Source organism: Aplidium turbinatum, chromosome 12 (assembly GCF_918807975.1).
Source record: "Aplidium turbinatum chromosome 12, kaAplTurb1.1, whole genome shotgun sequence".
In the NCBI taxonomy this organism is placed as follows: domain Eukaryota; kingdom Metazoa; phylum Chordata; class Ascidiacea; order Aplousobranchia; family Polyclinidae; genus Aplidium; species Aplidium turbinatum.
In genome coordinates, this window is record NC_137483.1 from 5,079,150 (window position 1) to 5,223,328 (window position 144,179).

The following is a 144,179-nucleotide window of genomic DNA, read 5'->3' on the forward strand; positions in this document are numbered from 1 at the left end:
CTACATCACAGTAGGCCTAGTAGGATATTGTGGAAAAAAACAAAAAAAACCTCATAAAGTTACCAGTACCCAGCAAGCTTTTAAACCAATCTTATATATCTAACTAATGCAGCCTATGTTTTAGTGAAAATCAGTGCTAAGCGTACAGTGCTAACTGTGCTCTTTTACAGTTACTTTTTGCAGTTTTGGAATCGAAACTTATCATTTAAATGCCCAGATTGCAATACTACATGCAATTGTTTCCAAAATCGATGATAATGCATTTTACATTCATTGAAAAATGTCAATGCATCTCATAAATTATAATCATTGAAAAAAGTCTATAAACTGGTGAGACTTCGAAACATAATGGTAAGATTGATTTGCCCAAATAACTTGACATTTTTGCCCAAATTCGCGACGTTTTTTTTTCAGCGGGGGAGCGATTGCCCCCCCTGCCCCCCCATCTCCTACGGCTATGGCACCATAAGTGACATGAGGTAGCAAGCTGTAGCCTATTAGGCCTACTCCAAACCACAGGCAAAGGTTGTAAACTAGAACAAAAAAAGTATCAGTCGTTTTTTTGGTAATAAATTGAATATGGTGAGTTATGGCAACCCCAGTAAAAGTTAAGGCGACCCCACTTGGGGTCGCGACCCACAGGCTGGAGACCACTGCGTAGGCCATAGGCCTACTCGACACATTAATGTTAATTCCATCCGACAAACCTTTTTCCAAACGAATACATAGACCTATAGGCAGTGGCGTATTCAGAAAGTTTGTTAGGGGGGGCAAGACATTGTGTCAGTCAGCCACGCAGCGGCTGATTCGGCGGCTGGAGGCCAATTGGGGTAGTGCACAGAAAGCTCAATTTTGGTGAAAATGGCTGTTAATTGGTTTAAACTTTTCTACTTGGGTTAAAATTAGACTTGTTTGACCCTTTAAATAGGGGGCTGGTATACCAAAAATGTCATATGATGCGTCAGAACAGGGGGTTAGCTGATACCGTCAGATAGGGGGAAGGGGTCCAAAATCAAGAGCAAATCCGCAGAAGTAAGTTACTGTTCCAATCAATGAACCAACAAAAGATATCAAACACTTCAGAACATAAACAATAAGTTAGTCCTTCCAACCTCGAATACCTTTTGAACATTCTCCGCGATTCGCAATGACAATTTACAGTTTAATGCGATGGCTGCGCTTGGCAAATAGGCTATAGCAATGACTGCATCATACTCGAGTACAAAATCCTTGTTTAAATACATCTGAGCTATAGACCATCCAAACGTGGCTCGGTCATGGTCGTGCCTCGTGCGGTAATAATTTTTCAGGTAGCCTACTTTAGTGAACTGAAACATTGCTCATAGTTATTGGAGGCAGTTGTAACTGGAAGGGTAGCAAAGATTCGAAGTAATTTATGGATATCGGATAAGTGCCAAGTTGTTCAGCAGCTTGACACGCATCTACAAGAGTCGCAGGTCGTTTATCCACAGAAACTGCAAGCCAATTCGCTCTCCATCTTCACAATTCAATAGCAATTGCTCCACTACAAGTGTTACAAAACAAGTTTATTCGATCCTGCTTATTTTTGCCGAGGTCAACAAATACAACTGTTCTTTATAACCAATTTAATGTGCTCAGAATTGACGATATTATTAAATTAGAGACTGCAAAATTTTTGTACAAATATGTGCACAAAATGCTGCCCCGGGCCTTTGCTGGCTGCTTTATTTTTGTAAATGAAATTCATCATCATAAAACCCGTCAGAACCAAAAAAATGATTTATATTTGCCTTCTACAACGTCAAACTCTGGTAAGAAGATGCTATGTTTTAATGGAGTGAAGCTATGGAATCAAGTACCAAAAGAAATAAAAGAAAAGTCTTACAATGTTTTTAAATTTAATTATAGATGTTTATTTACCCTTTGACCGCCAGCACTCATATTTGAGTGCAAGTCTAAAAACCACAACATCTTGCAAACGGTGGCATCGTTGATGCTCGTTGACCTTTTAAATCAAAGATAAAGCAATGGAGAAGTAAAATATATATTAAAAAAATATGGTTTGTATTTAGACTTTTTGAGATTTTTACTGCCAAACTTGGACAAAAATTTTTGCTTGGATTTTCCGCGCCCGCTTCAAACGAGAGAGCGTTACCGTCGCGCTAGAAACTGTTTTTTCAGTGTTGCCGATAATATTTCAAACATTTTATTAAATTTCAACACCAAAAGAGCTGAAAATTTAGCTTTTATTTGGGGCTGAAGTGAGAAAAGTATGAAAAAAAATGCAGATAACTTTGCGAGGTCAAAAATTAATTAATATAACTGTATAAAAGAATCTTTTTACATTTTTAAAAAGAAAAAGAATTGCTCTTCGACATTCATGTGAAGGTTATTGAGGGGGATTCATACATGAGGTATTTAAGGCCAACAAACTCGTGATCACTCATGCGTGACGGTAGGGTAAATTTTTGGTGGCGGTCAAAGGTTTAAAGAATTTGTACAATGATCACTCCTGAAACGTATCATCCGCTTATTTCTCTACACCAGTGGTTCCCAACCTTTTTGTTGTCACGGAGCCCTTTAGACAAATTATTAATTCTGCGGACTCCTACCTAAATTTTGCCTGAAACTCAATTAACATACTATTGACTATTGTAATGATTATGCTACTCACCTACTGTACTGTGTCATGTTGCATTGCCGCTATGACTCCTGCGGCAAATATCAGGTTAAACAGTTGCTCAAATAAGAAAATGAATGAATTGTTCAAGCAATGTCAGCAGTAGGCCTATTTGAATATTAAGGTGACCCAAAGTGCCATGCCGAAACTTTTTTCAACGTAAGCAAATTTAATGAAAGGGCTGTTGTTGCCTTTCCTGAACTAAACGACTAAACTGTGCTTGAGTTTTTGACAATGCAACACGCATGTCATCTTCAACGTCCAGGCAATTTTGATGTTTAGTTTTTATTGTAACAAGAGCTGAGAATCTTGCCTCGCAAAGGTAAGTGGTTATGTATGGTAACAAAACAATAATTGCTTGCTTTGCCAAGAATGGGTAGGTTTGCAGTTGTGAGCACCAAAATTCTTCCACAGTTTTTGAATGAAATTCAATGCGTAATAACTCTATTGATCTTAAATCAATTAGGTCATCTTTATTGAGATCGTCATCGCTAATGTTGCTCAAGTCAAAAAGAAAAGGATTTCGAATCCATGTTTCAACTTCGTGCGGCAGGTGTTCTAAATTAAAATAACGTTGAAATGAGATTTGCAAGGTTTCAAGTGTGCGCAAAATTTTTCTCTCATAGAAATCAAAATACTACATTCTCTTTGAGTTTCATCCATCAAGATAAGATCTTCTAACATTGGAAAGTTAGCGTAATTACCTGCTTCCAATCTGCGTTTCAAAACCGGCAACTTGGCTAAAAACGTTATCAGTTTTTCAGCTGCATCAATTATTGTCACACCTGGTTCTTGAATGCCACAATTAACATTGTTAATATGACCGAAAGCTGTATTCTCAAACAATTTTGAGAGGGGACTTCCTTTTAATTAATTAAACTACCATTCAACGTTTCATGGGCAGAGAAAACTTTTTCTCGAACCGTAGAAAATTTCATTATCAGATCACCGCTTAAATGCGTGATGGAAATCTACAGACTTCCTTTTGCTTTCAAAAGAGCTGATACCTCATTTTTTAGCTGCTGCAGTCGTTTTAAAACTTCTCCTCTAGATCAGGGGTCCGCAAATACTTTTTGGTGCGACCCAAAAAGCAATCGTTCGAAGTCTTCGCGACCCAAACGTTTCGGAAGCATATAATTTTGCGCAAAACACTTTGCAAATTAATATTAATTCCAATACGGTCGTCCCCACTTATTAAGGCCACATCGGGACCGGACGATTTTGGCTGCGGGAGACAATTTTCTACCACTCCTATACCTTCAGTAATTCCGGAATGGACCAAATTGGGCTTAATAAGCGGGTAGACCTATTAACCGTGCGCTTCGTCGTCGTGCAAGCCTCTGGGGCCGAAGGTCTACTCTATCCTTTTACCAGCCCAGACTCAAGATGTTCTCAGACTACACTGGAAGGCTATTAGAGAGCAGCCAGTATTTAGTTTCATCACCCATGACACGCAGACCTTCCACTCCGTTAGGTGGCTTGAAGATGGTACAGTTATTGATGATGTGGTCTGCAGTCTGTTCCTCGGCACCACATTCACAGGAGGAGGAAGAGGCTAATTCCCCAATGGCGCATGGTTGACCGGAAAAGCCCGACGCACGTACGAAGACGGTTAAGGCGCACCCATGCTTGTCTTTGTAGTGTCAGGCGGATGGGGCATGTGTCGGCGTTGGGGATGAACGAATGAAGTCCGGTGGTACTTGACTTCCTTTCAGAATTCCATTTATAGTCCTCCCAAGTAGCCGCAGAGATGAAGTTCATCTGCTGCGTTGATCAGAAGTTGAGCGGCTGGCACGAATGGTTGTCTTGACTTTAGTCGACTGGGGTGCTGGTTTGGGGAAGCAGAGATCTTGTGGTGGAGTAGATGGTTAGGCTTTAGTGCCCGTCGGCTAAGAAACAGAGTGCTGGCTTCTTCGTGACGAAGCTCAGAAAGTTGGATGCCAGCGAGAATGGCAAAATTATCCAATGATGTGGGGCGCATGCATCCGGTAACTGTGCGCAGGGTGCTGTTTATGGCAGTGCCGATGTTATGGCAGTGTGCACTGCAGCACCAAACAAGTGCACAGTACTCTGCTGAAGAGTAGACAAGGGCTAAGGCTGCTATACGCAAAGTGTCAGCCCTCGCCCCCCAGCTGTGGCCTGCCAGGCGCTTGAGTAGTGCAGCGTGGGATGTCATTTTCTTTCGCAGTGACACCAAATGGTGGCGGTATGTGTACGATCTGTCTAGTGTCACCCCAAGATATTCTGGTTCGGGGCAGAAGGCAGGGATCTCTGAAGTACGGGATGGCTCACTTGTTTTTGCCCCGGACACTAGTAGGGTAGATTTTCGAAACCCAGCAAACTTGTTAATGTTCTCTTAAATTGATGTTCTAAGAGGTCAATACATAACGCTGATCCACCGCATTTATTTTTTGATGTTTTGAGGGCAACTTAACTCACTTCGTCAGACCACATTTTAGAGATTATCACAAGTAGCCTATATTACCAATAAGCGGTAGCAAAGCAGACAAATATCACAAGCATCCAAAGCATCAAATATCACAAGCATACAAAGTACAAACAACAGAATTCAACGGAGCACGTAGGTCAAGCAATCTACCCACTATTGTGGCTCTGCTTAAACTGATGATTGCAAAGGATCCGATATTAGTTTGCCAGACAGAACATACTGGAAACTGTGTATATCTTGCAAATGCCGAGTTAATTCAGGGAGTGCCCCCATAGTTTGTATGCACGCTGTGAAGGTTTCGGTTGTAAGTCATGCTTGCCATTCTTTTAAGAGTTGTGTTGCTTCTTGCAAGTATGTCATTGCTGCATCATTTTCACCATCTACTACCTTCATCTCCATATGCATTTGGTCTCTTTTTCTTAAATCTACCAAAACATAGCCAGAATTATTTTGTGTATAATATACTTTAGTAGACACTATTAGGGATATACCAGACCTGGATTTTGAGTTCTGGCCAGATTAAAAAAATGCTTAAAAACCATAACTATTGTGTGACTGTTCTTAGCGACAGTACCTATTTAATTCAGAAACAAGACTTACCTTTATATGGTGCTTTTACTGACATGATTTTCCATAATTATGTTGTGCACAAATTTCACGTACCGAGCAGTCTGCATGAATGGAGGGTAGGTGCTGGGATAGTATTCCAAACCTCTGGCAGTGGATTCACTGAATACATCTGGAAAGTACATTGTGGTATAATATACTTTCATTCATGAAGCTCTTTTGAATTGTTCACAACAAACTTAATGGATAAGGAATTTAATGATAAACTAATTAATAATTATATAGTCATTCAATAATTAATCATGCAGTAAAAAGAGCACAAACCTGTTCATATAACCAGAGGTTGTCATTTACCAAGAAGGCTTGACATCAAGCTGCTATCTTACAAAAATTTGCTGTTTTTATGGAAATACAGCACTGGTACTGTATAACACAGTAACCGCTATTTTAACTAACAATACATTAAATTATGTCTATGTACAATATAAAGTTTGTTATATCCATAATTATTAGTGAAATAAACAGGTAACCAAGGTATAACAAACATATCTACTTACCCAGAGCATGTTGAGAAGTTCGTGCTATACTGCTTGGATTTAATGATACTTTCTTCAAGCTGTGGGCTATTTTCTGAGTATTATTTTCTTCCAGAGCATAGGCCTACAGCTTCTTGGTGTTTGAGAATTCAGCACAACAGGCTTCACCCAATATTTGTTCATGGCCAACAGTGGGAAGATACATTATTTTCCTGTTAAGAAAGTTGTTGTACATGTTTTTGAAGTTGTGTGTAAAGTCGAATAAAATAAACAAACGTTCTCCATTTCGTGTTGGGTGATCAATGTTGTGTGACAACTTCCCATCACAAAGGTCCACAAAAAGCTTCCTAAAAATATATATATAATATACATACACCAGTACCAGTAGTTAGTACAGTTTATAAATTACCATAACACAACAAACTAACCCACACAGCGAAAAAGAGCATTAAAATTATGCTTATAACTGTTATCATCGGATGATGCTATGTATGCACCAAATATTAAAAGCAGTGCAACACACTGCTTTGACAAAACCAAAATGCCAAACCACACTGAAATCATACCACATGAACACCATACTCTAGAGGATAGAAATTCTAGATGCAATTAAACTTTTTAACTCCACATTTGCTATTTAAAACTCCAAATCTTTTCACATACTGTATATACATTATGTATATATATAATATACAAATGCAGTGTCACTAACAAGCTCAAAACAGCAATAACAAGCAAAAAATTTCAAACTCTACATTGAGATTAAAGACAAAGAGTGTGGTGAGATTAGCGACAACTAACTGTCATTAGCTGCCAAAGCAAGCTAATTTCTTGCACACGAAAAATGTCAATTGCCTAAACAACAATTTCCTATGCTGCACATGTATCAATATAAGAACATATTTTAGCTTACCTGTTGCAAACATGATTATCTGCACATACAGCTACATGCTTTAATTTCCATACTATCAGTAATAATTACTGATGCCAGCAACTGTGGAGCATCAACGAAGTTCCCTGAGCATTTCATGTAATGAAATTGCATACAATTGTCTTTCTTTATTGTAATGTACCCACTTATCAATGGTTCATCTTTTACTTTCTGCTGGAATTATGCAAAATCATTAAATGTTTCCTGTTGTATATAACTGATCTTCACTCATTTTTGTTATTGCTGCATTTCCTAAGTTAAGTCTTGCAGATGCAGGTTGAGATGGGATCCCAGGCGTAGATAAATACTTAGGAAGACACAGAAAAACATGTGGAACAACCGTAGGTTAAAAACGTATCCGTTGCAGTTTATCAGATTTGCGAGTAATCTTTCGACTCTTTTTTGTATCATGAGAAGTGGTAATGAAATCATCATTATTGAAATGTTTTGCACACACTCTATGTTTTTCTGTTGGATTCCAATCTTGACGAGGAATTGCTCTAATCCACTTTCATTGTAGAATTTTACCAGCTGGAAATTTGAACAATGTGATTTTTTCAGTGGTGGTTGGTTTAGTTGTTTTACATCCAGTTTTACATTTTGGAATACAGCAAGTAAACACCAATACATCATGGTATCTAAACACTGGCATAACAGCACTATCCTTAGTTGTATACATTTATTTAGACATTAAGCAAAAATTATTAGGCTGTGGCTATATTTACACTATATAGTGTAATAATAGCCTCAATAGTGTTGCCAGATAAGTAATTCTGCCCTAATTTGAAAAAAGTTTAAAGCTGTTGAAAACAAATAGGCTACTTGTATTTTGGAAATTTTTTTAGTCCTGGGAAGATCAAAACCCTAATCTTATTCCTAACTCTAACCCTTACCTTAACTCTTCCTAACTTTAATCCTAACTCTGGCAACACCTGATTGTGGAAAAATAGCCACTTCCAAATTATTAACCTAATAAAATCATGTAAAGTAACTGATAGGCTAGTGATATAACGCATATTGAAGGCAGTGGCTATTTGACCGGCTCCGGTCTTTTAATCTGAAACACTATTTGACTGGTTATGACGTATTCTTTTTCTCTTTTAAAGCAAAGGACGGGAGGAGAAAAAAAAAGTGCACTGTTTTTATCTTGTAGTGTGTAGCCTAACTGTAATGCTTAAATTCACTTGATATTGCTATTGTTACACAGCGACATTGATAGTTCAACCAAAAAAACAGCTAAAACCTTGCAATTAAATATAAGTTGACTACAGTACAAAAAAAAATCACTTTACCATTATGAGAACCTGCAAAAAAAGTATAGTCTACTGGAGTAAAACTTCTAAGGTATGTAGCCTGATAGGTGAAAGGCAACATTGCTGATCAAAAGTTTACAAAATTATTAGGAAGTTTACCAGAACTGGAGAAACAGTACGGTACCGGTACCCACCCCAACACATGTTTATTGCTGATGTAAAAGGGATGACCATGACTACAATCTATGCTTAAAATAACCTGTTTGTACCAGTTAGTGAAGTAATAATAGTACTTGCCACTGAAACAGCTAGAAACAGATTTAAGTTAGCTTGAAAATCATAAGCTTAAAAGTCATCTCTCAGTCAGTAGGGTAGCAATTAGTCTTCAGCTAAGTCTCTTAAACCAAGAACCACCACGTTATTGCTTGTACTCATATGTCAGGAATACCATCTGTTATAATAAAATTACACATCATGAGGATTCATCACTTGCTTGCAAAAAACAGACCACTATCGACCTCAAAGAATCACATTCATAATTCTCAAAAACGTGTGTGTTTTTTTTACCCTACTAGTGGCCACTAAAGCACCGAAATTCTCCAGTGAGCGGTCCCGGTATTCTGAGGTCCCTGGCAGAAGGTCAGAGGTTTTCCATTGTTCTGAACATGTAGCTCACGATCAACTTCCCGACTGGAGGCTATAGGTGGAGGGCTGCCGCCAAAGTTTTGTTTTCGCTAAGTTTCAGTCGCCAGTTCTGGAGATAGCCTAAGCTGAGAGAGTTTTCATGCCCTGGCTCAAGCTGCCTTCCAGGCTATATATATAACCGTGGGCTTAACTACTGTACTACAATCGAAAGTATAAATTTTCTTGTAGCCTACCAAATTGTACGAAACTCAGCACATCAAAGACTATATGATTGTATTTATTTTTGCCATACAAGTTATATTTATGGTAATTTTAAACCGTTTTGCGACCCACTGTGAATGGTCTCGCGACCCAAATTTGGGTCGCGACCCAGTATTTGCGGACCCCTGCTCTAGATAACCAACGTACCTCAGAATGATACAAAAGTACTTCGTAATCTGACCCTACTACTTGACAGAACGCTTTAAAAGTACGGTGGTTTAGGGAAGGTGGGGCAGGACGGGACACTTAACTTTAATCGGTGTTTTGCAGAATTCCTTTTTATCAATATCGGTAACTTTGGTATCGTGTTATTTCTATTGCACACCACTACCAACCAGCAAGATTCAAAGACTCAGTTAGTATCGCATGACCTTATAATTAACAAAAACAAAAAAAAATAATTTGTCCCATCTTGCCCCACACCTGGGGCAGGACGGGACGCGTATTGTTCATATGAGGAATCACCTGTAAAACCACAAATCTACTGATAATATCTTGTAATTTCCAAAATGACTTGCATTTACAGCACACGTAATTACATCATGGCAAAATGACAGACTACTTTTTTCCATAAAAATCACATACAAAATTGCCACGCCCATTATAAGCAGAACAGATGTCCCATCCTGCCCCAAGCAGCTCTGTCCCGTTTTGCCCCAATGATTGACATTTTGAAATTTTCTGTTTGTTTATTATATATGCAACTCACATCTAAAACGTCAGATGCCCCAAAAAGCACTTTTATTACTGTATCTCCAGACCACGTATCATCTTCCAAATTTTTCTGAAATCATGCTAAAATGTGAAAAGTTTGATAAGATTTCTTATAGCAACTAGCCTCTAATCAGTTATCTTGTTGCCACGACCACGTTTTTTCTCTGAACATCTCTTGTTTTTGCAAGTCATCGAGAATCATGGTGTCCTTTAACATCTAAATGGGTAGAGGACGCTAAAGCTAATACTTTTAAAAATATCCCCGGTGTCCCGTCCTACCCCACGTCCCATCTTGCCCCACCTTCCCCTACAGCTCTGCTTTTGATGAAATTAACAACTTTCACACAATTCGTCAGAATTTCTTAGAGACTTGCTGGGAAAGTTTTTGCTGCTAAGGCGTACCTGTGCAAGAAGCAATGGGTAACAACCACGCGAGGAGCTTCGTTTTTTACTAAAGCAGCAAATCCGGATTTGTTCCCGAGCATAGCTGGTGTTCTATCCGTGCATATAGAACAAAGTTTTTTTTCCAAAATTCATCAAGGTAATCACGGACCCCCAAATGCTTTCCCACGGACCCCCAAGGGGTCCGCGAACCCCAGGTTGGGAACCACTGCTCTACACAATGTTTTTTTTTTATGTTGCCCTGTGTTATTCCATTGTTAATGTAGCCTATTGTTAATTCCATTGTTAATTTTTACAAATTAAAGTGCTGGTATTGTGCTATATATTATATACCGTATGTGTTAATGTTCTTAATTTTGGGTCTTTTTTTTAAATGTTTGGGTGGCAGCTGACTTTGGTGGCCTTTTGGTCTTTCGCTGCCATCCTTGTTGTGCGAATTATTTGTGTTTATTGTGTTTTTGCTTTTTGTGTCTTTCTTTTTCGCCAACGAAACAAAAAATAAACTGAACTGAAACTGACTAGCAGCTGCAAAGCAATTGCTTGGTTCAACATCCAGCATTTCATGGTAGAAGTCAAAAATCTCGTCGATCGGGCAGTCCTCATCTTCATGAATCAATGAAGGCAGAAGTGTGCTGACTTTAAAAGCTAGCGAGCAGTGCTCATTCAATCTCTCGTGAATTTGTGCGATGCAATTGTCAAGAAATAGAAGAAAAACTGTTCGTTTAATATAGATCTCCACAGTTTCAGCCGGAATGTCAGTTCGTTGTTGTTGTGTAAGTGAAAACTCAGAATATTATTGATAAATTGCATCGCAAAAAGTATACCCTCCCCCTCCCGCGCGCTAAGATGAATCATCCAAGCAATTATGTCTTGCGCTACATTTTTTTTTTGCAAAATTAGTATTTTTTACCTGATCATTAGGGGGGGCCATCGCCTTTTATCCTCCCCTAAATACGCTACTGAGTGTAGGCCTAGTTTTTGATTTCAGTACAATTGTTATGTTTTTACTAGACTTGTAGGCTATGTACCAAAAGACAAGATAAGTCAAAAACAGTGTCGCTCTACAACAGCAGATGTTTTTTAACGGGCCCATTTTTAATTTCATGCCAGATTTCCGATTTTTCTTTGTCGTGTGAGCCTCTGGTGCCGAGAATCTGTCTTTTTACCACCCCAGATTCACACAGTTCCGGACTACACTGAAATGTTATTAAAGAGCAGCCAGTCTTTGGTTTCATCATCCAAGACGCGCAAATCTTCCACTCTGTTTGGTAGCTTGAAGATGGTAGCTACAGTCGTTGATGATGTGGTTCCTCGGCACCACATTCACAGGAGAAGGAAGAGGCTATTCCCGATTAGTGAATCGTTGAACAAAAAATTCCGATGCTCGTGTGAAAACGGTTAAGGAGCACACACGTTTGTCTTTGTAGCTGTATCGGCAGTAGTTGCCTAATCCATCCATATAGATTTGGTTTTTGGTTTGGTTTGGTTTTGAATCTTTATCCTCGGACTGACAAAGCCTTGATAGGTTATTCCTGGTACTTGTTCGCATACTTGTAGAGGCACTTGACGCAGGGCCGGTTACCGAGATTGGCAGAGTGAAGTTTTCCGATTGTTGAAGTCTTGTTGCCGAGAAATTATTCCATTCACTAGGTGCCGCTGAATGGAAAGCAGTCCTGAAATGCGTTGCTCAAGCGCACACCCCGAGAGTCGAACCAGCGCCGTGTGATCTTGAGCCCGGCGCGTAACCACTGAGCTATCGGGGCGGACTGCAGTTAGTAGCCTACAGCGGCACAGTGGCGTAGCCAAAAAAAAAATTGGGGGGGGGCAAATATTTGATAAATTGAAGAGAACAACAAAGTGTTTGATTTAACGCCAGGGGTCACCAAACTTTTTTCTCAGAGGGCCGGATTGCTGCGAGATTAACAGCTGCGGGCCGAGTGCAAATTGCGAAAAGACATACAACTATTAGCTCCATTGACTTGAATTGAGCACAATAAATAACAAAGTCAGCGGTGGAATAGCAAAGTTGTGATGAAAATCGAAAGGTTGCTGGAAAAGTTATCCCCTGCTGTGATACACTACAGGGCATCGTGCTCTTGAAAAAGCATTATATCTTTCCAAATTTGGCCTAGGCTGTCCCCATTTGTGGTGGCCTAATCATAAACAGCAACGTCAGTCATTTACAAAAAATTTGGTAACTTTTTTCCTTAACAGTTGTAGTGCAGATGTTATTTCGGCAGCACGTAGCGGGCCGGTTCCGGCCCGCGGGCCGTAGTTTGGTGACCCCTGATTTTAGCCATCGCCACTTGATGTGCAGTGGCGTATCCTGGTGGGTTGAGCAAGGGTAGCAATAAAACTGGTGGGGGGTTAAAGCGTGCCAAAGGCACGCGTATTTTAGGGGGTCCGGGGCATGGTCCCTCGGAAAATTTTTGAAAAATCGCACTCAAATAATGGATTATAGCGCTTTCTGGAAACACTTTTAGGGTAATATTTGTATGAAATTTATTAGCAGATAAACAGCTATTAAATTATTAAAGGTAGCTCTTACACACGAACGGGTAAAAACTGCGGCTAAAATTAGAGAACACCAAAAACTCAGCTAAACAAAAACTCAATAACTACACAAAAACCCACCAGAGTAAGCCATTCTGAAATTGCTTCCACAAATTAGTTCAAAGAATTAAAGAAACATAAATCGCGTAAATTTTGCGCGATTTACGATTTGCAAAAATTTATTGGTGTCTTTCTGTTTGTCTAAAACAAGTCCTTGGAGATGTTAATAGCCAGATGTCTTGGAAAACGTTATAAATTTCTACAAATTTTATTACACTTTCAACAAAGGGCTCAACTTTGGAATTCAAACTTTGAAAATTTGGGGGGCCATGGCCCATTTCGCCCCCCCCCCCCTGGCTACGCCTATGCAGCGGCATTCCGAGCACGGTAGTTGTAGAACTGACCAGTCTGACGTCCAAAATCAAACTACAAGTAGAATGTAGCACAGAAAGGCAGAACGCTGATAGAAATCAAACTTAAAAAGTGATATCCATGCCAAAGGATGCTGGTATGCTCATATTTGTACGGTCATATAGGCCTACTGCCATTCAGATAGGCTTAAAGTATAGGTTACTCTCTGGTATAAGTTTTATCGATGCATATTGCTGCATAGTGAATTGAATTATTGTGAAACTAAACGCTGGGTTCCTCCAGCTTAAGAAACTCGTCTTGATTAAAGACGCGTGGCCACGATGCATTGATTGTTATAAGAGGCACGTAACAAACTAACAACTTGGAGGACGCAAAACTATGCAGCGTATAGTATGGCACCACATGTAACGCACTTGAATAAGTGAATACCAGAAGGGCCCAATTCACACAAAGGTGTTTTTGAGATAAATGGGAATTATTTATTTTGGTCATTTACTTTTATTGTGGAACTTCGATAATGAGGATATGCTTATTATACCGGTAAGAAGTAGGCTAGTATAGGCAATGCCTGAAACGGTCATTCGGTGAAAATTCTGTTGAGAAACTATGGGAAAGTTGTGGCTGAATTGCTGGAGTTGGGCCTGTTTAAAAACCAATGGAAATATTGAGGTAGTTATATTTATGTTTAGGCTTGAAGAAGTTGCCCTTTTTTAGCTATCATTTACATTTTACAGGACAATGACAAGAATCGGAAAAACATCAAAAGTGAAATTAAAAAAAAAAGAAATTGGGCCCTTTTTGAATTCAGGTATGCAATTGCAAGAATGCTGCCAACACTTTGTGGAATTCCAATCTTAAGGGTTGTAAAAAAAAGTGCCGTGAGAAAAACTCAGGAATGAATTATGAAGAGCCTGCATGATTACACAGATTCTAGGAGGAATAATAGGTGACGTCAGAGAACGTGGAAACGATGTACGTAAAGCTCGCAGGAGCCAGGAGCTATATGGTGTCAGGCCGATTAGGAGTGTGTCAGCGTCAGGGATAAACGAATGGTGTCTGATTTACGATGTCATCACATTATTCTCCAACTTCCCTTACTGCGTTATGCAAGCAAGAACACAATCGATCCGTTTTTTTCCAAGTCTTCTGCTTGACCCGACCTGGAATCGAAGTCAGATCTAGCAGCACGAGAGCCAAATGCGAAACCACTCGGTAGCTCTATAATTGCTAGGGCTTTTAGCGACAGGGCTCATTTTTGAACTTATGGGCCTATCCGGTTTACGATATTATCACATTATTAGCCGATGCAGCTCAGTCTCACTGACGCTATTTGCACCCAACTCGGTGAGAAACAAATTATTATTAGCCTACGGTGTTTTCACTGAGTTTTGCAAGAAAGAACACAATCGGTAGTTTCGCATACTTGTAGAGGCTCTTGACACAGGGCCGGTTACCAAGATTGGCAGAGTGAAGTTTTCCGATTGTTGAAGTGGAATTATTCCATTCACTAGGTGTCGCTGAATGGACAGCAGTCCTGAAATGCGTTGCTCAAGCGCACACCCCGTGAACCGAACCAGCGCCGCGTGATCTTGACCGGGCGCGTGACTACTGAGCTAACGTGGCGGACGTGTAGGCTTTGTTTTCGTTGTGATGGTCAGAAATAAAAACAACTGAACTGAACAAGTGCTTTTTCATAATTTATTTAAATAAAACATGAAAAATTGCATAGCCTGCACGAGGTCTGTTGAGAAAATATCCGACTTTTTGGAATAAAACTCAATTGATTTCACAAATTTTATTTAACCTTTCTCAAAATAGTCCTATTGGAGGTCTTCACACTTTTCCCAGAACTTCTTTCATTTCTGAAAACATCACTTGAATTCCGTCAATGTTTTCTTGTAACTGAAATCGTGTCCCTTTTAGAATAGTTTTTAACTTGGGGAAAAGCAAGAAATAACATGGTACCAACACCAAGTCTGGAAACTTAACCGTTTTTTTTAGGCCATGTAGATTCCACATAGGCTACTTCTAACCTCCAGTGATTATAGTTTTCACAAATTTTTGGTCATGATTTGCAACATTCTGGTACTTCGTCAACCAATTTCGCCGACACTCTCCGCAGGTGCAAATTCAGAGGCGCCGGAACAATTTTTGACCGGGGGGAAGGATTATGAAAAAAGGGCACTTTTATTGCGGAAAGGCCATTTTTAAAGTCTTAAAATAAGATATAGCGATATCTATCACCTCATTATCGAGTAATGGTACAGTTGTTCAATACACAAAAACAATGGCACGAAAGGGCATCGTAGGCTACTATGTTATAATGATGTAACCTACTGTGATACAGAATCTTGTGTCGTGAATATTAGGTATTTTGAAGCAAAAATAGGCTAAAAGCGATTAGCAGGAACTGTTAGGCTATATTGCAAAATGTGCAGTAGCTTACATGACCTCAAAAGGACACCATTGCCCCCGCCCTCTCCACTGATATTCGAACATGTTTAAACCGATGAAACCATTTCATTATTTGAGCTTAATCTCCGAAAGAATGGCGAAACGAAAGATCAATTTGACGATCAGAAAGCTTTTGGAAAAACTTGATGCAACGCCTTTGTTAAAAATGCTTACTAAAACTGTTATCGTAATTTGACTCTATAACATTCGCGTTTTATCACTTTTACCTTAAAGGTAAAAGTTTGTCCGGACGTTTTCCCATTTTGGAAAGTGTTGTTTTTCGCTGCGATATTAAAAAATAAAAACAATCAAATGGATGGAGAATTCCCCGACAAAATTTCTTTCCAGTTCCAAAAATGACGTTTAGGCTTATCTCTCAGCTAACTGCTCAACAACTAACCTGTCTAAATCTTACTCGGAAAATGCGGGGCTTGCGAACGAATAAACGACGAGATCGGGAAACCACGGTTCAACTATATTCACACTCCTTTTTACTTACGTAGCTTCGAATTGCACAGTCCAGTTTAAAGGGTTGTTTCATAATTATAATGTTTTTGAATAGGCATCTTTTTATGTGAAATAATGTCAGATCTAGCCGAACTATTCGCACACATGTTTTTTAACAAATCGCTCCACAAGTGAACTAAAAAAAATCAGGTTTTACTGGTATGACATTCCACCTGGCCTAAACCGGTAGTACGTATTGAAATTTGTGAAGTTGTTTGATCTGTACATAATTTTCAACTGTATTTGCTGCTAAAAATGAAGTGATTCAGTAGAAATTTACGCAATGTTGCCAGTAGTTTTGTTGTAAATTTAAACCTCAAATCCAACAAAAGCATGAGAATGTTTATAAATTTATTTATTGCCAAAAAGCTTATTTACGAGCTTGTGCTTTGAGGACTTTGACCACGATCTTCTGCTCTTCAACAAGGAAAGCTCTGACGATTCGCTTCCGCAATGCACCGGCACTCAGGCAACCTCCATAGGCTCTGGTGACATGTTTCTGACGCTTCGACCTTGACATCAGCTCCTTGGGTCGGGCGGACTTGATACCCTGCAACTTCTTCTTGGTGTCAGCGCATTTTGGGATTGATCCACGTTTCTTCAAGTGCAAATACACGAGCCGTCCACCTAACAATATTAAATAGTATGAGAAATAAATTGCAACAATTCTGTGAGCTATTTTTGGAATAGAAGACAATTAAAACTTAGAATAGTTGAACCAAATCTAGAATATTAAAGCTTGCTTGGATTAATTTAGTCAAAAACCAAAATGAAGGAGTCAGCAGGTACAATAAATTAAACCACAAATGGAAGCTCTACCTGTTTAGCACCATTACTTCCTAGACCAATACTGCACAAAAACCTGTGACTACTATGATGCTGATTAGCGCATGTATGTGCACTAGAATTTACCTAATTCGTCACTTCAAGGGGATTAGAAAAAAGTGACAAATTATGGTCAACCTTATGAATTATGCCACCGTGAAACAAACATGTGACAAATTGTACAGTATAACACTTTGTAAAACGTTACAGGTTTCTTGGCATCGCTGAACCATTCTAGTTGTGATTTGACAATATCTTTTGGCAGCATTCACATCTCAACTGCAATCACACCCATTGGTACAATGCTTATTGTAGCAAACAAGTTGAATACCGGTATATCAAACAGTCACACACAGTTGTCGATTAGAATTACCGTATTTCATAATTCAGCAGGCTACATTAGCTCGCCTAATTTAACCATACAGTAGAACTCGGTTAATCCAGATTCGATTTGACCGGCGATTCCATCCGGATTAACCGATGACAACTCTATCAAGCCTGACGTTGCCTAGATAGAAGGGTATCGGTAAACATCACCGAAATTGAACACAATAGTGTGGTCATCTGCCAATTCCGAGACGCGCGATCACCACATTAGCGATAGAATTCTTTTGAAATGCAGTATGCATGTAAAATGAATGTATTTGTAGACTCTGCGTCTAACGCAAGAACACACTAGCAAAAGTTATATCTTCAGACATGCGTGTCGGAATAATCTGTAGTGGTAGTCACGCAAATCTTTTGATAACAGTTACGGAAGACGACTTTCTATGGAAACCTTACAAAAAATCACGGTCAAACGAAGTCTTCTATTAGAAAAATGTCACCGACATTACGACCGAAAATTCCTCCGACACCTTTTCAAGTTACAGTAGGCCTACGAGTTTGGGCATTTGTGTACAAATTTTGCGTTAGTAGGGAATACTGTTCATGAACGGAAGAAATCCAGGCCTTAAAACTCGTGTTTTTGTCCGGCAGCCATCGTGGCCTACCGAGAGCTCCTTCTCGGCGGCCAAATCTGCGTGCTTGGAGGCCAAAATAACGATAGCACAAGTAAATAGAATTAAACTTGCAACAATGCCAAAATGATCACTTAGTGACTAGTGTTATTGAAGTCTGGGCGTCCTGCTATAGAATCGTTGTAACACGCAATAACTGCTTTATCGGGGTTGTAATCCGGTAGCCTATTGCGGGACCATCTAACGACACTAAATTGTTTCAACTGCATACCGCCTTTCATAAAACCTGACCATTTATACCGTTATGATGTCACCATTTAGGGTGTGAACTGTGAAGTCACTAACCCACAGCCGAAACATTTCTCAACTCTGAAGACACGTGTGTTTTCCCCTCGGATGTCAACTAACCTTCCCAGACAACAAAATCCGTCATTTTTACATTGATTCTACGTTTGCAGTGGTTAAATCAGGGTAAAAATGACGAATTTTGTTGTCTGGGTAATTCTTCTTTTTAACAACGATTTCCGACAACATTGAATCAACATAAAAACGACAATATTGCCAGCGAATGTAAATTAGCACTTCGGATTAACACTTTGTTAAAATAAAAGCAGGGAATTACAAACAAGACTTATAGCGGGTGATCGCAGCTGGATATTTTCGATACAATACCAAATGTTTCCGCACAATCCACAATCATTCTATTGCAAAATTAAATAATTAGCTGAAGAAATCAGCGGCCAAATTGGCCGACTGAGGAGGTAGCACCGGCGGTCATTCAAGCACTACTTAGCGGCCATGTCCGCCAGTTGCTTTAAGGCTTGAAATCCGTAATAATTTATTGCGTCACATTAACGGAACAATAGATAAGCAATTTCTCGCAATAAGCCAAGTTGCATTTTAGCATAAAATGGCAAAACTGTGGGGCAAATCCGGATAAAGTGATAGAGAAAGCGCAACTTTTGTCCGGAATAGGCGAAGATCCGGATTAAATAATCCGGATAATCCGAAGCTGTTTCTCAAGAAAAGGATTACAAATCATTTGTACTTCCAGTTTTATCCGGATTAGTCGAAGATCCGGATTAACCGAGTTCTACTGTATTTGGTTAAACACATCTGCTTTCTTTGATCCAGCTGAAAACAGTAACCTATGTCACGATTGATGGGTTATCGTAAGGGGACACTCCTGATGGAACATCAACTTCAGCACTGCCCTTGATAAATTGGTAAAAAAACGTGCTTAATTTGTAGAAAACCCTACATATTACATAACTTCGGAAAGAGCATGAAAATTGCAATCAAAATATGGCACTTAAACAAATGAAATAAAAAATGTAAAAAAGAACAAGTTTTTTCATTTTTCAAATGTTTGCGCAGCGAATTCGGCTCTGTTGCATTTTTCTCTCGATCTTTTTAGGGGACAAAATAGGTTGCCGGCAAGATCAAGGCACAAATCCTTCTAGTATTGCAAGAAACATCAAGCGATGGTGATATCGACAAGAGCGACAAGCACACCAAGCATAATTCCAAGGATAAATTTTTTGGTGTGTTGGTGGCATCACATAAACAGTATCATACAGTAAGAAAAGTCAAATGTGGACACCTTTTTTCAGACAGAACTTTTTTCCAAAAGTTTATAATGATTGAGTTTCGGCAGAGAGTTTGTCTTGTTGAACCATAGGCATACGAAGCCTAGCAAGTAGCAACGATATCCAAGTTCCGTTTAACAAATGTTTAAGTTTATTACATTTAACAGAAACACAAAAATCTACACAAAAAATGAAATATTGAGCGTTCTTGTGATGTCGAGAATGTTCGATATTTAATTTGTTGCGTAGTTTTTTTGTGTTTCTGTAAATGTAATAAACTTGAAAAACTTGATAACGCTGCTTGGCTTCGTATGCCTATGGTTATAATAATTATTGACTGGTTAAAAACAGGCCACTAAAAACAAGGCTGTGGCTATTTTTCCACACTTAATGCCATGGTTACAATCAGGTGTTGCCAGAGTTAGGATTAAAGTTAGAAAGGGTTGAGGTAAGGGTTAGAGTTAGGAATAAAATTAGGGTTTTGATATTTGCCCAGGACTAAACAAATTTCCTAAATACAAGTTTTTATTTTCAACAGCTTTAAACCTTTTTTCAATTTAGGGCAGAATTCCTTATCTGGCAACACTATTGAGGCTATTATTACACTATATGGTGTTAATATAGTCTAAAAACAAATTACTGTAATTGGTCAAATAAAAATTGTAAGATATGAACTGCTTACACTCACTCAGTTATAAAAACAAGCTGGTGTCAATGTTAAAGAAAATACAATTACAGCATTAAGGACAAAGTTATTATCACCTTCAATTTAACTTGGTTCTATCACAAACAATAGGCCAACCACAAAATGCTAAACTTGTATTGAACCAAGGCATGTAGTTGTGCAACTGTATGACCAGTAGAAACTCAAATTTAATCACAAAACGACAAGCTCGAACAAAGCATAATTACAACATTGCACAAAACAATATCCTCTGCCCACATAATATCGCTTAGCTGCTAAGCTTACTCTAAAGAGTGACATTAAAAATCTAAACAAAGTTAAAGCTAGGCCACTTCATCAAACTTTAGTTGCAACAACAAGACAAGCAATTCTTGTATTTGAGCAAGTGCAAAAAAACAGAAAATTGGTGTACTTTCCCTGCTCAATTCTAGTTACCACTTATTCGGAATAAGAAAACACATGTTTACCCGGTGTTTTGGAAATACGCCGTCGGTTGGACTGGGTATTGTATGGCAATCTTCGCCTAAGGGTCAAACGTTGAACCATTTTCAAACCTCTGCCTTGCCACAGAAAATGAAAAGAAGATTTGATGCAAATCTCGTGTCCATGCAAAATGATTATTCTAGGTGGCGCTACGTACAATGATTGAAAGATTATTTTCATTGGTCAGGGTAAAAAATAAAAAGTATTCATAAAAGTTGGAACTTTAGAAGAAATACTATTTTAAATTTTAATGGAACACACTATATTCAGTGATTTATTAAATATTCTCGGAGCTTTTTGAACAGGTAACCACAATATTGCGAAGCTTCTTGAAGATAATAGTGAAGATAATACTTGTTGAAGATAATGTTGAAGATAATACTTCTTGAAGATAATACTTGAAGGGTAATGGTCTGCTTTTTGCAAGCAAGTGATGAATCTTTTTTATTTTTTCCCGCACTTTTCAACGTGGGCAGCTGAATTTATGCTCTCCAGGTGCAAGTTTAAAAAATAGACTAATAAATAATCAAGGCCTGGAGACACATTAAGTTGGAAAATTTTGATAAAAGGATTTGTTTGTGGTTACAGCGAAGAAAAAATTTTCAAAATTGATCAAGAATTGTTGAAGAAAAAGCGATTTAAAGGCTTACAGATGGAAATTTGACTCTTGTAAAAAGTAAACTGTTCAAGACAAATTTGCAATTCATTATGATTAAAATAGAACTTTAAATTATACTAAATTTTTATTATTAAACTGTCACTAAACAAAGGTTCATTACTAGCCTCCTGTGTTTTGAAAGTAGTGTTGCCAGACGTGATTAGATCAATTATCATCATCATCATCATCATTTTCAGCCTGTGAGAGCCCACTGCAGAGCGTAAGCCTTCCCCTTTTCATGCCAATTTACATGATTATGTGCTAGTTGGTACCAATTGGTTGTATTGCATTGTTTGTCAATGTCGTCCCTCCATCTCACTTTTGGTTTTCCTTTTTTTCTTTTGGTTTCTCGTGGTGTCCATGTTGTTAATTTTTTAGTCCATCTATTGTCCTGATATCTTGCTATATGACCTGCCCAGGACCATTTTAGTTTCTTGATTGTGCTTAATATATCTCGTAATTTCGTTTGATTTCTGATCCATTCGGCAGTCTTTTTATCTCTCCATGTTAAATCAATTATAGTTAGATCAATTATAATGTACTGAAATTCGTATCATCGTAACTGTTTTTTGTAGCCTTAAATTTTTGTGCAAGCTGTTAGAACAATAATCTTTCTTCTTAATTTGCTTTTAAATACTTGTTTTTAACTTTTCATCGCTTAAGGCTACCTTTTGGTGACATAGTAAATCGATTTAAATTGCAAAAAACTTGTTTTATTTGTGATTTTCATAAAGCTTTGGAAATTTTGAATTGAATTTGATTAATCCAACTTTATCCAAAAAAAAGTAAATAGCACCTATGTTTTTTTTTATTACGCTTAATTATATCTCACTTTTTATTATTTTGTTTTTCTGAATTCATATGGTCACACTGAGCCGGTTTTATGTAACTTTTTGTCACTCTCACTCATTCCTTTATGACATCACAGATCACACTTTCATTTTGTTAATTGTCTTGAGACTTCATAATTTAAACGCTTGGGGAACTTTTCACGTCTTGAATTTGGTAAAGTTTAAATCGCCCTTGTTGCAAGTGTTAATAACTTAATAAAATTGTACAGTATGCACGTTTTTGTTTTCTTGTAAAACTAAGAAAAAAATGTAGCCTAATAGGGCTATGTAGCCTATGTTGTTTTTAAACATTTAATCGTATTTTTTTTTTTTTTACTTTTTTTTCTAAATTTGTGTGGTCACTCTGAGCCGGTTTCCTGTAATTTTGCCTTAGTCTGAAGTCTCTTATAGCATCACTTTTTTTTAAATGCTTTTGATGACTCACAAAGCGAAAGTTCAGGAAACTTGTCACCTTTTGGATTTTTTTCTTTGTGTTAAAAAGTTTAATCGCCCTTGCACTTGTAAGTGTTAATTGTAGGACTATTTTCCCAAAAAATAAAGTTTTTTTTTCTATTTCGCTTCTAGGTTTGGTGGCTGTGCAATTTTAAGATAGTGGTAACACTGTTTTATCGATGTATATTTTAAACTTTTGGGTTTTGCCATCTTTCCCTTTTGTTGGTGTCAAATTCGTATGTTTACTTTGCCGTTTTGTACATGTTTGCGCCAGCAGCAAAAAATAAATTGAATTGAATAATTGCGAAGCTTGTTGGAGAGAATGTTTTCACATACAACTTTGTAGACCTATACGGTTTCTCTGCAGTCGAGTGTAGCAAGAATTGACAGCGATAGATATGTGTTTCGCACATAAAGCTAGGATCATCAGTATCGTACCACTAATTCATGCCACATAGTTATTAACCGCTGCTTTTGTCAGTCAATTGAATCCTTACTTTTGCAAAAAAAAACAACTTGTACACTGAAGGCTACCAGACTTGCTTTAGAAGCTGTGCTTTTGTATAATTGCTGAATACACGGAGCCCACATGAAAATACGCAATATTAGACATAGCCTACATATCCACACATTTTTCTACAATGATAATTAACTTATAATAGATTAGTAGGCATAGTGCACGTGACTTGACGTGGGCCAGATGTAACTTATCTATCCACCTCTTAAACTGAAAACTACAATGTTGGTTTTGGTTCTGTCATGCAACATTTTAGTAACGTAGATTACGGTTTCTTCATAATATTTTTATTTGAAGCAGAATGAAAACAATGCAGAAGAATGACTAAGGTGCAGGCCTACAAACGATCATCACATTCTGCGGCTTCATTAATCACCACAGTAGCTTGACCTCCAAGACTGGACATGCCTTCACCAAGTTGGGTGAATGGACGGAAAACAAAAGCTAAAAAGTTCAACTCCAATCCAAGGACTGTGAAATCTTCTTTGTCAATTCAAGGGCGTCAAATCAAGTATTTAGCCACCGAAGAAACCAAGACGGCTGTTCAAGTAAGTTGAGACAAGGTGTCAAAATTCAGTTCAGTTTATTTCTGGCCATCACAACTAAAAAACATTTTATGCCAAACATAGCAAGAGGTCTAGAAAAGGTAGAATTACAAATTGAAGGAAACTTCCAATAGCCTTCCGGTGATGCAATTATTGCAACACGACTATTTTATCTTTGACACAACTCTTACCGTACTCTTTTTGGGAATATAGTTTCCTCATTAATAGACCTATTTAAAAAAATGCTTTTGAAGACTCTGAAAGTAACAACTGAGAAAACTTTTATTTCGTCTGTTGCGAGAATAGCAAGGTACAATTATACACAATATGAATAGAATCATACGGTAGCAATCTAGACACCACAACAGACATGAAGCAGCGAAAGACTATATCAGTCATCGAGTCAGCTGCTCTTAATGTTAAGCTCAGGAAACTTGTAAGTAACCCATTGAACTTTTTTGTGTCTAATAAAGTTTAAATCGCCCTTGCAAGCGTTAATTGTAAAAAGTTTTCTTTTTCCCTTCAAGATTTGGTGGCTGTGCAATTTTAAGATAGTGTTTTATCGGCTCGGGTTCCAAATAGCGACTGTCAGAACAGCGACTGTCAATAGAGCGACCACACGACAGCGATTCATTTAAAACAGCGACTGTCAATAGAGCGACTACACGACAGCGATTCATCAAAAACAGCGACTGCCACAACAGCGACCTCACTTCTTTTATTAAATCCAAGGCTTACGCGCACTCTTTCACCCCCTCCACACATACCTTCCATCCCCCACACCTCTCTACACACGTATGCACGCACAAATAGGCAAACACTGCGTAGTGAAAGATTGAAACCAAAAGGGACTTTAAAACAACATTTTATTTGGACTATCCATAGAAGTCACATGATTTAAAAAGAAATAGGCTAGTCAAGCCAAACAACAGAAAGTCGTCAAGCCTTGCAATAAAATTCAGGGTCTAGAAAAAGATTGAAACCAAAAGGGACTTTAAAACAACCAAAAGTCTTGCAATAAAAATCAAGCCACGTTTATTTCTAAATTGTGAGCAAGGGCTCGAAGGAACTGCCGCAGATCATACTGGCCACGTATCTTTTCATTCGCTGAGTCAGGTCTCTGCCTTGTAGTAGCTGGGTTCGGTTTAAAGTGTTAAGTCGCTATCATAACAGTCGCTGTTTTAATGCAGTCGGCATTTATACAATCGCTGTTTGGAATGTCGCTCACTTCATTACGTCGCTATTATGAAGTCGCCATTATGACAGTCGCTATCCGGCCTGGATGCCTGTTTTATCGATGTATATTAACCTTTGGGTTTTGTCGTCTTTCGCTTTTGTTGGGGTCAAATTCGTTGTTTACTTTTCCGTTCTCTATACATGTTTGCGCTAGCAACAAAAAATAAATAGAAATTTTAGATCAGTGATGTCCAAGAACTAAGTTAGCCTCTGCCTTGTAGGCCCTACTGAAATCTAATTCGTCTAGGGAACGTTCAAATATTACGTAACGCCTTTTTTCCGAATTTTGACCCCCCTCTCCCATGTAACGCTTTTTCACTACGAATTCAGCACAAAAAACTACCATTCCGTAGGCTACTCGAAAGCGTTACATAACGTTTTGCTTGAAACCCCTCCCCCCCGATGTGACGCTAACGTAACGCTTTGCATAAACCCCCCCTCCCCCTCGAAGGCGTTACGTAATATTTGAACGTTCCCTTAGCCAAAGATCAATGGAATGTAAGAAGACAAAATGCGTGTTGTTCGAATATTATCCATGGACTGCTCTATGCTGTCCTAACCACACACAGTCCTAATCGCAACGGTCCTAATTGCCCCGAAAATGGACAAAATCTATTAATCTTAATTTACTATTATTTTTTGGTGATGTCGCCTTGCATTTTTTAGTTTCATTTTGATTCAAAGACCGGTCTTAATGTCGAAGATCTGTTTGAGCGGCTGCCTGCATCAACTTTGCCATTTGTCACCGGTGATGACGCCTCAAACACATGCTAAACATTGATCTAGCTCTTGGTACAATGTAAGGGTTGACAAGAAAGCTCACTAACTACCGAGGCAAATGTTGAGAGCCCTGATTCGACGTGCGAAAGGGCCCGATTCGACACCGCCCAAAGACCATGGGTTATGGGTATGTGTCTTAGGCAGGACACTTAAGTATGCTTGAAGGTAGACACCAAAATTGCCTTCTTATTTCATTCATTTAAATATTCAACTACCAGCGTATCCTTAGACACAACAAACGCATTCTTCCTGTTATTCTCGACGTGAGTAAACACTAAGCAATGTGCAGAAGACAGTTCAGATCCTTTAAAACGCACTGTAAAGAGGCCACCACGTACATTTCATGGCAGTGAAATCTATCAACACTCACAAATGCCGAGAAAAATGATTAACGTTTAAAGTCTGGGCCATAAGGAATTGCTCATGATGTGGTCAAAGTAATGACACTGCGAAAAGCAGTTTATTTTTTACTCATTCCTGTTCTATCAAGGCGAATTAACGTTGTAAACCAGCTATAAATTTTCCATCCATACTGTGACAAATTGTAACAAACAAGTGACGCTGTGTTAGAATCTTATCCAAAGCAGATATGCGTCGCTCTTAGTGCAGCCGCATCAAGATGTAGCCGAGTAGAGCACAGTGAAAAAAACTCAATTATTTAACAGTTGGTTGAAAGTTCAGAACATTGAAATTCACAGAAAGAATATTGTAGGCTAAACAATTTGCAAGCATAATTGTTCTTGAAATACAACTAATTAAAAAACGTTGGTTTGGAAAAATCCCACACCCAACCACGGTCAATCGTTTTGCTGAACAAACACAAGAACAGCTGTAGGTATATCAAGGATAAGCACCAAACTATAAAGCTGTACGGCAATGAAAAGGGTTGCTGCCAATAAAATTGTTTACCAAATGAAAAACCGCTCAGGAGCAGAAAATACGTTTCGTTAAATGTGTTGGTAAGCTGCCCAACTTCACAAACATGTGAGCAGCTTTCACATAAAAACAAGAGTTATGTACTAGAAGAGAAACTGTATGTTGTCAAGTTTCGCCAATAATCCACACATGACAATGCAAAGTTAGATACTCAATTGGTATTTGAAACAGTAATGGTAAAAAAAGAATTTGAGCAACCCAAACTTCTTGGCGGTTTGAAAGTTAAGGTCAGCAGCAGGCGGTCAACTTTCTTTTCGACCACATTCTCGCTCAAACAATGAATTTAAATAAGAAACTAGGTAGCAAATGAGATTATGTCTCGTCAATTTCATCACCACTCAATGAATGATCGGAGTCTGGCATATGCTTGTCGGCAGAGTCGCTGAGCTCGTCCCAGTCCTACAAAGGGAAAAAATGTTAACAAATAAGCATTCCAAGGAGAGAATTTGAAATCTCACACATTTTTTTCATCAATCCCAGTTCCCACAAGTGCTGACTTCTAATATTAGCTTATAATCCATTCCAGCATTGAAATAAAAAATCCTAGATAACTCTGCATCGACTTCTTCATTCGTATTATTCTGAATGCATTTGTTTAGCTTCTTAGCAAGTGCATGTGGGGACATTCATCCTAGAATTGATTGCTCAGTGAGATTTGATTTAGAAAGACCTGCAAGCTTCTCCATATCAACGTTCGTGATGTTATTTATTTGTGATAGCGAAGGCGGGAAGTGAAAAGAAACACAGCTGTTTAACATACTCCAGTTGTTTGCGCAAGAGCCCACATTAGTGAAACGGTGTCGAAGTATAGAAAATAATCTGACCAGTGACGCCTCTTTGGAGAAACCCGAAATCACAGATAGACATTATGCTTGATTGTTTCTCAAAAAAAAATCTAAAGCTAAGAAGCACAACAATGTAATCATATGTGTTGATGGCAGCACTAAAATTAACGTGACGTGAAACACTTTGAAGAAAAGTAACTTTGAGCCTTTCCTGCCCAGAAACAATGCGTTTGAAAATGATCTCACGTTTAATAGATCAGCGTTATCAATGGTGATGCCTTCCATTTCTTCCTGATCATCGGATGAATCTAGAAAACACAATAATCAAATAAAATGATTGTTGGGTGTACCGCCAAAATTGGAAAACATTCACTGTAACTCCAATGGTCATTTTCCAGCACACATGCAACAGCGTCGATATCCAAACAGGCATGGATGAATTCTACATGAGATACAAAGTCATAAAAATCCATTAACATCGCACTGTCAATGCGCTAATATCCTTCTCATTACACAAGCACCAATACCAGCTGCGGCTCAAACACAAGTCAGTAGTTCACGTTTGCTACGAGTTATGAAACACTCACCTTCTTCAAAGACAAACAAGGCCTCTGCTTGCCCTGTGCTTGTGGTGGTGGTTTGGTCCTGCCTGGACGAGGTTTGGCTGGTGACAAGTTCTAGCTTCCCTTCCAGATTGCAGACGCGACTGTGCGTCAGTGTTCGCACATTCATCAGCTGGTAAAGTTGACTAAGCAGGGGGATGACATCCGGAAACTAGAAAAGCAAACAGAAGTTAACGACGAATCAAAGGAATAAACTTGGCCACCTTTCGGACAAGACTAAACAGTGGATTCCAGGTTGGTAGCATCATGTCCACGCAAAGCTGTGCACTGTGCAGTCAAAAGACTCGGCTAGTTACAAACCGAAAATTCGGAGTCGTATACACTGCAGCCCTGCTGTCAAGTGAATTGAATTATTTGTATCGAAGATGATGAGTGCTTGGCTGTTAGAAAAGCAATGAACTGAAGTTTACTCAAACTTGGTAAACGTTTTCTTTTCCGACCACAGCAATTAATATTTGCAAGTAAAACCGATCTTGTTTCGCTATTTTGACCGTCCAGCTTACCGTCATTAAATAGGAGGAATGGCAGTGGATAGTGGCTTTCATCCATTTGATGAATATCAAGCACCTGGAAAATGAAGAAATGTTTGCATAGGCTGGAATGATGGAACAACAGCATGGTAACACTACTATGCAAGTATGCATTCAAGTTGCGGTGAGTTTCAAATAATAGATTTCATGCTTGGATCATGACAATCATCTAGGTTTACCCTTGCAATTCTTTCAGAGTCATACATGCAATCATGCATCCTGAGCCCAAAATAGAATTCAATAACATGCAGCAGCACATCACGCAATCTTCCCGCAAAACTCAAAAAAGACAATAGAACCAAGTAGACTGCTTCTCAGCAACCGAAGCTATGAATGTTCCTTACCACCCGGCAGTGTGGTTGGTAGGTTACCTACAAGCCTGTGCTATGTCAAGACACCAAATGACATGCGTGAATAGGAACGAAGATCGGATTTGTACTCCTCTGATCATTTTGATGGATTTCTGAAGCCGCCTGGCATAATTCCGGGTAAATGCGTAAAATGAAGAACCAATGGAGCAGGGCAAAACAAGCAAACTTCATGAGCAACGCAGCAACTTACTTTTCTGGACCGCCTTGCAGTCTTGTAGTTAATTCTTTAATAAGAGGGATGACGTAGGTGATTGAAAGCTGACGTACTGTGTTACGTATCAGGGTTTCATTGCCGTGTTGAAGAACTTGCTGAAAAAAAAACGTAATTTAAACGTTACTTTGTTTTGTAAAAAAAGAAAGTAAAGCTTACTAATCCTACTGTTCATGTTACATCTCTTCATCATCTCAAACCGAAGAAAACTGCGAAGACAATTCGTTTTAAATACATTTTGTGCAACAAAAACATTCCACGCATAACGACACATTTGTTTAATCTCAGACAGATTCTAATACAGTGGAATAAGCCACGTCATCTTCGAAAGTCCAGCAGATTTGTCACATTGCAGCACTGGGTTTCAACCACATGTCCTGAACTTAATTTCGCACACTAAGTGGTTTGCGCAATATTAAAAATGATGGTAACACATTCAAGCCAACTTGAATTTGGCTTTTGTAGTGTTCAGGAAAATGTGACGGAGCACGGGATTCAGTGGTCCTTACAATGCGCACGGATCAATCATTTTTTTCCAATCAGAAGCAAAATGATACCCTGTGATTTGAGAATATTCTACAAGTAAACAATTTCCTCATTACTCACATTCAAAACTTCCTTGTCATCACTCTGCAATCCTTGTGATAACAAGATGGAAAACGAGTCCGCACGGGGAGGATCTTCGCTTGAAGAGAGTTTCTCCACACTGAGAGCCTGAATCCTTTCTTCCATTGTCAACTGAGAGAAAGGGTAACGACAAAAGCTGGTCAATGAGTAAGATATGAGTCTTTTGATATCTCGATTCGTATGAACCCAAATTTAGTTATACTACTTGCTATCGTGATGCATTAGCCCCATGTGTTTTTCCTAAAAGTCTCGCTAGAACGAGTCCAGATACTCGCAACCACCTCACTACGTTCTTGATCAATTGGTGAATGCAACATCAACAGAAAAACCAACCTGCGCCTCTCCAAGAGAAGTCTGTTTCTTCCTTTTTTTCCCAGTAATCTTTTCTCCAGAATGCTCTATGAGTCCAGGAACAATGGAAGAAACCTTTTTGCTCTTGATAGGCTCCCGTAACTGGAAGGAAACATTCTGGTAAAGCGTTTTTCCAACACAAATGTACAGACAGATCCCTATGTATATGCTTGTTCCGTTTCGCCTGCACGAAAGCTTTAGATCCACATTAAATGCACGCTTTAAACCTGTGTAGTTTTGCTACCTTTTCCTCTTGCGTTTCATTTTATCAGCATCGTTTCTTTTACAACAAGGAAAAAATAATAATTAAATTTCCGTATTTACGCTCGTTTAATTATACAGTATATAAAATACTTTTTCTCAATTCCTTTTCAAGTGAACGTAGAAACCACTTGCAGTGTTCATGAACTAAAAAATAATTATTTGGTATATTGAAAATATACTTTTCTCGCAGTTGAAAATAAAATAGTCTATGACATTAGCCATCCAATACGACCTTACTTTGAGTTTATCCTGCTCCATATACACTTCACTTTTTGAAGGATCCTTCCGAATGAAGATGACATCTGGCTCAGTATGATCGTTTAGATTCTGAACAGTAAAAGAGAAAAGTTCAGCAGGAACTACAGGGGTTATCAGCTTCATAGGTTAGTACTAGGCATTAAATGCAAAAACAGGATTGACGTTGTCATACGAATGCACGGAGTGTGAGTGCTACAAGCCTACAACTGCTTGTTACATCCAGCCTGAGGAGAGCTATTTACGAGAGGAAGTGTTCCATAAAGGCTATAACAATGCCAAAGACATTGCACACATGACGTACTAAAGCAGAGTGGTAGCTAGAACAGTCTGTAGGTTGAACGACTAGTATCTGAACATTAAAGGCATACTAAAGGAAAATTTCAAACCGGAATTAAGCATTAAAATGAGTAAACTGAACATTCAAGAATACATTTCAAAAACAATTACCCAAAAAAATTTGTTTTCAATGGCGCTGGCAAGGCCCAAAGTCCAGTGTTTCATTTATTTTCATTTTTTTCAAAATGACCAAAACGTGCAAACACAGCTCAAGAATACGTCATAAAGTCCAGCAATAACAAAAGCCACGTTACCAATCTGATGATTTGAGCAAACTGTTTGCTGTTTTGATGTAAATACATACATAGCCTACAGTCAAATCGCCCGCAGTAACAATTATTGCGTGATCGGTTGATTGCTAGACTTTATGACGTAGACTTTATGACGTTCTTTACAGTCGCACGCTTCGTTGCTCAGGCCAATCTCGTTTTGAAAGCTCTGACAAAAGCACGCGCACAATGGTGGTCAGACCGCAATCGGGCAAAATTTTATTGAAAATCGTTTTATGGTAGCATGTTAAACACAAAGAACGTGGAAAATCGCCAAGTCAGGTTTTTCCTTTAATACCCCTTTAAACCAAATACTATTTTAAAGTAATGACCACTTGCTTACCACTTGCTCAAATGCTACTTTAGCTGAAGAACCATACGCTATAATTATAATAGCGCTGTTATCTTTCGTGTCTTTCTTGAACGTTGCACAAATGATTTTTAATGAGATGGCTTCTTCTGTGACTATTTTGATTGATTTTGTTTGAATCAAAGGTTTTTTCACGTGTCTGAAAAGAAAGGAAATGCAATGAAATAATGAAGAAGCGATTGCGGAAAAAAAAATACAACTTTACAGCATAAAATAAATGAGAATTCATAGTAACATATCATACCCATTCAATGTGTGGGAAAATATTATAACTTGGTCATCTTCTGTAACCACCAGAAGTTGAGCAGGATCCTTTAGTGTCTGAGGAGGGAGCAAATCGAACATACAAGGTTCAGATGGAAGAGCGAACGAACAGGTCGCGGTTTTCTTATGTTTTTTATCTTTTATTCGCCTGAAAATGGAAGAGTAGTCAGTAGGAGACTTCATTTAAACAAAAGTCAGATGGAAATATCTCAAGCAGCTGATAGTTTGTTCCTCAAAGAAGTCACAAGCAGGTTGGTCTATCAGTAATCCGCACATTCAATTCAAAAACCTAAAAATATCTTCAGAACAGTGTATCAAAGGCACCACTGACTAAACACAAAATGAGCTGTTGCGCACTTTAACAGTATGTGCTGCAGTAGCCTAGTGAGTAATGCTTCAATTCAAATTTTGTCATATTTTCGTATTACATAACATACTGCAAAAAATTGAGCAGAAAACCTGCCCAATTTGTACAAGTATGAATGAATTTGTGACATACCAAGCGCTGACTGCTCTGTCGTCTAATGCAGCAGATAAGAAATGCATTCCATCTAACGTTTCAGTTAAACTTTCGTCTTGATGAGATAACATTGAAGGAATTATTAGAAAACGAAGTGCAAACACGGGAGAGGTATGGCCGGCGTATTTCTGGAAATGAAAACAATATTGGTACATGTAGTAACTAGGGTAGTTTAAAAAAAAAACATTGTTGGCATCATCACTACAATTGGAAGGTACATCCAAACAAAGAAAATCTTAAATGTTGTTGCTTTCATAAATTGAAAAAACTGTGCAAAAAATTAGCTAAGTATTGGCATAAGAATGAGCATAAGCAGGGCGTACTCAGAGGACTAAGATGTATGGGTCTGCTCCTATTCGGCTAGTCCGATTGGGCTGATCCGATTCGGCTAGTCCGATTCGGCTATTACCCTTTTCGGCTACAGCCCGATTCGGCTAGTCCGATTTGGCTGATCCGATTCGGCTAGTTCCCTATTTGGCAATTTTTTTGAAAATCCAACGATATACATAATCCTTCTGTAATCCAACATCGTTTCTTTTGCATTCCGACAAAGAAAAACAAATTGAAATGAAATTTAGCGAAAAATGTTTGAACTATTAAATTTAACTGTTTGCTCACATAAAATGGACAACGACGTCTTCTGTTTATTTAGAGAATGTTGTAATATCGCTTCTTTTATAGTTGAAATCATCGAAGCTTTAGATGAGTGGGGTTTAGACCTAACCATTGAGATCTTAAAACTAAAAAACGAATTAAATTTATTTTTGAACTATCAATGTTTGCTCAGATAAAATTGACGTGTATCATGCATCGCCGTCTGCATGCAAACTTAGAATATATTAGAATCCTCAACTATTACAAAATTCTAAATCCAACGACGCCTTCTGTTTATTTGCAGTAGAGAATTTTGTATTTTATTCCACAATAGTTGATCTCGAAGCTTTAGATGAGTGGAGTATCATAAATCATATTTATGACACCGGTTACATCCCTAGTGATATGGTACGTTCTATATTCATAACTTTACCAAAAAAAACCGGAGCAACAGAATGGTCACTCCACAGAACAATTAGCCTTGTGAATTACGTAACAAACAGCTTACTCCGAATCATGTTGATGAGATTGAGACCAAAACTACAATCGGAAATTTCAACAGCACAGTTTTTATTTGTTCCAGACAAAGGGACCACAAAAGGAATTTTTACATTAAAAATGATAACAGAGAAATGTATGTCCGGTTCTTCTGTTTATTTGGAGGATTTTGTATTTTAATTCGACAATATGGTATCTTTTGCATTCTTGCATTTTATCCAGTGTTTACCTTTGAGTGCGTTCCCAAACGACAAAATCCGTCATTTTTACATTCATTCAACGTCTGCAGACGTTGAATCAATGTAAAAATGACGAGTTTTGATGTCTGGGTTCGTTCAAAATATGTGTTTTACATGAAAATAACAGTTTTCATGATTACCAATAGGGGTTAATGAGATGAAGTCTCAGCCAAAACGTGTCAACGAAAAAAAGACAGTTGCCAAATAGCGTAAAATTGCCATAAAAGATGAAGTTAAAACCTAAGTGGCAGTTTAGAGTAAACCTGGGTTTCGGCGTTACATCACCTGAAATTCCTTTGGTTAGTTCCTTCGTTAGACTCTCAGTTGATGTTACTTGATCATGGCAGAGGAATCGATTAGTACGCAGCGCAAAGGTGAGGTTTTTCTACATGATGGCTACATGTTTCAACTAGCTCAATATAGTCCAGACGGGCTTAAGAAATACTGGCGATGAGAAATGCAAGGCTCGCATCCACACTTGTGTGGCAACAAATCAGGTAATAATGTGTGTTATGATGACTATATTTTGATCATTTGAGAAAATGTGCCAAGAAATGTCAAGTACTTGAATTGTAATAATCGCAACCATTGTTCACCTGCATTGACGTTGGACCTGGGAATGCACCACGGACTGGCCTACCCTAATAATTACAACTGCTTTGATAGTGACGTTGTGCTATTACTTATTACTAGGGCCATTTTTTTTACCTAAAAAATTGAACAATATGACTATTTTTTGAAATATATGATAATATATGACTTTGTTTTAAAGCATCAAATTTATGCTAATCTCTAATTAATAACTCGTATGTAAGTTTTTACATGTATTTTGAACAATAACACACTCGAACAACTAACAAAACACTTCTGTTTCGCTTGAAAATCATTACAAAAATGCAAATATCTAATGCATCCACTGGCGCCGACCTCTATGGCATGATGGCAGCCACCCCGTTTAGGTTACATTACTTACTGCAAATAAATGTAATTTAAACGGACGTTTAAATCTTTTTTTGATCATTGGTTTTCGCTTCAAGTCAACGTAAAGCAAGAGGTGAACCAATACAGTATTGCGAAGAAAATGATTGCTTTTGTCACAAGCATGATACTCGCGTAACATCAAGCAAGCTACGTGAAGATTACGCAACACGTGGCTACGAGTTTTTTCCTTGTTGTTGTTGCGATCGTTTTATTTGTTACTTTTCATAAGTCATTGTTACAATTGTTAGGTTTACAATGGGATTTATTAATCAATAAAATACGATCTTTCCATTGCCTCCCTCAAAAATCTTTTTTGAAAAATTTTAAACTGCTCATAATATCGCTATAAATTATGCCAGCTATAAAATACTTGGAAATAAAATTACCTCGATGATTTATAGCTCCACCTCCTAAATGAATATCTATTTTCAAATTTTATTAAAAAAAATGCAATTTTCAAAACTTTTTGAGTTTTATTTAAAAAGTGCACCTAGTAAAGTAGCAGTTTTAACGTTCTGCAAATTTACACGTTTACATGATTCTATTCGAGGAAAGCTACACCCCCTGCCAATTCCCAATAATGAAAGCAACCTTTTTCAATTAGTCAAGATTTTGCATTTTGAATTATTTTCCGATTTCAATTGGAGTGTACTGTCATCTACTTCTTGCTTTAATTTCTACTTTGTTATCTACTTCATGCAGTAATAATGTAATATTGCGTGTCAATGCGTGACAAATTGTGAGGCGGGAATTTATTGGTTTTACATAGGAGTTGCTTGTTACATCATAGAAAAAATTACGAAAAGTTGTCCTGTAAAAGTTTGAGGAGGGAATTATTGTTCTGACATAAGTTAGGAGTTGCTTGTTATATCATAGAAAAAATTACAAAAAGTCGTCCAGTAAAAGTTTTCCCCGACATTCCAGTTTTATTTAGCTTAAAGATGCCACCGAAAAAGCGTTCAACTGTCGCAACTGTTTGATCTATTTGCAAGCAATGAAACAAGATCATTAATGCTTCCAAACGTGGTCTGCATTGTGAAAATATACTTATCGTTGCCTTCCACCACCTGCGAGGCGGAGCGATCGTTTAGTGCACTCAGGCGCATAAAAACCTACTTGTGATCTACCATGACGCAACAGCGATAGAACCACATCCTAATTTTAAATGTTTATCAAGCTGAAGCTTAACGGTTACAACTTGACCAGTTGATTAACAGTTGGATTGACAGAGCTGCTGTTCGCAAAAATACTTTTGCCAAATGTTAAATGTCGGAGCGACAACGTAACAATAAAATTCACGACATACTTCCTGTGATTTGTTGTAAAGTTGCTTTGTAAATAATCGAGCTACAAATCAGGTGTGAAAAGACAATTGCATCTACGAAACACGCTTAGTAAAAAAACAAAAACATGCAGTTTGAAAGTTTTTAGGTTGCCATATTGTGCTATCCGCCACCCCGTGCAAAATTAAAAGTCGGCGCCTATGCCGGTGTCATAAATATGATTTATGATCTCAGTGGTTAGGTCTAAACCCCACTCATCTAAAGCTTCGAGATCAAAATACAAAATTCTCTACTGTAAATAAACAGAAGGCGTCGTTGGATTTAGAATTTTGTAATAGTTGAGGATTCTAATATATTCTAAGTTTGCATGCAGACGGCGACGCATGATACATGTCAATTTCATCTGAGCAAACAGTAATAGTTCAAAAATAAATTTAATTCGCTTTTTAGTTTTAAGATCTCAATGGTTAGGTCAAAACCCCACTCATCTAAAGCTTCGATAATTTCAACTATAAAAGAAATTTAATAATTCAAACATTTTTCGCTAAATTTGTCGGAATGCAAAAGAAACGATGTTGGATTTTGTTGGATTACAGAAGGATTATCGTTGGATTTTCAAAAAAATGCCGAATAGGGAACTAACCGCTAAAGACTGTAGCCCAATAGGGAACTAGCCGAATCGGATCAGCCAAATCCGACTAGCCGAATCGGGCTGTAGCCGAAAAGGGTAATAGCCGAATCGGACTAGCCGAATCGGATCAGCCCAATCGGACTAGCCGAAACGGGCCATTCCGAAGATGTATTAACCCTTTATAAGGTTAATCCTATATTAACCTATAATGCATTCTAAGGACTGCTTTCCATTCAGAGACAACTAGTGGATGAAATAATTCCCTGGTAACAACACACCAACAATCGGAAATTCACTCTGTCAATCTCGATAAACGGCCCTGCATCAAAAGGCCTCTACAAAGTTAGCGAAACTACCAGGAATAACTTATCAAGGCCATGTCAGTCCGAGGATAAAGATTCAAAACCAATCAGCCCAAAATGTACATGACAACATGTTTTGATGCGGAAGCTACAGATGAACTTTCAATGATGGCACACAAAGGCAATAGTACAGTATATATACGTTAAGTCTTATGCCAATAACGAGTCTTATGTTCAATTGTACAAAAAGTAGCTAGCCATTTCAGAAAGAACGTTTGACAACATAATTACGGAATGGCCCGTTTCGGCAAGTCCAATTCGGCGAGTCCAATTCGGCGAGTCCGATTCGGCTAGTCCGATTCGGCGAGTTCCCTATTCGGCGAGAGCCTTTTTCGGCGAGTGCCGTATTCGGCAAGTTTTTGAACTTTTTTAAATAAAATTATTGGGCACCGTAGCCTAATTATAATTGCCGTTTTTACATCGTTTTAACGTCGCTAAACCTTGAAATCGTGCAGAATGGAATAAAAATAAAATGTTTGAACTATTAAATTAAAATTCGTCATGTCAGTTCAGTTGTTTTTATTTCTGACCATCATATCAAAAACAATACACGTCAACATAGCAAAGGTAGAAGTGACAAAACGCGAACGTTAAAACGTGCTTGAATTCGTCATGTCAGTAGAGTTGTTTTTTTATTTCTGATCATAACATCAAAAACAATATACGACAACATACCAAAGGTGTAGAAAAAGGTAGAAGCGACACAACGTGAAGGAAAAATAAAAAAAACAAAAATGTAGCAAACAAAATAAATAAATCATGTAATGATTGATTAGTTTGGATCAACAAATGTGTGGCCTACAGCTTGGATTGAAAGGAAATTATCGGGTACCGTAGCCTAGTTATCCCAACCAGCAAAAGTTTGTTCCAAGAACCCAGTTAGCCTAACAGAACAGTTCATTTTTAGATTGTAGTAACATTAGGCTAACTGGGTTCTTGGAACAAATCGAAGGGCTTCTGTGAATGTTTCTCAGTTTCAACGTATCCTAGTCAGCAAAAGCACCCTTTTCTACACGATTCCAACGTTTAGCAACGTTAAAACGATAGGCCACACATTTGGTTAGCTATTTGACCTTTTCATTCTGTTACTACAATGTAGAAATGAACTGTTAGGCTAACTAGGTTCTTGGAACAAATTTTTGCTGGTTGGGATAACTAGGCTACGGTACCCGATAATTTCCTTTCAATCCAAGCTAAGCTGTAGGCCACACATTTGTTGATCCAAACTAATCATTTTAACTATTCAAAAGTAACTATTCAACTCAATAACTTACTTCGGTCACAAGCACATTATAACGTTCGCGTTTTGTCGCTTCTACCTTTTTCTACACCTTTGCTATGTTGACGTGTATTGTTTTTGATATCATGATCAGAAATAAAAACAACTCTACTGACATTACGAATTCAAGCACGTTTTAACGTTCACGTTTTGTCGCTTCTACCTTTGCTATGTTGACGTGTATTGTTTTTGATGTGATGGTCAGAAATAAAAACAACTGAACTGACATGACGAATTTTAATTTAATAGTTCAAACATTTTATTTTTATTCCTTTCTGCACGATTTCAAGGTTTAGCGACGTTAAAACGATGTAAAACCGGCAATTATAATTAGGCTACGGTGCCCGATAATTTCATTTAAAAAATTTCAAGAACTCGCCGAATAGGGCACTCGCCGTAAAGGGCTCTCGCCGAATAGGGAACTCGCCGAATAGTAGCAGACCCACATAATTAAGCATAACAAGACTAAATAAAATCGCACCAGCATGTACTGTACATACAAAGTAAGTACCGTACCCTTAAAAGAAGTTTGGTTTTTAAATCCCATAATTTTATCATTTTTCCTGCAGATAAAATAGATTTTGAATGAGGACCGACGGCAACGCTGTAAACTTCTCTTTTTTCTGCTTTCCATTTACTGCAACAAAAGTTATCTGTTTGTTTTATACATTTCATTAATGCTAATGTGTAACTACCCGATCTTTTTAATGTTGAAAAGACAAATAAAAAAACATCTCTCTCTCTATGCAAGTCAAGGAATTGGCAATCTATGGTTACACTTAAGTTGGTTGCTTACCATTTGTGAACAGAATCACCAACAGACCATTCAACAACGTGCTGATCATTGGAGCAGCTATAGAATGTGCTGCCCTTTGCCCATGAGATACAGTTGACTTGACCGCTGTGGCCGGCACTCTGTTGTTATAACATAATTATGTTTGACCATTGCTTTTAGAAACGGTAGTAATGTACAAACTACTCAAAAATAAGTGTTGAAATTAAATAATTTGTGTTTTATGACATGAGCTATTTCCAATTTATCTTACTATAGGCTACAGTAAACAATGCAAATATCTTATATATTAAGAAATGTATAAGATATACATAGTTTTAACTTTTAAGATAAATGATCATGTATGATAACTAATAACATTAAAATAAGAGTTTTTTTGAAATGCAAGACTGAAAAAATGTTGTTTGTTAATGAGAGTGTATAACTCATAAAGGTTTGTTGAATGTATTTTATGTTTTGATGACGTATATTAAATAAACATTCAAAAGTTTTGACATGCGTGGCTGTAATACCTTACACTTTATGAACTTTGTGATATTTCAGTTACAATAATGTTACATATTACAATTTGAGATCTTTATTTACCAAAATCTTTTCACTTTAATCTCTTATTTAGTCTAGCTTCAGTCATTTTAAAATCTAACTGTTGCAGTGTTTTAATGCATAAATAAACTTCATAGGTGTAAACTACTGTACGAGAACGCTGTTTTAACACGTCAATTGCATGGTTATAATGTGATGAATATGACTGAACAACAAACAGGCAATAGGCATATATTATATGTGGTAAATTAAAATACAATTGAAAATTGAGATTTTCAAACAATGGTTGATTTCAGATTGGGCGTACAATTTTTATGTGAAAAACCACACAACTCTCTGGATCTGGAGGGCTATTATACAGATTGTTGTTATTGGCTCACAAAAGAACAAGCACAAATGCATTTAAAAAATAGTTGATACAAGTAATCACAGCAGAAGTACTTACAAACTTATACACAAGTTCTCCATTAAGAGCATTGAATAAGACAATGTCACCAACAGCTGTACCGATAGCTATGTATTCGGATGGCGGGGATTGAACTTTTGAAAGACGAGATTTCTTCTTTTTAGAATTTACAGCACTCTTTAAAAAATAAGAGAACTTCAAGTGACTGATTGCATGAAATGTTTTTTTAGTTTTTACAAACTTGTACCGTATAATACGGTATATACAACATAGTTTGAAAGTAAATTGCAAAATAGTATGAAGTTTTCAACCGACAAAACCAACACCAACAATCCAACATACACCTAATACATACAGCTACCAACACAGAATCTTGGAAACTTTTCATGCAAGAGGCAGTCAATGCTTGGAATCAAGTGTGGCAATAAAAGAAGTATGAAGTTGTCAGGAACAAAGGTACGGTATACTTTATTTCAACACACCTGAATAGAATTCACGTTTTCTTCTTTCCAAGCCAAACAAGTAAACATAGCTGTGAGATGGCTGGATGGCAGATACTGCTGTTTCTCTTCACCAGTTTTGGTATCCCACACATGTAGGATGCCATCTGATGAACAGAATGCCAATCTTTTATTATTGGCAAATGATGACAGGCAGTTTTTATTAAATGACATTACATTTGCTAAGCTTACAAAACACAAATAGTTTTAATTTTTTCTCGAGAAAGTACAACTGGAAAAAAACGTTTCATTGCAAAAACATCAAATAAATTTAAAATACCATATGCTTGAAAACATATCTTTCTGTAACAGTGAACCAAATGCTTATTGCTTAGCTGTCAAAACGAGCTGAAAAGTAGTCAAACATCTGTACCATATTCATTCGTGAATAAGTCACAACAAACTTAGGCTAGTTAAATGATTCAAAGATTTCTTAGTTGCAATTTGAAATTATTTGTGTATTAGTCATGGAAGCAACCTAGTTCGTACCCTGAAAAAAATCGAGAGAAAACATTAAAAAAAGCCGAAGTCGCTGATCGCAGTTTCCGCAAACCTTTTAAAATTTTCCCCTTGAAAAGATCAAGAGAAAAAAATAGAACAAAGCCGAAGTCACTGATCGGAGTTTCCGTTTTTCCGCAAACATTTTTAAATTTCTGGTAATGATCCTAAGAGTTTGCCGAAGTCGCTGATCACAGATTCAGCAAACATTTTAAAAGGGTTAGGGTTAGAAAAAGATCGAGAAGACAAAATTAAAAATAGCCGAAGTCGCTGCTCGCAGTTTCCGTTTTTCCGCAAACATTTAAAAATTTCTGGTAATGATCCTAAGAGTTTGTCGAAGTCGCTGATCGCAGTTTCCGCAAACATTTTAAAATTTCCGGTAATGATCCTAAGAGTTTTTGTTTGTTTGCGGAAACTGCGATCAGCAACTTCGGCTTTTTTAAATTTTTTCTCTCAATCTTTTCAGGATACCAACTGAGGGTTAGGGTGTAACACTCCGACCAACTTACTTGTTGGCTAGTTATTGTGGTTTGCAAAATGACCTAACTTGATCGATGGAAAAAAAAATTTGAAAAAAAAATATTGTTTAAGCAGGCCACGCTCCCCGTTTTTGTCGCAAAATCCCCATTACCCCTCAATCTGCTATATCTCGTATCCTGGTGGAGATAGAGAGCTGCTTTTGCCACCAAAAGATGCAGACTACCAAAGTTTCTATCCGACTTATGAACATGCTATAGCCCTAAAACCTTTACTTCTTTCTATAATTGAGAAAAACTGTTTTGAGAGTAAAATCTGTCATTTTTGAAGCAAAATGCTTGTATTTCAGATCTTGGCTTGCACGATTGTCATTCAGTCATTAAACATAACCTTTAAATCAAACTTGTAAGCTGTATAAGAACAGTGATGTTTTATTCAATAACTAGCCAGCAGCAATTTGTAAAAAAAGTGTGTAAAGTGTTACACCTTACTGAGGGTACGAACTAGGTTGCATCCATTAGTCACACCCAGGGCTGGGATTTTTGTCTTTTTCGGCGGCAATACCGCTCGACACGCGCCGTAACGGAAAAAAAAAACGAGGAAAAAAACTGAGGGAGGACGTCAAGTCAGGCCGAGGAACAATCGGGGGGGAGGAGCATCACATGATGCAATCATAAGAGTGCCGACTTACGTAAATTTTCTTACGCTAGGTACTTCAAGACAAGGCCTAAAAACGACGCTTCATGCAAGAAATTCCCAAGGCATCCATGCTGGGTCCCACGAATTACCCATAAGCCCCATAAGTACCCATAAGCACCATAAGTCGCGTCGAATTACCCATAAGTCGCGTCAAACTACCCATAAGCCCCATAAGTCGCGTCGAATTACCCATAAGCCCCATAAGTCGCGTCGAACTACCCATAAGCCTCGTAAGTCGCGTCGAATTACCCATAAGCCCCATAAGTCACGTCGAATTACCCATAGGCACCATAAGTAGCATTGAATTCCCTAGAAGTAACGTCGAATTAACCACAAGCCTGTATAGTGTAGAGTGTAGTCTATAGCCGTCTAGAAGCCTAGTAGTCGGCTGCATAGCCGAGTGGTGAAAAGCACTGGCTGGGCGTTCCAAAATATAGTTCGACACCGCTCAAGAGCAGGACACTTGAAGGCATGCCTAAAGGTGGACACGAAGATTGGCTTCGTTGCCTTCCCGTCCGCTTATGTGTAATCTGCAGTTTGCTGCAGCAGATGGAGTGTTTTGTCTGATGAAACACCTTAACATTGGACAATTTTCCCTATGAACCAGGTGACTGCAGCATAGCAATCGTTCTCGCACTCAGCTAGAGACTTAATTCTTGCTTTGAAAATGATAATTAAAGAAAAAAAATAATGGCAAGGGTGGGAATCAAACCCGTGTCACCAAAATTCAATAACCCTTTGACTAAACCACTCCGCCACGCAATCGCTCGCAAAATTTTCGCTTAATTTGGTTTATATCGGTAATGTTTCGAGAACGCTTACAATATTATCAGTTTAGTTTGTTTTTATTTCTGACCATCACAACGAAAAAACAATATACGACAAACTTAGCACAGATCTATAAAAGGTAAAAGCGACAAAACGCGGATGTTATAACGTGCATGATACCAAAGCAGGACAATCAGTTTAAGTGACACGATCGCAAGTCGCAACAGCGACTTGCAGATTACATATACGCTGACATGAAGGCGTAAGTAATTCCACGTTGCTTATGGGTAATTCGACGCGACTTATGGGTAATTCGACGCGAGTCGAATTACCCATAAGCCCCATAAGTTGTGTCGAATTACCCATAAGCTCCATAAGTGGCGTCGAATTACCCAAATGCCCCATAAGTCGCGTCGAATTACCCATAAGCAACGTGAAATTACTTACGCTTCATGTCAGCGTATATGTAATCTGCAGGTTGCTGTTGCGACCTGCGACCGTGTCATATGTTAAACTGATTGTCCTGCTTTGGTATCATGCACGTTATAACGTCCGCGTTTTGTCGCTTCTACCTTTTATAGATCTGTGCTAAGTTTGTCGTATATTGTTTTTTCGTTGTGATGGTCAGAAATAAAAACAAACTAAACTGATAATGTTGTAAGCGTTCTCGAAACATTACCCATATAAACCAAATTAAGTGAAGATTTCACGAGTGCTTGCGTGGCGGAGTGGTTTAGTCATAGGGCTATTGAATTTTGGTGACACGGGTTTGATTCCCACCCTTGCCATTATTTTTTTTCTTTAATTATCAAGTTTAAAGCAAGAATTAAGTCTCTGGCTGAGTGCGAGAACGATTGCTATGCTGCAGTCACCTGGTTCATAGGGAAAATTGTCCAATGTTAAGGTGTTTTATCGGACAAAACACTCCATCTGCTGCAGCAAACTGCAGATTGCACATAAGCAGACGGGAAGGTAACGAAGCCAATCTTCGTGTCCACCTTTAGGCATGCCTTCAAGTGTCCTGCTCTTGAGCGGTGTCGAACTATATTTTGGAACGCCCAGCCAGTGCTTTTCACCACTCGGCTATGCAGCCGACTACTATAGGCTTCTAGACGGCTATAGACTACACTATACAGGCTTATGGGTAATTTGACGTTACTTCTAGGTAATTCAATGCTACTTATGGTGGCTATGGGTAATTCGACGCGACTTACGAAGTTTATGGGTAATTTGACGCGACTTATGGGGCTTATGGGTAATTCGACGCGACTTATGGGGCTTATGGGTAATTCGACGCGACTTATGGGGCTTATGGGTAATTCGACGCGACTTATGGGGCTTATGGGTAATTCGACGCGACTTATGGATACTTATGGGTAATTCGACGCGACTTATGGGGCTTATGGTGCTTATGGGTACTTATGGGTAATTCGTGGGACCGTCCATGCTGCCATTTTGAACACTGCGGGAAAATACTTTGATCGAAGTTCTAACGCCTGGCATCAAACATTTGGTAACTTGCATATTTCGTTCCTAACTGTGTTTGCGTGCAGACTGCGGGTACGACTACGTGCATAAGCATTTACATACCGTACTAATAGAAACTGTGAGTAGGCCTATAGTGGTCACAAATGGACGGGTGCAACCTAATTCGTACCATGAACAATTTGTACCGTCAGTTCATACCTTGAAAAGATCGAGAGAAAAAATTAAAAAAAGCCGAAGTCGCTGATCGCAATTTCCGCAAACATTTTAAAAGGGTTAGGGTATCAGAGTATCGCTATTCGCAATCAAACAAACTGAAAAGATCGACAGAAAAAAATAGAACATCGCTGATCGCAGTTTCCGTTTTTCAGCAGTTTCTGCAAACATTTCAAAAGGGTTAGGGTTAGTTACTAGTTAGAGTATCGGAATATCGGTTAGGTATCGGTATCTGCAAACAAACAAACTGAAAAGATGGAGAGAAAAAATAGAACATCGCTGATTGCAGTTTCCATTTTTCCGCAGTTTCTGCAAACATTTCAAAATTTCCGGTAACGATCTTAAGAGTTTACCGAAGTCGCTGATCGTACGTAGTTTCCGCAAACATTTTAAAAGGGTTAGGGTGTTTCCGCAAACAAACAAACTGAAAAGATTAAGAGAAAAAAATAGAACAAAGCCAAAGTCGCTGATCGCAGTTTCCGTTTTTCACGCAAACATTTTAAAATTTCCGGTAATGACCCTAAGAGTTTGCCGAAGTCCCTGATCGCACTTTCCGCAAACATTTTAAAAGAGTTAGGGATAGGGTTAGGATTGATCAGAGTTTCCGCAAACATTTTAAAAGGGTTAGGGTTGGATGCAACCTAGTTTGTACCATGAACAGTTCGGACGTTGAAAAGATTGAGAAAAAAAAATTAAAAAAAGCCAAAGTTGCAGTCCTTGAAATTAGCGGCGGCACACGGCAATTGCCGTGGTAAATGCCGTCGCAAACGTCATAATGGCCATTCTGCTACGGCAATACAAATGCCGTCGCAAAATGAGCATTTAATTCGGACAAAAATTGTTCAAAACTTCTTCCTGTTTGATTTACTCGCAGCGTGAGTTTAATCAGCAGAAACATCGCACCAAGACCTCACCTCGGTCTATTTTACTTGCTGTGAACACTCACTCAGTCTTCAAAATTAGCATATTTCTACTTCGCAAAAACGTTGATGAGGCCAAACGGCAAAAGTTGAAATTGCCTCGGCAATTGCTGTGAACGTTTATTACGAAAAAATTGTACCAAAACATGTAAAACGAGAAGAGAAAAAAATAATCGAATAGTTTATCACGACCGCACTGTTTGATTAGTTGTGATGTAATAATACCAAAAGTAGCGATCAACGCGATACGCACGCTGTTACGGTGGTAAAAAACGTGGTAAAAAACGTTGTTTACCGTGGTAAAAAACGTTATAACTCATTGGGGGGAAAAAGTAAGTTAATTTTGGGTTGATTCAACGTTCGAGTCAGGACAAATCGATTTAATTTTCCCAGCGAGTTATATCGCGCAACAACAATGCCCAATAAGAAATTTACGTTTGTTTTACATTAATTCGACATCTAGCGACGTTAAATTATCATGAATTAACGTTAATTGCTCAATCAGGTACCGATAACAAATCAATAGCTCCCTGCGAGAAGATTGCCTCGATTTACGTATACAGTACACTAACATAATTTCGGCACAATTAGGATACTGCGAGCAACACAAAGTCTGTTTGATAAACTAGTCAGAATCGGAGGATGAGGTTGTCGCGTCGTCACTGGAATACTTGAAGACGTAAAACTGGCCGTTCATGAACGCGCGATGCCACATGATCGGAAGCATTACTTTTCTTTACTGCCGAAGAACCATTTATCCAATTTTGTACCACTTTTTATATTCGCAACGACACCGGTCAAAAATAAGCATTCCCTTCGATGAAAGAATAACTTTTGCGTAACAATTAAGCCAGTATTTATAAGGAACTTGCAAACTTTTTACAGTTCACAAGAGCATTGTCAGCGCATAAAATAGCTTGCGTGATGCTCTTGGCTACCGCCGTGTGACAGACGATGAAGAAGAAGCGCATAAAATTTCGTTTGATTAAAGCATACGGCAATTGCCGCCGCAATCCAAGGTTTGTTGATGTGGCGACGGCAATGTTTTTGCCGTCGTAGATGGAAGCTAATTTCGAGGGCTGAAGTTGCTGATTGCAGTTTCCGCAATCATTTTAAAATTTTCCCCCTGAAAAAATCGAGAAAAAATAGCTCAAAGCCGAAGTCCGCTGATCGTAGTTTCCGCAAACATTTTCCGCAGTTTCCGCTAACTCTAACCTTTACCCTCGCTGATCGCAGTTTCCGCAAAACATTTTCCGCTAACCACAGTTTCCGTTAACCCTTACCCTAATTCTAACCATAGAGTAATCTATGCTCTAACCCTAACCCTCGCTGATCGCAGTTTCCGCAACATTTTTCCACAGGTTCAGCACACATTTTTCTGCAGTTTCCGCTAACCTTTACCCTAACCATAGAGTAATCTATGCTCTAACTAGAGAAGCTCTGACCCTCGCTGATCGCAGTTTCCGCAAACATTTTCCCGCTAATCGTAGTTTCCGCTTACCATAACTCTAACCATAGAGTAGGCTAATCTATGCTCTCTAACCCTAACCCTTGCTGATCGCAGTTTCCGCAAACATTTTTCCGCAGTTTCCGCTAACCCTCGAGTTTGTTTCAAATTGTTTGGGGAAACTCCGATCAGCGACTTTGGCTTTGTGCTATTAAACTGCGATCAGCGACTTCGGTTTTTTTAAATTTTTTCTCTCGATCTTTTTAGGGTACGAACTGACTGTATGAATGGTTCAAGGTACGAACTACGTTGCACCTGTTAGGGTTGATCGGAGTTTCTGCAAACATTTTAAAATTTCTGGTACCGGTAATGATCCTAAGAGTTTTTGTTTCTATGCGGAAAAGTTTAAAATGTTTGCGGAAACTGCAATCAGCGACTTCGGCTTTTTTTAATTTTTTCTCTTAATCTTTTCAAGGTACGAACTGATGGTACAAATTAGGTTGCATCCCAAATGGACCACATCTATAACAAGTTTTATTGCGCAGGCCATTTGAAATTGACTGGGCTATAGTTCAATTTACTTTTGGCACATTAATTTCTCTCTCGATAATGGCTATTAATTTATTTAAGCTGAAATGACAATTAAATTAAGCTGAACTCTAACAAGGTCGCAATATTGACGTTGGCCTGTCAAGATTAGCCAAGGGCATTTATGAAAGTAATTTCTGACAAGCCTTTCTTTACTAGACTTGTTTCGACCATTGCATGAGCAAATTGTATACAAATAAGTAGTTTTGCCAAACAATGTATAAATATATCTTATCCTCCTTTCAGCAAAAACAATAACGTTCAATAAGAGACAGTGCAAATGCATTCTCAGATAAATCTCGCAATTTATACTCTGCTATGCTGAGTTGGCAAACTACCACAGAAAAATCATAAATTCGCCATGCTTCATTTCCAGAGCTTCCACAGTAAAAATTTAACAGAACAGGTGTCAATCCCTATTGGGATAGTAACCTCATCAGTGCTCAGTGTGACAATAAAGATGTGAACATTGTCCTTTATTGTTTTTTCCTCATCATACAAAGATGTATTTTGTACCAAATTATTTCAACCAGAGCTTGTAAATAGGCAGACGTACGCAACAGCCGATGTCAATACGTTCCCTTCATATTGTACCTCAATGTATGCATGTCATCTGTGGGAAAATTACCGTCAACGTGACATCGCTTGCGTGTTGCCTTCAAAAATGCATTTAGAGTTTTTCACAATTTGCCCAAACAATATGGTGTTCGTGAACATCACGTCTTGTGTAACATTATTACATCTGATGCATTGGTACGGAAATACGTTTTTAATTTTGCTGGAAGATGCAAATTGTCGTCTAACTTTATTGTTGCCTCCCTGATATCGTAAATCGAATTACTGTTATAAATACGGTACCGTACTGAATAAGACTATGCATGCTGTTACTTAGCCTTGTTGGCAGCCATGGCACAAAGATCATCAGTCATCGTTTGCTAATGTTAAATCTTACTGGTTAGTTATTTGAACAAATGAACTCGCAATTTTATTTCAATTAGGCCACCCTTGCCTGTATCCTATTCCTAGCTTACTGTAGCCTGTAGCGGACGCTGCTCTCAGCATATCCACCCATACACAGCCATCAGTGGGATGGCAACATTCCTGGGCGAAGTCGGCAAGGAATGATAGGACACGAGGTTGACTACGCTGCTGTATTGTTGCTAATTCAAACTCAGAAGATCGATGCTTGCACACAACGTAATTGTTTATAGGTTTTAATCTTCGATCCAGCAACACAGAAAGTAATGGAAAACACCGGAATCATTAAAGCTCCACCACCAACAACTGGATACGAAATGTTGTCGCTGCTACATTATTAACAATAAACTGATCCAAACGTCATCCTGGCAGTGCCAAAAAATATAGAAACAGTAGCAACAACAAAACTGATATATTGCTTTAGAATCACCAAGACTGATTTCTTGATACTGGTTTTAAGTTCGGATTTTAGATATTGCATTCAACCAACGAGATATAACACAATGAGTGGAAACTCACTCTTCTCTTAGTGTTTCTCTTTTATCTCTCTCGTTTCCTTACGTCGTTCGTTTCATGGTTCACTGCTTGCACATGGAAGGCTACAGACTGCGACCGTACGGGTGTACGGCGTGCTAAGAATGCACTAAAGCAAGGCTAAAGTGACGGCGAATACCACGAAGCAATTGGACTGTTCCGACCATAGTATTATTGTTAGGTGGTTTAAAAGTTTATTTTCGTTACCGCTTGTCTTTTCAGATTATTGTGTGAAATTTTGAAGTAGGTTAATCAGGATGTTACAGGTCAATAAGCAGGGTAAATACATAGGCTCTTGCTAACAACAATATTAAATTAGTATAGGGTAGCAAAGGTCTACGAAATACGATACAAAACGACTGACTGTAGGCTATATGGTTATCAAAGTTTATCTTATTCAGCTATAAACAACCAACAGGGCTAGAAGAAGTTTGGCTTTTTATAACAGTGCAATGGAAAACAGTTCTGATAATTTAACCGTCGAGTATCTTGTGGAAATAATCGAAGATGAAGAATTGCAAAGTATTCCCATTTCAACGAGCGCGTCTACAGTGCAACGTGAATTTGGGTAAGAAAGCGTTTCAAAGGACCTCGCACCTCTAATTAAATTGTGCAGTTGTGTGTTGAAAGCTGAATAAAATTGTTTGGATATATTATCCGGTATTTTTGCAGATGTCACTTATGTCCGAAAACTTACAAAACCAACGGGGGATTGCGTTTTCATGTCAAGTCAAAGCACGCTGGAAGCACATGTAATAACACCAGAAAAGGTATGGTACTACAGTTCCGCATATTACCTGCCTGTAGACCGGCAAGACAACTTTATAGCCTGAATCGTCCATTTACACATTGTTTCTACGTCTGGCGACGACGGATCAACGTTAAAATCTGACTGCAGTCAGCCACTTGTGTGTAACAATTGCTGTGGTAGGCATATCCAGTCTGCCAAATTAAAACATATCGCAAATATTGCATCTATTCAACACCTGCCTACGTCGAATCGACGTAAAAAGGGGAAATTGTTAGACCACATTCCAGACGTCAAAATAGCAAAATGAGGCCCCTAATTTCTTGAAACGGAGGCTCATACCCCCTTCAGGTTGCAACTAAGACATCATATATCGCGTTTTCGTTTGTAGAGGGGGCATTGGTCCCCCTGACCCCCCTCTCGGGAGCCCTGATTCTACTGAATAGCGTCATTACACCAATATACAATATACAACAACACAAGCAGCGACGGAGAATTGCTGGTTGACTGGGCCTCTACAAACCATCTTGCCCTCCTATTCAATCCAAAGGAACCAGCCAGTTTTCACTCCGGCCGCTGGGGAACAGGGACAAACCCTGACTTGGCCTTCGCGAGTGTCGACAGCTCTCTTCCAGACAGACGTGTGCTTGAGAAGTTCCCGCGGTCCCAACACCGGCCGTCCCTCATCACCGCCCCAAAACGTGTGGCTCCTGTCCCGAGTTCACCGGTGAAGCGATGGAACTTCAAAAAAGCCGATTGGAATCAATACAGCCTCCTGACCAATGAGTCTGCTGCAAAGTTACCACCGACTGAAACATGCAACGCAGACGAGGCATACCAGGACTTCTGCAATGCCATAATAACTGCGGCAAAGGCCACAATACCACGTGGCCATCGAACCAGCTATAAACCATGCTGGGACTCTGAGTGTGAAACTCTCTACCGCTCATACCTAGCCGCCACAAGTGGTGCTGCTTCAAACACCGCCGCCACCAGACTTGAGCGGCTGGACACAAAGAAGCTTGAGCGGTGGAACGAAGCTGTCCAAACCATCGACTTCTCACACTCAAGCCGCAAAGCATGGAGCATCATCAACAACCTCACTGGGCGCTCAGCAAACTCCCCTCGTCAGTGCCCCGTTTCTGCTAATGCCATCGCTTCCCAGCTAGTGCAGAACGGGGTGTACAAGACAAAGGACCGCAAGGCATCCCGCCTTGTTGCCAAGGAAGTGTCTGCCCTATGGCGAGTGGAAACACCACCAGAAGAAACAATCTCTGGAGACTTCACTCCAGAGGAATTCGCCACCGCCCTCCGCCTAGTGAAACCACACAAGTCTCCAGGGCCCGATAAGATCTGCCCTGAGCTTGTGCTCCATGCTGGCCATGCCCTAAAGTCCTGGTTACGTAGATTCCTCTCTTCCTGCCTGCACCACCTCACAATCCCAAAAATCTGGAGAAGAGCTTTAGTAGTTGCGATCCCTAAGCCTCACAAGCCACCAGAGGACCCAAGGAGTTATCGTCCGATATCCCTCCTCTGTGTTCCTTTCAAGATCCTCGAAAGACTGATCTATGCCCGCGTCAACCCAATCATCGACCCGCTCCTTCCAAAAGTGCAAGCTGGGTTTCGGCGCGGAAAATCCACTGTAGATCAGGTCACACTGTTGACCCAAGACATCGAGGACTGCTTTGAAGCAAAAAAGAAGGCCGGCGCTGTCTTTCTAGATCTCACAGCTGCCTACGATACCGTATGGCATCGCGGCCTTACTTTCAAGCTGCTTCGCCTGCTTCCTGATATGATTATGGAACTTGTCAGGAATCGAAGCTTCACCCTCACCACCGGCAACCCACGGCGAAGCAGACTGAGACGCCTGAAAAACGGCGTCCCACAGGGATCGGTCCTGGCTCCACTTCTTTTCAACATCTACACCCACGACCTGCCAACCACGGTCTCCGCAAAATACGCTTATGCGGACGATCTGGCAATTCTCCACTCCACAAAGTCGTGGGAAAATCTAGAAGACACCTTGAGCCAGGACATGCAAACCATCTCAGCTTATCTCCAGAACTGGCGACTGAAACTCAGCGAAACCAAAACTGTGGCGGCAGCTTTCCACCTACACAATCGGGAAACTGATCGTGAGCTACATGTCCATAACAACGGAAAACCTCTGTCCTTCTGCCCCGAGCCAAGGTACCTTGGGGTGACAATAGACAGATCGCTCACATACCGCCACCATTTGGTGTCACTGCGCAAGAAACTGACATCCCGCGCTGCATTACTGAAGCGCCTGGCAGGCTCTAGCTGGGGGGCGAGGGCTGACACTTTGCGAATAGCAGCCTTAGCCCTTGTCTACTCTTCAGCAGAGTACTGTGCACCTGTCTGGTGCCGCAGTGCTCACTGCCACAACATCGACACTGCCATAAACAGCGCCCTGCGCACAGTGATCGGATGCCTGCGTCCCACACCATTGGACAATCTCCCCATTCTCGCTGGCATCCAACCTGCTGAGCTTCGTCGCGAAGAAGCAACTCTGTCCCTCGGTCGACGGGCACTGGAGCCTAATCATCTTCTTAACCACAAGATCTCTGCCTTACCAAACGGGCACCCCCGCCGACTGAAATCAAGACACCCATTCGTGCCAGCCGCTCGGCTTCTGATCAACGAAGCTGATGAACAAGACATCTCTGCGGCTACTTGGGCGGACCATAAATGGAATTCTGAATGGAGGTCAAGCACCACCAGACTCCATTCATTCATCCCCGACGCCGACACACGCCCAATCGGCCTGACACTACAGAGACAGGCGTGGGTGCGCCTCAACCGTCTCCGTACGGGCGTCGGCCTTTTCCGCTCAACCATGCACCAATGGGGAATGGCTTCTTCCTCCTCCTGTGAATGTGGTGCCGAGGAACAGACCGCAGACCACATCATCAATGACTGTACCATCTTCAAGCCACCTAACAGAGTGGAAAGTCTGCGCGTCATGGATGATGAAACTAAAGACTGGCTGCTCTCTAGCAGCCTTCCAGTGTAGTCCGGGAACATCGTGAATCTGGGGTGGTAAAAGGATAGACCCTCGGCCCCAGAAGCTCAGACGACGACGACGACGACACCAATATATAATGGAAACATAAGCTACCGGGACGCATCTTTTGAAAATGTACCATTACATAGGTGTATAGAGAGAATGGACCAATCAGAGGGTTAGGGAAAAGGATAGTAATAATATAGTTGCTAAGATCGAGTTTTCGACCAACCAACATGGCGTAGAGAGTATGCTATTGGCCAGAAGACTGGAGGTCGTTGGTTTGAATCCTCTATTTTGGTTAAGATGTCTTTGATTTGGGAATTTGTAGACAAGTTTCCTTTTAGGAAACGTATTGTGGTACACTTTCAAAAGGTGCTACCGGGACATCCGCCACTACATGTAGTATTCATTACACACTTTGTATTTTTTTAGTGTCTGAATCAACAGTACAGAAGATGTGGTTACAAATTGGTGGTTCACTTGATAACTTCACTGATGCAGCTCTTCAATATTACATTCGTGCATTCGAATCAGGGATATCTAGAACAACGGGATTGCCGACTTTGCAAATTTCGATAAAGCGATGGACACTAGAAGGGTCAGCGCTGTTAACGCCCGAAAATGAAATAGGCGAAAGCGCGTGTCAATTACGCTGTTGAGAAGTCGCCTTTTCTAGATATCCCTGCTGTGAAGCTAAAATAAGGTCTTGAAAATGGGCACTCCTAGACATCTTCCCTAGCAACGCCCATAGCAACAACTAATGGCTGGCCTTGTCTATAAGTTAAGATCATCATTTTAAAGCAAACTTTTGCTGTTAGTCATCCAAGACTATTGAGTATTGAACACAGCTTTAGTTTTAATATTTAATTGATTATTGCATCACTTTTGGGCAAGTTTTAGTCATCAAAAATAGGAAATAAAAAAAACATAAAAAGAAGTAAGAAAAATTCAATTTCGTGGTATTGCTAAACAAAGAAAGTTGGATAAGGTTGGTTGTATGTCTAACAATGGTGGTAGACTTGATGAACTGTTACTGAAACACAAGTGTAACCTTTCCTGTAACACCAGAAAGCCATCCAACAACAGAAGACCAAAGCCCTTTTTGCCAACCTTCTACTTCAGCAAAAAAAATTAGGAAAACAAGACAGTGGCAAAATCTGCATATTCAGAAATCTGCCAAATACTCAACAAGTTTTGACTTGACAAATCAAGAAAAATAAGCTTTGACACATCCAAGGCCAGGAGAAAAACATTAAAAGCACTTAAGAAAAAATTACAAACCCAAGCAGAGGCAAAAAAAGGGTCTAATTATGATAAAGGAGGCTTTAAGGCGTTGAAAATGTTTATTGTTGTTTTTTGTAAAATGTGATTTTTGACCAAGTACCAAAATTTAATCCCAAATATCTCTTTCATTTATTTGCCAATCGCTTTCAAATTTTTAACACTATCAGACAGAGTAAACATGCAAAGCCTCTGGTCAAAGAATTTTGGAAATTTTGTCCATGATGCTGTCGGCACCCATTTGTTTCATGTCCGAGGATCAAAAATTTTTGAAAAAATGCAATAATTCGAATAACTTTTTATTTTCATAAAACATCTTCATTTCCTTCCATGGAGCTTCAGTCTTGATACTTATAAACATTCTGTTCAAATTTGATTCAAATCCAGTAAGTAGTATTAAAAATATTTGTGTTTAAAATTTGTGTATTTTTCACCACTTGGTGGCGGTTTTGGGAAAAACGGCTACATTTTCAAAATTTTTTTGCTTTTTTTAAATTATTTCATCTTCAAGCATCATTTTAAAAACAAGAAATGGGTTGTATGTTGAGAAATCCACATTTTAGTTTGTGCAGTAATGATGCAGTAACCCTCCTATTGTCCACTTCAAAACAGAGTCAGCAATCCCGTTGTTCTAGATATCCCTGATTCGAATCCAGCACAAATGGGAGCGAACTTTTTCACAAGTTTAGCTGTGATGCAATTGAAGTGATCCCAGGTTTATTTCACGGAAAACATTAACGTATGGAAGCAGTGGAGCAAACAAGAAAATTGTTTGATGTGTTTCTGAGGTAAAAACCAAACATATAGTGGCATTTTCATTCTATACCGATGCTATAGCTTGTTTAACCAATGTAGCTTATCAACAGCGATTTACATTTATTTCAATCATGTCTGGTACGACGAACGACAGTTCTGCCAGATTTCAGAAACTGCCTTCAATGAATCATATGCTTATCCAGTGATCTCGTGGGATTGCTGTTGACTGAGCCAATCCCAATCTCTCCGTCTTATCTTCAAGTACGAAACTTGTCTTAATTCAGTCTGTATTTATTGGTCGATATCCAAAAACTTCATATAAAGTCGCCAAATAGATAACGCAATTGTCTATACCAGCCAGTAAATGAGACATACTCAAGATGCATAAAACTGGGCAAGATGCATATTTTAACTTTGCCTACATTACCGTAAAAAATAGCACGAATCTACGATTTGTATACCATTAAATACTCTTGCCAGCATCTATGTTCAATACACAAACATTAACGTTTGGAAATTTACATTTCAGAGATGAAAATAGCAAAGTTTCACAACAACAACAAACGACTAATACGGTGCTTACAACTGATGAAATACACATAATAGAATATATTGGGGGATACGTGTTACGAAAATTGAAGCGCAGTGCCACAGATGAACAACAAGGCATTTTGTCTAAACTAGAAAGTGACACCAGTTGCACAGCGGGTTCATCTATGATTGACACACTACAAAACGACGAATACGGAACATTACTGAAGCCAAGTCCTACTCTGATAAAAATTTTGCTGAGGCTGGAAGTGGATTTTCGAAAACATTTCAGCTTTTGTAATACAATGCAGACTGTCTTTAAGGAGATTGATATAAACAGTTTGTATTTATTAACCAACGACTGGGACATTGTGTCATATATTGTAAACTACATTTGCAAGCTATATTTTAAAATTCGTAGGCCTACCTATCAAAAAACGAAGATTTTAAAGCTCAAAGTCATTGGTGATGTTCAGAAAAACAACATCAGTCTGCGTAAAGCGTTACAGTAAAGACACTAATGTACGGAATATTGCTCGTTGTTTTACAATAAATACCTAACAACTAATACCTAAACATTAAATTGAGAGCCGCTCTGATATCAATCATTCATTAATCTGAGCGGGATATAAATGCTATCATTATTATTATAATTTCACGGTTTAACTAGCAACAGTGCAAGACTATAGCCTAAGGTTTTAAAAACATTGTAAGACTTACGACGCTAGTCTAGACGGCTTATTAGAAATTCAGGTCCTTCAAAATTGATTAAGTTGCTGACAGGCTAACAGTAGCCTGGCTGGGTTAACTTTAGGGCTGCACTAGAGTTTAATTTTAGGCTTCTGACAATAACATAATGTTAAATAATAGGTTGAAAATAGCCTAAAATGTGGATAGTACCTTACCCATGGTACAAAACTATATTACTAATTACCCAAGCACCTTAGGCGGTGAGATAGCTCAGTGGTAGAGCTCAACGCACATAAAATCGAAGGAACATCCCATCTAAAACTTTTGTGATGTCCGTTTAATCTACTGCGCAAGTGTCTGTAGTGAAGCGTGACGGCCGACACGTAAAACGGAGCAAAAAGAGGAGTTTCCACTCATTGTGTTATATCTCGTTGATTCAACTGATTTTCATATTGAAAGAAACGACTTTTCATATTGAACAAAAACTCAACAAACTGATTCCATATTAAACCAACTCTGATTTTTCATATCGCAAAACTGAACAAACTCTGATAACTCTGATTTAGAATCATGAGCTAAACTTCTTTAAGAAGGTTCTAGTGTGGGATTGCGAGTTTTACATGCGATCACACAGCGCAACACGACTGCAAATCTACATAATGATGAACCAAGGTAGGAATTCGGCATAGTGAAGTTGATTACTGAAGTTGCATTCCCGATTACTGGATTGAATTCCCGAGACGTGCAGTTGTGCGCTCAAGGCGGATCCTTCTGGACAAATCTAGTGACGTGTACGTGTGACGTCAGAGATGACAGAGCTCTCTAGCGCTACAAGCCTATGTCTTTATTTTTTCTTCTTCTGTGATTTGAATATGGACATTCTAGTCTGAAAGAAATAAAAATACGGAGCAGCAGATAATTATAAATCCTGGCCTTAATTAGGCCTACTCATGTCAGTCGCACACAGAGGTGGGCAAAATAACCAGTTTTGATGTTCTAGAAGATAAGATCACCTAGAATCAGGGAGTCGAACCGAACCCGATTTTTGTAAACCGGTTTTGGTGCGATTTTGTCTGAACCGAAAATTTGAGTTAGCTTAAAAACCAACAGTGTTCAACCTGCGGCCGTCGATGAATAATTGTGCGGCCGTTAACGCGTAATTTTATAAACATGTGTTGGCGGGCGTGCCCTGTTGTTGAAATGAAAAAATTATTTCATTAAAAAAATGAAATGTATTATAAATATTATAGGCTACAGGGATATCTAGAACCACTGGATACCCTTGTAATTATAGGGCTATATAATATTTCAAATTTTAGAGCTTAAAAAACATTTTCATCATAAGTTTTTGTAGGCTAGGTTGTATATTGTTAAAATCGTTTAGAGACAAAAGTTTTTCCTCGACCCAATTTCATTGTAACATTAGCATACATTGCATTATGTCCTTAAAAAGAAAAAAAAACACGAACAGAGGAGAAAAGGGTATTCACTATTCAATTCCAAATGGGAGTTGGATTATTTTATGATCGAGACGGAAGTGCATAGTTGGCTATGATGTGTCTAATATGCAGTCAAGTACCTAGTTAAAACTGTTTAAGGAGATAATGCAAAGCAGCATTTTCGTCGTCATATGTCACACAATTACGCAAATTTGGAAGGCGAGTCGAGGAAAATCTGTGTCGAAAATGTGGAAAAGTGCACTTGATTATCCAACGTTGCGAGAATTGACAAAAACTCTTGTTCTTTTTGGAAGCACTTATGTGTGCGAGTCTGCTATTTCACAAAAGAAGTAGGTACCTGAAAAACGAGTAGCCTACCGAACGCGATTGTTGGAGGGAAAGCTGGAGTTTCAACAAAGACTGTATCTCGCGAGATTCCCAAATTAGCAATTTTATCTGCTCGTATGCAAAATCAAGGGAATCACTAGTTGCAATGTCGCAGACGGAATAAATTCATTTCAAAAAGTGTTTGATATTTCATGGCACTATTAGGTATAAGCATGATAAGTTTAGTAGGCTAGATATTAACGGATAAATTCTTCTCTTAAATAACGCAAATTAAAAAAAAATTATTTAAAACTCCGTAGCGGCCGTGCTTTGTAGAATAAATCTGAATGCGGCCGGCAATAGCAAAAAGGTTGTGCACGCCTGGCTTAAACCCTAATCGGTTGAAAAAAGCGCTTCACTCCAGCATTACGTCATTGTGGTAAGTGAAGTTGTACGTAGCATGTTGTTATCTTGGAGGCCACATTGTACGGATGAATTATAGCCTATTCCGTAACACACGATCCACTATCATCGATGCTTTGGAGAGGAATTTTTTGAGGTAAGCAACTTCTGTTCTGTGACATCGTAGACAATATAGTTTGATTGTAACTTGTGCAACAAACAACAAAGGCAAGTTAATTGAGCAAAGCAGTGTTGAGATTATTTTTGGTCGGGTCTCAAAGCAGGACCCGAACCGGAACTTATAAAACCGGTGTTAAGACTATTTTTGTCGAAACCGAACCGTACCACAAATCATTGTTGTTGAACCGGAACTCTTAAGTTTCTTCGAACCCAAACCGGAACTGAACCAAATTTTGAAACAATCTTTGAACCAGAACCGGACCCGAAAAATCAAACGGTTCGACTCCCTGCCTAGAATATCTGATCATGGAGATCAAGATCACCAAAAACATCTGATCCTAAAGATCAAGCAGAAGCGAGGGAGAAACGAAATTATTAGAAAACGACTGCAAGTCAGAGGTATCAAAGATCGAGTAGGCTCAGTTGATTATCTGATAATCTTGTTTTGCTTAAAGGTGCATTAGCCTATACAGCTACATTGTGTTTTAATATCATTTTCATACAACAAAGCAATATGCAGGTTAATTATTTTGTTATATAAGTTAGGCTACATATCATCGGTTGTGATAAGTTAGGCTATCTGCTTTTTTATTATAAATTCAAAAATCCAAAAATTTTGTAAAACACAGCTGTGTTGAATATGACAGGCGAAACTGACGTTTTGATTTGCAAAGAAAACGTTAGTTCGCATGCAGAACATTGCATGGTTTGTTGATTCAGCATGAATAGCTCAGCTTTAGTTCTACACGTTAGTGCAGGCCCTTAGGGGAAAGGCTAAACGTGTTACATGTTGTTTTTTTTGCAGCTGGTCAACCTAACTTTGACTTTAGTGGGTGCCGCAACTTTTTGGGTCACGTGATCACCCCCAAATCGGAGATTTTTCCAGAAATCACGTTTCAGCTCTTTTTACGGCATTTTTGTGCAATTACATATTTGATTTTTGCACATTTTAACTTAAAAAGCACATACAAATATGTGAGACAAAATAAACACAAAATAATTTGATTGATGACGTCATTATGAAATTCAGGAACCAAAGGTAAGTTCAGATAATATGAAACCAAGGAACTTTCAGAAATAATTAATTAAACTACCATTCAACGTTTTATAGGCAGAGAAAACTTTTTCTCAAACCGTAGAAAATTTCATTATCAGATCACCGCTTCAATGCGTGATGGAAATCTACAGATAAATCTGCATCAATCTGCAATGCACTCTGCAATGCTTGATGCAGATTTATCTGTAGATTTCCATCACGCATTGAAGCGGTGATCTGATAATGAAATTTTCTACGGTTTGAGAAAAAGGTTTCTCTGCCTACAAAACGTTGAATGGTAGTTTAATTAATTATTTCTCAAAGGTAAGTTTATTTCGAAAAAAGCGATCAAATACATTCATTATTGGCCTAAGTTTTGCAAATGCTTAAAATTTTACAATTGCAAGCAATAACAATATTTCCAGTATACAGTATGACGCAAAAACGACGTCATCAAGGGTATAACCAGAAGAGCAGCTACCAGGGGTGAATTTCCCTTTCAGTCATGCCACTTTAAAATAATATGTAATTATGATCTACAAATCAAATTAATACACGACACCAGATGATGCAATGTCAGAGTCTTAACACTGTCAATTCAAGATAAAAAACAAGCGGTTTTCGATGTTAAATTCCTACCATACGTAATTTGATGTTAAAAAAAATTCGTACGATAAGTGACCGAGTTATGGTCAATTGTCGTACGAATTGGTTGGGTGTTTAACATAAAGCTACCTGCACCACTATAAGATCTTACAAATATGTTGTTGTCAACTTCTGCGTCGCAGCTCAATTAGTTCCAGGTGAGCTGGAGCTTCATCAGGGTTCAAACAGAAAGAAGTGAATAGCAATAAGTCGCTAGCAACTTTAGTCGGTTGGACCTTGGACAGTATGGACACCCTTGGCCTAAACTCATACGCGCCGACTTCCGGGGGGGCCGGCGCCCCCCGTAAATTTATGGTTGAGGGGCAACAAAAATGGTGATTACAGGTGGTGTTTTAAAGATAAAACACTTCGCGAAAGAGATTTAGATAATTTAAACGGACTTAAAGAATGCCGAAAGCAAGAAAAGCCTACGTTGCTTTTGCCCGCAAAACAGCAGCTGATCGAATGGCTTTCTCATACGGTATTACGGTATCGAAATTTCAAAGTAGATGGTAGAGTAACTTACGCTGCTGGAATACGTAGTCACGTAACTATTCACGGCAATATTCAGTAAACCAGCTAAATTAGACGCGCTATTTTCAACGAGGTCTTCCCGCTGTGAGATCAATTATGATTCAACAGAACGCAATGTTTTCTTCGCAATGTGTGAGAATTAAATCGAAAACTGATAAAAGAAAAGGTGTTTAACGGTCTTGGCTCTTGGTCGCAGATATTGCCTGCATTAACGACGTCTCTTACCGCTATTATCACCTAGCCAACCTGACATCATCGTTTTATGCGGCCGCTAAGGTTTGACATCGACGTTAATGTTACGTAATAATGTTATGGAGTATAGTAATGTCATGGAATGTTACGTAATAATAAGAACGATTATATCCTACACGCAAAAATAAAAAAAATGATCTCTTAAAACAGCTCTTTCTGTTCTGTCTCGTGAGCTTTGCATATTGCTCAACAAGTGCATAAAGTTTTAGAATTGACAAGAAATCATTGCATTTGAAAATCAAGTTTGAATCACTGCAAATAAACGTATTCAAAACTTTTACTTAGGCCGACGCGATTTCACACTCCGTAATCTACGTCGACAATGATTTTTAGTACGTTCATTTTGAAAACTGCCGAGCTGGAGACAACAGCATGTCCCGTGTTAGTTGAACTTGCCTTTTTGAGGTGAAAATCACTTGCGAACATCTCGACCTTTACTCGAGTATATAGCCTACTGTATTCAATAAAAGACTACAAAGACTTTCGATAAAAAAAACAGAAAAGAAAACACTTCGCCGTTGTCAACGCTTTGAAAGTAAGTCAAGCCTTAAAGCAGCCGGCGGCCATGGCCGCTAAGTAGTGCTTGAATGACCGCCTGTGCTACCTCCTCAGTCGGCCAAGTTTGGCCGCCGGTTTCTTCTAGCCAATTACAGTATTTAATTTCGCAATGGAATGATCGTGGATTAAATGTCGAAAATATGTTGTATCAAAGAGTGATGCAGCATTAGGTCAGCGCATCATAGTGACTACTGTTGTAGCCTATTGAATATATCCAGCTGCGATCACCAAAGCTGTAAGTCTTGTTTGCAATTTCCGATGTTTATTTTAACGAAGTGTTAATCCGAAGTGCTAATTTACATCGGCTTCAAAGTTGTCGGACATTGAATCGTTGTTAAAAAGGAGAACTAGGTTAGTTGACATCCGTGGGTAAAACACGTGTCTTCATAGCTGAGAACGCTGTGGGTTAGTGACTTCACACCCTCAATGGTGACATCATAATGGAATAAATGGTCAGGTTTTATGAAAGGCGGTATGCAGTTGAAACAATTTACTGAGCTGCGCAGTCAAAACAATTTAGGGTCGTTAGATCGTCCCGCAATACCGGATTACAATCCCGATAAAGCATTTAATGCGTGGTACAACGATTCTATTGCAGGACGTCGCCCAGACTTCAACAACGCTAAGTGATCATTTTAACATTGTTGCAAGTTTAATGCCATTTACTTGTGCTATCGTTATTGTATTTTGACCTCCAAGCACGCAGATTTGGCCGCCGAGAAGGAGCTCTCGGTAGGCCACGATGGCTGCCGGAAAAAAACACGAGTTTTAAGGCCTGTAAGTAATTAGCGAAACTAGGTTAATAAAACTGATAGCGGGTTTTCACTCTGCTTGAGATCATGATTTTTTGCGATTTATATCGATAACTTCACTGTCTTGATCGTTGTTAATTTACTCGCACGAAAAGGGAACGAATCGTCTTGTTTTCCAACTGTTCCAATTATGAGCTAACAATATCAAAATTTTTACGACAGGGCGTACTGCATGCGTAAAACTAATCCTTTCAAGCAGCGGTTCTAATAAATTCGGTTTGTGACCTATTTGTCAATATAAACAAAACACTAAGCTTAATCAAAGACTATTTTAATTGAGTAAAATAGCGTTACGGTTGTGACGTCATCACATTTCTCGCCCCCCCCCCAAGGTTTTTTGAAAAGTCGGCGCCTATGCCTAAACTGATTCTATTTATTTTATGGTTTTGAAAACACAACACAAATAGCTATGAATACAAACTACTGAGATTGAATTTTAATGATACCCGAAGCCTACCTCAAGGGCTGTTCAAACATAGGCTGGACTTGACACACGATTCCCATATAAGCTATATTATGCTATAACGTTTCTTGCAACAGCTTCTAACCAAGGGATTCATATGATACATAAGTTCCTTCTGATCATCCTATTACGGGGAAACAGCTGTTTCGGCTTTTAGTGAACTAGTAACTAATTTTGATGTATCAATCCAAAAATGGATTCCTTTCTAGAAACAAGCATAGCGTACAGGCTGCTGCATTGCTTCAGTAGGCCAATTTCCCACAAGGGGCTTTCAAGATCATGTACAGAAACGTTTACAGAAAAGATTAGTTTTCAAAAACAAAGCATTCAAAATGACAACAATATTACAAGGAGATACACAATTTACACATACACGTCATGCAAGAAAAACATGTAGCCTTTTCTGTCTCTTTACCAACATTTCAGTTCATTTCTGACCATCCCAACGAAAACAATGCATGCCAAACATGGCAGAGGTTCAGAAAAAAGTAAAAGCGACAAAACGCGAATGTTATAACGTGCTGGAGACAGAAACTAATCTTAAATTTTAAAATAAATTTGCAGTCAACGAAAGTTGTTTTATCATTGCCCACCGAAACTCAAAAAACCAGGGCTGTGAAATCTGGCCACACTGAAGCCGGAGTCGGCCAGATATAAACTGAGGAGTCGGAGTCGTATATTTTTCGCCCCGACTCCACAGCCCTGCATAAAACTACTTTTGCAAACTTTCGAGTAGGAAGTAAGACGAATGGAAGCGGTTTTTATTTTTATCCAAACTGTCCATGAAATAATCTCTTTGCACACAATCAGACCAAGAAAACTCATTATTTCTTAACCACGCTGCAGCGTTACTTTGTTTAGTTTATAGACATATTTCTTTAGTACATTTTGGGTCATGAACTGGTCACATATTCTGACATCCAACAGTTACCACTCAGTACATAAGCTGAAATTACGGGTTGAAATCATACAACTTTTTACTATAACCTTTTCGCATAATAAGTGTCCACGTTTATAGTAAAGGAGGATACATTTCACTAAATGCAGTACAAACATTACAAAGAAATCTTCACACACAACACATTTTAGCTAAAAGATGCAACAAAAGTATGATATTTCTGTGCTGAAATTATCTACTCAGCTTTTCGCCGCTTTTGCGGCTTTCCTGTCTTGCCTGAGGTCACAGCTTTAGGAGGCTTCTTTTTTGAACCACCAAACCAGTTGGACATCACTTCAGCCATGTCCGGCATCTGCGAGGAATTCTGATTGAACATTGTCATGGAATTTTCCATTTCCTTCCTGGTCTCAGGGTCCGAAGCGTTCATCATCTTTGGTAGGACAACCAACATAAATAGAGGTAGCAACATCATAATCACCTGGAAATAACAAATATATTAGAGCGCTCAAGCACGAAAAGAATATTTATACAGTATCTTCAACTTTTTTCTGGACTGTAAAAGACCATACGCTCGTACTACAGTATTATTAGTTAGGCTTGTCTTCTGTACCAAAAAATGCAAGATGGCAAACCACTATATGGATAAATGATCACATTGAAATACGGTATTTTAATAAATAATAGAATATATAACTACATGTATGCACAAAAATATATAATGTAAGCGATAGACCAAGAAATACATGAATGTTTCATTATGCTTAATTTTGGGATTTATGACTTTCAAACAATGGATTAAACACATTTGAAGACAAAGTTGAAAGACATTTTATCTGGAGGTGTAACAAATATTATCTTTACCATGACTGTTTTATGGAGAAAAAAATGTAGTAAAAACTACAGTATTTTTTAAACACCACAATTGATTAATTTTAGACATTTTATGTCACAAGATTTATAGTGTGTATCATACAGTGGTGGCACAAAAAACTGTTGCTTTAGAGAACCATTGGATGACATATGTGATATGTTACAATATCTTTAAAAAATAACAGTAAATCACCATGGGACTCTTCAACATATCCAAAATGCTGAACTTATCCACTTTTTGAAAATAATTGACAAGGCCTAGTGGTTTCATATCTAGTGGGTAACGTATGATAGAAACTGCGCTGGGTTTCATATGATTTAATTTTCGTGCTCGAATATTTCCTTTAGTTGATACATCTAGACGGACTGGTTCAAACATGTACATCGGCGTGACAACTTCAACAACATAGGAACCAGTTGGTACGTTGTGCACTGTGAACGATCCATCTGATCTGCAAAAAAACACCAATGATTTAATGCTGTCTAAGCATTCTTAAATGAATTAGCTATCAAAACATTTCAATTCTTAAATTCCGGTATTAGGTGTACTGTATTACGAAGCGGAAGCAATCTCAAGAGCATGTGAATTGTGAAATGCTTTGAATATTATTTGTTTTCAGGAGAAATTGTTAGATTGAAATGACCAATTCTAAGCAGAATTACAAAGCAATGTCCCAGCACCTAAGGCACTTTATGGTTTACAAAATGTTGTTTATGTGCAGAGGTGGGCACCCGCTACTTTTAAAGTAGCGCGCTACCGCTACTTGGGCCAAAGTAGCGCGCTACTGCTACCAATTTACAAAAGTAGCGCGCTACCGCTACTTCTTCCGCTAATTCTGTCTAAAATGACACTAAGAAACACTCAAGTCCCTAGTGACGCAAAAATGACCTTGAAAACAAATGTTGTATCATTCGTTTATGCTGTCATTTTAACGTCGTTATAAAAAACACATTCTAAGGGAAATTTATTGTTACGCATCTTTCAAAAACACGAGCATTTCAAAATGAGAATCATTAAGTAATGCTCGCTTTCGCTTAAGCACATCTTTTCCAACAGAGAAAAGTCTCTCCACCGCAGCACTGGAAGGAATGGGGGTGTTGTATTTAATGAACAGATGTTTTAACTCGGTATTCGAAAAGTTCAAGGTCTTGCTCTTGTCCGAAAAAAAGGCATCCACAATTGCTGCTTCCTTCTGCACCAACGTTTCACGGGATGGCGCAAGCACTCCAAAAAATACATCCTTGAAGTCATGACTGGTGTTGGTGTCACTCTTCTCGGTATCAACCTGGCTTGATGTCTCCAGCAACAGTCGAATTACATCTGTCTTGGCTTTTTCTCGCAGCATTATCCATGGAAACGTATAGCAGAAATTGTAGCCTTGAAGAAGGGATGAAGACATGATGCCATAACGCATTTCATGTCGTTCAAGCACTTGTTGAATCGTTCCTTCACCCCTTCAAGGACTTTCACTTTTTAACTCCTCACAGGTCACAAGATCACTGATCTCGGTCAACTTCTTCTCCTAAATTGTGATGGTTGGAAGCAAGACCCCGTAATACGCCTTGGAGAATGTCTAAAGCCTGGCAGATAGGCTTCATCACACGGAGATATTCACCGAAGAAGTTGACGTCAGCTGGAAAAGACTGAAACTTTGCAACTAAGCCGATTATATAGCTGCTTTACCACGCCAGTATTGCAAAAAAACAGGCATTTTTTAAAATTTAAATTAAAAAGTAGTGGGTAGCGGGAGTGCGACTGAAAAAAAGTAGCGCCTCTCCCGCTACTTTGGGAAAAAAATAGCGCCGCTACTGCAACCGCTACTCCAATTAAAAAGTAGCGCCGCTACTTTTACCAAAAAAGCTACAAAAATTAGCGTGCTACTGCCCACCTCTGTTTATGTGATTCTAAATACTGTGCTTATTTTAAAATTTTTATATCACAACTGATTAGTTTTCCATTTCAATTTGCACAAAAGTTTTCAAAGCGTCAAGTTCGCAAAATCATAGCCCAGTTACAAAAAGCAGATTGTCGATAATATCAACCTTTCATATGGAAAATAAGTTTGTTCAAAAACTATTTTTCAATGTAAAACTATATCATACAACAGTAGTATTTTTGCTTAACTGTAAAGGCTTGACGAATAGACCCCTGAATTTTTTATCAAGACTGACCTAATCACACAAAATTATATGATAACTAACTCAATAAACATGTAGCATGGGCTGTGTTTTGTTTATGTAGCTTTGAAATATCTTGTATATGATATATACTGGCATTTTTTGGTATGTAATATCAATATCATTCAAAACATACTGTTGACTTGAAGTGATGGTTTAAGAATTTCAATCAAAAATGCAAGAGTGACAGATGGTAGGGCCACCACCACTAGTGGATAGAACACCTTATTATTTAGAATAGTCTAGCATGGCGATTACCTATTTGTAATAACTAATGACCATATTTGGTGCTCACCATCAGCTGGTCAAAAGTGCTCAAACTTGAGAAGGTGATAGCACCCTATTTATGTAAATGCACCTTATAAGAAGAAAGTAGCGTTAATAGCGATTTGAAAATAATTTTACAAATCACTTGTTTCTCATTAAAGTTTATGGGATACAACCTATTCCGTCCCCTGAACACTTCGTCCCCCAATTTTGTCCCCTGAAAAGGTAGAGAAAAAAGTAGAACAAAGCCGATGTCGCTGATCGAAGTTTCCTCAAACATTTTAAAATTTTCCCCTTGAATTAATTATTGAATTTTTAAAGGCCACCACAAAATAAGTGTGATTAACCCTAACTCTAATCTTAATTTGATAACCCTAACATGAGGTTCAGTATATCAACTATTGTTTCAAGATACTTAGCGTAGTCAACTGTTTCGGCAACTCCGACTTCGGCGCTTCTGCATTTTTTCTCTCAATCTTTTCAAAGGAAAATTTTTGAAATGTTTGGGGCAACTCCAATCAGCAACTTTGGCTCTGTTGTATTTTTTTCATGTTCTTTTTAGGAGACGAAGTGTTCAGGGGACGGAATAAGTTGCACCTTGCTTTTGTATATACATAGAGTTATCAAATGATGAAATATAAACTTGTTTCATATTGTGATATTAGCAAAACTAGTTACCGTACCTTACAAATGCTTTATAAAGTCCATCATCAACAATTACTTTAGCATGGGAAAGCGAATTGTCTCTTCCCAAATGAACTCTCCCTTCTAGTTTGTATGATTGCACAAAGTAGATGCAGCAAAATAAACACAACATTTGAAATAAGCCTAAATTATCCATTTTAACATAAAATTACCGTAACCTATAACTTCAAATGCCTGTAGTAATATCTGTTCAAAAAGACATAAAATTATAACTCACTATAAGTTTGAGCTAAAATTTAGAGCTGAAAATGCTCTCAGAATACATCAAATTAACTGTCATGATTCATTTTTTTTGGTGGGAGAGAACTCCCAAACCCCCCCCCCCCCGCTGTTGTTCTCCTCTTGCTAAGACACATTCCCACTTTCAAAACTTCACTAGTGCCACCACGTGTTAATTGTATTAAGTGTTAAAGGGGTAGTAAAGGAAAAACCTGACTTGGCGACTTTCCATGTTCTTTGTGTTTAACATGCTACCATAAAACGATTTTCAATAAAATTTTGCCCCATTGCGGTCTGACCACCATTGCACGCGTGGTTTTGTCAGAGCTGTCAAAACGGGAATTTGTGTGAGCAGCGAAGCGTGCGACTGTACAGCCTACGTCACAAAAGCTGATCGAGCAATATTTCTTACTGCGGGCGATTTAACTGTATGTATTCTCTCATTAACCAGAGTTTCTATGATTACAAGCGGTAGTTTTTATACTTGGAGAATTAAATAATGTTTTGTCTAGTTCAAATACTGCATTCAAAGAAATGGCATACACATGATTTTACACAATCCACCAACTCTACATAGGCTACTGTGTAAAGTCACGCTCGTCTGATCACATAGGCTACATTTCTTGGACCAACAAAATGAGCGATTTTATGTAGATTTAACAGAACATTGAATTGCTTTTCATAGTTTAGTGCATTTTTCACTCGATGCACACTTATATATTACTAAGGCCATTTTAATTTAACGTAAAAAAATTCTTTTTTACTTTATTTTTACTGAACGGAATTGCTAACTTGGAAACAATAAGGCGATAGCAAGTCAAGTCAATTTATTTTGTTTCAACAGCGCCATATATTAACAAACAAGCAGAGTAAATGTAATGATGCATGTCCAATTGTCCATCTAGCATGTCTTTCATCCGTGCTGTATCTATCTCACAGTAGCACAAAGCTTGATGTTGCTCAACCATTGCCACACAGTGACAACATGAACACCTGTTGATATAAAATTGGTAATAATTAGGGTGATTACTCTTTTACTTGTCAAAAAAAGTCAAAAATTTATCAAAATTGTAGCGTTGGATCAAAAGTTGTTCACAAAATTAAAATTGTTTACAAACTGCATTGTTGTGGTGTCATAGAGGTTGCACTGTCAGTGAAGTTTTTTCATTTTACAACTTGTAGAGTAGCCTACTTTGGCGCAGAGGGATGGTGTACTGTAACGGATAAGAATTGGACTCACCGAATTGTAGCAGACCCTCTACAATCTACATGTATGCGAAACTACCAGGAATAACCTATCAAGGCTTTGTTAGTTCAAGGATAAAGATTCAAAACCAACCAAACCTGGTTCGCCTCCCAGCTTCAGCTGGTTGTTGAGAACATCGCTCACCTGTAGCTAGGGTGTAATAAATTGGGTGGGCATAATTGCTGCAGGAAAGGCAACTGAGAGAAAGGAACTGGCCACCCTACTTTCTTAGTGCCAAAGGCTTAGTACAATGAGTACCTATCTTCACATACCTAACACTTGAAGTTGAATCAAGTATGGGATCACATTTGCCTTTTTAGCTTACTTTATACTGGTGTAAATGGCCCATTGTCTACTTATTGTGAATCATAAGCCATTAGGTGAAATAATTAGGTTAATATGGTGTGGCGCTCAACACACCTCAAAATATGTAAATTTTTTGGTATGTCGTTTTGCGGCAGCTGTGTTGTACAGCATTTTGTACAATGATGCGTAATTTAACTACTTGAGTTCTTCATACATGAAACTTTGTCAAAACAGATTTTAATGTTAATAGTTTCAATTTTTAGGCCAAAAAATAATTGTCCTAGTAATAATTCATTGCATAGGCTGCCGGGACGGGAAAATTCAACTTTGCAATATAACTAGTATTAGGCAAGGTAAACTTAAGAGCGTTAAGATTTCATTTTCTTATAATTTCAGTTGCATTTGTAAAGTTGTTTTCAACGTGTTGTAGGTTCAAGGTCTTACAAACCCATAGGGAAATACAATGCAAAGCTGAGCAGTGAGCACTTATCCCGCTACGGTCGGTGATTTAATTATTTTATGTTAAGTAAAGCTAAACAAATGCAGTATGTTGTCAAATATCTAAATTTGCTTACCAATCAGTGTTCCCCACTCGATCCTCCTGCTGAGAAACGTCAGTCACATCAGCAAGATAAAGCTGATTGATCTCTGCCTCTGTGTACTAGGGATGCACAATACAGAATACCTGGCTATTCTAGAATACTTAATTTCGAATCCAGAATTTCGAATAATATTCTGAAATTACGCGGCAATTTTTTCCAAATAATATTAAACCAATAATTTAATTGATGCTTGTGTTACTGTGAATCTATGATTTTTATCAAATTTTTCAAAAAAGTTTTAAACGGGAATCAAGCATTAAAATGCATAAACTGAACATTCAAGAATACATTTAAAAAAAAATTACCGAAAACAATTTGTTTTCAATGGCACTGGCAAGGCCCAAAGTCCAATGTTTCATTTATTTTTATTTTTTTCCAAATGACCAAAAAGTGGAAACACTGCTCGAGAATATATCACTATCGACAGCAATAACAAAAGCCACGTTACCACATCTGATGTTTTGATATTGAAATCTGATGTTTTGATGTACATACTACATACATAGCTGACAGTTAAATCGCCCGCAGTAACAACTATTGCTCGATCAGCTGATTGCTAGTCTATAGTGACGTAGACTGTACACTGTACAGTCGCACGCTTCGCTGCTCACGCGCACGCCCATTCCCGTTTTGAAAGCTCTGACAAAAGCAGGCGCGGAATGCTGATCAGACCGCAATGAGGAAAAAATTTATTGAAAATCTCTCAATCAGCTGATTCGATTTGTAGCAGGCCTCGAAATTTGTTTTTGTTGACGGCGGACAAACGTGTCCGGTCTGAGCAGCTATATCGGCGGTCAAATTAAGTTTCACGGCGGACACACCAGTTTTAGCGTCAATCGTAATGCTTAATTACTTTATCTTGATAATTCTTCGCCATTTAAGAACTATAGCTACGGTTTAGAAAGCGTTTTAAAATTTCAGCAAAGTCACTCTGAAAGGTTTTCATCAGACCAACGACGTGCGCTTGAAGAGCCAAAGCGCCGTATAGCAGCTAAATACGCCGCAAAACTGGTTAACTTCCACCGAACGAGGTCGTGTGGCTTCTTGCGTCACTATGCTCTTTGTTACACTGATTCAATGTCATCAATCGTTGAAGCAACGTAAAAATCGAAAGTTTTCCTCCTTGAATAGAAGTTAATGGATACAGTATTCACATTTTCTAGATGCGCGCTAGAATGCTCGGAAAATTATATTCTTGCAACAGTTGTTCGTGTTATGCAGTGACGATTTGTATCGCTAGTTCAGGACTGCGTTATTTCTCGACGGACAAATTTGACCGATCTAGACGGTACTTCCCGCGGACATCACATGCTGTGACGGCGGACATGTCCGGTCCGCTGTGAATTTATTCACTCATACGGGAACGCACTGCGTATCTGCAGTTCTGATAACTGCGTGAACCCTATGAAAGAAGAAAAAAGGCGCTTGGAACAAACAGTCCATGAAGAGAAAAGTCGGCGCGCAAGGCGGAAACTTTCAACTTTACATTTGTTTAACGTCGCACACTGTTCATTTAACAGATTTATTTTCGAATCCTGATATCCGAAAAGAAAATGCAAATGCGATTCGAATACATTGAGATTCGAATCTCTAAGATTCAATATTCTGTATTGTGCATCCCTACTGTCTACTCAGGCTCAAAACAATAGGGTTCAGGTTCTAGCATACTTTCTTCTTCATCATCACTTACTTCTTCAACCACCGTACTATCTTCCTCTTTGTATTGGAAACCAAGAGGCAGAAATTTTACAATATGACACAAAAAATTTATAATAACCTAAAGCACCTAAAAATTGACAACTATATAAACCACACATACAATAATGATGTTATAATTAAAGTAACTTGCGTTCTTCTGGTGACTATAGGCTACCATACTAGGTTGCGTTCTTCTGGTAACCTAGTAGCCTAGAAGAACGCAAGTTACTTTAATTATCAAATGCCTGGTGAACCATTTCACTGTTTTCAACGATGTTATAGGCCTAAAGTGAATTTAATTCATTGAATTTTATTTTTTGCTGCTGGCGCAAACAAGTACAGAATGACAAAGTAAACATATACGAGTTTGACACCAAGCAATTTAAGCAAGTTTGTGAAGTTGGTTTTTGTCGCCGAAAAGTGCTTCAAACTGTGATTTAGATTTTTGATTAAAAAATGTTTTTAATTTATCACGAAGATCAAAAACACGTTTCCAAACTTTGCCTCTGGACAACCATCTCACACTAGTGTGAAATAACAGAACATTACTGGCTGGGTTTTTTTTTTCGCTGACACTTTTCGGTCATTTGTCCGAAATGACTTGAAAAAATTCGGTCATTTTTTATTTATTTCGGTCATTTTTTCTGATGAAAATATTTCCTTTCAAGTAGCTGATACAAACCAAAATTTGCACTTCCTGACTAGCTACAACATAGGCGCCAACTTTTTATGCTGTATTGATACATAAAACAATAGATGAACTAGCGATCGGCAGCAGGACAACATTTTTTGAAAGCAAACCGCAACAGCTTCGCGATAAGTAATCACTAGAACGAGTAGGATGCTACAATTCCACACCAGACAGAATCTGTCATTTTTACATTGATTTAACGTCTGCAGACGTTGAATCAATGTAAAAATGACTGATTTTGCTGCCTGCGACATAGCAAAAATCTACCATTTTGTGTCGATTCAATGTCATCAGATGTTGAATGCATCCAAAAACAACATAATTTGCTACGTAAACGGAGCGTGCGTTTAGCTTTATGCGCTTGCAAACAGACTCGATGTTGCTTTCGAAAGTCGAAACCTCTGCAGTAGGGTGCCACAGGCGCCCCTCAAAAATTAAAATTGCGTCCGATACACCCAGTCCTCGAAATTAGCGGCGGCACTCGGCAATTGCCGTGGTAAAAGCCGCCGTAAATGTCATAATGGCCATTCTGCTACGGCATTAAAAATGCCGCCGCAAAATGAGCACTTAATTAAGACAAAAATTGTTCAAAATTTCTTCCTGTGTTATTTACTCGCAGCGGGAGTTTAATCAGCAGAAACATCGTACCAAGACCTCACCTCGGACCACTTTACTTGCTGTGAACACTCACGCAGTCTTCGAAAATCTAGCCAAAAACTTTGCCGAGGCCAAACGGCCAAAGTTGAAATTGCGTCGGCAATTGCTGTGAACGTTTGCTACGACAAAATTGTACCAAAACATGTAAAACGAGAAGCGAAAAATATACTAGAGTAGTCTATCACGACCGCATCGTTTGATTTGTTGTGATGTAATTATACTAAAAGTAGCGATAAAGCGAGCAACGCAATACGCACGCTGTTACGTTAATTCATGTCAAATAACTCAGGGGGAAAGTAAGTTAATTTTGGGTTGATTCAACGTTCGAGTCAGCACAAATCGATTTAATTTTCCCGGCGGGTTATATTGCGCACCCAGACAGCAAAACCATCATTTCTACATCGATTTAACGTCTACAGATGCAAAATCAATGCAAAAATAACGAATTTTGCTGCTTGGGTAACAACAATGCCCAAGAAGAAATTATGTTTGTTTTTCGACATCTAGCGACGTTGAACCATCATAAAATAACGTTAATTGCTCAAACAGGTACCGGTAACAAATTAATAGCTCCCTGCGAGAAGATTGGCTCGATTTACGTTTATACTAACATAATTTCGGCACAATTGGGATACTGCGTGCGAGCAACACAAAGTCTGTTGGATAAAGAACTAGTCAGAATCGGAATCATCAAATGCTATATCGGAGGATGAGGTTGTCGCGTCGTCACTGGAATAATTGAAGACGCAAAACTGCCCGTTCGTGAACGCGCGATGCCATATGATCGGAAGCATTATTTTACTGCCGAAAAACCATTTATCCAATTTTGTTCTACTTTTTTAACTTGACCCCGTAGCTTTTCTAATTCCGATTTGTTTCCGTCATAAAATTCTTTATAAATTTTGCAAAATACCACGCTAACTTTTCCTTCTGTTTCCTTTGTTTGATAACCTATAGCAGGTAAATTCCACTTTTTAACTGTATCCTTCACCATGATTTATATTGGCAACGACACCGGTAAACAATAAGCATTCTATGAAAGAATAACTTTTTCGTAACAATTAAGCCAGTATTTACAACGTTGCAAACTTTTTACAGTTCACAAGAGCATTGTCAGCGCATAAAATAGCTTGCGTGATGCTCTCCGCTACCGCCGTATGAAACACGAAGAATAAGCGCATAAAATTTCGTTTGTTTAAACTTTAAAGCATACGGCAATTGCCGCCGCAATCCAAGGTTTGCTGATTTGGCGGCGGCAATGTTTTTGCCGTCGTAGATGGAAGCTAATTTCGAGGGCTGTACACCTGAACTTTTTTTTATATGTGACACTTAGTAAAAAAAGCATGTGTGAGAAATTTCAATAAGTTTTGATAAAATTTGGACGTGCAGATTAGGTTTAAAGTTGTTAAAGGTAAATTTTCACAATTTCAATAGTAAAACCCTCTCTAGATCATCAAAACTCAGACATTTCTTTTCAGTTACGGAGTATTTGAACTTCGAACACTTTCTGGTGAACTTACTTACTAATTTACAATCGTACATACCATGTGTCAGTTGTATATGTTCAACAATTTATGAAAAATGCCTAAAAATATGAGGTTTCATGCATTATGATATAAAAAAGGATCCATGTAAAGAAAATGCCTATTGAGATGAAATTACTACAGCATTTGAAGAATCAAAAGTAGGCTACATTCATTAATCATTAACTAATCGTTTTTGTTTATTGAAAACTTTTTGGTCTTTGAAGATCAAAATCTCAGCTATGTTTGTACGGAACTTGGACTCAAAAACAAAAATTTGGATCTTTACACACTAAACATAGTCAGTAACAACGTAACACAGAAAGATAAACACAAAGCACAATGCTTAGAGTCCAGACATCCAGTACTTAACAACAAAACCACAATAGCGTAAAATTTATGGAGGCCTACATTTATTTTAACTCTTGCAATAATAGTGAAATGGTAAGGTAAAATGGCAATTAATAACACACAACTATCTAGTATCTAATTACAAAGTAAAATGCAGCATAATAGGCTACTGGTAGGCTATGCTATGACAGATTGCAAATAATGCTGATTGCAACGTTGTGTAAGCTGACAACACTTTATGGAGTTATACAGTCAGTACTTTGACAATTACATGGTTAAAAACCATGTGCCCTCAGACTGTAGTTGTCGAGTACGTTGATTAGGTAATAGGCTACCTTCCTCGCATTTTCGACTACTTGGAGAATGTTTTGGTAGCGTTCTTCAAGGTTTGAAGTTGACAAGAAGTCATGGGCCAACTTGACGCCTCGCTCAGCGGCATCATTAACGACTCTGAAAGCATCGATCAACTTTCTTTTTCGCCTCAACATATGTAAACCACCATGATACATAGAAATAAACTGTAAATTGTAGAAACCTCTTTAACTTTTCGAGTTGAGATGCTTTCATGATGGCATTTTTTTGGGGCAATTTATGAATTTCGTATTGTAAGAGCACAATTTTCAGTGAATATATAAGTTTGCTCATCCACCTGGCTCTGTGTAATGCACCAGGTCTTTGGAGAGACACATCCTTACTGGTAGGTGGCTCAATGTTTAAGTACAATCATAGGCGTCATTTCAGGGGTGCAAAGGGTGCTTGAGCACCCCAAAATGAAAATCTGAGGTAACAACATAAATGCGAGAGCACCCCTGGGCCCTGGTTTGCATACAAAATACGCCGATTCAAATGGAAATTTGCATTGCTAAATAACGTTTTTTTTTCTTTCTTAAAAGTCGTTTCACCAAAGCGCGATATTTTCAGTGTTTTACATTTGTGGGTGGCACGCATATCAAAGGCAGACATGATTGTACTATTGCGTAACAATTAAGCACAAACACGCGCACTGCGTCAAGAAGTGCCGTTCGAGAGAAAACAATTTGTCTGGCTCCAAGAAAATTGCTGTTTTCTACGCAAACGTCTACAAAAACATTCTGCAAACGGCGTCAGATGCAATCGTTGGCCGTTTCCCTTCTTCATCATACCGAATGGCAGACTTGCTACGAGAGCTGCTAGAGAATCCCACAATGAAAGAAGCTGATGTTACGAAAGTAAGCAAATTTTATGATGGTGACTGGGAACGCAAGGATTTGCTGCGTGAACGCAAACAGTGGTTCGCTTGTTGCAAACGTGACGGTGATGTTGTGACAGTGAATACGCTACGTCAGAAATTCATTGCACAGCCGTCAATGGTCGATATAATGCCAAATATATATGCAGCTTTGGTAACTTACATTGTTATGCCGACTTCTTCCTGTGAAGCCAAACGTTCCTTTTCGTTATTACGACGCTTAAAGACCTACCTTCGCAGCACTCAAACGCAACAACGACTGAACAATTTGGCCGTTATAGGTAGTTATCGCGAATTGGCGGAGAAATTAAGCATGGAAGAACTTGTCACGGCGTTTGTTTCCAAGACAACGACCCGCAGAAACAAATTTGGATGTGATTAATTTATAGCAAGCCGCATTATAAGGCAGATGTGAACAAATTAAAGTCAAATATATTTCAATATTCAATGTAAGATCACTTTCGCCTCGCATGTAATACTTGTTTTCATTTCTATCTGATCGTTTGACATACCGCTGCAGTCTATTCGATTACACATACGACAAAATTATCTTCTTTTATGTTGATTCGACGTTTCATGACGTAGGCTAAACATGGTTGAAATTACTATTAGATTGAGTCATTTGTTTTAACATTTTCCATCGGTCAGGTTTTCAATTGATTAGCCTATATTGACAATTTTCATAAGATAGCTTAGAGCACCCCTAATTTCGTCAAATTTAAAAAAAAAATTACGCCAATGAGTACAATTGATACAAATTCAAAAGTTCTAATTAGTCGCTTCTTAAAAATTTGGATGATTCTGGATGGAGCTTCATCTGATTTATCAGTTCAGACAATTCTTCCCGCTTGCTGGCAAGCAGATCAATTTCCTCATGCGATTTTGATGTATGAAAACAACCTGATGCGCTATCAGAAAGAGTTTGAAAATTGCTTTTAAAGCGTTGAAATATGGAAATGTTGGGTCCACTGCTGCTTTCTATTTTGAGTTCTTCCCAAACATGCGTCAGTATTATCTCCCCAATATGATGCCTGCATGCTACCCAAAGTAGGCCTTTTCCAAGATGATCTTGTATTTGGATACAGGCAGTGCTGTATTTGAGGGTATACGGCGGTATACGCAGTATATAATACTCTCTGCTTTTTCGAGCAATTATGGTATACCCTCTGGTTTTCCAAAGAGAGTGCTTATGCTATCCTTACTGATTCTTGACAACTACTAACTAACTACTCAACCATTTGAGGACCAATGGTACCTGGGTGTACCATGAACTTAATTCCGTACTCGTATAATTTTGATGTTGATAATTCATGTTATAGTAAAATAAAGACTATTTTGTAAGTTGTGTATTATTTATCATTTTGGAAAATCTGACAGTATACCCTGTGCTTTTTTTACGAATACAGCACTGGATACAAGCCGCAGTTTTGTGGCCCGTATTGCTACTTGTGGTGTCAAACACCATTGCAGCAAGACATGCAGTACAGTTCCAATTGTTTAACAATTCCATGCTTGCATTGGCTATTTGCTTTCCGTTTGAATCGGATGTTTGTGCAGGCAAATAAGGAACACCAAGCAGTTTTGAGCCTCCGATACCTGATAGTAATATCGGAAGCCTTTATTCCAAGACCCTGGGTGAGGTCAAGCCAGCTATGTTGATTCAATGTTGCAAGATGGTGAATCAATGTAACAGGCGCGGAACTGTCATGCTTGACCTCAATTGAGATCTTGACCTACTGGCACTGGTCTCCTAACCTAATTCTTCAATTTACCTTGTTTCAATGTGGAGAAAAAGATGAGAAATAGCAAAAAAACTGATGTTCAAACTAGGGAAATCCTCTAATTTTACTGTATTTCAGTTTAGACTTTCGTTTTCAATCTGCACATCCAATTTTTGTCCAATCTCAATCAAACTTTGCAAAGTGCCTTAATATGTGAAATGTCACACCAGAAAAAAAGTTCAGGTGATTTCGGCCACATGAGGGCGCCTGTGGCACCCTACTCTGCAGTGAATTGTCGCGGCAGTGAATCGCTCGCTGTGAAAATGAACTTGAAGTCTCGGCACGACGTAACCACCAACCAACGCAACAAGGGCTAGTTCAAACCGCATTGCGCACACACGACATAATCAACGCAGTAACGGACTCGCGCAAATTGCATGGCGCACACACGACTGTTGCCATAGAAACCCGATCAAAGCTGGGGAATATGCGCACCTTTTGTTTCATCTGCAACACGAATACAGGTCAGTCATAAGTTGAGATATTGTAGTCAAAAGGGAGCTATGTCAAGTCGAAAACTTAATCAAACGTCTCTCCGTAACTATTTTTCAAGGGCTGTTTACGGATGTCAGCAACTTTTAAATTTATTCAAGGTGACGTGTTGTTGAATTGATGTAGGCCTAAACGTGAATGATTTTACTTTCAACAGGTACATTTTCAAGCGTATAATCAAGTTAGTACTTGCATTCCATTTTCAAGACATTGTCATTCCATTTACAGTATACCTTTTACTTTTTAGTAAACCTTTTCGTCTCTTGTTTCATGGTAATAAATCTAATTCGTTGCTAAACTTCATGTTGTGCTTAGCTTAAAGAGTCGCAGTCCATCAACCGCTAGCCTACGCAAACGCATGGCATGTGTTTGCTTTAAAACCGAAGTGGTCGAGTTTTGTTTATAATAATTAACGGTAGGTCGAACGTAGCGATAACTCCAAGTGAAGCAATAAAAACAATCCTAGTGTGACGACATAATTATGTCATCCATCTGCGTGACATTTTGCTGAATTTACGTTGCTGCTGATGAAACACGCTTTCACCACCGCGGCCAAAAAAATAGTTAGGCGCCTATGAGCTACAACATTAAGTTTCGCTGAGAAACGTTGTCGTGTTTTATCTGAGAAAACTTTCTTCAACATTCATCAGCGAAACTCAACCTTGCAACACCCGATTTGACTATATATTTTTCGGACATTTTGACCAAATTGACTATATTTTTTTCGGACATTTTGTTAAAAAATTGGTCAATGGCCGATAAATAACCGAAAAAAAAAACCCAGATTACTGGATGTATCCAATTCACTGCAAACTTTTGAAAATAGGCGGCTGTTTAAAGCACTAGCTTTTACAAAATTCACGACACTTACAATGCTTTTCATTGTATCTTGGAATTCTTGTGGCAAAGTTTCTAAACTAATGAAATTCTAAACTTTTCAGAAGGCCTCAGGTGACCCCAGGCAAATTGTCAGGCGACCCCAGTTGGGGTCGCGACCCACATGTCGGGAACCCCTGCACTAGGTTAATGGCCTTGTTGTAAATTAGGCCCTGGGGTACCGTACAGGTTATCAAAACCTAATACTGTAATTCTAAATAAATACAATAAACCATAAAATCAACATTACTTCATTAACTTGGCGTCTTCTATAAGCTGGTCGCCAGGAAGAAGTCAAATGTGATCTTTCAGCTGTTGCACTAGTTTCTGGTGGAAAAGAAAAGATTGATGGACATGCACCGGGTTTCAAGTCAAGTCTTTTGGCATATCCCATTTGGAATGGACAACACTAAAAGGCGGAAATGCGGAAGGCGGAAATAAGCCGGGCGTGGAATGGCGTATTGTCCGCAGAGGTATCGACTTAATGCCGATGTAGAAAAGGCGGAAGTACGATCTTGGCGTCCATATTGTTTAACATAGCGATAACTTTATCATGAAAGAATGAAATGTTGCAACAATTGCATTTTGCTTCTAAAAAATAAAAAGGATGGTGCAATATTTCAAATGCAGTCCTCAATGACAATTTGTGAATATACTTTATGACAAAAAGCAAATATATGAGATTTCATAATTGTATACATATTTTTATTTGGTTGAGTTTATTGCTTACTCAAAAGCCTGCCTAATGTGACGCATTTGAAAGTGTTGTTTTGTCATAATAAATTAAAATCGTTGTTTAACTCTACTTGTACTTTACTATCGTTTCAACTTTATAAAATATCTTCTCTCTGGCTATGACGACCATTCTTTTGTACTGTACACTGTAACACTGCACATGCCAAATTTGTGTTTTCACCATTGCATTTAGTGCATGCTTGCGTCAACAGTATAAAAAAAAACTGAATCGAACTGCCACAAAGAAAAGAAATGTAATTCTGCATTTTCTCTCCGCTCAAATTTGAAAACAATACCGCACTTCAAACAAAATGCAATTAAAACAACCAAAGCTATCATTGACGTCACAATTGCTTCTAAATCATACTTTTAATAATAATTATGGTATTACCAGAATCAAACAATTTAATCACCTCAAAATTGCTTTCAAACAATATCTTTCAATGATATTTCAACATAAGAAATACTTCACTGTTGACTTGTGGCTAAAATTCGCAATTTCGCATTTTTCCTATATTAAAGAATTCCTTCAAATATTCGAAATTTACTCCAATAACTGTGGAATTAAAACAATTAAAATATTTAATAACCTCACAATTGCTTCTAAACAATATTTTTCAATGATATTTCAACAAAAGAAAATGTTCGGTATTGAGTTGCGGCTAAAAATCGCATTTCCGCCTTTTTCCTATTTCAATGGATTCTCTTTAAACTTTCGAAATTTACTCCAATAACTGTAGAATTAAAACAGTCAAAGTATTTATTGACCTCACAATTGCTTCTAAACAATATCTTTCAATGATATTTCAACATAAGAAAACGTTCGGTATTGCGTTGTGGCTAAAAATCGCACTTCCGCCTTTTTCCTGTTTCAATGAATTCTCTTTAAACTTTCGAAATTTACTCCAATAACTCTAGAATTAAAACAGTCAAAGTATTTAATGACCTCACAATTGCTTCTAAACAATATCTTTCAATGATATTTCAACATAAGAAAATGTTCGGTATTGCGTTGTGGCTAAAAATCGCACTTCCGCCTTTTTCCTGTTTCAATGAATTCTCTTTAAACTTTCGAAATTTACTCCAATAACTCTAGAATTAAAACAGTCAAAGTATTTAATGACCTCACAATTGCTTCTAAATAATATCTTTCAATGATATTTCAACAAAAGAAAATGTTCGGTATTGAACAGCTCATACGAAGAACAGCTCATACGACGAAGAAGAATATCTTTCAATGATATTTCAACATAAGAAAATGTTCGGTATTGCGTTGTGGCTAAAAATCGCACTTCCGCCTTTTTCCTGTTTCAATGAATTCTCTTTAAACTTTCGAAATTTACTCCAATAACTCTAGAATTAAAACAGTCAAAGTATTTAATGACCTCACAATTGCTTCTAAATAATATCTTTCAATGATATTTCAACATAAAAAAATGTTCGGTATTGCGTTGTGGCTAAAAATCGCACTTCCGCCTTTTCCTGTTTAAATAAATTCCTTTCAATTTTCGAAATTTACTCCAATAACTGTGGAATTAAAACAATTAAAATATTTAATAACCTCACAATTGCTTCTAAACAATATCTTTCAATGATAATTCAACAAATGAAAATGTTCGGTATTGAGTTGTGGCTAAAAATCGCACTTCCGCCTTTTTCCTGTTTCAATAAATTCTCTTTAAACTTTCGAAATTTACTCCAATAACTGTAGAATTAAAACAGTCTAAGTATTTAATGACCTCACAATTGCTTCTAAACAATATCTTTCAATGATATTTCAACATAAGAAAATGTTCGGTATTGAGTTGTGGCTAAAAATCGCACTTCCGCCTTTTCCTGTTTAAATAAATTCCTTTCAATTTTCGAAATTTACTCCAATAACTCTAGAATTAAAACAACTAAAATATTTAATAACCTCACAATTGCTTCTAAACAATGTCTTTCAATGATATTTCAACAAAAGAAAATGTTCGGTATTGAGTTGTGGCTAAAAATCGTACTTCCGCCTTTTTCCTGTTTAAATAAATTCTCTTTAAACTTTCGAAATTTACTCCAATAACTGTAGAATTAAAACAGTCAAAGTATTTAATGACCTCACAATTGCTTCTAAACAATATCTTTCAATGATATTTCAACATAAGAAAATGTTCGGTATTGCGTTGTGGCTAAAAATCGCACTTCCGCCTTTTTCCTGTTTCAATGAATTCTCTTTAAACTTTCGAAATTTACTCCAATAACTCTAGAATTAAAACAGTCAAAGTATTTAATGACCTCACAATTGCTTCTAAATAATATCTTTTAATGATATTTCAACATAAAAAAATGTTCGGTATTGAGTTGTGGCTAAAAATCGCACTTCCGCCTTTTCCTGTTTAAATGAATTCCTTTCAATTTTCGAAATTTACTCCAATAACTGTGGAATTAAAACAATTAAAATATTTAATAACCTCACAATTGCTTCTAAACAATATCTTTCAATGATATTTCAACAAAAGAAAATGTTTGGTATTGAGTTGTGGCTAAAAATCGCACTTCCGCCTTTTTCCTGTTTCAATGAATTCTCTTTAAACTTTCGAAATTTACTCCAATAACTCTAGAATTAAAACAGTCAAAGTATTTATTGACCTCACAAGTGCTTCTAAACTATATCTTTCAATGATATTTCAACATAAAAAAATGTTCGATATTGCGTTGTGGCTAAAAATCGCACTTCCGCCTTTTTCCTGTTTCAATGAATTCTCTTTAAAATTTCGAAATTTACTCCAATAACTCTAGAATTAAAACAGTCAAAGTATTTAATGACCTCACAATTGTTTCTAAACAATATCTTTCAATGATATTTCAACATAAGAAAATGTTCGGTATTGCGTTGTGGCTAAAAATCGCACTTCCGCCTTTTTCCTGTTTCAATGAATTCTCTTTAAACTTTCGAAATTTACTCCAATAACTCTAAAATTAAAACAGTCAAAGTATTTAATGACCTCACAATTGCTTCTAAATAATATCTTTCAATGATATTTCAACATAAGAAAATGTTCGGTATTGAGTTGTGGCTAAAAATCGCACTTCCGCCTTTTCCTGTTTAAATAAATTCCTTTCAATTTTCGAAATTGACTCCAATAACTGTGGAATTAAAACAATTAAAGTATTTAATAACCTCACAATTGCTTCTAAACAATATCTTTCAATGATATTTCAACAAAAGAAACTGTTCGGTATTGAGTTGTGGCTAAAAATCGCACTTCCGCCTTTTTCCTGTTTCAATGAATTCTCTTTAAACTTTCGAAATTTACTCCAATAACTCTAGAATTAAAACAGTCAAAGTATTTAATGACCTCACAATTGCTTCTAAACAATATCTTTCAATGATATTTCAACATAAGGGCGTGAAACGGCGTATTGTCCGCAGAAGTAGCGCTTTAACACCGATGTAAAAAACGTGGAAATACGATCTTGGCGTCCATATGGTTTAACATAGCGATAACTCCATCATGAAAGAATGAAATGTTGCAACATTTGCATTTTGCTTCTACAAAATAAGAATGCAGTTCTCAATGACAATTTTGTGAATATACTTTATGACAAAAAGCAAATACGGGTGGTCCACAAAAATGTGACATATTTTGTTTATCTGTCATTTCCATAAAAATTAATTCTACCTCTTGATTTTCAGGTTAGTTATAGAGTACAGCTATAAGTTTTATGTGCAGCAGTATGGAGCCGGGATATCAATTTTGGCGGAGCGGACAAAAATCATTGAACATTACTTTTCGACAAAATCTGTAATCTTGACCCAGAGACATTTTCGTCATGACTTTTCTGGAAGGAAAACACCGTCTCGGAATACAGGAACAGACACAGGAAACTAGAGACTAGAGACTAGAGACTAGAGACAGAGACAGGAAAGAGACCCCCCGGAAGACCAATAACTCTAGAATTAAAACAACTAAAATATTTAATAACCTCACAATTGCTTCTAAACAATGTCTTTCAATGATATTTCAACAAAAAAAAATGTTCGGTATTGAGTTGTGGCTAAAAATCGCACTTCCGCGTTTTTCCTGTTTCAATGAATTCTCTTTAAACTTTCGAAATTTACTCCAATAACTCTAGAATTAAAACAGTCAAAATATTTAATGACCTCACAATTGCTTCTAAACAATATCTTTCAATGATATTTCAACATAAGAAAATGTTTGGTGTTAAGTTGTGGCTAAAAATGACAGTTCAATTATATAACGACATCACAATTGAAAACTGTCTAAAATTCCAGTTATTAGGTTTCACTAGCCATATTGGAGTAGCTTCCATGCTAGTCGTAAGACTTTCAATCAACAAATGTAAGCCTGGTTAATCTAATCAAAAAATAAAGAGCCCATTGTTGATTCCAAACTCATGTTCAGCAAACAAACTTTTCAAAAGCTCCACTCTCTTCATCTTCAGTGTAATAAATGTTTGTTTGCTGAACATGAGTTTGGTATCTACATTTTGGGCTCTTTATTTTTTGATTAGATTAACCAGGCGTTCCAACCATTTTGCTCCTAAATGTGAGCCTGTTTATCGTACATGTTACATCTCGTTTACAGTGTGTTACGAGTTGTATTTGTAATTACGCGTTTTCATTAATTTGTGTCGTCGTTTACGCGTTTTCGTTAATTTGTGTCGTCGCTTAGTCGAGCTCGAAAACGTCGCTTGGAAAGCTTTTCCTTCTCTACTTCTCAGTAGCGGCGCCACGGGGTGGACTGGGGTGGACATGTTCACCCCACTCATGTTTAGAGTCATTTTCTAATTTGTCGAGATCCGATGAGAAAACTTGGGGGGTGTATGCGTGGGGTTAGGGGAGCCTAGTGACAGCGTCATAAATTAATTTCAATTCTTTCGTATGAATTACTATTACTTTTGCAGCATTGGCTTATACGAAGAAATGGAGAATCTTTATTGTTATCTCTCTGTTGTATTGATTGATGATTATGTAGTCTAATTTTACCATTTGGAGGTGATGGCTTATGTCACGTCACAGCTGAGACACAAGCTTTTGTGGTATTTGCTAGTTCACCACGTTTTTTTTTTGTTCCGTAATTGTGACGTAACAATCAAAATATAGAATTAATGGAAAGAGTCGATGCTGGCCACCCTCAGAAGTCAAAATCTAAATCAGTCAGTGGTGCCACTCCCAGTGTTTTTCCACTAGATCTAGTGTTTTGGGGTTGCATCTAGTGTTCTTTTTTGCTATCTAGTGTTTTTTAGCGATTTACCACTATGCCGGTGTGCATAAGTTTGGACAGTGTTCAAAGTAGCCCCACCTATGTTTGTTTGACTGCATCAATGTGTTTGTAGTGCTTTTCAAAGTGGACTCGAGTTTTTTGTCTGGTTACACCCAATGGTGACCAAATTTGAGATATATAGCATAAATACTTTAAAAAATACACACAAATGACTGTGAAAAGTGTTCAAAGTAGACTAATGTAGGTAGCGTAGCCTACCATATAGTAGGCTACCGGAGGCTTACATTTGATGAGTGTGGACTGTGGAGTTCTTAGACTACACTACCTCAGAGATGATTGTGAGTAATAATGCGTTTTTGACAATATAATTGCAAAGGCCAAATTTGGGAAAATTTCGTTCGCCCCCCAAACTGTTTTACTCTCCTACGGCTATGACTTCAGGGCTCTCACTTTCAAGGAAATTCAGGTCTAATTTGAAATTTTAAGGACTTTTAACACTCACTAACGCCATTGGCTGTCATTTTTGTACATTATGCATGAAAATAATTGTGTATTTATGATGCTAGTGTTTTTTTTTGAATCTAGTGTTTTTTTTAGTCAAATCTAGTACTTTTCCATGACAAGAGAGTGGCAACAGTGAAATCAGTAATCATTCATGAGTTAAGTTTAAGTGAAGGTCAATTTTATTTGGCTCGAAGAGGTAATTGGAATATTGCTGTCTTGTTATTTATCGAAATGTCTGAAAGGGAACCGGCGTCTGAAGTGATACACAGCGATAATCGCAAATTTGTTGTTAAATCTGGCCCGATTCAGCCACTGATAGTTTTTCCGCAGTCGGAGCAGTGCAATAAGAATTACCGATTTCATAAGAAATGGTATTCAGACTCAGGGTTTGGGTGGGTGGAGTATACTTGACTTCGAAAGATGCTGCATTTTGTTTTATTTGCCGATGTTTTGGCACGCTTGGTAAGTTTATCGCTTTCTGATCGCTATGGCATTGAGTTATCCCAGTTAGGCTATAGGCTACCTACAGTAATGTTACAGTTTATGCAGCAGCATTCTTTTGCTCGAGTTTCAATTTATCGGTAGGCCAACCTTCCTACCTGAAATTTAATAGAACAAACTAATGATAGGAAACTGTAAAGCATTATAATATCGGAATAGCGTATAAATGCATTTAACATTTTAAAAGTCATGAAAGTGAAGCTGGAAATTTTTATTTTAGTCGTCGAAGAAATTTAAACCTTGCACATGTTAGCCTAATTTAAATGGTTTAATATTGCTATTATTATTCACATATAAAGTAGTAGCAGTAGTAGACTTAAGTGCGAATTCAGTGATTCCCCATGGCTATAGGTATTATTGGGTAATAGCGAGGTATTTTAAAATGCTGTTTAAGAGGTCACCCAATAAGTTTTTATGAGGCCGCCTATCATTGCAGCAGCTCTATCATATGAAATGACGAGATGCTTGCTAACATCAACATCGAAAAGTCGACAATTCTATAGACCGCAGAGGAAATGTATGGCAGCGTTTGGCCCCATAAAACGCCTTAGAAGACACTGGTTATAACCACCGAAAACTGAATTTTGATATGTCACCAAGATTTTGGTAATTTTTGATACCTTCGTACTTTATAAAACGGATCATTTCCGTTTTATCTATTCTATTGTACATAATTCAGAGTGCTCTCAATGGAAAACGAGCTTTTGCCCCCTTGCAATTTCTTTTGTTTATTTTTCAATAAATTTCACAACCGAGCTGCAGTGAATCACATCGCAATCGGTAATCTTAGTGACCATACTTTACGGTAGTATATTACCTCGAAATATTTTTATCCACCCCACTCATTTTTGGCTGGCGCCGCCCCTGCTTTTTCTACAACTAAAGGAATCATTGTGTCGTCTACTAACGTAATTTCTACGCTTCAATTAATTATCGTAAGCTCACATGTCTCTGTCTAAATCCAAACGCATTGATCAGAACAGTTTGAGTGGTGGTAGCAGTTTACAATTTGTGTGTGAAGTTGAGATGCAATGAAATAAGCTGGCAGTGAAATATTTTATGGTCGGATAAAAATACTTAATATCAAACGAAGTTGGATATGGAAGATAAAGAAAAACACCTCCTCCATCTTGGAAACGCCCCTCTTGCATATGAGCACGCCTTGCAGCTTCTACAAAACCCCACGAACATCTGTCACCTACCTGCTGTTCAACCACCGGGAGGATATGGATATTTTTTAAAGGTATTTCGTTAGCATCAAAAAATGATTTTAAATGTGATCAGTACCGTTTTATTTATGATGGATGTTACAAACACCCAAGCATCAATATCGAAAAAAGATATTATAAAATCAAAAACCCATTAGGAAAAGGCAAGGAAAAGCTGGCACAGTTTCAACGCCATGTTTTCACATTTCGTTCGACCACAGATGAATGTCCACTGTGCTTAATACATTATTTGGGCGATTCAAAATGTCATCAAGATACCAAACACGGAAACTCCAACAAAAAGACGGGGATATATCTTCCAACGCTGAAAGCAGTAGTGGACACCGTCGTTGAACAAACACAGAAAAAAAGTGCCACCCGAGTGTATAATGACATACAGGCCACCATGAGCCAAGCAAAAAATCAAAGTAGAATGGCTGTTGATCGACCACGCAACCTGAAACAATGCGAAAACGTGAAGAATGCTGAATCAATAAAAAGAAAACTGACCAATGACGAAATCTTTAGTGCAATTGAACTTTGTATTCAAACAGACAACTTTGTTAAAAATTTTACGGTTTATCCGAACGTGGTGATTCATATGGCTACAGATGAAATTATTGCAGAAACCAAATCATTGATTTCAATTTCGAACAAGAACAGCGACCTCCGTCAAATGGTATGCTATGACACGACATTTTGTTTGGGAGATTTTTATTTATCAGTGTTAGTTGCAAGAAATGTTTTGTTTGAAGGTGATCCTATTTTTCCAATTGCTTTTTTACTGCACACAAAAAAGTACTTCAAAGATCACAAATTTTTTTTAACGGAAATCTTCGATCTCGTTGGCTTAAACATGTCTTCCAACGTACCGATTGTAACTGACCGAGAAAAGGGCATAACCAAATGCCTTAAAAAATGTTTTCCAATGCTAACAAACATCTTTTGCACAAATCACATTATTCGAGATGTGGAGAGATGGGTGAAGCAACATGGTGGCAAAAAAGATGACTTAAAGGTTTTGTCCGACGATGTTAGGCAGTTAATAGGTGCGGACTCTCCGGAAATTTTTTTGAAAATTTATACAGTTATTTCCAGCACATGGACAAATGACTTTAAACAATATTTTGCTGCTAATGTGAAAGGTGATATCTTACATCACTCATGCGCTTTCATTACCAAAAAATTTGCTGCTTTCAATGACCATGTGGTGACAAACAATGTAAGTGAATCGATGAATAACATGTTAAAGGCACTTACTGACCATAAAGAACTGCCAATTGATGTTATGATACTAATCATAAAGCAAGTTCAAGATACATGCTGTTACGAGTTCTTGCGTGGTAAAACAGGATTTGGAAACTATCAGCTAAAAAAACAATTTGATCATTTATCTGTATCCAGACAAAACGTTGTTTTGCCAGAGATCACCACTATAGATAACATTATTCACGAAATTTTATCTAATGATTGTCCACAGCCAAAAGGAATCGAAAAAGGAAAGCATTATCGAATGACACAAACAGCTATGGCTCATCTATGCATCAAGCGAGGCCTTGTAGGTTTCTATGCATCCACATCGTCGTTTTCCGTGGTAAATCCTTACCACGGAAAAGTGCATAGTGTGAAATTGTATCCTCTACCATCAAAATGCAGCTGTCCAAGTACTGGAAAATGTTTTCACTTGATAGCTGTTGAAATGTCGCTGGAGATTCCAAGTGCGGATACTCCTCAGGATTGCGCTCGCTATTCTTTGTCGACAATGTTAAAACAAAATCGAGGCAAAGGTGTGAAATCTGGACGCAAACGTCCAAGACGTTCCGATTTTGACTATACCGTTTCTGCTGCCCCTGACGCTAAATGCCCGGCTAATCGTAAGTCATTGAAAGTTATCAGAAAATCGTCCACTCCAAAAAAGTCAGAAAGTGTCTCAACCAATGATATTTTGAATCTATCCTCCATCGTAGAACACGATGTTGCATCATTTTCCGAAACAAGTGACGAGGAACATGCGGACACAGTCAAACATGCGCCACAAGTCTCAGGATATCCGTGGGACAAAGAACGTGTCACCAAAGTCCCTAAAGAAAGGAGTTCTTTGCCTTTGTTCCAATGTTTAAATAATGAGAAGTGGCTAGTAGACGAAACTATTGATCGAGCCCTAAAAGTCATCCTACAACAGTATACGCAGCAGCCATCTAGTAAGTGTGAAACATTTCTATTGTGTGACAGCTTTTTATTGTCATGCGCTTCGAGAAATATGCATGAACAAATTGCCAGCTTCATTTGCAACAACGAAGCGTTGAATTATGATAATCTTCTTTTAGTTGCCAATCCCGGCTTCCACTGGTTCATCATTGTCGTTAAATATAAAGAAAAGTTAATTGCTTCAATAGACTCTCTGTCAACAGACATTTCTGCATTAAAAGTCATTATGAAACAAACTTTCGACATAGTTCGAGCGAGCTTTGCGGTAGCGGGGAAAAGTACATGTGCAAATGATTGGAAATTGTGTTCTTGCTCTGACGTTCCAAGACAAAACAACTCTTTTGATTGTGGAATTCATCTGATCATAAATGTTTATTGCATTTTAAATAAACTTCCACTGCCAACAAACATTCCATCTACTGCAAGTAGAGACTGGGTAAAAAGTCTTCTTATAGAGCAAGTTAGTGACGTCATTCCTAAATCTAAAGCTTTACGTTGGAAAGCAAAACGAGACGTTGAAAAAATTTGGTACGAGAATTATCAGTTAACAGAAATTGCACAAGAAATGCGCAAAAGTATTTTTGACACACCTAGCAACATTCTGGCTTGGTCATGCTGCGCAGCGGTTCACTGCTGTGGAAATTTGCCAGAAGAAAAACAAGCGTTTTGCGTCACTTGCCGACAGTGGTTCCACGAATCATGTTTGCCAGGAGAAGTATCTTTTACCGGAACCTATTTTGCATGCGCTAATCTACAAAACTGATGTAATACTTTATCTTCTTCATTAGCTATATCAGGGTGGTCCAACCCCTAGCACTCGGGCCGCATGCGGCCCGCGTGAAGCTTTTGTGCGGCCCGCTTACACTTTGTGCATGTCGGAATTATCAGAGCTAAATCCAAGGTTTAAAAATACACCTACGTTTTATAAATACATTGCATTCGCCACAACCCTAAATAAGTCGCGCATAATCGGGTCAATAGGTAACTATGAGGGAACAATGTCGGTTTGTGACGACACAAACGTGCATTGATATTTTGCTTTTGTTGCTAGCACTTTCTCAGCTATGAAGCGACACACGGAACAGAACGGCTGATGAAACCCTGCAAGCCTGCTTACGTCTGTCGACCACTGAATTTAAACCAGAGATCGACACTATATGCAAAAGCAAAAAACAATAAATTGTTTTGGTTTGCTAATTTGTTGATGTGTTATGTAGGCTATCGTATCTTTTTTACTGGCTGAAAATCACTTTTTGAGTCGCAAGCAGAGATTAAAAAGTGATTTAGGCGTGCAGCAAAACATTAGGTCGATTAGAACAGCAAACTCAGCCCTTTCATTGCAACTGTATTTTGTCAGCGACAAGATTTGTTAATGTGCATAGCCTGCGAACAGTAAGAATGTCGATAAAACAGATCGAAATCTATATATGGAAAAGAAGTTCAAAATCGCAACCTAGTTAAGTTTTTATTTAACAACGTTTCTACTTTCAGCAACGCGTTATTTCTCACTATGCGGCCCGTGAAGTTTTTCTCAGACCCTAATGTGGCCCTTCATGTTCGCAGTCTTGGACCACCCTGAGCTATATTGTTCGTTTATAAGAAGTTATTTTTCTTATGATAAACGTAAGCTATGACTTCAAACGTATGACTTCAAAAATTTTTGATTGATGTTGGATATGAAAAAGATTTCGGCCCATGGATATAAATTTAAACGAATCCCTCGAAACGTTATTGTGACACGCTGCAAGGGCCTCTGAGAGGAATTTTCACTAGGGGTACGAAGAGTCATTCCGGGCTTCCCTCTCACTCCGGGCCCCTTTGTCTTGGGCAAAAAGTGTGATGTTTGCTTAAGCGTATTGCACAGTGCACACCACACAACATTTTACTGCAGAATTGGACATCTGTGCGCAATAAAACTATTATTTAGTGTTTTGCGCATATCATGTGATCTGTCCCTCGCCAATTTGTGTATCCTGCATTAAATTCGTGTGTCAGTTGTTGATGGTGCTGTTGAGAGGTGTCGCTTGTGCATCTTCAATGTAAAATTTTTCAATTCATTTTTTTATTTCTCTCAGATGTAGCTTATAATTATTTTTGAAGACGACACTATGTGGTGTCGAAAACGTTGGATTTAGTAGTTTTTTCATGCTTTTTTGTGTGTTTAATGTTAAATCCGTTAACGTTACTGAGTGTGATATATAGGCTATCTGGCACAAGCCAAGCTCTCGATCTAGGCTACCAAAGCTCAAACATAACATCTTGTTAAAACATAATCAAGTTAATCATCTGACCAATCCTTCCTTTCTTCATTAACTTTTGCATTCACCAAATGCCTTTATGTTGAAATATCATTGAAAGGTATTGTTTAGAAGCAATTGTGAGGTCATTAAATACTTTGACTGTTTTAATTCCACAGTTATAGGAGTAAATTTCGAAAATTGAAAGGAATTTATTTAAACAGGAAAAGGCGGAAGTGCGATTTTTAGCCACAACGCAATACCGAACATTTTCTTATGTTGAAATATCATTGAAAGATATTGTTTAGAAGCAATTGTGAGGTCAATAAATACTTTGACTGTTTTAATTCTAGAGTTATTGGAGTAAATTTCGAAAGGTTAAAGAGAATTCATTGAAACAGGAAAAAGGCGGAAGTGCGATTTTTAGCCACAACTCAATACCGAACATTTTCTTATGTTGAAATATCATTGAAAGATATTGTTTAGAAGCAATTGTGAGGTCAATAAATACTTTGACTGTTTTAATTCTAGAGTTATTGGAGTAAATTTCGAAAGTTTAAAGAGAATTCATTGAAACAGTAAAAAGGCGGAAGTGCGATTTTTAGCCACAACTCAATACCGAACATTTTCTTTTGTTGAAATATCATTGAAAGATATTGTTTAGAAGCAATTGTAAGGTCATTAAATACTTTAATTGTTTTAATTCCGCAGTTATTGGAGTCAATTTCGAAAATTGAAAGGAATTTGTTTAAACAGGAAAAAGGCGGAAGTGCGATTTTTAGCCACAACTCAATACTGAACATTTTTTTATGTTGAAATATCATTGAAAGATATTATTTAGAAGCAATTGTGAGGTCATTAAATACTTTGACTGTTTTAATTCTAGAGTTATTGGAGTAAATTTCGAAAGTTTAAAGAGAATTCATTGAAACACGGAAAAAGGCGGAAGTGCGATTTTTAGCCACAACTCAATACCGAACATTTTCTTATGTTGAAATATCATTGAAAGATATTGTTTAGAAGCAATTGTGAGGTCAATAAATACTTTGACTGTTATTCTAGAGTTATTGGAGTAAATTTCGAAAGTTTAAAGAGAATTCATTGAAACACGGAAAAAGGCGGAAGTGCGATTTTTAGCCACAACTCAATACCGAACATTTTCTTTTGTTGAAATATCATTGAAAGATATTGTTTAGAAGCAATTGTGAGGTTATTAAATATTTTAATTGTTTTAATTCAACAGTTATAGGAGTAAATTTCGAAAATTGAAAGGAATTTATTTAAACAGGAAAAGACGGAAGTGCGATTTTTAGCCACAACTCAATACCGAACATTTTTTTATGTTGAAATATCATTGAAAGATATTATTTAGAAGCAATTGTGAGGTCATTAAATACTTTGACTGTTTTAATTCTAGAGTTATTGGAGTAAATTTCGAAAGTTTAAAAAGAATTCATTGAAACAGGAAAAAGGCGGAAGTGCGATTTTTAGCCACAACGCAATACCGAACATTTTCTTATGTTGAAATATCATTGAAAGATATTGTTTAGAAGCAATTGTGAGGTCATTAAATACTTTGACTGTTTTAATTCTAGAGTTATTGGAGTAAATTTCGAAAGTTTAAAGAGAATTTATTGAAACAGGAAAAAGGCGGAAGTGCGATTTTTAGCCACAACTCAATACCGAACATTTTCTTATGTTGAAATATCATTGAAAAACATTGTTTAGAAGCAATTGTGAGGTTATCAAATATTTTAGTTGTTTTAATTCTAGAGTTATTGGAGTAAATTTCGAAAGTTTAAAGAGAATTCATTGAAACAGGAAAAAGGCGGAAGTGCGATTTTTAGCCACAACGCAATACCGAACATTTTCTTATGTTGAAATATCATTGAAAGATATTGTTTAGAAGCAATTGTGAGGTCATTAAATACTTTGACTGTTTTAATTCTAGAGTTATTGGAGTAAGTTTCGAAAGTTTAAAGAGAATTCATTGAAACAGGAAAAAGGCGGAAGTGCGATTTTTAGCCACAACGCAATACCGAACACTTTCTTATGTTGAAATATCATTGAAAGATATTGTTTAGAAGCAATTGTGAGGTCATTAAATACTTTGACTGTTTTAATTCTAGAGTTATTGGAGTAAGTTTCGAAAGTTTAAAGAGAATTCATTGAAACAGGAAAAAGGCGGAAGTGCGATTTTTAGCCACAACGCAATACCGAACATTTTCTTATGTTGAAATATCATTGAAAGATATTGTTTAGAAGCAATTGTGAGGTCATTAAATACTTTGACTGTTTTAATTCTAGAGTTATTGGAGTAAATTTCGAAAGTTTAAAAAGAATTCATTGAAACAGGAAAAAGGCGGAAGTGCGATTTTTAGCTACAACGCAATACCGAACATTTTCTTATGTTGAAATATCATTGAAAGATATTGTTTAGAAGCAATAGTGAGGTCAATAAATACTTTGACTGTTTTAATTCTAGAGTTATTGGAGTAAATTTTGAAAGTTTAAAGAGAATTCATTGAAACAGGAAAAAGGCGGAAGTGCGATTTTTAGCCACAACTCAATACCGAACATTTTCTTATGTTGAAATATCATTGAAAGATATTGTTTAGAAGCAATTGTGAGGTTATTAAATATTTTAATTGTTTTAATTCCACAGTTTTTGGAGTAAATTTCGAAAATTGAAAGGAATTTATTTAAACAGGAAAAGGCGGAAGTGCGATTTTTAGCCACAACTCAATACCGAACATTTTTTTATGTTGAAATATCATTGAAAGATATTATTTAGAAGCAATTGTGAGGTCATTAAATACTTTGACTGTTTTAATTCTAGAGTTATTGGAGTAAATTTCGAAAGTTTAAAGAGAATTCATTGAAACAGTAAAAAGGCGGAAGTGCGATTTTTAGCCACAACGCAATACCGAACATTTTCTTATGTTGAAATATCATTGAAAGATATTGTTTAGAAGCAATTGTGAGGTCATTAAATACTTTGACTATTTTAATTCTACAGTTATTGGAGTAAATTTCGAAAGTTTAAAGAGAATTTATTGAAACAGGAAAAAGGCGGAAGTGCGATTTTTAGCCACAACTCAATACCGAACATTTTCTTTTGTTGAAATATCATTGAAAGACATTGTTTAGAAGCAATTGTGAGGTTATTAAATATTTTAGTTGTTTTAATTCTAGAGTTATTGGAGTAAATTTCGAAAATTGAAAGCAACTTATTTAAACAGGAAAAGGCGGAAGTGCGATTTTTAGCCACAACTCAATACCGAACATTTTCTTATGTTGAAATATCATTGAAAGATATTATTTAGAAGCAATTGTGAGGTCATTAAATACTTTGACTGTTTTAATTCTAGAGTTATTGGAGTAAATTTCGAAAGTTTAAAGAGAATTCATCGAAACAGGAAAAAGGCGGAAGTGCGATTTTTAGCCACAACTCAATACCGAACATTTTCTTATGTTGAAATATCATTGAAAGATATTGTTTAGAAGGAATTGTGAGGTCATTAAATACTTTGACTGTTTTAATTTAGAGTTATTGGAGTAAATTTCGAAAGTTTAAAGAGAATTCATTGAAACAGGAAAAGGCGGAAGTGCGATTTTTAGCCACAACGCAATACCGAACATTTTCTTATGTTGAAATATCATTGAAAGATATTGTTTAGAAGCAATTGTGAGGTCATTAAATACTTTGACTGTTTTAATTCTAGAGTTATTGGAGTAAATTTCGAAAGTTTAAAGAGAATTCATTGAAACAGGAAAAAGGCGGAAGTGCGATTTTTAGCCACAACGCAATACCGAACATTTTCTTATGTTGAAATATCATTGAAAGATATTGTTTAGAAGCAATTGTGAGATCATTAAATACTTTGACTGTTTTAATTCTAGAGTTATTGGAGTAAATTTCGAAAGTTTAAAGAAAATCCATTGAAATAGGAAAAAGGCGGAAATGCGATTTTTAGCCACAACTCAATACCGAACATTTTCTTACGTTGAAATATCATTGAAAAATATTATTTAGAAGAAATTGTGATGTTATTAAATATTTTAATTGTTTTAATTCCACAGTTATTGGAGTAAATTTCGAATATTTGAAGGAATTCTTTAATATAGGAAAAATGCGAAATTGCGAATTTTAGCCACAAGTCAACAGTGAAGTATTTCTTATGTTGAAATATCATTGAAAGATATTGTTTGAAAGCAATTTTGAGGTGATTAAATTGTTTAATTCTGGTAATACCATAATTATTATTAAAAGTATGATTTAGAAGCAATTGTGACGTCAATGATAGCTTTGGTTGTTTTAATTGCATTTTGTTTGAAGTGCGGTATTGTTTTCAAATTTGAGCGGAGAGAAAATGCAGAATTACATTTCTTTTCTTTGTGGCAGTTCGATTCAGTTTTTTTTTATACTGTTGACGCAAGCATGCACTAAATGCAATGGTGAAAACACAAATTTGGCATGTGCAGTGTTACAGTGTACAGTACAAAAGAATGGTCGTCATAGCCAGAGAGGAGATATTTTATAAAGTTGAAACGATAGTAAAGTACAAGTAGAGTTAAACAACGATTTTAATTTATTATGACAAAACAACACTTTCAAATGCGTCACATTAGGCAGGCTTTTGAGTAAGCAATAAACTCAACCAAATAAAAATATGTATACAATTATGAAATCTCATATATTTGCTTTTTGTCATCTTCTTCTTCTTCTTTCGTTTGAGACTAGATCAAATTTCAGGGCAGGTGGTGGAGAGCCAGGTGATTGTAGCTTCGTCCAGCGTTGCTATACCATGCGTTCCATTTGGTGCCTTGTAGATGGGACATTCGAGAACGACATGGTCAGCAGTTTGTTCCTCCGCGCCGCATTCGCAGGCCGATGAGGGAGCCAGACCCCACTTGTGCATGTTGGAATGGAAGCGACCGACTCCGGTTCGGATTCTGTTGAGCTTGACCCAAGTCGGCCGAGGAAGGTCCATACCAGGGGGGCGCGCCACCGGGTGGGGCCATAAAACCATGTAGTTTGGTGTCGGTGGCGCACCATGCTGCATTCCAAGTGTCTTCCATGAAGTGCATGTGCTGCGCTGATGGCACGATCGCTGAATGGTTGTAGTAATTCAACAGCAGCTGGCACAAAGGGGTGTCTTGACTTTAGTTGCCGGGGAGATTCCTGAGGTGGGATGTTGAGTTTTGCATGGAGCAAGTGGTCAGGATCCCCCGCCCGGCGAGCCAGGTGTATAATGGCTCCCTTTCGGCGAAGCTCAGCAGGTTGGATGCCTGCAAGGATTGGTAAATACTCTGTTGGAGTTGGGCGCAGGCATCCAGTCACAATTCGCAATGCGTCGTTGATTGGGCTGTCGATGAGGCGGGTGTGGGCACTGCGGCACCAGGCAGGGGTGCAGTATTCAGCAGTGGAGTGAACCAAAGCCAGGGTTGCAGTGCGCAAGGTGTCAGCACCTGCGCCCCAAGTTGTGCCTGCCAAACGTCTCAGCAGGGCGACGCGAGATGTCAGCTTTTTGCGTAGTGACTGTAAATGGTGACGGTATGTGACTGACTGTAAATGGTGTTTTTGTCATAAAGTATATTCACAAAATTGTCATTGAGGACTGCATTTGAAATATTGCACCATCCTTTTTATTTTTTAGAAGCAAAATGCAATTGTTGCAACATTTCATTCTTTCATGATAAAGTTATCGCTATGTTAAACAATATGGACGCCAAGATCGTACTTCCGCCTTTTCTACATCGGCATTAAGTCGATACTTCTGCGGACAATACGCCATTCCACGCCCGGCTTATTTCCGCCTTCCGCATTTCCGCCTTTTAGTGTTGTCCATTTGGAATTGAAGAAAATTTTTGAAGTCTGTTTCTTGAAAATGCAGACTACAAATTCTGTGGTGTGGTTTTGGTCCACTCCAATAACAAGTTGTGGTGTTGACAAAATTATTCCATTTCCTTTTTTTGTGTAGGCTACTGTCTTTGGGAAACCCAAACATACTAACTTTATGCAATGCTGTCGTGTCACAGCCAAGCACAACACAAAAGTCGGGCATGGTATTTGCTATGATGCAATATTGTTAGCCTACTACAATAGTCAAACAATGATGCAATATTGATTTTATGGATATTTAATTTTTAGCAATGCTACTAGAATTATTTGCTACTAGATCAGAACTGACGATGCACTGAATAAGTGCGAAATATATTTTCTGTAACATCTACTGACAACTGATCCCTGTTACCTTAGCAATTGAGGTTTTAGCTTTCTAGATATGGAACAGGGATCGTTTCAGAATAAGACTAGGTCAGAAAGCGAGGCAGACTCCGACGCAGCTCAGCATCAGCCAAGAGCAGTTAGCTACTAGAATTATACTACAGTACCTCACCTTTCTCGTAACATTGCTACTATTACTCAACGAAATATCCTAGAAACTTAAAAAATATGTAAAACTATCCTGCAAAACTCCTTTGAACGCAACAAGTCCGAACTTTGCAACCCAGAGCGCGAAAAGGCTTTTGATATTGCTGGAGCTCTAGGCATTTATGGCGTATACTCTAGCAGTGTTTCCACTTTTTGGTCATTTTGAAAAAAATAAATGAAACATTGGACTTTGGGCTTTGCCAGCGCCTTTGAAAATATTTTTTTTCGGTAATTTTTTTAAAAATATATTCTTGAGTGTTCAGTTTACGCATTTTAATGCTTAATTCCAGTTTGAAAATTTCATTGAATATGCCTTTAAAACATTAGCCTACAGTATAACCTATGGCTCTTACGGAAATGTATTTCCAAAAATGTAGCTTTAATGGTGGTCACAGCGGTAAACCATAATCCAGGGGCGTATCCTCAATGGAAGCAAGGGAAGCATTGCTTCCCCTGTCAAAATTGAAAAAAGAGAAGCTGATATTTTTCAGTAAAACGATTTTGTGATTTCTTTACCTAAATGCGATTTAGAACGGTTTTTAACTCATGCCCCCCCCCCGTATGATTTTGAACTCGGTTTTAATTTAAAAAAAGTTGGAAGCCAACGGAAGCGAAGATTCGTATTGCATCCGTTGCTCTCGTTTTTGCAATAAGAAGAAACAAGTTTGAAAGAAAGGAAAAAAGCAGCGCAAAGTTTTCGCAATTTACGTTTCTTTTAACTAATCGCTGGAAGCGATTTAAAAATTGCTTCCAGTCGCGGAGTTGCCAGATTAGCCAAATTCCGCGAATTAGTTTTTTTTTAAAATAACTTTTCAAAATGCATAATAATCAATATTTGAAGAGCTTGTTTCCAAAACCGCTTACATCCACTTTCGGTGATTTCGAGAAAACCACGAAAAACGTTTATGACAGTTTCGCTTGGTAAATGTAATGCGCTTTTGATTTCTGACGATGTATAACTACCTACTGAATTGAGCCATGACGTTTGTCCAGATCTAAGGAATATTAGAATGCTTAGAATCGCCTTTTTATAAAATTAGAAATGTGGATATAAGCGGTTTTGGAAATAAACTGGAGAATAAAATTTTGCCAGAATGAAAGAAACCAATTTTTGAAACCATTTTTCCAAGCTGACCGCCACTAATTCATCACCACAACCCAAATCCACTTTAAACAAAGCAAAAAAACACAGTTATAAAGCTCAAGTAGGCTACTAAGCACCGTTGGTAACTGCAACAATAGGCTGCAAGCCTACAACACTGCTTATCAGTGTTGCCAGATAGTAGATGCTTCAAACTACCAAACACATTTCAAATTTTTCCAAACTGACCAGAGACTGACTGTCAACTCACCAAAAATGTTTTCCAAAATTCTGCCAACTCAAAATTTTACTGCCAAACAACGTAAAATTCTGCCAAATCTCGAATTTGGTAGTGAAATTTACCAAATGGTAACACTGCTGCTTATCACGAAACGATGACGAAAACGGTTTAACAATCAGCGATATGTCACGTGATACAATGGCTTAATATGATTGGTTAATTGTGGATACAAGTGGTTTTGGAAACAAAGTGTGATGGCGCGTAAGCGGTTTTGGAAGAAAACGCAATATTTAGTGTCGAATTTGAAGCAGAAAGAGAAGGTTTTGGAAAAAAAGGAATGGATAGTAGGTACCTATGGTAATACTCTACCTAATGACACTCTAAACTCAATTTTGGTAAAAGTGGCGCCTAAGCGGTTTTGGAACTGGGCTCTTCATTTCTCTAATATTGTAACCTTACCAGATGAAACCATATTCAACATTGTTCAATACATGTTCTATACTTTCTTAATACTCGTAATGTGGCGGATCAAAACTCAACCGCTACTTTTATAGGCTAACTTGCTATTTTTTGGGTTACTTTCAGAATGATTTTTGCTACAATTTATTAAAATCCACTACAAGTTATAAAATATATATGTAAATTTTATTATTTTTGATAGAAACAGGTAAATATATCCATTTGGCCTTTTTTGTCTAATATTTTCCTTGTTTTGGGCTTTTTTTGTATTATTTTGGCTTTAAGACTTTTTTATATTCTGGCAACTCTGCTCTGTTGGATGTTGTGCCAGTGAGCTCTGTAATGAGAAAATCTAGGGCACTGTTATGGTTATAATATCGGCATTGTAAGCAAAAGTTTGAGCCAAATGTTGGCTTTACACTGTTATCCTGGCTGGATAGACTTTGGAATAAGACAGGATATGTGAGGTCTAAGCTAGACTTGACTTTGTAGCTGAGTTTTTGGTGTTCTCTAATTATAGTCGCATTTTTGCCCGTTCGTGTGTAAGAGCTACCTTTAATAAGTTAATAGCTGTTTATCTGCTAATAAATTTCATACAAAAATTACCCTAAAAGTGTTTCCAGAAAGCAGTATAATTCATTATTTGAGTGTAATTTTGCAAAAATTTTCCGGGGGAGCATGCCCCCAGACCCCCCTAGAAAACACGTGCCTTCGGCACGCTCTATTCCCCCACGAGTTTTATTGCTTCCCTTGCTCAACCAACCAGGATACGCCACTGCCATAATCTCTTCGTGGGAAAATTGTAACATAAGATTCCCGAATCCGTTCGTCTGCATGTAATGACCGAAAAAGAAACACTCCTTTGAAACGTCTATTCAAAATTGTATTTCTGTAAAATTAGCCACCTGGCTGTCGAAAATGGGATGCAACGCCGTACACCACTAAAACTTGTCACTACAGAACAGATTACTTGGATAAAAGACGGAAATTTTGTCCATCTAGCAGCACTAAGCAAAACACTTAAATTTGCGACTAACTTCAAGCAACAATTTTACGAATGACCAGAATAGATATCAATATCTCAAACTCACGTACGCAGTACTGTGACGTAATAGTGAAAGACATTGTCACGCAATTCAAACAGGTGTTCAAAGGTGGTGATGCCATGTTTCATGTTTAAACAGGTTTGATACAAGTCTTACGAACGATGGTGCAATTTTGGCTCATTTTTAGGAAAAATTCCATGACGTAATACGCTAAGATTCAGTAGACCTGAACGGTTTTTATATGACGTTTGATTAGGTGAACAATTGTCTGGAACAAATGGCTCTCCTACTCAAAAAGGTTCCCAACCACTGGCCTATAATTATGCTTAATGTGGTTACGGTACTTGTTATGCTGACATATACTGTCTGAGAGTACATGTACTGTAGCTTGAAAGTGAATTTGTTAAATTGTTCTTTTCACTTTCATAAGGATTGCAAGGTCTGAAATAATAAACATTTAATAGTAATAATAAGGCAATTTATACAAAATCAAACATTATTTTGTATACTTATTTATATCCATAATCAGCATGGTTACCAGGTTTACCATGCTTGCAAAATACAGTTACATATTATGTGCCAATCACTTTTTGGTTGTTTGCTTAAAACTTTAATTGTTTGAATGGCAACTGAATTTAGTAACCCCTTATTCTTTCGCTGCCATCCTTGTGCGAATTACATGTGTTTTGTATATTTTTGTTTCTTTGCTACCAACAATATAATAATAATTTATTTGCATCAGACAAAGCTGTCCATATCCAAAACAAAACAACAAAATAATACACAAACTGCAAATGCACAAATAACGAATAACAACAACGAAATAACATCAAAAAATAACAAAATAATACACTGTCACAATCAAGGTGCAAATGCCTCGCGATGGCTTGCTTTGTATCTTCAACGAATGTGCTATTTTCATTATGGAATTCTGGTGCGTTGTGTTATTATCGGTTATGACCTGAAGTAACCTCTGATTGAGAAATTTGTATTATGTAACGTATTTCTAGAATCATCTGTAAGCATGCAAATCTAGAAGGTTCTGTTGTTTTTCATGATTTCTGAGCGTCGTTTGTCATGACGTCATAAGGTTGTTTATCAGTAAATGTCCGATTGCGAAATCGTTATTATGTAAGAATCTTCTTGCGAACGTGACCTTCTAGAGACTTCTGTTGTTTACCTTTTAAATGCTACGTGACCGAACGATGGTTCTTTATGATGTAACCTTCTCGAAGTTACTGGACTGAACAGCCAACTATAAATAGTGGTGTAGTTTGTAATTCTGAGATTCTGAGATTATTATTATGGTGATTGTTACGAGTTGATTATGAGAGTTGTGCTATGAGTTGTGAATTGGTATAGTTGATGCAGAAATTAGAGTTATTTGAGAAGCCGTTCGTTAAAGTTCTTCAAGAAGTCAGATTATCATTTCGCTAAGTAGAATTATTCGACATTTAATTGACTGCTTTTCGGTTGACCCATTAAACTACGTCATTGAACCTTTCCAAGTCTTTTTCCTGGTAAGAGATAGAAAGAAATCGTGACATACACAAACTGCAAATGCACAAAATCTCAATAAATAGGCTAGGCCTATCTACTGTTACAAGTTTACAGACAATGGTACGGTAGCGTTACAAGTTAGAAGAACTGAAAGTATTGAGAACGATAAAAACAATCAGATGACATGGCAGCCATCAAAACTAGATAATAGCATACATAGAATTATTATAATGAAGACGGTAATTTGATATACGATGGCAATCAGACCTCATCAGGGAGGCAACAATAGAGTTAGACGATACTTCGCATCTTCCAACAAAAGAAAAAACATATTTACGAAGTAATGCATCAAATGTTATGATGTTACACAAGACTTGATGTTCACGTACGCTATAGTGTTTAGGCAAATTGTGTATAATTCTAAACGCATTATTGAAGGCAACACGCAGACGATTAATGTCACGTTGATGATAATTTTCCCACAGCTGACATGCATACATTGGAGTACAATAAGAACGGAATAGAACATTTTTAATATCACTGGAGCACTTGTAAAATTTTGATTTTAATTTGTTGGCAGAACAGTAGATTGATCGCACTTGTCGATTTATATCCTTGTCGTCACACATTGCCGTGTCAAGAAAAACACCCAAATATTTGACACTGTCTACGAATTTGATCTCACTTCCATTGAGCCGTACAATTGGATTCAAATTTAACTTTAAGTGTTTGGTTTGGAAGTACATAGCAAATGACTTTTTGCAGTTAAAAATGACATCGTTAGAAAGCGCATAATCTTCACACACATTCAAGATACTCTGCAGACCATGAACACTTGGAGAAATACAACAAATATCATCAGCATACATGAGATGATTAACAATGTATTACCTATGTAACAGCCTGCCTTGGTTTTGCTTAACACAGTCGATAGATCATCCATATACACGGCAAATAAGTAAGGACTGAGAACACCACCCTGTTTGACACCATTGCTGACAGAAAAAGACTGTGAGTAATGACAACCCCAGCGTATGTACATCCGCTGATGGGTATACCAATAAACTATTAGACGAACAAGGCACATCGGCACTCCTCGTTGAATTAGTTTCTTGAATAGGAGGTTGTGGTTTACCCTATCAAATGCTTTCGAAGCATCTAAGAATACAGAAAAAACAGGACTTCCACGTTTTCTGTAGTAAGACACAGCTTGCTTAAGTACAAAAATGCACATATCTGTGCTATGCTTAGGTTTAAAGCCAAATTGATTATCGTTTGTTGTGAGATAGTCATTAATATAAAAAAGTACAACATGTTCAAATAGTTTAGAAATGACAGTAGCAAGAGCAATAGGTCTGTAGTTTGCGATGTCTCAACGTCACCAGATTTGTTTTTAACAATGGGAACTAATTCAGTTTTAAGACAAGCATTTGGCACATACCCATGAACAAGGCACATATTAAAAAATGATGAAAGATATACACTGATACTGGAATCTGCATAAGCAATGTGCTCAGAAGATATTTTATCACAACCAACAGAGCAATTTAATGGCAATTTATGAAGCAAAGAAGAAACTGTGTCAGCAGAGGTCAGAAATTGATTAGTATTGTGATAGCCATGTATATCATTTAAGTGAGATGAAACAAATTCTTCATTGACAACTTTTTTACCAGTCGAGTTTAGCAATTGATTAAAGTGACACATCCACATGTTCGAAATGTTTTTACTTCCAACAGCACTTCCGACAGAGGTAGGTAATGAACATCTTTGTGATCCAGACTGTCTAATTTTATCCCAAAATGTTTTAAACGAGGAGTCTGCATGAAATGCTTTGGCAACGGCATCTGCTTCATGCTGATCTCTGTTACTTTTGCACTTTCGTAGAGAAGATTTGAATATTTTACGAGTAGCAGACATGGCCTTGTGTATAGAGCTCGACCGATATATCGGTCAGCCGATATGTATCGGCCGATATCAGGTGTTAGCCGATATATCGTATCGGCTATTTTTCGCCGATAAACATCGGCCAGCAAAAGCACACTCAAAACCATCCATGCATGCCTTCAGAAGAAACACAAGTTTCTCAAACGTGCTTACATAGTGTAACAGAAGAGGCTAAAGCAGATGTGGCTAAGCTAACATTCTGTATACATAGACAAAGCACTACTGTTGCTTCTCAAAAGGGTTTCTTTATTGATTACCCAGCATGCAAGTGGATGTCATCAGATAGCCGAGACAACGCCGAGCTACACCAAGTTGTGTCAATTTTAAAAGGGACGAATATTGCCATGCTAGCGTGTTTTATGCAAGAATCGAGTGCTGCCAGGCGCATTGGAAATGAATTAATAAAACTTGAAACAGTTGAATTATGCTAATAATATAAAAACTTGAAAGTAGACTAAACAGTAGAATTATGATAACTGCACTGCAGATATGGCTGATGACGAATACGAGACAGCAGTCGGTACATACGTTGGCCCCAGTCAAAACGACGTTGAAACGTAGATGAAACGTCGTGAATGACGAAAACAAATTAAGTTATGATTGAGGGTTAGAAACTGAAATTGAATACTGGGGCACAACTGTAAAATCAGCCATGAGAAAACTATTTACAAGCGTTTTCAGAGAAAAAAAATTAAGCATGTATACAAACAGGTAAGCGTCCATGGCTGTCCATGTCCTGCCTCCGAAGAGATAGGACCGGACACCCATGGAAGCAAACCAGAATAGTAAAAAAAATTGTATGTAACCTAACGGTGTACGCGTGTGGTTGTGCGAGACAGAATGTTCTAAAGTCATACTATTAGTTCGAGTATTTCGATGAGGGAGGACGAGACGACAGCAGTTGATTTGGAAGTTCGGTGATGTATATGATGAGCACGACAGCAGGTGATAAGCAGTTCAGTTAGTAGTCCATTGATGGATGACGAGCACGACAGCTGTTGAGTTGTGAGTCAGTCGATATGGGACGAATATGACAGAAAAGAGGCCAGCTTGTATAGTTGCAAGCTGTGTGACATGCAGCCATTGCATGTCGAAAGTGGCGCAAAATAGCGGCACTGGTTGGGTTGACGGCGCGGTGTGCTTCTGACGCAGAGAAGGCTTGAATGATGAACGATGCAGCAATTGCACGTCGAAGGTGTGTCGCAGGGAGTAGCGACAGATATGGGGTTAACCATATTGGTTGCGTCGGTGGCTGTGAATAGCCGTATTGAGGGTCATCTCCGTGGAGGCATCTCATGGTGAGGAATGTGATGAGGGACTGTTCAACTCAGTGCAAGTCGTGAAGAACATGGGGTGCTGTGGTGCCATGTTGAAGTGGTCTCATCAGTGAGCTTGTCGTGTCATCATCGTGGTGTTGAATTGAAGTTCCTTGAAGTCTCGCATCAACCTCTCGCAGCAACCGTGTTGATAGGCAGGTCTGAAACGAAATTGATACAAAGTAGCGACCGCTAGAAAGTTACACATAAGCAGTTCAGACACATTAAAAAAAGCGATACATGCGGGGATACAAGTAGTTACAATATGGCAGTGCCATAGGCGGCAGACGCCGGCTGATGATGGGACACATAATGAAAAAGAATAGCGATACATGCAGGGATACAAGTAGTTGCAATATGGCAGTGCCATAGGCGGCAGACGCCGGCTGATGATGGGACACATAATGAAAAAAGAATAGCGATACATGCAGGGATACAAGTTATTAAATTGGTAAGGCATGGCAAGGCAATGCCGGCTGGATAGGTAGGAAACGAGACAAGAAACTATGAGAGTCGTAGTATAAGTACGGAGTAGGCTCAGCACTCATTAAAAAAAGAGCGACAAACACGAGCATAAAAAGTAGTTACAACGTCACATGACTGTAGTTAAGCGAGTGATTATAAAATGAATGAATGGATGCAGTTTTTTTGCTCAGGACGGTAAGCTACAGAATGGATGCAGTTTTGACGTCTTGCTCAGGACGGGAAATTGCTGTGATAAAAGTAGCGACAAGGGCAAGCTGAAACCGTGTGCGAGGCTGTGATGTAGGCTACATACCGAGATACAATCGGTAGGCTGACAAGTGGGTTTGCAGCATGTGAAACAATACAGTAGGTGTATGGCGGTTGCTTATGTATGTAACAAACGATAATTTGTCCCCGTTTTATTTAAATTGTAATGCGACTGCCTCGAGTCTAAATTTATCATTGAACCGTAGCGCTCTTTAAATTTCGTTCTTTTGGAATGTGTGCGCGACTCGACAGGCAGAAATTTGCTGTGAGGGAAAATATTTTTTACAAATGGTGCGTTGTATGTGGACTCTAATTCTGGATTATGTTTTAACCAGTTGGTAAGTTTTGTAATCAAGGTGTGGTAAGTGCTCTCTTATTTGTTTGTGTTGCATGCTGTTGTTAGTGTTTAAACTCAGTGCATTACAAGTCATTTGGACATAATATTGTTGTGCTGAAGTTGTAGTGCCTGACAGTGTGAACAGTTAGACAGAGCTTTACCCTACTTGGTCTAAGTTAGAGTCTAATACCTAAGCCCATCAGTAAGTGTTTTCTCATACACACATTCCTTAAGCTACGTTAGATTTGTAAAAAATATTCATTTCATTGTTGTATTGTGCTACAGCATTTGGTTGCCTTATCCCCTTACCTGGAAGTGTGAGTGGGTTAGTGTGCTTCAGACTGTGCTAGATTAAGTGGTTACTAGCATATTATACTATAGTACTGTGTGTTGACGTACAACTGTACTGTAGTTTTAAGTTGGCAGTAGGCCGAGCTATCCTACTGGGTGCAGATATTAATTTTCTTAGTGCTGGTACAGTTGCATAGTTTGTTTTTATTTATTTTTTGTAATTAACAATTAACATGCCTCCCAAGAAAGTAGATAATAAGAAGGTTAAGGTGACAGTGGTTGATAATACCACACATGCGGATAGTGATTTAGAAACTTCGATAGATGAAGGTGAAAGTAGTCACACTGAAGATTCAAATTCTTCAGCAGAGCCACCTTCCCATGTAAAATTAGATCAACATGAAGGTGCCACTTCTTCAGCTATCCACCTAGTTTCTGTCACCAATCAATCTGCAGCCTTGCGCACCAAAAGGCAGTTGGCCAAACTGCAAGTGCAGTTGTCTATTTTAGAGAGGAAGGGCTTAGATATGCATAGTGACGCAGCGTATGATCAGTGCTTGGATCTTGTCGAGGCACTGTCCGAGCTCCATCTTGAAGTTTTGGAGGCTGATCAGATAGTGGAAACACCATTAGAAAAACGAATTAGCCAATTAGAAGATGTTGCATATAGTTTGTTGGATAGGTGTAGGGCTTTGCAACAGGCTAAGCCAGCTAACAACTTAAAAGCAATTCACTCAATGAGTTTACCAATGCCTCCTATGCACAAATCACCAAATTTAAATCAACCTGAAACTTCCCTTCTGATTGAGCCAAAGCCTACCACTAGTCAGGTGAAGACAGAATTGCAGCAGCATGAGTTGCAGGTGCCTAAGAAGGAAGTGTTATTGCATCAGTCTGGTAGTAATAGTGGAGGAAATGATAGTCACGTGGAAGTTTCATCGGAACGTGCTAAGATACATCAAGGAAACTTACCAGGCTGGTCAGGATTAGATCCAAATGCACAACAATTCAATTGTGCGCCACCTGCTATGTACCCACATGTAGGAAATCCTCACGGGTTCTCTCCCTTTCTCCAAGGCACGAGTGCTCCTCCCGGTTTTCCTTCTGGTCCTCGTTTAAGTTTAACCCCTTTCACCGGCGACATCTTAGAGTTTGGGAACTTTAAAAGGCGTTTCTCAGAGTATGTAGAGAGTGTATACTATGACAGTCATGTGCGAATGGCTTTCTTGGAAGAGTATTGCCGTGGGAAAGCCAAAGATGTCATTGCTGGTCTGAGCTGTTTGGGTGATCGAGAACAGGCATACAGGATGGCATGGGAAAGATTAGAAAAAAGATTTGGCAACCCTGGTAAGCTCATGGCCAAGGTAAAGCAAGACCTAGTAGATGGACCAACTCTCAAGGATTGGGATTCAGAGGCCTTACTAGAGTTGTGCGATAAAATGTATCGCTGTGAAACAAGTTTTGCCAGTTGGGACAAGGCTGGGTTACTCAACAGCGATGACCTTCTACAGAAGCTTTTTCATCGTCTTCCATACAAGGTACGGTCCCAATTTGTCACCATCAGCAACCGTAAAGGGTATGGTTCATTTACAGACCTGCGTGAGCTGGTAGAGAATGCAGCATCAGAGGCAGACAGTGAGTTTGGCCAACTTCTGTCTCAAAATATAAGTGAAAGAAAGCCTAAGGGTCAACCTAGTGGTAGAAGTATGCAGACACATGGTAAAGCAAGTGTGTTTGCTACTCAGCAGACCATGTTGCCCAAGGGGTCAGAATCCACACAAAGGGTATGTTGTGTGTGCCAGGAGTCGCATGACATCTGGAAGTGCGGTACATTTCAGGGGCATAGTGTGGAGGTAAAAAGAAAGCTGGCCAGAGAACATCGGTTGTGCTTCAAATGCCTTCGACCAGGCCACCGAGCTGCACTGTGCCGGAGCAAGTTTCATTGCCAAAGGTGCAAAGGAGATCATAACACTCTTCTTCATGCGACAGATAGTACCAGAAATGCAGAACAGAAAGGACATGCAGAAAGGCATAGTGTGGCAGGGAACGCAGACTCTGTTGTGGGAACATCATGTTCAACTGTGATCCCACACATAAATGACAATTCGCCAACTATCTTCAAGGTCGTGCCAGTTAAAGTATGGTCTGGTGACCCGGGCAACTGTGTTTTTACCTATGCCTTCATCGATGAGGGGTCCAGTGTGAACATGTGTTCTGCTAGATTAGCAGAAAAGCTTGGTGTTCCAGTCGCGGAGACGAATGTTGAACTCGTCACGACTAATGCATCAACAGTGGTAAATAAAAAGGTAAAATGTATAGGTATACAAGGTTTCGCAGAGTCAGCGGCCTTTGTGGTACGTGATGCATTAGTCCTTGATGAGATCGTTGACGTCAGTGCAAGTATTCCCACGGAGGATCTTGTACGTCCTTATCCGCACTTAAAAGATTTAGATTTTCCCCACTTGCAGGATAGGAAAATTGACCTCTTGCTGGGAAGTGACCTTCACCAAGCATATTTGTTACAGGATATTAAAAAGGGTGCACCTGGTGAGCCATGTGGCTTGCACACTGCACTTGGATGGACCATCTACGGTAAGAATGTAAGTGATCAGGAAATGCAAGGTGGGTGCCGACGTGTGATGGTTAATTTTGTTCATCACAATGATGTCGAAGACAATTCTTGTAGAGATATTCTACAAATACTTGATCAAGAATTTAAGGATGTAGAGCTTCCTCAAGTAGAATGCCCATCTATCGAGGACAAACGTGCCTTGGGTATTCTTGAACAAACTATCAAAAGGGTTGATGGCCATTACTCGGTTGGGCTTTTGTGGAAAGAGGAAAATCCCTCTCTCCCTAATAATCGTTTTATGGCATTAAAGAGACTAAACAACCTGAAAAAGCGGTTTATTGCAGACCCAAGCTTGTTCGAAAAGTACTGCGCCAAAATGTCGGACTATATTGATTCAGGTTATGCCATTCGTGTTCCTGAAGATTCTCCTGGTCCTGAGGGAAGAGTTTGTTATGTGCCGCATCATTGCACGGCCATTCACACAAAGTTTAGGGTTGTGTTCGATTGTAGCGCAAAATGTAATGGTCAATCCCTGAATGACATGCTCTTACAGGGACCAGATTTAATGAATAATCTGGTCGGAGTGTTGCTGCGATTTAGACAGCATCCTATTGCAGTAATCGGTGACATAAAGGCAATGTTTTCACAGGTTCGGGTTGATGAGAAGGACCAAGATGCCTTTCGGTTCTTATGGTTCCCAAACAACGATGTCCATGCAGAGCCGGTTGATTATCGCATGCGTACACATGTATTCGGAGCAAAGTCATCTCCAACCTGTGCGGCATATGCTCTTCGGACAACAGCATCGGAGAATGCGACTGGAGCAGATGCTGAGACTCTCAACACGGTAATGCGTAATATCTATGTTGACGATTTGTGCAAATCATGTGTTTCCATTGATGCAGCAATTAACCTAGTTGATCAACTACGTACTTTGTTAATGACTGGTGGTTTTTACTTAACAAAATTTTGCTCCAATGAGAAACAGGTACTCCGTTCATTGCCTGAGAAGGACCTTGCTTCAAATGTGGAGTTGGAGTGTCCCCAGTTACCAGTGCAGAAGACCCTTGGGGTCTTCTGGGAACCTGAATCGGATGAAATGAGAGTACGTGTGAACGTCACCCAAAAATCGTGCTCTCGGAGAGGTTTGGCTTCCATGATAGGGCAAACTTATGACCCCCTTGGTCTGCTTCAACCATTTTTACTGCCAGCTAAGCAGCTGCTGCAGAAGGCCTGTTCTGCCGCTTTAGGCTGGGATGACGACATAACATCAATTCCTGGGGTTGGGGTAGAATGGGATAAGTGGGCCCAAGCTCTGCCACATTTAGAACATGTGAAGCTGCAGAGAAGTTTTACTAAATTGGGAAAGAAGGTGCTAAATTTCGAACTGCACACCTTCTCTGATGCGAGCACCAGTGGTTATGGAGCGTGTTCGTATTTACGTGTTTTACATGCTGATTTCACTGTATCTTGTGCGTTTGTAATGGGGAAGGCTCATGTTGCCCCCATAAAGCCTGTAAGTGTGCCACGGCTTGAGCTTGTTGCTGCCGTTTTGGCGGCTAAACTAAGTAATTTTGTTGTTCGTGAAATCGAACTTAATTTATCAAAAATTGTTTTTTGGACTGATGCCACCGTGGTTCTGCGGTATCTGAACAATACATCAACACGGTTCACCACGTTTGTTGCTAATCGTTTGGAGGTGCTGCACACGCTCTCCTCTGTCGAACAATGGCATTACGTGCCATCGGCCGAAAACCCTGCTGATCTTGCATCCAGGGGTGTGTGGCCGGATCAGGCCGCCTCAGCGAACTTGTGGTTTTGCGGCCCTGATTTTTTGAGAAAGAAGAAGGTTGAGTGGCCTAAGCAACCGGACTTCGTAGAAGAATTCGTTGAAGATCCAGAGGTAAAGAAAATCAAGACATGTTCTGCCCAAATGCACCGGTCGGATGATGTGTTGTATCGGCTTTTCTCTCGGCATTCAGACTTCTACGCCCTGCAGCGGTCAGTAGCCTGGTTACTTCGCTATCTGCAGTTTCAAAATTGGAAATTTAGGACAGGTTTTTCTGCTCCTCGTGTTGGTCCCCTTCTTGCAGAAGAATTGAAAGAAGCTCGACTCGCCATAGTGAAGGTTACCCAGCACCAGTCTTATCCTGCGGCATTCAGTTCGTTAGTGGATCACCTTGGTTTCGATGAGCCTGTGTCACTGCTAACGGAGCAGCAACTGCGCGTGACACCAGCTCTAAAGGAGCTACAAACATTGAACCCTTATCTTGTCAAAGGTGTGCTTAGAGTTGGGGGCCGGCTGGAAGCCTCGTCATTATCAGCTGAATGTAAGCACCCCATCGTACTTCCTCCACAGCATCCAGTAACAGATCTCCTAATCATGTCCTTTCACGAAAAAGAGGGACACATGGGCTGTTCACAAGTCCTAGCAGCAATGAACCACCAGTATTGGATCATCAAAGGAAGATCGGTTGTGAGAAGAGTTGTGCAATCATGTGTAAGTTGCCGCTATTGGAAAGCACCTGTCGGCAGACAACAGATGGGAAATCTGCCAGCGGAGCGTGTCAACAAGAAGCCTGCCTTTTCAGCTGTCGGTACCGATCTGATGGGACCTCTGTCTGTTAGAAGTGGACGCAATTCGTTGAAGCGATACGTGTGTATCTTCAGTTGCCTTTCGACTAGAGCCGTCCATTTTGAAGTTGTCCAGTCATTGGAAGCTTCCGCCTTTTTGCAAGCCTTTCGGAGGTTTTGCAACCGTAGGAATGTAAAACCTACTACCGTCTATAGTGATAACGGTGGCAACTTTGTCGCCGCTGATCGTGAACTCCGTGAAGGTATCCGAAATTTAAACAGCAAAACTGTCAGTGATGCCTTGGTCAAGGACGAGATTACTTGGCGCTTCAATCCTCCGAGAGCATCTCACCAAGGAGGATTTTATGAACGTTTCTTTCGCATTGTACGCCAATTGACAAGATCTCTAGTCGGCGATACTACGCTGGACGAGTACGACCTGCTGACCCTTGTAACAGAAATTGAACGAATTTTAAATGATCGACCAATAACAGACTTTCCTTCTTCGCCTGATGATTTGGCTGCGCTAACACCGAGCATGATTCTCACAGGCTCCATAGCAGACGCGTGTGCGATTGATGAATTTGCTAAGGCCGACGGATATCGTAAATCTTGGAGAAAGACCCAGTTCTTGGCAGACATTTTCTGGGAACGCTGGTTGAAACAGTATCTCCCGCTGCTCCAACGACGTCAAAAATGGTTTGCCACGGCGCCCAATCTCAAGACTGGAGACTTGGTGCTTGTGGCAGATGAAGCAACAAAACGAGGACAATGGCCCAAAGCTATTGTTGTAGAGGCAATGCCTGACCGTAACGGGCTGGTGAGACGAGTGCGCTTGAGAACTGCCGATGCTACGACTTTGGTGCGAGATATTCGAAAGATTTGCTTGCTTGAGGGCAGTGTCGATGAACAAAAGGACTCTTGAAGGACTGTTTACAGACTGTTATTACTCCACGCGAATTTATTCAGGGATTCGCGCGCCCTCGATTTATTTGGCTTTTATTTTTAGTTTGTGATTTGTATCTTGATGCCATCATCGTGCCGTCGTAATCGCGGTAGTAACTCTAATAAATGCAGGTGGCTTATGTCTAATAATGAAAATCTGTTTTAGTGTTAGTTAATTAAATAAACCTTTGCTTGTTCACTCATAGTCGAAGCGGCCAGCCGCAGTAAGTGGTGATCGATTTGCATGCTCGGTTGCCTTGTGTTACATTTCTTTTAATATTTGCTTGAGTGAATTATATTGTGTGTTTGTATTATTTGCTCCACAAACCACTGGTCCCAATTTTTTTGCTTATTGTTTTGTGTACGTCAGTAGATATGGTTTCATGACAACAGATGTCGCTGCTGTAATGCGTTGTCCAATTTGTTGCCTTTGCGACATGCACATGAATGAGAGTGTCCGTAATGTGTGTGCAATTTAGTTAATGCTTGTACGGCACTAATGTTTGTAAGACTGTGCAGTACCAACTTTGCTTTAATTAACTTGGTGCTCCTTTTGTTGTGCGCACGATATCGTGCGAAATCTATTATTTGTGTTATCTGTTGCTTGCGGTTTATACCGATCACCGCTATTGTGTATTTGACTTCATTTTTTTTTTACGTAGGTGAGAAAATTAAGTAGGTTTGTTTTATTATTAAAGGCTCCCGTTATTTGACTGTCGCCTTTGGGGGTGGGTGTGTAACAAACGATAATTTGTCCCCGTTTTATTTAAATTGTAATGCGACTGCCTCGAGTCTAAATTTATCATTGAACCGTAGCGCTCTTTAAATTTCGTTCTTTTGGAATGTGTGCGCGACTCGACAGGCAGAAATTTGCTGTGAGGGAAAATATTTTTTACAAATGGTGCGTTGTATGTGGACTCTAATTCTGGATTATGTTTTAACCAGTTGGTAAGTTTTGTAATCAAGGTGTGGTAAGTGCTCTCTTATTTGTTTGTGTTGCATGCTGTTGTTAGTGTTTAAACTCAGTGCATTACAAGTCATTTGGACATAATATTGTTGTGCTGAAGTTGTAGTGCCTGACAGTGTGAACAGTTAGACAGAGCTTTACCCTACTTGGTCTAAGTTAGAGTCTAATACCTAAGCCCATCAGTAAGTGTTTTCTCATACACACATTCCTTAAGCTACAATGTAAACACAGAAATATTTGCGCTGGCAGTTGACCAGCGCGCAATGAGACATCATGACGTAGTTAGTTGACATTGCAGTGGTTAGGCTACGTCATGAAGGCGATAAACTTGATTATAAAGACACAGAGGTGGATCCGTCACCCTTACATTGATGCAACGTCAGCAAACGTTGAAGCAATGTAAGTATGACGAATACCGTTGTATGGGAGTGACGCCACGAGAAACTGTAGGAAAACGAGGCATAGTGGGAAAATGAAAGAGGAATAAGGGCGGCAATAAGCTACTTGCAATTAGTTAAAAAAAAATTATGCAATGGTTTTATAGCAACAGTAAAGATAAGGTACCGTAGAAAAAAATGGAAGTTATAAACGATGCATACAGACTACCGTAGATAATTACATAAGGTTAAAAATTTTAGCATGCAGTGGTTTGTATGGCAACCACAAGGTTAAGGTACCGTAGAAATAGAAGTTAGAAACTATGCATGTAGACTACAGGAGATAATTACAAAAGTTAAAAAAATTTGGCAAGCGGTGGTTTCTATGGCAACCACAAGGATAAGGTATCTAGGAATAGAAGTTAGACACTATGCATGTAGACTACAGTTAGAGATAATTTCAAAAAGTTAAAAAAAAATTTGCAAAAACGTGGTACATTACCAGGTGGCGTTGATGTCGTTGTTGAAGGTCGTGAATTCGAAAAATGTACTCGGGGTCACCATTGTAACAGAAGTGGCTAAGCTAACATTCTGTATACATAGACAAAGCACTACTGTTGCTTCTCAAAAGGGTTTCTTTATTGACTACCCAGCATGCAAGTGGATGTCATCAGATAGCCGAGACAACGCCGAGCTACACCAAGTTGTGTCAATTTTAAAAGGGACGAATATTTCCATGCTAGCGTGTTTTATGCAAGAATCGAGTGCTGCCAGGCGCATTGGAAATGAATTAATAAAACTTGAAACAGTTGAATTATGCTAATAATATAAAAACTTGAAAGTAGACTAAACAGTAGAATTATGATAACTGCACTGCAGATATGGCTGATGACGAATACGAGACAGCAGTCGGTACAATAGCACAAACAATTGCTGTGAGAATAAAATTTCCCGCCCATTCTAGTGCGAGCATCTAGAAAATGTTAATACTGTATCCCTTAGCTTCAATTCAAGCAGGAAAAATTTCGAGTTTTACGTTGCTTCAACGATTGAAGACATTGAATCAGTGTAACAAAGGTGAATTTTTCGCTAAGAATCGTTGGGAGTGCGGGTGTACTTCTACACTAACCACGCACAGCTTATTTCAAGTCTTACGTCACAATGCCTGGCTTTGATCTCCGAGTGATATTGATAAGGCAAGATTCGTTACAAAATGAGATCATACGAGTAGGCTATCGCAGCAAGATGCCGCAAAATTTGTCAAGTTTTGGTATTACAGTAAGAAAGAAAAGGTCCAGGGAAAATTAACTTTTGTTCACATGACACGCAAAAATAAACCCGAAGAAAAAATCCCAGTGAAACTTTGCACAGAAGAAAATAGTAGCGTCATTGTAGAAGTTGCAAAAATAAAGAAAAAATCCTGGTGAAACTTTGCACAGAAGAAAATAGTAGCGTCATTGTAGAAGTTGCAAAAATAAACCCAAGAAAAAAGCCTAGTGAAACTTTGCACAGAAGAAAATAGTAGCGTCATTATAGAAGTTTTCCGATTCGTGCCCAGAGCATTGTGACGCAAGAAGCCACACGACCTCTTTCGGTGGAAGTTATGCGGCGTAATTAAGCAAGCAACCACCTGCGCCGAGTCCCGGGCGGGTGGGCCGCGCCCGCCGGACATTTCAGGAATTAAAAAAAAAATTAATTCAATTTTAAGTCCAAAAATTTCTGTAACCATCTGCCACCTTCTAATACTAGCCTACTTACCTTATTCGCAAGGTTTTGTCGCCATATGATAGGCCCTACTAGACCTACTAATTAAGCGATTAGTTTTCGTCAATTATTGCCATGTTACATTCATGCAACGTTAAACAACGTTGATTCGTCGTTAAACGAGCAAAGTGTCCAGCCGCGCCGTTTGTCTCCACTCTGCCACTCGTATTAGGGAACGTTCAAATATTACGTAACGCTTTTTTTCCGAATTTTTGACCCCCCCCTCCCCCATGTAACGCCAACATAACGCTTTTTTCAATTCCCCCCTCCCCCATGTAACGCCAACATAACGCTTTTTTCAATTCCCCCCTCCCCCATGTAACGCTTTTTCACTACGAATTCAGCATAAAAAACTACCATTCCGTACTCGAAAGCGTTACGTAACGTTTTGCTTGAACCCCCTCCCCCCCGATGTGACGCTATCGTAACGCTTTGCATAAACCCCCCCTCCCCCTCGAAGGCGTTACGTAATATTTGAACGTTCCCTAAGCCCAGTGCTATAAATCAAGTAAATTGCGCAAACCTGTGAGGAACTTTCCAGACAGCAAAATCCGTCATTTTTACATTGCTGTGACGTCTGCGGACATTGAACCAATGTAAAAATGACAGATTTTGCTGTCTGGGTTCATTCGCAGCAAAAGTCTGACCGCAATTTCCACTGCTGTTACATCGTTTTAACATTGCCAGATGTTAAATCGGTGTAAAAACTGTAGCATTGTTCTTCAAAGGAGTAATTTTCTCTCAAACGACGTCATCAATTAACTCTGCTGCTAAAATGCTCTATGCTGTCGTCTCAACCATCACAGTTGCGTCTGTTACGTCACTGATATTAAACTGTGCACTACTGAACAGTGCACACGTGTTGGTTTGGCCGGATGAAACCGTTGGTTGTCACTCATTAGTTGCAATTCAGCTCCTTCGTTAACTGTTCTATTGTAGATTCAATGTAAGCTCGGTTCAATAGCGCAGTTTATCGCTAGATATTTGCAATTTATAGTAGTAGGCACTAGGAAGCCTAGATCTTGGACCTTGGTGGCAGGAAAACAACAGTGGAGTTCTACATTATTATTGGTGATCACGACGTGACGTGACAGTATGTGTTCGCCCGCCCAGCTATTTTGAAAACTCGGCGCCTATGACAGCAACCAATGCATAAACTTTCTTGGACTGGTTTGTTGCTTAATAACCTTGTTGGTAACAAATTTTTCGTAATTGATATATATCGGCCGATATATATCGGTATCGGCCTAAAAATTTCATAAATATCGGTATCGGTATCGGCCTGAAAAAGTGATATCGGTCGAGCTCTACTTGTGTATGCTGCCAGTTTTAGGTTTGCCACCTTCAACCCAGTCCAGGTACTTAGCTCTGGCTTGCTTGTGGAGGGACTTGACAGTATTGTTCCAACCAGGAGTTGAATAAGTAGATATTTTCTTGTTTTTAACTAAAAGAACTTTTCTTGAGGCATCTAGGAGGACCTCTACGATACTGTCATAAAACTTGTCAATCTCCTTTAAATGAGATTTATCACAGCAGAGAGAGTTTTGACATATGACAGAATCAGCTTGCAAAGAAATATGAGCTAACCTGTGTTTGGTTTCTTGAGCATAGCGTTCTAATTGCAGCTGAGATGCTGCTTTCCAAGAGAAAGTATTTGAATTGGTATATTTGGGATCAATGAAATCCAATTTTGGAAGCGACTTACAGTTGAAATTAACCGATAAGGGTCGATGGTCGGATATAATATAGTCATTGAGAACTTCTACCTTACAGATGGATTGGTGTAGAGCAGTGGAAGTGACACAATGGTCAATCCAGCTACATGTCCCATGAGCATCACTGATGTAGGTAAATGATTCAGCAGGTAACAGGACCATGTCAGAAATAATCAGGTCCTGATCTGCACAGAAGCTTTTGAACATGCTTCCAAACATATTTTTGTCACTTGCATTAAAGTCACCTAGGATACAAGTGTTGTTGCTTGGGCAGTCAAAAAGCATACTTTCTAATTTACCCAAGTATTCTAAGTATTTGTCCTCATTGTTATCACAGCAGTAAGGTAGATAGACATTTATAAGGACCATGTCTGCTTCCCCTATTGCAATTGCAACTTTAAGGCCAATAATAGATGAATCATCACTTTGAAAAACAGAAGCAGGAATACTTTTACTCCATAGGATGGCAGTGCCACCATAAGGTCTACCTGTATTCATCTTATCAGAAAAGTCCATTGCAGAATAACCATATGCATAATGATTTTTGCTAATTGTAGAAAGGAAGGCCAGGTTTTGCTTAGCCAACCAGGTTTCCTGCAGCAGTATGATATCATAATCCTTGCATAGTAACTGAACATCATGCAGAGATGATGCCACACCTCTGCAGTTGTATGAAACAGCCTTTAATTGTTCTTTATTGTTACCTTCCATCAGGAGTTTGTGTGGTTGTAGGCTCTATCCTAAAATTCTTAGAAGCATTGAAGAAACGTTTTACTAAGATACCAGTAGGCAGTATCCAGACATGTTTTCATTAGGATTCCTGAGACAGAAACTTTAAAAGAACAGTAGTGATCAAATTTTGTTTGCAACTTCATGCAGCTTATATCAGTGGCTTCAGGAAATTGCTTCGATGCAAAAGATGTGATGGTTTCTGAAGTTGTGTTTGGCTGAAGCCTTGATACAAAGATGTGTACAGGCATGTGTGTGTATGGCTTTTAAACTTGATGAGGAATCAAGCTGGCCTAGACGTAGGGATGCACAATACAGAATATCGAATCTTAGAGATTCGAATCTCAATGTATTCGAATCGCATTTGCATTTTCTTTTCGGATATCAGGATTCGAAAATAAATCTGTTAAATGAACAGTGTGCGACGTTAAACAAATGTAAAGTTGAAAGTTTCCGCCTTGCGCGCCGACTTTTCTCTTCATGGACTGTTTGTTCCAAGCGCCTTTTTTCTTCTTTCATAGGGTTCACGCAGTTATCAGAACTGCAGATACGCAGTGCGTTCCCGTATGAGTAAATAAATTCACAGCGGACCGGACATGTCCGCCGTCACAGCATGTGATGTCCGCGGGAAGTACCGTCTAGATCGGTCAAATTTGTCCGTCGAGAAATAACGCAGTCCTGAACTAGCGATACAAATCGTCACTGCATAACACGAACAACTGTTGCAAGAATATAATTTTCTGAGCATTCTAGCGCGCATCTAGAAAATGTGAATACTGTATCCATTAACTTCTATTCAAGGAGGAAAACTTTCGATTTTTACGTTGCTTCAACGATTGATGACATTGAATCAGTGTAACAAAGAGCATAGTGACGCAAGAAGCCACACGACCTCGTTCGGTGGAAGTTAACCAGTTTTGCGGCGTATTTAGCTGCTATACGGCGCTTTGGCTCTTCAAGCGCACGTCGTTGGTCTGATGAAAACCTTTCAGAGTGACTTTGCTGAAATTTTAAAACGCTTTCTAAACCGTAGCTATAGTTCTTAAATGGCGAAGAATTATCAAGATAAAGTAATTAAGCATTACGATTGACGCTAAAACTGGTGTGTCCGCCGTGAAACTTAATTTGACCGCCGATATAGCTGCTCAGACCGGACACGTTTGTCCGCCGTCAACAAAAACAAATTTCGAGGCCTGCTACAAATCGAATCAGCTGATTGAGAGATTTTCAATAAATTTTTTCCTCATTGCGGTCTGATCAGCATTCCGCGCCTGCTTTTGTCAGAGCTTTCAAAACGGGAATGGGCGTGCGCGTGAGCAGCGAAGCGTGCGACTGTACAGTGTACAGTCTACGTCACTATAGACTAGCAATCAGCTGATCGAGCAATAGTTGTTACTGCGGGCGATTTAACTGTCAGCTATGTATGTAGTATGTACATCAAAACATCAGATTTCAATATCAAAACATCAGATGTGGTAACGTGGCTTTTGTTATTGCTGTCGATAGTGATATATTCTCGAGCAGTGTTTCCACTTTTTAGTCATTTGGAAAAAAATAAAAATAAATGAAACATTGGACTTTGGGCCTTGCCAGTGCCATTGAAAACAAATTGTTTTCGGTAATTTTTTTTTAAATGTATTCTTGAATGTTCAGTTTATGCATTTTAATGCTTGATTCCCGTTTAAAACTTTTTTGAAAAATTTGATAAAAATCATAGATTCACAGTAACACAAGCATCAATTAAATTATTGGTTTAATATTATTTGGAAAAAATTGCCGCGTAATTTCAGAATATTATTCGAAATTCTGGATTCGAAATTAAGTATTCTAGAATATTCTAGAATAGCCAGGTATTCTGTATTGTGCATCCCTACCTAGACGGGGCTTGCGCCGTCTTTTCTTGACTGTAACCCAATTATCCTTTCTGACATTAGATTCAGTTTGGACTTTATCAGAGGTAATCTTGTGGGGATACTTAGTATGATTATCCACTGTAATCATGGAGTTGTGTCTTTTCACTACATTGGATTATGACTGTTTAGCAGGGTCAGGTAGTAACAGTGTAGCTGGTTGTTCAGTAGTTGGAGACACACTTACAGCCACTGCTTTTTCATGTAAGGGTTTGATTTCATTAACCATTGCTTTCAAATCAGATATGGAGCTGGTCAATGCATCAATGAAAGAGCCTTCAGATTCCTTGGAATGTTTCAACTGCCTCATGTCATTTTTCAGTGTGAGGATGTCATGAACCATGCTTGCTGCATCTACATTGTGAACATCAACAGATGGGAAGTCACATGTGGCTGTGACAAAAATTGGAGTTTTAGACTGATCATCATGACCTGACATTTCATGCAAAACTTCAAGAATATCTTTCACAGATTTTTCCAGCTTTGAGGGGCCTTTTCTAGTCACCAGTCTTTTATTGCTCTCATCTTTGTAGACCTTTTCATGCAGTACTGATTTTGCTTCTGCTATGATATTTTCCTCATAATGGTCACTCACAAGCTTGATGATAGTGTCACTATCAACCATGCTCATACGATTGTACACAAACCACAGCAAGGAGTTGATTATTACTTCCTTCATGTTGTTTAGACGTATTCAAATTCACTTTTTACTTCAATTATTATCATTACAACAAATTTTAATTAAATTTCACTCTTAATTCACCTTGATTACAAATAGAATCAAATATAATACTGAATCAATATAAACTGAACTAGCAAGTAATGGTGAGCTTGTCCATAGTCTAATTCAATTCAATTTATTTTTCATTGCTGGTGCGAACATGTAGAAAACGGCAAAGTAAACTCACGAATTTAGCACCAACAAAAGGGAAAGATGGCAAAACCAAAAGGTTTAAAATATGTAAGCCGGGTGCAACCTAATTCGTACCTTTAAAAGATCGAGAGAAACACTTAAAAATGCCGAAGTCGCTGATCGCAGTTTCCGCAAGGTTAGGGTATCGGAATATCGGTAGTTAGGATGAGGGCATCAGAGTATCGGTATCCGCAAATAAACAAACTGAAAAGATCGAGAGAAAAAAATAGAACATTGCTGATCGCAGATTCCGTTTTTCCGCAGTTTCCGCAAACATTTTAAAATTTCCGGTAATGATCCTAAAAGTTTGCCAAAGTCGCTGATCGCAGTTTCCGCAAACATTTTAAAGGGTTAGGGTTTGATCGGAGTTTCCGTAAACATTTTAAAAAGGTTAAGGTGTTTCTGCAAAATGGAAACTGAAAAGATCAAGAGAAAAAAATAGAACAACGCCGAAGTCGCTGATCGCAGTTTCCGTTTTTCCGCAATTCCAAAACTATTTTAAAATCTCCGATAAAATTTCCGGTAATGATCCTAAGAGTTTGCCGAAGTCGGCAAGTCGCTGATCGCAGTTTCCGCAAACATTTTAAAAGGGTTAGTGTTGATCGGAGTTTCCGCAAACATTTAAAAATTTCTGGTAGTGATCCTAAGAGTTTTTGTTTGTTTGCGGAAACTGCGATCAGCGACTTCGGCTTTTTTAATTTTTTCTCTCGATCTTTGCAAGGTACGAACTGACGGTACGAATTGTTCATGGTAGCCTATGAATTAGGTTGCATCCGAAAAATTACTAAATTTAAATTTTAAATACATAGCATTCGTAAACAAAACGGTTGGTCAATCAAATACAACGGTGGTGTAAGAGAAATTGTTTGGCTATCGTGCGAGCATGTAGAGTAGATTATCCAGAAAATGATGTGACTAAGTCGTTACGCTGGTCGGTAGATGGGTTAAACCAGAATGCTCCTAATAAACAAAACGCCCCCATTAAGTCTGGGTAATCATACTGCCCCCCCTGCAAAATCAAAATGCCCTCCCCCCCACGGAGCGGTACCGCCCCCCGTTGAGAACCACTGCTATAGACCAAGGAAAGTGGTAACTTGTGAAGGGAGCGTTCTTCCTGGCTATCAGTCTCAGTCAGCACAAAGCTTGCTGCCTCTATGCCTCTATGCCTCTACCCCTGCCTCTATGCTGGCGATTTTAATTGCCAGCACGTCGACTGGGGATACCGCATTACCAGTCCTTCTGGTGCATGTCTGGCTAACTGGGCATCAAATAACAACTATGCCCCACTGTACAACCCCAAAGACGAAGCCAGTTTCACATCCGGGCGATGGGGCACTGGAACAAACCCAGACATGGCCTTTGCTAGCACTGGCAACGACAATCAGCTTCCGGACAGACGTGTGCTACAGAAGTTCCCTCGGTCCCAACACCGACCTTCTCTCATTACCGCAATACCGCTCAAGACACCAATTCCGAGTGAACCAGTCAAGCGGTGGAACTTTCGTAAAGCCGACTGGAATCGCTTTAGCCTCCTTACCAACAAGTTTACAAATGAGTTACCTCCACCTAACTGTCACAATGTGGACGAGGCCTACCAGGACTTTTGCAACACCATCTTAACATGTGCCAAGCAAGCCATCCCTCGCGGTCGTAGAAGTAACTACACTCCGTGCTGGGATGCAGAGTGCAAGCGCCTCTATCAATCTTTTGTTAGCTCTTCAGATGGTCAAACAGCACCCTCAGCCGCCAAGGCTCTTCTGGAAAGACTCGATGCAAAAAGAAAAGAACGCTGGACAGAGACCATCCAATCTATCGATCTCTCGCACTCAAGCCGTACAGCGTGGAGCACACTCAATAACCTTACGGGACGATCAAGACAATCACCCCGACAATGTCCCATTCCTGCTAATAAGATCGCATCACAGGTAATAAAAAATGGGATATATAAGCCGTGTGATCGTACCTCCGATCGGTTTGTTACCAAAGAAGTGACAAAGCTTTGGAAGATCAACACACCTGACCAGGAGAGCATTTCTAGCTCCTTCTCACGGAGCGAATTCAATGCTGCCCTCAAGCACCTAAAACCTGGTAAGGCCCCTGGTCCAGATAGGATATGTCCAGAGCTTATCATCCACGCTGGTTATATTCTAAAGTCCTGGTTATGCGATTTCCTGTCGTCCTGCCTGCGCCGCCTCAAGATTCCTAAAGTATGGAGAAGATCTCTGGTCGTCGCGATCCCTAAGCCAAACAAACCACTAGACGATGCAAAGAGCTATCGCCCCATCTCCTTGCTCTGCATCCCTTTCAAGATCCTTGAGAGACTGATCTACGCCCGTGTCGAACCAATAATTGACCCACTGCTTCCCAACGAACAAGCTGGATTCCGACACGGGAGGTCAACTGTAGACCAAGTCACACTACTAACTCAGGATATTGAGGAGAGTTTCTCGGCAAAAAAGAAAGCGGGGGCTGTTTTTATCGACCTAACAGCAGCCTATGACACTGTTTGGCACCGTGGCCTAGTCTACAAGCTACTCCGCCTACTCCCTGACAGGCACATGGTCAAAATGATCATGGAACTCATCCACAACAGGAGTTTTACCCTTACCACCGGAAGCGGAAAACCAAGTAGACTGCGGCGACTCAAAAACGGTGTCCCACAGGGATTAGTCTTGGCTCCCCTCCTTTTCAACGTCTATACGCATGACCTACCATCAACAACATCTCACAAATATGCATATGCTGATGACTTGGCCATCTTGCACGCTGCGAAAGACTGGCAATCATTACAAACGACGTTGAGCCAAGACATGACGACCATATCTGGATACCTCCATCAATGGAAACTGAAGCTCAGCGAAAGTAAAACTGTGACGGCAGCCTTCCATCTCAACAACAGGGAGGCAAAACGTGATCTGAAAGTGACCGTTAGCGGCAAAATTCTGCCGCCCTGCCCAGAACCAACATACCTTGGGGTTACACTTGACAGGTCACTCACATACCGTCACCATTTACAGTCACTACGCAAAAAGCTGACATCTCGCGTCGCCCTGCTGAGACGTTTGGCAGGCACAACTTGGGGCGCAGGTGCTGACACCTTGCGCACTGCAACCCTGGCTTTGGTTCACTCCACTGCTGAATACTGCACCCCTGCCTGGTGCCGCAGTGCCCACACCCGCCTCATCGACAGCCCAATCAACGACGCATTGCGAATTGTGACTGGATGCCTGCGCCCAACTCCAACAGAGTATTTACCAATCCTTGCAGGCATCCAACCTGCTGAGCTTCGCCGAAAGGGAGCCATTATACACCTGGCTCGCCGGGCGGGGGATCCTGACCACTTGCTCCATGCAAAACTCAACATCCCACCTCAGGAATCTCCCCGGCAACTAAAGTCAAGACACCCCTTTGTGCCAGCTGCTGTTGAATTACTACAACCATTCAGCGATCGTGCCATCAGCGCAGCACACTTCATGGAAGACACTTGGAATGCAGCATGGTGCGCCACCGACACCAAACTACATGGTTTTATGGCCCCACCCGGTGGCGCGCCCCCCTGGTATGGACCTTCCTCGGCCGACTTGGGTCAAGCTCAACAGAATCCGAACCGGAGTCGGTCGCTTCCATTCCAACATGCACAAGTGGGGTCTGGCTCCCTCATCGGCCTGCGAATGCGGCGCGGAGGAACAAACTGCTGACCATGTCGTTCTCGAATGTCCCATCTACAAGGCACCAAATGGAACGCATGGTATAGCAACGCTGGACGAAGCTACACTCACCTGGCTCTCCACCACCTGCCCTGAAATTTGATCTAGTCTCAAAGAAGAAGAAGAAGCACAAAGCTGAGCACTCAGCACGTAGCTTCCGCATTATACCATCCTAATAACTAGCCTATATGTTTCTCGGCAACCAATTGTAGCAAGAATTGACAATCATAGACACCGTGTTTCGCCCATGAGGCTGGGCTCGTCAGTATCGCACCACTAATTCTTGCAACAAGTGCAGGCTATATTGGTGCAATGCTTATGAACCCAACCTCATGGGCAAAACATGGTGTCTATTGCTTTCAATTATTGCTACAATCGGCGGGTCTGCTACTATTCGGTGAGTCTGATTCGGTGAGTTCCTAACTTCTAACCCCTAACCCTAAAACGGCAATGATAATTAGGCTACGGTACCCGATAATTTAAAAAAAAAATTAAAAAATCCCCCCTTTAGGGATCGGACTCACCGAATTGGACTAACCGAATCGGACTCACCGAAACGGGCCATTCCAACAATCGGCTGCCGGGAAATGAATGTGGTGAATGGTAATAACGAATTACCGATACTAGTGAAAAGAAAACATTGTAAAGCGTTGTTATTAGATGGGCGATGGCTGTTGCCTGGGCTATGAGGTGTTCAAAATTTCCATTACTACTCAACAATATATTTATTATTTGTTTCATTTGAAGGCAATTTTTTTATTATTTCATGCAGTCATTCAAGGTAATTAAAGTTTTTAGGGTATGATAAATTAGTGGCAAGAATTAATAGGTTAGGGTAGGCTACTTGTTATAAGAATGGTTTTTGGGAGCAAGCAACAGAGTAGGACAACGTTTCTCAACCTGGGGGGCGCGAAGGTCATTTCATGGGGGTTGCAGTTTGATATTCATAAAAGATTTTCAAAATCACAAAAATTTCCGCATAAATGAAAAATCTTTGCAGCAATCACTTTAGTATATAGTAATGTCATAGCAAGTGACTAATTGGTGGCACTGTCTGTTACGAAAGAGAATACATAGCTCGGTTGTAGGCCAGTTTATCATCGTTTGTTCAAGTAGAACAATATTTCTTTGAGCTCAAAGAAAGACATGCCGCATTTGTACGAAATCCATTTTCTACTGCTTTGGATGTTGCTGATATTCCAGATGAAATTCAAGACCAATTTTATGATCTTCAAAATGATTCTTCATGCATGTGACGTTTTTCATGAAATGCCACTCTCTCAGTTCTGGTGTGCTATGCGTAAATCCTACCCACAACTATCTAAACTAGCTTTTTGAATATTATTTCCATTTGCCACAACATACCTCTGCGAAAGTAGTTTTTCAGCTCTTGTCCATATCAAAACAAAGGCAAGAAATCGAAGGAAAGTTGAAGATGGTATGAGACTGGCGTTATCAAGCACTCAACCACTAATTTCGAAGTTGGCCAAGCAGTTGCAGAGTCAACCGTTGCATTAAAAGTTGTGATATTCAGCAGTTCTTTGAAATTAAATGTTGAAATGTATTTAGTGCTAATTTGTATATCTATAAAAAACATGAAGGGGGTTGCAGGCTGTATTAAACACCTAAAATGGGTCATGAACCATAAAAGGTTGAGAAACACTATCAGAGTAGGAGATAAAATCTGTCCTTAGGTCAACCCCTATGTTTTGAGGTGAAAATTACGTGCAATAATCTTCACCTATGTTGAGTGTGTAATATATACAATAAATACATATAATACATACAATAAATACATATAATATATATATAGTGAAGGCTGAGGCCATAATCACCATATACATACAGTAAATTCAGCCACTGCTATAAAACCTTAAATTTATCTTTTCTTGATGTCAAGATATTTTTTCATAAAAATTCTAGTCTTAAATAAACACACAAATTATGTGGTAAGGTTAATATAGTGATGTAGCAGTATGGAGGATACTACCGTGAATTCTCAAGTGGCTGAAGTGTTTTGGGATTGTGGTTCACCTAGTCCAAGTGCTTGGAGAAGCTGTCAGGGTAGGTGCAGAAAACTAGCATGCTTTTAGAAATTATGAGAACTAAAAAATGCATGTTAAAGTTCCAAATATTTTGTATTTTTTACTTGCAAGAATGGCAAAGTCATACAAACATAGGTTATTGCCTAATATCCCAGAGATCTCAAACTGTAATTCCTCTGGAGTTTTGGTAACACAAAACGGGAATGCAATATCCAATAAGAAGTCAACACTCAACAATAATGGAACATTTACAAAAGACAAATATATTTGAGGCTCCTGTTACTCTTACATGATATCAAAGCTCATAAATGTCCGTTTATGATATTTGTGTTTTGCAGTATCCTTATCTAACACTAGTTCAGAAAAAGGAAAACCTTTGGCATCATTGCAAAAAAATATTGCAGAGAAAAAAGTAAGTTGTATCAACTTTAAAACACTTCGATTGGTACAAGCTAAAGCTCTTTAACATTTAAAATTTTATGCGGTTACCTATAAACCATTTTACAAAAATGAATGAAATGTGGTCATGTATTCATAGTAATCTGTTACAAAACTTTATATTATTGAATGTATTCCATTCACATTCAGTGATATGCTCATTGCTCAGATACTTTCTATACATCTCATACACTTGTGTGTGCAATGTGCATCTCCTATATGAATGTGTGTGGCGATTGTATACCTGACAAGGTATGTTTAGAAAGGAGGGGGGATTTCAAGAAAACACAACAATGTGTGGGTCAAAATGTATCCAACCTTGCAAATATACCATGAATAAACTTACTTTTCTGTGTTTTAAGGCCAAGGGTGGCATTTCCCCCCCGGATCCCCTTCTCATAACTGAAGTCAATATGTTGCACTAATAATTTTATACTCTCTGAAACTAAGATGCATATATCCCTTGTTTTTCAGAGGCAGAAAAATGCGTTTCACATCAATTCAAAAAGCCTTGATAAAGCCCGGGCGATCATTGCTCAGTTTCAAGCTACTAACACTGGTAAGATTGGATGGATGTTTTTTTTATTTACTTTAGGACTGTTTTGAATTATTAATTTCAACATTATTAACACATTTTTACAACAATCTTCTCAGTCTATTTAAATATAAAATACTGGTTTGCTATGTTTTGTTGGTAATTGCACATTTTGTAGTTAGTTTTTATTACACAAGGATTGTAATTCCCAAACTATTGTCCATCATTTGTATAGAAATATACATTGGTTAAAGACATGTTGACGAAGTGCTTAATGTGGTTAGTTTACTAAAATTTTAATATTAGAGAAAAAGGTAACTTTCTATTTAAACAGGTTTGTAAAAAACAAGGTTTTTTAATAAAAAGCCCAGTGTACCCACTACAACCATGATTTAAAGGAGTGAAATATGAGAAACAAACTTGTGTTAAGTGCAAGTTCTGTGTGTACCATAGACAATGTACAGAAGTTTACTTCCTGTAAAGAGGTGGAACAAATATAATTTCACCCATAGCCGTACGAGACCAAACCACTTTGGGGGGGGGGCAGAACGTAAATTTGCCCAAATGTGCACGCTTTTATAGAAATTGCCCAAACATAATGTACGCGGTGCATGATAACAGTGAAAAACTAACATAACAAGATCACCCAGCAGTGGGGGGTCTGGGGGGCCTCCCCCAGAAAATTTTGAAAAATTACTTTGAATTTGGTGCATTCTGAGAGTATTTTCAACAAAAATGTGGTTATGAATATTCCTGTAAAAGGGTGCTGTCCGGTGGCATAGCAAAAGAATAAGATCATGTTTTCTTCGGCATGTTTCGGAAATAAAGCTACAAGTCTCTATGTTTTCTTGTTGCTAATTCCTGGCTGAGATATTTGAATGTTTGGTAATGGCAAAACTCGCTTTTTGCAATACCCCCCCCCCCCCCCCCTGGCTACGCCACTGATCACCAGCTAGCTAGAATTTCTTACCAAAGTAGGCTAATCAAGATAGAACAACTGAATTCATCTTTGAAGATACCTTGCTTGTGCATTGCTCGATGCTTCTGCACTTTGGCATAATAAGTAAGAGTAACAAATATTGTTTTACACACCACAAATAATAAACAATGCCACTTAAATATTCAGTTGTGATGTCATAAAAGACTCAAAATAATAAACATTGCAGGAAACCGGCTCAGGGTGACCATGCGGATGGAGAAAAAAACTACATAACAATAGATAAGTTATAATTAAATGTAATAAAACACAGACATACTACTTCTGTTCAAATAAACTTTGTTCAATCAATTAAAGTAGTTTTGATGATACGAATTTTAGTACAAAAATAAAAAGGTCTGGCAGCACTACTTCTAAAAATATAGTTAGGCTAGGTAATTTGATGACAAAAATAACTAATATACAGTATTCTAAGTTTGCATACAGACGATGACGTAGGATTCAAAGAACCTAATTAGCCTAACAGTACGTATTTACATTGATTCAATGTCTGAATATTGAATAATATTCAATCATCGGATTTGCAGAAGGCGTCGTTAGATTTTCAAAAAATTGCCGAATAGGCAACTTGTCGAAAAAGGCTCTTGCCGAATAGGGAACTCGCCGAATAGTAGCAGAACCTTTTATAAAAGTAAATAAACAAAGCTAAGCAACACCTTAACATTACCGGTACTTTTAACAGGTATAACATGTTTTTGTTAAATGTTGTGGATTGTGGTGTTGCTTACCTATGTCTGTTTATGGTTGAAAAAGTACAGTGACCTCCCAACCCGAATTGTTTTATAAAAGTAGGCTATTCACCAGATTTATATAAATTCATATTTTGTAGTTGCCCAAATCAAGATGATGCATTTATTGATATTATGAAAAAAATTAAAGACTTAGTAAATTTTGATGCCGAGGCAACTGCATCATGCCAATTTGGGCAGTTTTATAAATAGACTATGATCAGATAATTTCATATTTTTGTTGTTGCCCAAATCTAAACGATACAGTTATGTAAATGGGAAAAATGAATGAATTTGTTCATTTTGTAGAAACTGCCTCACGCTAATTTGGGCAGTTGCATAAACAGACAAATCAGTTTCATCAAATAGCCTAAATTCATGTTTTCAGCTGCCCAAATCAACATGATGCATTTGTGAAAATTAATAAAATTAGCTATATGGCAAATTTTGCCATTTGATTTGGGCAGTTTCACAAAAGTATTAGAGACATATTTTGGTGGCTGCCCAAATTGGCATGATGCAGTTGGTTAAATGCATTTCGTATTACAATTTGATCACCATGGAATACAATACATCAATACGGGTGTGTCAAATGACAATTTTGCGGCACATTTCTTGTGCAAATAAGAGGCTGTACTTAGTTTGATAGGTAAAAGTTACTAATTTATAGTTTTTCTTAACTCATGCAATTTTGTAGCTTTTTATATAGCAATTTTTGCCCTAATAATTTCAAGATTTTGCCCGAATTCGCGACGTTTTGAAACAACAGGGGGGGCGGCTGCCCCCCCTGCCCCCCTGGCTCGTACGGCTATGGTTTCAACTGCACTCCACAGATTACCCCCAAAATATTTAATAATTCTTATAGGCACAATTTACCTTTGCAGTGACAAAAAGGCATGATTATTATACATTGGATTCCTGTTTCAAGCTCATAACGGCAAAGCTTTGAAAATGGCAGGAGTTATCGATAAAGTATATAGCCAATGACAAACATCTCAAAGTGCAACATAGCCTACTGTATTTCTACCATATTTGTTTTTACCAGTACCGTATATCTTTTTATATATATCATTAGACGTACAAGCAGGCAATTCATCGTATGACATGTTGTTTGATCAATCGGGTGGAAATGAGGAGTTGCCTTCTTCTGTATCAACTCTTCCCTCAGTAGACCGTCGTCAAGCAGCAACCCCAGGTAATTTTTGGTGAATAACGGACTCAATGATTTCATGCAGTTTTGGCAAAACCTAGTTAAAATTAAAACTCTGTGGTAAAGCTGCTGTGTGTGGGAAAGAATTTTAATTTCTCAAGCAAATTTTCAAACTGATATGTTCTGTATTGTACAGATAGGCTTATTGTAACCAGCGAAAGAATTTGACTAAAAGTGAAAGAACTTGACTAAAAGCAAGCAATTTATAAATATTGCGGCGAAAGGATGACCTTTATGGTTGGGTTGTGTATGTCGTCTATTATTAAGCGTTATAGAGTGAAAACGGTAGCATTGTTGCTTATCCATACCATTCAACCTATCAACAGACAAGTTCGAAGCGATTCCTTCAGAGTTTTGGACTGAAGATGCGTTTAGTGACGATACGAAAGATACACTCACGGTACTACGTGCTTTGTGACATATTTTCTCATATACTAAGTCTATATTGTGTGTAGACTAATGCGGTGTTCGATATGAAAACTTTTTAATAAATGCAAGTGGCCGATTTTATAGACATACAACTCAGCACCTTTTATTTGAATACAGTATTAGCATTAGATTAGCACAAGATTAGCACACTCGTTTAATAACTTGAAAGCTCTAATTTTCAACAGTATTATATTTGCATTAAGTTACAAACTTTTTAAATACCATGATGTCGTTGGGCTGGTTAGAACTGTTGTACGTTGCATTGGCATCACACGAATGGCGTAATATTCAAACATGTACATTTCAGGTCGGTTTGCAGCGATCGACAAGCACCCCTTTGGCCGAAACTAAGACAACACTTAGTCTGAAACGAAAGCACTCTAAGAAAGCTGGTAAAGACGTTACAGCAAGAACTTGCAACAAAAAGCTTCATTGCTTAGATGAAGACTTGAGCAATGAGGACGACAGTATGCTCGGTGTATTTCCGTTTAGCCCCTGTGGTAAGAGACCAGGTGGAGTTGACTCAAAATCTGGCAATTCCGCTTCCCACAACGCAAACACTTGTGCGGACTTTCTTTTATCGTTTAACTCTCCTAAACGGCGCCCTACTCTCAAGCGCAGTGGCAAACATGCGCGGTCTGATAGATTGTCGACAAAGGTTTCTACGATACATGGCGCAACAAAAGAGAATGACATTACTATTTCTGATGAAATTTTATCACAGTTGGTCATGGATGACAGCTGGACAGTATCATGTACAAACGATGTGAAAAAGTCGCCAAAAAATTGTGAACCAATCGCTGAACAACCACAGTTTGACAGTATTTTGGTTCAGCTGATGAAGGACGATAGCTGGTCAAGTTGTTGCCCAACAAACGCAACACCATCTTCCAATTTGACTACAAAAGAGGTGAAAGAAAATAGTATGAGAAAAAATGATTCTTCTACTTCGTCAAGCACAAAGCCAAATCTTGTCACATGCCCTGATTTCAGTGCTCACAACGGGCATACACAAAATTTACCTGAGTTACCACCTACTCTGCCTATTCCTGAATTAACTCTTGCAGTGGCTACTTCAAGTTGCAAAACTGCACCTACGACGAAAATGTCGCCGCAATCCCGTACTTTTATATTTAAGCCTTCCAGTCGTCCACCATCGTCATTACAACCACAAAAATGCTCTGTCGCTGAAATTGAGCAAAAAAGACTTCAAGCTTTACGCCGTAAACGGATGAAGTCGAAAAAGTAATGAAGTGCTAAGACCGCTTATTGTCTCGCTATTAGAAAACCATCGAAATGGCCCGTTTCGAAGACAACCTTTTTCGGAGATTTTTTCAAAATCCAACGACGCCTTCTGTTTATTGGAGAATTTTGTATTTTATGCCACAATATCGTTTCTTTTGCATTCCGACGAAGAAAAGTAAATTAAATCGAAATTTAGCGAAAAATAAAAAGCGAATTAAATTTATTTTTGAATTATTAAATTAAAATGTTTGCTCACATAAAATTGACGTGTATCCTGCGTCGCCGTCTGTATGCAAACTTAGAATGTATTCGAATCCTCAGCTATTAGAAAATTTCAATCCTTAGTTTAACAAGTCAATACAAAAACACCGCAGATGATTCAATCGATGTCAAATAACAAAACAAACAAAAAATAACAGTTCATGCGTCCATTTGGAAATTACGGCTGATACCACATAGGAAGTCCCACATGGACGGAGGTAAAACATTGCTATGCCCATCGAAGCGAACGACAAGTTTCTTAATGCGGTCGTCAGCATCTCTATATTTTTTGAACTTTCGTGGCGGTCTATCACCGTATCGAATGCTAGCAGGTAGGCTATAAAACACCTTAATCTTAAGCAACAGAAAGCAAGATTGTTAAAACTAACTTTTAAATTGGGTGATCATTCATTTCTCTATTGTAAGCTAATTCCTTTCAATATGCAATGCCTCTGTGCTTTTACAATTATTATCAGAAAAGGGCTGTCTGCGAATAGGGATTTCTCCGAATCGGATTCTCCCAATAGTAATAGACCCGAAAACCATACAACCACGGTTCGATGCCCTTGCCACTAAAACGTCATTTTCAATCTTTACTGATTCAAAATACATTCCTGTATTTGTAAGAGGACGATTAAACCTTTCCATTTTGAAAGCTCTCTGAAAAGTTACCGTACTCTCATGTTGGTGTATTATTTTGGTACATTAGAAGTATTTTGATAGTTTCGATTAGAGATGTACCGATACCAATATTTTGGCCGATACCGATATCACTTTTTTAGGCCGATACCGATACTGAAACCGATATTTTGGCCGATACTTTGGTGTTACAAAAAGAAGCAATTTTGGTATTTGCAAGGAATTATATCAAATGTTAAGTTTTACCTTATTTGCATAAAACTATTAAAATAAGCCTTCAATTGGCATAATTCATTAAAGATTCAAGAATCCAATCTCAACCACATTGTTGTGTCATACTCATTACTCATAATAGTAGGTTTTAGTAATGAAAGGCCACCGTAATTGAGGATTGGGGTATAAGGGAAGAAACATTACATCATAAGTGGGGTTTCTGAAAAATTAATAAAGTGTTTGCGCAAACTCTCCAAATAGGCTATCATAATTGATAATAAGATGTAATGTAAACCAAGTGATTTGTGTCGTCGTACAAAAACTGTTCGACAAGTAATGTGCAACCTAAGGGTGCTTGTCGTTTGGTTGAAAAGCTTTTGCCAGGCCAAGACCACCCAGACAGCAAAAATGCACAATTCTGCATCGCTCCCACCCGGCCAAGCGCTCAAAAAACCCGTGCAACTCGGCTGCCCCCAGCAAGCCGGCTCCACCAGTTGGCGATTCAACTTCTCCCCTTAGCCGCAACAACCACGGTTCGATGCCCTTGCTACTAAAACGTCATTTTCAATCTTTACTGATTAAAAATACATTCCTGTTTTTGTATGAGGACGATCAAACCTTTCCATTTTGAAAGCTCTCTGAAAAGTTACCGTACTCTCATGTTGGTGTATTATCTTGGTACGTTAGAAATATTTTGAGTTTCGATCATTTTTGTGTTAACGAGATAATTAAACGTTTTGCAAAGTGAACTTCCATACGTTTTGTAGAAATTCCGTGGGCGAAAAAGGAATTAACTGGCTACTCAACACACAGATACGATGAAACAATCGTATATATCTCACACATTGATCTTGTGCTTTTACCAACGTTGATACGAAAATAACACTGGTCAACACAACTTTTCTTGCATGGAGTTTTTCAATGGATTTAGGGTAATTTTGGTGTGCTGAATCCGAATCTGACCTCAGATTTATCCTATCACGTCAGGTTTGTGAGATATGATAACAGAAAATTGTTACTTTTGTCAAAAGTGGAAGATTTGACGTTGCGTTTATTGCACATACACATTGTGTTATATTTAAAAATCCAGGCCATGTAGTACATAAGTAGCTGAAATACACCCACCAACTATAATTTTGATACCAATTTGTTTTCTAAGCAACATTATTAACCATGCAGTGGTAACAAGCTAAAAGGGAGGCTAAAAGTATACCTGACCCCCACCCCCATCAATGCTTTGCATGAAACCACAAAGATTTAAACAGGCTTATGGCAATGCTTGTTCAGTAACCTTATTTAAGCTGTTTTGGCCTGTCTAACACTAACCTTTCGTTATAGCACTGCATATATTGGTGGTAAACGCAACGCCAAATCTTCCACTTTTGACAAAAGTAACAATTTGCTGTTATCATATCTCACAAACCTGACGTGATAGGATAAATCTGAGGTCAGATTCGGATTCAGCACCCCAAAGTTACCCAAAATTAGTTCTCAAAGCCCATGCAAAAAAAAAAAATGTTTGTTGACCAGTGTAATTAGTTGTTAAAACGTTGCTTTCGTTTGTTGCCTTGTTTTCAACATCAAATTGTTTTCAGATATTAGAAATATCACGATTGTTTAATATCAGATACCGAACGTTAGCATGTTTCAGTTTTTCATCAGTGTTATGTTCTCTGCGCCCTACCTATGGCACTATAGCTTGAAGGCTGTGTAGGCTTTTGCAATGGTGTTTGCTTAGGTGCTAGTCACTCGTTTCATTGTCCTCAAAAGATAATTTTGCCATCCCCATTTGGCAACCTCCTCACCGAAGGCCTCGTAATTATGTGTGCATACTATGAACGCTTCATTTAGTCCATGCCTGATTGAGTATTTTTTGTTGTTGCTATGATGTTTTTTGTTATTGGGCCACACTTGTATTTCAAGCTTTTGACTGCAACGTTAACTTTTATTTTCATCCGTGGACTCTAAATGTGTGTTTTAACATTAGTTTTGCCCGAGGTTATCAGAGTTGTAGATTTAGCATTCATTCTGCCTTGTCTATGCAAACAAACCTCCTTTACATAGAGCATCATATGATTTCAATGTCAAAAGCTATTTCGATGAGAATAAAGCTAAACTGCAAATTCGACTTGGTTTGATGGACTTTTAATACGAGTTGTGAAAAGTAGTAATAGTTAGATCTGCAATAATCTACAGTTGTTTTTAATTAAAGCTTTCAAGCGTTATCCTTTGGGACCGTTCAAATATTACGTAACGCTGTTTTTCCGAATTTTTGACCCCCCCTCCCCCATGTGACGCCAACGTAACGTTTTTGTCAACCTCCCCCACGTGACGCTTTTCCATTACAAAGCCCGTTTTGCCAGTTTATATCAAAATTATGACGTGGAAACACGTGTTGATAAAATATCTTGGTTTGTATGCACCTAAAGCTTACGTTTGAGACATGAAATTTTAGCTATATTCTTATTTTGGAATTAAAACGTTATGTAGCCTACCTACTGAAAACGTTTAGTAGCCCACCCGGTTCAACTCAATAGAACCACCCTGGCCACAGCTAACACATTCTCTACTTAGTAATTAAAACGGATATAGTTCAGGCTTTAAGTCAGTGGTTTTCAACCAGGGTTCCGCGGAACCGCAAGGTTCCGCCAGTAAGTCTAGGGGTTCCGCAAGTTTACATTTAAATCCGAGAGTCTATTATATTATATGCATATAATATTGTTTAAATATAATCAAATATTGATTAGGTTTGCCACTACTAATAAATTTTCTACACTTGAACACGTTCGCTGCGATCCCGAATTTTCGTTGTTTTCTTGTGGTGCGATAACCTTTAACTTTCTGCTTTCCCGCCAAATTTTGTCGACATGTTTTCTTCGCTTCAAGGAGTTCTTTCAGACAGTTCGTTTGTACACCGGTGGGTCAAATTGCCGTGAACGTGTTAGAGATCATTTTGTTGTGGCAATAGGCTATTGGGTTTTTTACAGTTTGTATTTCTATTGTACATAAATAAATCTGAACATGAGTATTTTAATTTAATTTTATTAATCAAATGATGTTTTTTGCGTAAGGTAATTAAATTATTGGACAGGGGTTCCTCGATCTTTTGGAATGTTTCATTGGGTTCCGTTCCACCAAAAACGTTGAAAACCACTGCTTTAAGTGATGATAAGTGATACTTTCATTTGCAATTTACTTAAAATAATACTTTCTAAACCGGTCAAAATTTGCAGCCATAAAAGGGCCAAACAAGGCCAGATTTTCTGCATCAATTTTTTTTAACCCAACTGCAATTTAAAAAGGCCAGATTTTTGGAATTTGGCCTAAAAAAGGCCATCTGGCAACCCTAATGTTGTTCACTCACGGAAAAACCTAGAACATCACACAACTAAGGCGAAAGAGAAAATTGAATTGAGTCTTGCCTTTGTCATGAGTTACCAAGGGGGGTGGGACTTATATACCAGTCCCAGGTAAACAAGTCCCCCCCACCCCCCTTGGTAACTCATGATAAAGACAGGACTCAATGGACATGGCTCTTTCGCCTTAGTTGTGTGATGTTCTAGGCGTTACCTTCACTCACATCAAACATTCAAAGCAAACTTTGTGATTGATTGAATCTTTATCCTCGGACTGGGAAAGCTTCTTGCAGAGCTTAATCCTGGCAGTTTCGCATACTTGTAGAGGCTTTGAATCACTAACGCAGGCCCGGTCACCGAGATTGACAGAGTGAAGTTTCCGATTGTTGAAGTCTTGTTGCCGGGGAACTATTCCATCCATTAGATGCCGCTGAATGGAGAGCAGTCCTTAACGTGCGTTGCTCAAGCGCACACCCCGAGAGTCGAACCAGCGCCGCTTGATCTTGAAGCTTCTTCATTCCAGAAGTGACGCGCTAACCAATTGAGCTATCGGGGCGGAATGTAAGAATGCTGCCTTGCAATTTCGCAATGCGAGGTTTTGAGCACTTAGAACCTGTATGGAATTACGGGAATTACAGTACCGTAGTTGATACTTGATAGAGATTTTGTTGGTGCTGTTGGATATGATTTCAGCTTAATTTAGTATCCAAACGATACCAGCCAGCACAAATAAACTACCATACCGTACTCGTAAGCGTTACGTAACGTTTTGCTTGAACCCCCTCACCCCCGATGTGACGCTAACGTAACGCTTTTCATAACCCTCCCTCCCCCTCGATAGCGTTACGTAATATTTGAACGGTCCCTTTCATATACAGGTATCTACGATATCTTGGTGGATAAAACCAGGTTATGTATGCGAATAATGAGATGACACGTTATAGCCAAGCGATAATAGAACAACTCTTAGGAGTAATCCACTCCTGTCTACCGATTAGGCTTAGATAAGGAATAGAAAGGCTTAGGAATAAGCTTCCAAACAGGCCTGTTGAGGAAAGGCTGCTACAATCAAGCAACACAAAGAGCACAAAATTATCAGCAAACCAGAGATAGGAATTCAAAAGGTGGCTCACAACTTCGTTGGTTTGTAGGCGACAGCGAGGACCTCTGAGCGCTCTGACACAAATACTACCTGAAGGTACAACTATAAAAAAAGGTTATTTAAGTGCCGTATCAATTTTATATAGTTTATTGAAAAATTAATACAAAAAATGTTGGCAAAAGTATTGTACTTTAGTCTCCAGACCAGTGGTTTTCAACCTTCTTGGTGGAACGGAACCCAATGAAACATTTCAAAAGCTCGAGGAACCCCATTTCGAACACGTTCACTGCAATTTGACCCACTGGTGTACAAACGATTAAACTGTCTGAAAGAACTCCTTGAAGCGAAGGAAACAAGTCGACGAAATTTGGCGGGAAAACAGAAAGTTAAAGGTAATCGCACCACAAGAAAATAACGAAAATTCGGGATCGCAGCGAACGTGTTCAAGTGTACTTAATTTATTAATAGTGGCAAACCTAATCAATATTTGATTATATTTAAACAATATGCATACAATGATAAAATAGACTCTCGGATTTGAATGTAAACTTGCGGAACCCCTAGACTTACTGGCGGAACCTTGCGGTTCCGCGGAACCCTGGTCGAAAACTACTGCTCCAGACCCTCACTGCTCAAACTGTCAACTTTTGAGCGCTTCTGAAACTGCAACGTTTGAAACAACTGCAGTAGAGAATAAATTGGTTCAGAACACGCTGATGGACAGTTGACACTGTCTTTGTGTAGACTGTAGAGCATAAGATGCTCAATGTTTATCACACACAGTCACACAACAATAAGTTTTTCTCGCAATGCATTTTTCCATCAACTTTTTAGTGTACGCTACTGTGTTAATACTACACGATTAATTGTTCTGCCCAAATAGCAAGTGGTGAATCACGCAGCTAATACAGATACGTTACAAATAAACAGCAGCAAAAACTACGATGCACTGGTATGATTTTTTATTACATGTAGAAGATAATATTAAAAACCGTTCGGTCTTAGTTTCGGTATGATCAAGTTATTGATGTGATCAAATCCATATACAAGAAATGCCACAAGGTACATTGCCAACTCAATTGTTGCGTTTTAGTTTCAATAGAATTATCGAATTGAAAAATAAACGGTTGATCAAAGCAATACTTCATTCGCGAGCTTATCAAGTTTAGGCCTTAATGCTGCCATGGTTACAAAAATGGCTTCCTCAGTTCTTATGGTGCGACTGCCTTGATTAGGACATGCATTTAAATATTCATCAAACACAGTACTGGGATCATCAATGCCAACAAGAGTCTCATCTGACTCTAAACCAGCTTCCAGCCCCTGCAAACCACCAAACACTACCAGCGCATGTTTAAAAGAAGGAAAACTGAAAACATCTATAGAATCACCCCGTTCTGAAGTACCAAGTGTTAAATCATATTTTTCAGTGTCCGTGTAAGGGCATTCTACTAAAGCCTTGCTAAGAGAACTTGCCAAACGCACAGTGTATCCCCAATACAAACCTTTTTTAGTCCTTGGTGTATCAGGTGAAACAACACAGCCTTGTTCATGCTTTCTATTTTGCCCTTTAATCATTTGAACAGTTACTCTAACATTCGGTTGCAGCTTTTTGTCAATTTGAACGCTGTTTCGTACCCCACAATCAACAAATGAACCACAGCCATCTTTTATTGGCCTGTCCAATACAACCCCTTCTCTAAATGGCATAAAGTCATCAATTCGCATATGATGAGGGCAGTCCAGTGGATTCAAGATTCCAGCAAATTGTAAGTCAGGGTGTTTAGGAAAAAATTTCTTTCGAAGATATTGCGGACACTCGAGGTATTGAAGAATGCGAGCAAGCTGAACATTACAATTTCCTTTCTTACCAATGCCAGCAAAATTTCCATCAGTTGAATTCTTAGTTGAGCCAGCCGATTCATCATAAACAACTATTTCATCAACCTGATGACATTAAGCACAAGAGCGATGTTAGAAACATGAAATATTAAGTGTCTATGATAAAAAGCCCACTATGATTAATGATTATGGGTGATATTACAGCATGTCAACACACAGTACAGAAATGTGCTAAACCCTGTTTGATGCATGCTTTTACTATATTTTCATTTTCTGTGACACATTTTAAGAATATACTATGTATATATATTGTATATGATATATGTTTTTAATAAATACAAGCATTAGACATATGAGAAAGACAGAAGTAATCAAATATACTGTACCACAATAATTCAAAATATTGTACCAACTCTACAGCTTACATATATTAAAACGGATGCAAACTAGTTCGTACCCTGAACAGTTCGTACCCTGAAAAGATCGAGAGAAAACATTAAAAAAAGCGGAAGTCGCTGATCGCAGTTTCCGCAAACATTTTAAAATTTTCCCATTGAAAAGATCGAGAGAAAGATAGCACAAAGTCGCTGATTGCAGTTTCCGCTAACCCTCGCTCATCGCAGTTTCTGCAAACATTTTTCCGCAGTTTCCGCTAACCCTAACCATAGACTAATCTATGCTCTAACCTTAACCTTCGCTGATCGCAGTTTCCGCAAACATTTTTCCATAGTTTCCGCTAACCCTTACCCTAAGTCTCTAACCATAGAGTAATCTATGCTCTAACCCTAACCCTCGCTGATCGCAGTTTCCGCAAACAATTTTCCGCAATTTCCGCTAACCTTTACTCTAACCATAGAGTAATCTATGCTCTAACCCAGGGACGGGCAACATACGGCCCGCGACGGGATTTTGAGCGGCCGCAGACAGTTCCCTCTCTTTACATGATAATGTGGCCCGCGGCCACACTCTGCCGCAATCACTCACTACTTGCTTACTACGTCAAATAATACTGACTCTTATACTTGACTCTTAGTTATTCTTTAGTTCTTTGTGTTTTTTGACTCTTTGTTTTCGGTTTTTAGTCAACTGACAAGCATATTATGTTACGTCATAAACGGGCCCTTCCATCCTTTTTCTTTGTCTCTTGTAAGAATCTTCTTCAGTCTCAAACCTCGCCTCAAGCCGAAAAAATAAATCAAAGTAAAATTTGGCTAATTAGTGTAATAATTAAACGGAGAACGTATGCAAATAATAGTGATTGTTCGCTATTCTTCAGTTCTTTGTGTTTTTAGATTCTTTGTTTTCATTTGAAATTAGATTATGAATTTACAATAAATATTTTCCCATTGATTTTGCCAAGAAACGTAAGCAGTATGCCTTATGTTTGCTTTGCAGTGAAAGTGTTACCGAAATCGACCATATATGTCTCACTAACTTCAGCAGCTATTGAAGAACATTACGCTAATTGTTGATAAATTCATTAAATACTGTTTTTGATCTCTATGCTTTAAACTTCAAGTTTACATTACATACGATTTATTTCTTGTCTAAGTAGATAAATACGCGATTAATGTAGCAATTCGTGAATCCGGCCCGCCAAGTACTTTATTTTCCCATATCTGGCCCGCCGACTGGAGAAGTTGCCCGCCCCTGCTCTAACCGTAACCCTTGCTGATCGCAGTTTCCGCAAACATTTTTTTGTAGTTTCCACTAACTGCAGTTCCCGGTAACCTTTACCCTGGGGACAGTAGAATATCTACCGTCCCTACCTTTACCCTAACCATAGAGTAATCTATGCTCCAACCCCAACCCTCGCTGATCACAGTTTTCGCAAATATTTTCCACAATTTCATTTTTCCGCAGTTTCCGCTAACCCTAACCCTCGAGTTTGTTTGCGAAAGCTCCGATCAGCGAGTTTGGCTTTGCGCTATTAAACTGCGGTCAGCGACTTCGGCTTTTTTTAAAAATTTTTCTCTCAATATTTTCAGGGTACGAACTGTTCAGGGTACAAACTAGGTTGCACCCTATTAAATCAACTTACTTGAAAAATCACACAAGCTCTAGCAATTTGTCCTGCTAGGTATGTCCGTAACTCTGGAGACTGTGCATTATCAAGTATTGAACCTGGTACTGCAACACTAACAGTATAAGAGCGCCCTTTTGAATTATTGGTAGATTTTTCATCTCCTGTCTTTTTCAAATTTTGGCTTTTGGAATAATCTTTTTTCTTTTCAGCATTCCTCATTCGCAGAATATCTCTTTCCATTCTCATAGCTTTTAATTTTTCTTTCTGAATTCTTCTTTCAGCTTTACGTTTTTCTCTTGACTTTGCTTTTTTAATGACGTCCATTGTATTTTTATTGTATAAATATTGTATCAAGAATGTTTACACATAAGCTATATCTTTATGAAAACAAGAAAAAAATTCATCACAATTTATCATTGCAAAATAAATATTACATTTGTCCCATGTTGACTTTGAATAAAATATAATCCAAACCACAGTGATCGTTCATCCGCACAACTGGAAAATGGGGTAATCATCTCCGAAGTGCTGAGGGCCGAAAGATCTCAGGGATAAAACATCTGGTGCCCAAAACTTTTAGGTTACGATCGGTACTTTACAAGCAACACTGCAGCCTACATTATGCAGTTTGCAGTATTTTTAAAAATGTTCTTGTGCATTATACTGTGTAAATTTTTTTATAAATTTAGAAAAAAAAGGCTAGTGAGTTTTTTTTCTTTAACAATTAATATGAATTTATAAAAATGTTATTAAGGTGTTGCACTGTTGCTGTACTGTATTATACTGTTTTTTAATAAAAACAAACTAAACTGAACGGCCACAAAAATGCGTAGCCTAACGACTGAGTCACTTCGGGTTAGAATGTAGTTTAAAAAAAATCACCTCCTGGTGGTATCGAACTCATATCCTTGGGAGTACAAGCCAGACAAAGATCGCACGCACCACTGTTTCACTTGGCAAAAACAGTTGAATTTAGAAGTTATAACTTATATGCACTTTTTTTATTTGTTCTTTTGTCTTTTGCTTTGAAAGAGAAGATGAAAGAAGGAAAACATACGCAGCAAGCGTGCAAACGCAACAACAGCGCACATGCGCAGTAAAAGTAACGTAAAGATGAAAAAAAGGCATGGAACGGCTGTGTTTACGGTGCCATAAGCATAGCCACTTCCTAGATAATAACAATAACATGCTGTACAGTGTACACTACAGGTATGATATATCTTTAATATTTTTGTTTTTCTTACTAATTACGCTAATGTTACACTGAAAATATAAATATTCAACAATAGCCTATGTGCCAAAGAAACACTCTGGCATATCACTAATCACTATCAGCTGTACTGAACATCTCAACTGATAACATATT

The 144,179-nt window shown here is 38.5% G+C and overlaps 7 protein-coding genes across 7 annotated transcripts; 3 read left to right on the forward strand and 4 right to left on the reverse strand.

Annotated features, from left to right (window-relative positions):
• Positions 1 to 16,643: 16,643 nt before the first annotated feature.
• LOC145780945 (uncharacterized) lies at positions 16,644 to 20,989 on the reverse strand. The gene is made up of 2 exons (XM_082592624.1): positions 20,832 to 20,989; positions 16,644 to 16,933 (listed from the first exon to the last, which is right to left on the reverse strand). Exons 1-2 carry the CDS (start codon positions 20,908 to 20,910, stop codon positions 16,677 to 16,679), a joined length of 336 nt encoding a protein of 111 aa, XP_082448750.1. The 5' UTR covers positions 20,911 to 20,989; the 3' UTR covers positions 16,644 to 16,676.
• A 5,161-nt stretch (positions 20,990 to 26,150) lies between these two features.
• On the reverse strand, positions 26,151 to 40,901 carry LOC145780970 (WD repeat-containing protein 43-like). Its single transcript, XM_082592655.1, has 15 exons — positions 40,673 to 40,901; positions 40,230 to 40,367; positions 39,245 to 39,363; positions 38,965 to 39,085; positions 32,561 to 32,709; positions 32,042 to 32,209; positions 31,771 to 31,936; positions 30,802 to 30,891; positions 30,283 to 30,402; positions 29,929 to 30,060; positions 29,302 to 29,420; positions 28,714 to 28,777; positions 28,175 to 28,361; positions 27,834 to 27,895; positions 26,151 to 27,201 (listed from the first exon to the last, which is right to left on the reverse strand). Exons 1-15 carry the CDS (start codon positions 40,862 to 40,864, stop codon positions 27,115 to 27,117), a joined length of 1,914 nt encoding a protein of 637 aa, XP_082448781.1. The 5' UTR covers positions 40,865 to 40,901; the 3' UTR covers positions 26,151 to 27,114.
• A 14,120-nt stretch (positions 40,902 to 55,021) lies between these two features.
• LOC145781327 (uncharacterized) lies at positions 55,022 to 56,156 on the forward strand. Its single transcript, XM_082593102.1, has 2 exons — positions 55,022 to 55,145; positions 55,643 to 56,156. The coding sequence occupies exons 1-2, from the start codon at positions 55,099 to 55,101 to the stop codon at positions 56,154 to 56,156; spliced, it is 561 nt and encodes a 186-aa protein (XP_082449228.1). The 5' UTR covers positions 55,022 to 55,098.
• Positions 56,157 to 59,571: 3,415 nt separating this feature from the next.
• On the reverse strand, positions 59,572 to 68,079 carry LOC145780979 (endoplasmic reticulum membrane protein complex subunit 7-like). Its single transcript, XM_082592669.1, has 3 exons — positions 67,879 to 68,079; positions 64,944 to 65,202; positions 59,572 to 64,358 (listed from the first exon to the last, which is right to left on the reverse strand). The coding sequence occupies exons 1-3, from the start codon at positions 68,034 to 68,036 to the stop codon at positions 64,116 to 64,118; spliced, it is 660 nt and encodes a 219-aa protein (XP_082448795.1). The 5' UTR covers positions 68,037 to 68,079; the 3' UTR covers positions 59,572 to 64,115.
• A 39,728-nt stretch (positions 68,080 to 107,807) lies between these two features.
• Positions 107,808 to 113,645, forward strand: LOC145781328 (uncharacterized). Its single transcript, XM_082593103.1, has one exon. It carries the CDS (start codon positions 107,808 to 107,810, stop codon positions 113,643 to 113,645), a length of 5,838 nt encoding a protein of 1,945 aa, XP_082449229.1.
• A 14,029-nt stretch (positions 113,646 to 127,674) lies between these two features.
• Positions 127,675 to 136,608, forward strand: LOC145780965 (uncharacterized). The gene is made up of 6 exons (XM_082592650.1): positions 127,675 to 127,811; positions 128,131 to 128,204; positions 128,705 to 128,789; positions 131,566 to 131,685; positions 132,027 to 132,100; positions 132,437 to 136,608. Exons 1-6 carry the CDS (start codon positions 127,724 to 127,726, stop codon positions 133,376 to 133,378), a joined length of 1,383 nt encoding a protein of 460 aa, XP_082448776.1. The 5' UTR covers positions 127,675 to 127,723; the 3' UTR covers positions 133,379 to 136,608.
• Positions 136,609 to 139,791: 3,183 nt separating this feature from the next.
• LOC145781042 (28S rRNA (uridine-N(3))-methyltransferase-like) lies at positions 139,792 to 143,178 on the reverse strand. The gene is made up of 2 exons (XM_082592750.1): positions 142,829 to 143,178; positions 139,792 to 140,892 (listed from the first exon to the last, which is right to left on the reverse strand). Exons 1-2 carry the CDS (start codon positions 143,135 to 143,137, stop codon positions 140,077 to 140,079), a joined length of 1,125 nt encoding a protein of 374 aa, XP_082448876.1. The 5' UTR covers positions 143,138 to 143,178; the 3' UTR covers positions 139,792 to 140,076.
• Positions 143,179 to 144,179: the final 1,001 nt, after the last annotated feature.

Bases quoted from the DNA above. Each gene is read 5' to 3' on its own strand.
- LOC145781327 (XM_082593102.1), top strand. From the start codon at position 55,099: ATGGAAGCAGTGGAGCAAACAAGAAAATTGTTTGATGTGTTTCTGAG. The intron at 55,146-55,642 runs GTAAAAACCAAA...TTTACATTTCAG, and splicing joins TTGTTTGATGTGTTTCTGAG to AGATGAAAATAGCAAAGTTT.
- LOC145781328 (XM_082593103.1), top strand. From the start codon at position 107,808: ATGCCTCCCAAGAAAGTAGATAATAAGAAGGTTAAGGTGACAGTGGTT.
- LOC145780945 (XM_082592624.1), bottom strand. From the start codon at position 20,910: ATGGTTCAACGTTTGACCCTTAGGCGAAGATTGCCATACAATACCCAG. The intron at 16,934-20,831 runs GTAAACATGTGT...TAATATTGTTAG, and splicing joins GCGTATTTCCAAAACACCGG to GTGGACGGCTCGTGTATTTG.
- LOC145780965 (XM_082592650.1), top strand. From the start codon at position 127,724: ATGGAGGATACTACCGTGAATTCTCAAGTGGCTGAAGTGTTTTGGGAT. The intron at 128,205-128,704 runs GTAAGTTGTATC...CTTGTTTTTCAG, and splicing joins AAAATATTGCAGAGAAAAAA to AGGCAGAAAAATGCGTTTCA. The intron at 131,686-132,026 runs GTAATTTTTGGT...ACCTATCAACAG, and splicing joins TCGTCAAGCAGCAACCCCAG to ACAAGTTCGAAGCGATTCCT.
- LOC145780970 (XM_082592655.1), bottom strand. From the start codon at position 40,864: ATGTCATTTAATAAAAACTGCCTGTCATCATTTGCCAATAATAAAAGA. The intron at 39,086-39,244 runs GTAAGCAACCAA...CTTTTGTTGCAG, and splicing joins GGTGATTCTGTTCACAAATG to TAAATGGAAAGCAGAAAAAA. The intron at 30,403-30,801 runs GTAAGGTCGTAT...GTTTCCTTCCAG, and splicing joins TGGAGCAGGATAAACTCAAA to TTACGGGAGCCTATCAAGAG.
- LOC145780979 (XM_082592669.1), bottom strand. From the start codon at position 68,036: ATGGATAATTTAGGCTTATTTCAAATGTTGTGTTTATTTTGCTGCATC. The intron at 65,203-67,878 runs GTACGGTAACTA...GTTTTTTTGCAG, and splicing joins CTTTATAAAGCATTTGTAAG to ATCAGATGGATCGTTCACAG. The intron at 64,359-64,943 runs GTGATTTACTGT...TGTTATTTCCAG, and splicing joins ATATGTTGAAGAGTCCCATG to GTGATTATGATGTTGCTACC.
- LOC145781042 (XM_082592750.1), bottom strand. From the start codon at position 143,137: ATGGACGTCATTAAAAAAGCAAAGTCAAGAGAAAAACGTAAAGCTGAA. The intron at 140,893-142,828 runs GTAAGTTGATTT...TAATGTCATCAG, and splicing joins GAGCTTGTGTGATTTTTCAA to GTTGATGAAATAGTTGTTTA.